Genomic DNA, 134,851 nt, shown 5'->3' with positions numbered 1-134,851 from the left:
TAATGAGAAGACATTATCATGTGGACAGTGAGTTGGAAGAGCGCAAGAACAGAGACTGTCGCAGTGATCAAACAGCAAAACAGAGGTCTCCTGGACCAAAGAGTGAGAGTGGAACTGGGAAGTAGTGTATAGATTAGAGATGCATCATCAAAGTAGACATGGAAAGACTTACTGTCGGATCAGATGTGGAGGAACGAAGGAAAGCGAAATCGATCATGAGTTTCCGGCAGGGAGTAGGTAGCGGTGTCGGTACTGAGGCAGGAAGATGTGATCAGGCAGGTTTGGTCGGGGGAGAGATCATTTTGGACGTGTTCACTGTGATACTTCCAAGGGTAGGTGTAGTACAGGAAGTTGGACATGTGAACGCGAAGCTTGGAGGAGAGGTGGACTGGAATTAGAGATCTGAAAAACCATCAGCATTACAGAGTTTATTAGTCCCATGAGAAAGAGTGAGGTCACCTAAGGACAAAGTTGAAGCAGAGGGTCCAGAATCCAGGTCTGGAGATCACCCAACAGAAAGAGGCCCAGTCGAGGGGATGCAGCCAATGAGAGAAGAGAAACACCAGAGTGAGGTGTCAAGGGAGTGAAGAGCGAGAATTTCAAAAAGGCTCTAGAGGCCACCTAGGTCTAATTCTGTCTCAGGCTCAAGTAAAAAGGACAGGGAAGTGTTTATTAGATGCAAAAAGTCACTGAGGAGACCAAGAACAACCTCAGTGTGGTGTTGGAAACAGAAGCCTAATTGGAGTGGGTTGACGTTTGTAATATTTGTATACTAATGAAATAAAAAGAAAAACAATACTTCCTCTTCAGTGGACTGGTATGAATGGCAATTCTTTCAACATCTATCTTCCTTTTTTTTCTCCCTCCAATTAAGGGAATGTGCTCTCCTGTTTAGTCAGCTGTCAGTTGAGGTCAGAGCCCACCCACAAGGAAGCTGACAGTCTGTCACTTTTATTTGGGGAAGACTGGCCTGATGGTCGTCATCTTTTCCCCTTCCCTCTGCCAGTGAATTCCATGCTCTCAGCTTCCTCTATTCCTTGCTCAGACCCCACCTCCAGACCCCCCAGTATCCCTCAGAATGGAACATCTGTCTCTCCTGTTCTCCTAAGCCTTTCAGTCTTGGTTTATGGCATTAGGCAAATTATTTTCCCACCCAAGCCCCGTTCTTAATGTGTGCCTTTCCTAGACTCCCATCTGCTTCTCCCTAGAAATGTCACCACCAAAGTGGTAACTAGTAGATGTGTCTCCAGTGGAGCCAAATTCTAAGATTATTAACACATCGGTAAAAAGGTAACGCTGTAGTTCTTTTGTGGCCGTGTCCAGGCCTCCGTTACCATAGAGGCTTCCTACAGGGACGTGAAGAATTTGAACTAAAGCTGGCCTTACTAAGTAAAACTGTTGCAAGTATGCTGTTTCTAAAAGAAGTATCTTATCGGTAAGACTGATCATTGAAATGTGACACATTTACCCTAAGGAACAAAAACCTATAGCTGCTATCATAAGCCCCAAAGAAGTCTGGTACTTTCTTTCAGGGGTTAAAGCCAAATTCCATCACTTCCCTTTGCTCCACAAGCACCATTTTAATGATACCCATATGAGAGTGTCAGCTGTTAGATAAGCCATTGAGTTGGGAACAGAGACCCCTTCTAAAAATCTGAGCGAGATCTGGCAGTTAGCCATCAGATCACTCTAATGGCTCAAGTAACAGATTTCTAACAGCTAATGCATATAAAATCCTTTTGCTAAGCTGAGATCCAAGAACAGCGGGAGGGGACTAACTCATTCTAGGCATCTCACATTTTATTTAATGTTCAAAATAAACTTACAAGGTAGGCATCGTTTCATAAATGAAAAACTGAGGCCCAGATTATTACTGGGGCTCTGTAAACCACTCAAGTTCACATAGCTAATAGGTATTTGTGACAGGAATTGAGACCCAGGTCCCTTAGGTGCCCAAGCACCACAGTACCGCCTCTAAGAAGAAATACTTTAAGATGGTTGGAATCTGGGTTGGGGGCAAAAAAAAAAAAAAAAAAAAAAAAAAGCTCAAGCATGAATGTGTGGAATTGTGTAGAGCGTACACTCAGATAACAGGATCATTTCCCCAATCTCATTCACTGTTAACTCTGAGCAAGTCAAATTCCTCTGTTCTAGAATCTCTTCATCTGCATAATAAAGCTAACCTAACATGTATTTTACTTGCTGTAAGTCTGTTGTAAAGATCTAATGAGATAGTTTGTACATGTGTTGTATAAGGTGAATAAATGTTTCTTCTTACTATAAAGCTTTGTGAATACTCAGCCTAGTATCTTTTATCAAAATTCAGTTCTCTGGAAAGACACAAGAATTCATTTAGGTTCTAAATGGTTCCCTTTTGCAGTGAAAATGAAAACTGGTTCTATTTAATGAACTTTTCAATAGTTATTTACCAGCTTGTCTTCAGGCACATGTACATCTGCATACATAGAAAGCAGCTCGTATGTAGTTTTAAAAAAATGTAATAGTCTGTTATAATTATCCCTTCTCATATACATGCATCAACGGTTTTCTCAGGATTATTTGTTTTCATCATTAGAAGTAAAATCTGTGCACAGAGACTATGCGTGTTACTTGGTCTGGTGGATGAACTAATTCATTAACCAAGTGATTCCTGAACTCCTACCAAGTTCTAGGCTCTATGGTAGGTTCTGGGTATACAGAACAGAGTAAGATACAGCCTCTGCCCTCAGGGATCTCACAGTTGTGGGAGAAGAGGCATAAAAACAGTACAGGTAAATCAAATGCTGTTGGAAGTGGGCAACAAAAAGCAGTGACCGTAAAGGAAAAGACTGATAAATGGGACTTAATTAAAATCAAGAACTTCTCTTCATCAAAAGGTATCATCATTAGCAGAAAAGCAAAGCACAGACGAGAGGAAACATTCATAATACATACATCTGACAAAGGTGTCATGTCTGGAGTTATAAAGAACTCCCACAGATCAGTAAGAAAGAACCAATAAAAACTGAGCAAATGACTTGAGCAGGCACTTCTCAAAAAAGGAATTCCAAATGGCCGGGTAAGTGTATAAAAAGTGCTTACTCATCAAGAAAATTCAAATTAAAACCACAATGAGAAACTACTAAACCACTGGAATGCCTAAAATTAAAAATGTTGGTGAGAATGGGAAGTAACTGGAACTCACACACTGTTGCTGGGAGGTGTAAACTGGCAGGACCACTTTGGGCTACTAACAATATCATTTACTAGAATTAAATATCCACCTACCCTATGACCCAGCAATCCCACTCCTAGGTATATTCCCTAGAAAAATTAGTGCATAGGTTTTCCAAAAGACATGTATAAGAATATTTGTAGTGGCATTATCTATAATAGGTAAAAGTTGGAAATAATTTAAATGTCCATCAACAAGTAGAATAAATTGTAATATAATTCCATATAATGGAATAATAAAAAAGAATGAATTATATGAAAGATGAATCTTATATATACAATATTGTGTGAAGAAAACCAGACACAAAAAAGTGCACACTATATGATTCCATTTATATGAAATTCAAAGATAGCCAAAAGCTAATTGGTGATAAAAGCCAAAATAAATACACTGGGGATAGGGATAATGAAGAGAGGGGACATACTAGAATCTTCTGGAGATTTTGGCGATGTCCCATATCTTGATTTGTAATGACCCAGTTACCCTGGGTACACATATACAAATTCATTAAGTTTTATAATTGAGATTTGTGGGAGTGCCTGGCCGGCTCAGTTGGTGGAACATGTGACTCTTGATCTTGGGGGTGTAAGTCTGAGCCCCCAGATTGGGTGTAGAGATTATTTTAAAAAGACCTTTTAAAAAATAAAAGTGTGGCATATTTTATTGTGTGTATAGAATACCTCAGTTTAAAAAATAATAAAGTACAGTGAGAACATAGAGAAAGAAGTGCCTAACTCTGAGCGAAGAAATCGGGGAAGAATTCCGGGGGATGATTGAACTGAATCTTGAATAGGAGATTGTCAGAAGGGGGTGAGAGATCTCCCATGCAGAGAGCACCACAAAATGCTCAGCACTCTCTTGTGACTGCTACAAGATGATGGTGGCCTGGGGCTTGAACAAGAAAGTTAGGAGGCGGGCGCCTGGGTGGCGCAGTCGGTTAAGCGTCCGACTTCAGCCAGGTCACGATCTCGCGGTCCGTGAGTTCGAGCCCTGCGTCAGGCTCTGGGCTGATGGCTCGGAGCCTGGAGCCTGTTTCCGATTCTGTGTCTCCCTCTCTCTCTGCCCCTCCCCCGTTCATGCTCTGTCTCTCTCTGTCCCAAAAATAAATAAAAAAACGTTGAAAAAAAAATTAAAAAAAAAAAAAATATATACTCTTTAAAAAAAAAAAAAAAAAAGTTAGGAGGCTAGTAAAGGAACCATGCAACGTATCCAGTCAGCAAAGTAAGGAGGGTGATAAGGAAAACATGGTGGCTGCTCTGTCCAGTGCTGGTTTTCCAAAGAGCCCCAATTCTGCAATGAGTGAAAGATACGGGCTGCTAGTATGTGAAAAAGTATTGCTGCTTGAGCAAGACGGGAGGATAAGGTATTTCTCACGGGTTCTTGTCTGACTCATTGAGACACTTTAGCTCACGAGGCCATGGCTCCTGGTTCCTTCCTTAAGGTCACATGAGAATGAGCAGAGGGTGGGTCATCAGGAGAGGGCTCACCAAGAAGAGAAAACTCCTTCAATGGAGGCCTGTGGGCAGTGGTGTGGGGGCGCATGCACACTCACAGGCTCGCTTGCCTGGGTGACCTCTCCATATATACAGAGCCACCCTGCCCTCTTGGAGGGTTCTGAAACGGGAGCTTCTGGCCTGCCCTGCAGGAGTCGCAGTCCCAGCCAGGGCTGTGGGAGCACAGGCCTACGTTGAAGACAGAGCCCTTCTCCAGCTTCTTTGTCTCCCATCCTGATTCTTGCCACTGGATGCAGGTAAGCAGAGATGAAAGGGCTCAGTGAGGAGATAGCCAGGGAACAGTATGGCCTAACAGTTAAGGGCACAAACTTCCAACTCGAATGAGACCTGGCTGTGCCACAGAGCAGCTGTGTGGCTTCAGGCAATTCACATCACTTCTCTTTGCCTCGGTTTGTCAACTTTGGGCTTCTCCACATGCTTAGAATACTTTTCCTTGCCAACTTTGCCTGCCTAATGCCTCGTTGTCTGTGAAGTCTTAGCTTGGTCAGCACTTCCTCCAGTAGGTGTTACCTCACTTCTGCAGGACAAGATTAGGCGGTCCCTGGTGTGCTTCCATTACACCTTTGGTTGGACGCCTCTGCTCAGCACCTGTTTATTGCCCTGTCATTGTCCCCATTCGGCTTTAAGCTCCTCAAGAGAAGAGACCGTCTCTGATTCGCCATGGTATCTCCAGCTCCTAGCATCGTGACTGCCAGAAAGCAGTCACTTACACTTAATAAATATTGACTGCTGAAGGAATGAAAGAAAAGGCTGTCGGGGTGATGAGTGAGGTAGATAGACACACAGAGAATATGCAGTCTTTTCCTTCATATGACTTAGCGGATCACTTCTGTTGTTGCCTAGACATCTGGCCAGTGATTTGTTTACCCAGTCAGGATCACAGGTTAAAACAGGGCCTGCCTGGGGTGCCTGGGTGGCTCAGTCGGTTAAGCGTCCGACTTCAGCTCAGGTCATGATCTCGTGGTCCGTGAGTTCGAGCCCCGCGTCGGGCTCTGGGCTGATCTCGTGGTCCGTGAGTTCGAGCCCCGCGTCGGGCTCTGGGCTGACGGCTCAGAGCCCGGAGCCTGTTTCAGATTCTGTGTCTCCCTCTCTCTGACCCTCCCCCGTTCATGCTCTGTCTCTCTCTGTCTCAAAAATAAATAAACGTTAAAAAATAAATAAATAAATAAATAAATAAATAAATAAATAAATAAAAATAAAACAGGGCCTGCCTGAAAGCCTGGTTTTAAGGTTTCACCTTATGAACCTGCTTCTCTCTTCAGAGATCAAATTGGCCAAACTCTTTGCTAATTTCTGGCTCAGAGTTGTGGAAATGTTTCTCAGAATGTTGTGATTTCTTGGGGAACAGAGTCAGGGAGAAGGAGTGAAATTCAAACTAATCTGAATTAGTTGAGGCAGCCCAGCAAATGCTTTTTTAGATTAGTGGACGGCCAGGATTCTCTGAATTCCACTCATCCCAAAGGCTGTGCTCAACTTCTTAATTTTCCCTCTGCGTGTTTATATTTTTTTAGTTTCCTTTATAAACCTCTTTCCTGATAGAAATATTTCCACAGAAGTGATCGTCCGGGCGGGAGGGGGGTGGTTATCTAAGTCTAGACAGTCCTTAGTCACAGGTGGATTCAAAGGTGGCCCAACGAATTCCTGAACAAAAGCTCCTCCCAGCCCGTGGTCTACAGCGCATGCTTGAAAGTCCAACCACACACTGGTCCTTACTTGGGCCCTTGACAAGATGTCAGTCCTCTGGGAGGGCGTGAGGGTTAAAGTTACTTGTTAACACCCCTGAGGAGTTGATTCGAGACGACACGGAGATGCACTGAGAGCCCTGCACTCAATGACCAAACAGTCTGGGAGGGAGGCTGCCCAGACACGCACTTACATCCTGAAGGTTGGTGGGCAGACTGTGGGGAGAACTGTTTTCCTACAGGTGCCCTGTCTCCTGACAGCAGGGCCAGCTCATCACCCTAAAGGCCTCCTGCAGTGGGCCCGCTGGGAGAGGGCAGTGGGAAGAAACCACAGCATCCCTCCTGATCCCTGGTCCCCACCCTTCCCTCCAGCTTCCTCCCATCCCTGGGCTAAGGGTCACTGTTCCCCCATATCCTACCTCCAACTCCCTCTCCCTGGAGGCCTGAACTTACTTTCATCCAGGGGCAAGTTCTTTTATCCACTGTGAGAAAAACGGCTTCAGGAGCAAATACCCTGGGGCAAGGGCACACAAGGAGACAACTCTCCACCCTAAACACTAGCCCCTGCAGCTGGAAGTTCTCCCTTGGGAAGAGTTGCAGGAGGCAAGCTTGGGCTCCGAGATTAGGGGAAGCAAAGGTCCCTAGGGGCTGCAGGGGTTGGGGAATGATGGGAAGGGCACAGGAACATAACCCCCAACGCAAAGTCCTGCTCAGCGTTGTGTCTGGCACCAAACTCTTTACCATGAGCTGCAGCCGGACAAATACAAAATGCTGGGCCAATCAAGTTTTTGTTTTTAAGAACTGACTTTGTAAGTTGTAAAACTGCTTTTTTCTTTTAATGTTTATTTTTGAGAGAGAGACAGAGTACAAGTGGGAGAGGGGCAGAGAGAGAGGGAGACACAGAATCCAAAGCAGGCTCCAGGCTGTCAGTGCAGAGCTGGGCTTGAACCCATGAACCGTGAGATCATGACCTGAGCCAAAGTCCAAATGCTTAACCGACTGAGTGACCCAGGCACTTCACAAAGCTGTTTTTGAAAAGGTACGATAGGGGTGCCTGGGTCGCTCAGTCGGTTAAGTGCCTGACTCTTGGTTTTGGCTCAGGTCACGATCTCATGGTTTGTGAGTTCAAGCCCTACACTGGGCTCTGTGCTGACAGTGCAGAGCCTGCTTGGGATTCTCTCTCCCCTCTCTCTCTGCCCCTACCCTGCGTGAGTGCTCTCTCTCTTTCAAAATAAACTTAAAAAAAAATTTTTTTTTAAAAAAGGTATGATAAAAAATGTAGGATAGTCTTTCCTAGGAAGGAATCTAGAAAAAGTGTAGGATCGATAGGCACACATAGGGTTTCAATAATATTAGTGGTAGCGACCTGTTTTGTAAGCTGGTTGTATTTATATGGATGTTGCTTAGTTTTTCCATAGAACTTATAAGTATATACATTGTGTTTAATGTTTTTAACTCTGAGATATTTTATTATGTATGTATGTGTATGTATGTGTGTAAAAGAGAGAAGCGGGTCTCTGATTCACACATATTTTCTGATTGTGTGCAGAGTAATGTGTTAGGAGGGGAGTGTCAAGAGCCTCACGGTGAGATGGACTCAGCTAAATTGCAAAGCAGCAACAGGCAACTTCTTCGGAATGTCAAAGCACTGATATTTTTCAGATCCGTATTGACAGGAGTCTACCAAATCTCACCAGCCTTATTCTAATTCACATTTAGAAAAACAACAAGAAGCGCATGTATCAGTGAAAATGTAAAAAGGAGAAATGGCTATAAGTAAAGGTGCCGAGGTGGCATTTTTCACCTGATCTAGTTGAGACATGTAATATTCAAGTTCATTGTTACATAATTAAAAAACAATAACCTTGTATTTTATTGCCTGGTAGAGGTACTCAGTTGCATGGATATACCACAATTTATTTATTCACCTATTGATGAACATTTGAGTTATTTCTCATTTTCAGTTAATTTTTTTTTATTATGGTAACATGTATATATCATAACATTTATTACTTTAAACATTTTTAAAGTGCACAATGCAGTGGCATCTATTACATTCAAAATATTGTGTAACCATTACCTCTATCTATTTCTAAAATTCTTTCATCACCCCAAACAGAAACTCTGTAACCATTAAACAATAACTCCGCATTCCTCCACCCTCAGTCTCTGGTAGCCGCTAATCTACTTCTGTCTCTCTGAATTTGCCTACTCTGGATATTTCATGTAAGTGAAATAATACAATATTTATCCTTCAGTGTCTGGCTTATTTCATTTAGCATAATGTTTTCAAGTTTCATCCATGTTGTAGCATGCTTCAGAACTTCTTTCCTTTTCATGGCTGTATAATATTCCATTGTATGCACATGCCACATTTTGTTTATCCATTCATCTGTTGGTGGACACTTAAGTTGTTCCCATTTTTCTAACTTGTAGTTGTTATGAATAAAGCTGCTATGGACATTCAAGTCCTAATCTTTGTGTGAATGTGTACTTTCATTTCTCTTGGATAAACATGTAGAAGTGGAATTACTTGATCATTTGGTAAGTTAAATGTTTAACTTTATAAAAAACTGCCAAGCTAATTTACAAAGTGGTCTGGTGGGGGGGTGGTGCGGGGTGGGGGGAAGGCGCTGGGTGGCTGAGTCAGTTAAGTGACTGACTCTTGATTTTGGCTCAGGTCATGATCTCTTGGTTCTGAGTTTGAGCCCTGCATCGGGCTCTATGCTGACAGTGTGGAACCTGTGTGGTACTCTGTCTCCCTCTATCTCTGCCCCTCCCCCACTTGTGTGTTTTCTCTCTCTCTCTCTCTTTCTCTCTCTCTCTCTCTCATATAAATAAGTAGGCTTAAAAACAAACAAAATAAAATACAAAGTGGTTTGTACCATTTGCATTCTCACCAGCTACATATGAATGTTCTGGTTGCTCCACATCCCCCCCAATACTTGGTGTAGTCCAACCTTTTAACTGAAACAATTCTGCTGGGTCTGCAATAGGATCTTATTTTAGTTTTAATTTGTGTTTCCTTATGTTAATGATGTTCAGCATCTTTTCTTGTTCTTAGCTATCATCCATATATCTTCTTCTGTGAGATGGAATGAAATATCTGTTTAAATCCTTTCACCATTTTCTAAATCAACCTGTCTTATTATTATAGAGATGTAAGAGTTCTTCATATAATCTAGTTACAGTGTGTTATCAAATGTGTATGCACTCGTATTCACATACACATTTACAAAATTTATGTTGTGAATATTTTCTGCCAGTCCGTGGTTTGCTTCTTTATTTTCTTCATGGTGTCTTTTGTAGAACAAATTAATTTTGCAGTAGTTTAACTTCTCATTTTTATGGGTTGTACTTTTTGTGTTTTATCTAATAAATCTTTTTCTAACTTAAGTCCCAATGTTTTCTCCTTTGTTTTCTTCTAAAATTTTTGTAAGTTTAAGCCTATGGTTCATTTCTAACTAATTATTAAATATGGTTTGCAGTAATAGTCATGGTATATATATATGTATATCATATATATATGATATAATATAATATGTATATTGTTTTGCACATAGATTGTCACAGCACTGTTTGAGACTATCGTTTTCCCACTGAAATAATATCGTTTTCAAAAATCATTTGCTCATATCTGTGTATGTCTATTTCTGAATTCTCTAGTCTGTTCTCGTGGTCTGTATGTCTTTATGCACCAGCACTTTACTTTCTGTACCTTTACTGTAACTTTATAATGTCTTGAAATCACATAGTGTAAGTCCTCCAACTTTGTTCTTTTTCAAAATTATTTTGGCTAATCTAGGACCTTGGCATTTCTATCTACATTTAGATTCAGTTCGTTAATTTCTACAACAAAATGTTGCTAGAATTTTAGCTGAGATTGCATTGAATATACACATCAATTTTTTTTTAATTTTTTAATGTTTATTTAAAAAATCCATTATTTTTGAAAGACAGAGAGAGAGAGAGAGAGAGAGAGAGAGAGAGGGAGCAGGGGAGGAGCAGAGAGAGACGGAGACACAGAATCCAAGGCAGGCTCCGGGCTCTGAGCTGTCAGCACAGAGCCCCAAGAACTGCGAGATTATGAGCTGAAGTCAAATGCTTAACAGATTGAGCCACCCAAATGCCTCTACTAAACATCAATTTAGAGATAATTGACATGTTAATGAGAGTAAGTCTTTTGACCCATGGATGTTGTATATCTCTCCATTTATTTAGGTCTTTAATTTTTCTCAGGAATCTTTTGTTCTTTTTAGTGCACAGGTCTTGCACATCTTTTGTTGAATTTATCCATAAGTATTTTCTATGTTATGCCATTATTTATTTTTAATCTTTTAAAGTTATTTATTTATTTTTGAGAGAGAGACAGGAGACAGAGAGAGTGAGGGAGGGAGGGGCAGAGAGAGAGAGGGAGAGAGAGAATCCCAAGCAGGCTCTGCACTATCAGCATGGAGCCTGATGTGGAGCTTGAACTCACAAACCGTGAGATCATGACTTGAGCCAAAATCACGAGTTGGATGCTTAACTGACTGAGCCCCCAGGTGCCCCTATTTTATGCTATTTATTTATTTTTTTTTTAATTTTTTTTTAACGTTTATTTATTTTTGAGACAGAGAGAGACAGAGCATGAACGGGGGAGGGGCAGAGAGAGAGGGAGACACAGAATGGGAAGCAGGCTCCAGGCTCTGAGCCATCAGCCCAGAGCCCGACGCGGGGCTCGAACTCACGGACCGTGAGATCATGACCTGAGCTGAAGTTGGATGCTTAACCGACTGAGCCACCCAGGCGCCCCTATTTTATGCTATTTAAATGATACTGTTTAATTTTTTCAATTTGTCAATGCTTGTGTATAGAAATACAACAAAATCTTTGTATATTCATTTTTTCAATTAAAAAAATTTTTTTAATGTTTGTTTATTTTTGAGACAGCCCGTGCAAGTGGGAGAGGGGCAGAAGAGAGTGGGACAGAGGTTCCATAGCAGGCTCTTTGGTGACAGCAGAGAGCCTGATGGGGGCTCGAACTCACAAACCATGAGATCATGACCTGAGCCAAAGTCAGATGGTTAACAGACTGAGCCACCCAGGCACCCCTGTGTATTAAGTTCTTATCCTGTGACTTGCTAAACTCACTTACTAGTTCTAGTAACTTTTTGATAGATTCTTTTGGATTTTCTTTTTTTTTTTTTAATTTTTTTAAATATTTATTTATTTTTGAGAGAGACAGAGACAGAGCTTGAACGGGGGAGGGGCAGAGAGAGAGAGAGGAGACACAGAATCCGAAGCAGGCTCCAGGCTCCGAGCTGTCAGCACAGAGTCTGATGCGGAGATGCAGGGCTCGAACCCACAGACGATGAGATCATGACCCGAGCCGAAGTCGGATGCCCAACTGACTGAGCCACCCAGGCTCCCCGATTCTTTTGGATTTTCTACATAGATAATCATGTTACCTTACTTTTTTCTTTCCTATCCGTATGGCTTTTGCTTCTTTTTATTTTCTTATTGCACTGGATAGCACTTCCTGCACAATAATGGATGGAAGTGGTAAGAGTAGACATCTTTAAAATGGCATTTTTTAAAGAGAGAGGGTGACATCTTTAAACATTTTTTTCTGTACCAAATAGAAATAATCACTAGCTGTAACAGAGGTACAGGAAAACATGAGGGGACGAGGAGTGTGTGCATGTGAGTGGGGGTTGGCAGAAAATGGAGCAATTAAATCCTACCCATTGGGGCATATTTATAAAAGGCAGCGTTTCAAAGCAGGTTCCTTGGCTCTTCTTGATCTGTGCCCCGGGAGGTCATAGTATCTGTAGTCTGTCTCCCCCACCCCACCCTTGCTATGAGTGTTCTCCTTCCTGATGCTCCCAGCAGCAGAGCCACCATGACCCTCCGTCCATTGGTTCCAGGATGCTGTCCTCTCCTGGTGTGATGGCATGCTCACGGACCTGCTCCCGCATCCTGGGGCTGAGCCTCGGGACCACTGCCCTGTTTGCTGCTGGAGCCAATACAGTGCTCCTCTTTCCCAACTGGGATGTGAGCTACCTGCTGAGAGGCCTCATTGGCAGGCAAGCCATGCTGGGCTCTGGGCTCTGGGGAGGAGGCCTCATGGTAAGTGTTCTGAGTTCCCCAGGTGTGACTTTGCCAGACACCCCTCGGGGTGGAACAGGGAGGTGGTAGGGGAGTCATGTTTTGGTTCCTTGCAAGAATGCTTGATCTTGGGGGCGCCTGGCTGTCTCAACGGGTACAGCATGTGCCATCTTGATCTCAGGGTGAGTTCGAGACCCATGTTGGGTGATTTACTCAAAAATAAAATCTTAAAGAAAAAAAAAAAGAATGCTTGACCTAGCAAGCTGGTCTCAGTTGTATATCAGTTCCGAGGAATAGGAGACTCTAGGAAGACTTGTCAAGTCTTGTGGCTGAACTTTGGCTCGGGACTAGCAGGCCAGGGGTAAACGTTGCCGGCCAGAGAGGCAGATCAGGCTAGTCACCCAACTGGGTCCTGATAGTCAAAGCCAAACCCTCTGGGAAAGATAGGATAATCAAGTCCATGTGAGGTGCCCAGCCAATCTATTTCAACAGCCACAGGTGGCAGCTAGAAATGTCAATTACCCAATCTCTTTTTACCTTTCTTCTCTCCTCTCCCAGGTACTCATTGCAGCTACCCTCATCTCCTTGACGGGCTGGAGATATGGCTGCTTCAGTGAAAGTGGGCCCTGTCAAAGTGTAAGCACCAGATTCTACTCTTCTAACACCTAGAATATCCCTACATTCTGTCACTCTACAGACAGAATGGTAAAGAGACAATGTCAGTCTTGGGGCTTGAAGTCAGGTGCTTACTGTATCCCTTAATAATCCTAAGATATCGGGCAACTTCCTTAACCTTTCTGAGCCTCAGGTCCTCCTCTGTAAAATGGGAGTGAACAGGATCAAGTCAACAGAGTAGGTGTTTAATGAGCCAGAAATGTCTATAAACATGTAGGAACTGTTACTATTATTTTTAGCCTATTGAACAATATGGACACGATTTAAGTGCACTGCAATCATGTGTCTTTGATAGAAAATTTCCTGGCTATTTTGTGTAACTTTTCTTAGAGTTGGAAAAATTTCCAGAAATCATCTAATGACTAGATTCTAGTCTAACCCCTCCATTTTACAGATAATGAAACTGAGGCCCAGAATAAATCTGCACTTATTAATTACAGTGGCATTTCTGAAAAATCTCAGTACATACATAGTATAAGATATATTGCTTATTCAGTCTCAGACACATGAACTTGTGGCCTCCTTGCAGTAACTCTACAGCCTGCTTTGCTATCTGCAGCCCATGTACTGGGAATTCCTCTGATTCAGAATTATATGCTAAAGAATTAAATATCAACACCCACGCATTTCATTCACAATCTGTTCTCAGTCTCTCCTGGTTTTCCCCTAGGTGAGTGGGTAGTTCTCAGACTTAAGCCTGCATCAGAATCCCTGAAGGGTTTGTTAAAACCAAAACCAGGGGGGCACCTGGGTGCCTCGGTTAAGCATCCGACTTCAGCTCAGGTCATAATCTCACGGTTTGTGAGTTCGAGCCCCATGTTGGGCTCCGTGCTCATAGCTCAGAGCCTGGAGCCTGTTTCAGATTCTGTGTCTCCCTCTCTTGCTCTCCCCCGTTCATGCTCTGTCTCTCTCTGTCTCAAAAATAAGTAAACATTAAAAAAATTAAAAAAAAAAGATTGTTGGGCCTCACCCCCATATTTTCTGATTCAGAGGTGGGGTGAAGCGGGAAATTGTGCATTTCTAACAAGTTTTCAGGTGATGTGATGCTGCCAGGACAGGGATCACATTTTGAGAACCACTGTCCTAGGCTTCCATCAGACTAGTTCACCTCGAATCTTTAACTTAGAGTCAAAACTGACCATGCGCCTTTCCCTGGCCCCTCCCAAGCTCCAAACTGGCTTGACATAAAATGACTCCGTGATTCTGTATAAAAGCTATATATATGTATATACATGTGTATATATATACACATATTTTTTTTTATTTAAAATTTTAAAATATGTATTCTTTGCAAGGGAGAAAATGACCTAGTATCCTGAGAAAGAAGCCAATTTAAAAGTAAGCTAGAGGGGCGCCTGGGTGGCTCAGTTGGTTAAGCGTCTGACTTCAGCTCAGGTCACGATCTCGTGGTCTGTGAGTTCGAGCCCCGCGTCGGGCTCTGGGCTGACGGCCTGGAGCCTGTTTCCGATTCTGTGTCTCCCTCTCTCTGCCCTTCCCCCGTTCATGCTCTGTCTCTCTCTGTCTCAAAAATAAACATTAAAAAAAAAAATTAAAAAAAAATAAAAGTAAGCTAGAATCCTGCCAACTCGTTGTTATCTTTTGGGAGGGAAGTGAGTGGTACAAAGACTAGAAAAGTGCAGTGACAGCACTGGAGTCACTTCAGAGTTGACTGTCATTTTTCTCTGTCTCTGTCTCCCTCCCTCCTTTCTTTCCTCCCCTCCTTCCCTCTTTCCTCCCCTGCTTCCTTTCTTGCTTGATTTGAGAAAGTGAGGAATCAGGGATGGGAGTATGGAACCTTTGAGAACACAGCTTTCCCTTAGAAGAGTCAGAAGTGGGCATATGAAAAATGACAATCAAACCCTTCAACCCAGAGGCTGAATGGTTGCAGTCTGAGTACAAAAGCTTTTAATGCCAACCTGCTGAGAAGCTCTGGAGAGCCTGCTGGGTCAGGGAGACCCAGGTCCATGTGCTACTGCTTCCCCCTTCTCAGTGCTTTCTCTCCCTCCCTACCCTCCACACTTCCTGGCTCTACCACTGACCCCACATCAGTCACCTTTGCCTTGGTTATCCTTTAAAGGAGGTGCCAGGGGCAGAATTATCCCCATGTGATATGATGGGGGGAAGCCTGAGCACCAGAGAAGTTAGACTTGTCCCCATCACCCCACCACTTGGTCACGACCCCATCTCACCTTATGGCTTCTTCTCTCCCTCTACAGATGCTCACTGCTCTGCTGTCCAGTAGCCTGGCTTTTCTAGGAGCCTTGATTTGCTTTATCACTTCTGGTGTAGCCTTGAAAGATGGCCCTTTATGCATGTTCGATGCCTCATCCTTCAATCAGATGCAAGCTTGGAAATATGGTTACCCATTCAAAGATTTGCATAACAGGTAAATGGATGGAGTCTTTTCACAGAGGCAGAGAAAGATGACAGAAAGACACACAAACTCCTTTTGGTCACACATTCTAGCATTTCCTTTCTCTGGGAAGATGCTCAGAATTTTGCAGATGCAGCAACAATAGTTACCCTCAAAAGTCTAGTCCTATGACCTTGGCTGGGGGAGGCACCAGGTTTCTATCGAGGTTGCTTATTTGGCTTTTATTTCTTTTTCCTCAAACCCTGGTCTCCTTATTTTTGGGGATAGGAATTATTTGTATGACCGTTCACTCTGGAACTCTGTCTGCCTGGAGCCTTCTAAAGCCGTCATCTGGCACGTGTCCTTCTTCTCCACCCTTCTGTGCATCAGCCTCCTCCAGATTCTCCTGGTGGTCATTCATTTCATCAACAGCTTCTTGGGACTTTTCTGCAGCCTCTGTGAGAAGTGATAGGTAAATGCCCTTTCATGCGAGAGAGTTTTCCTCAGAAACTGTCTTGAATCCCTTCTGTAAGAAGTGGGTATGGATTGTAAACAAACTTCCTTTTTAGGTGTGCCTGTAACAATGATTCCTTGAGCATAGGCTGAATGATATTGGTGAATTTTGAATCACATTGTAAACTGCAAGTCATTATTATTGTGTAGGAACTTATGGTTCATAAAATGCCTTCCAGCCATGGCCTCATTTCAGCCTCTCAACAACCCTGTAAAATTGGTCACAGGTCACAGATATAGCAGTTGAAGTTCCTAGAACATAACGGACTTGGTGCCTAAAAGCTCTCACCTGGGTTCAGGTAAAGTTAGTACTTGAGCTCTTATCTTCTAAATTCAAGTTCACCAGTTGTTATGCACTGCACTATGTGTCCCCAAAATTCATAGGTTGAAGCCCTCACCCCCACATGTGACTATATTTGTAGATAGAACCTTTAAGAAGCTAATTAAGGTTAAATGAGGCCATAAAGGTAGGACCCTAATCCAGTAGGACTAGCATCTTTTTTTTTCTAAATGCTTATTTATTTTTGAAAGAGGGAGAGAGACAGAGCGCAAGTGGGGGAGGGACAGAGAGAGGAAGACACAGAATCCGAAACAGGGTCCAGGCTCTGAGCGGTCAGCACAGAGCCTGATGTGGGGCTCAAACCGACGAACCGTGAGATCATGACCTGAGTCGAAGTCATATGCTCAACCGACTGAGCCACCGAGGCGCCCAGGACTGGCATCTTTTTATAAGAGGAGGATGAGATTCCAAATCTCTCTCTCCACACAAGCACAGAAGAAAAGGCCATGTGAGGATACAGCCAGAAGGTGGCCGTCTGCAAGCCAATGAGAGAGGCCTCAATAGAAACCAACCTTGTTGGTACCTTAATATTGGACTTCCAGCCTCCAGAAAATAAATGCCTGTTGTTTGAACCACTCAATCTTTAGTGTTTTGTTATGGCAGCCTGAGCTGATTAATCCACCAGTGTTCTTTTCATTCGTGTTCAGTGCAGTTCAATAAGTGGTATACACTGAGTGTCCACTGTGTGGCTGGCTTTGCTGTGCACGCAGTGGATCCAAAGATGACCGAGACACGGCCCTTGACCTTGGACCCTGCCTTGTCCTTGAATAGCTCATGGTCAGGTTAAGGGAACAAACACATCTCCCAGCAATTTAAATGTCATATGGTAAGGGCCATGTTAGAGGTCAACAGGACACGAAAAGAGCTCAGAGGAACAGCAAACCGCCAAGCAGAGGGTCTGTGAGAGATCAAGGAAGGCTTCCATTGTGTCTGAGCTGATTCTTGAAATAGCCCGGCAAGACAGGAGAAAGGGATTCCCTAGCAGAGGAAACAGCACACTCCAAGGCATGGGGGGGAGACACAGGATAGAGCGTGTGGAGAACTGCAGAGCCATGGCTGTTTCTCATGCGGAACGAGGAAAGCAGAGGACTCCCCTCCCTCCCACCTCAGGATCTTGGTCAGGAGGTGGTGTCAGATGGTGAGCAGAGTCAGGAGTGGGATAAAGGAGATCTGGATGGGAAAGCCTGATGGGTAGGGAACAAGATGAAGCAGGCAGAAGCATTCTGGGAAGAAGATGGGTACTGGCAAGAGAAGAGGTAAGTGGACAGGTCCAGGGAATGAGTTTGAGAACCCCAGGCTCTGGAGCCACAGAGTGGACAAAGCCAGGAAGGGAGTATGTGGGTCCAGGGGCTGCTGTATCCCCTCCACAGTCCCCTGGGCCCCAGCTCTGTCCCGTCAGGGAGGAGCCACTGAAGCACCAGATGCCTCCAGGATACAGGAATTCTTCTGTCACCAGGGAGGAGAGGGAAGGGGAAAGGAGAGGAAAACAGGGGAGGGGAGGGGAAAGGGAGAAGAGGGAGTTCTGCATTCATTCTACCATGGGCTCCATAGCCCTCCACACCTGGTTGTTGGCTGCCCTCTGTGGGATTCCACAGGACACCTGCATCCCCTTCCTTCTCCCTCCATCCCAGGACTACCTCACCCTCAGAATGGGCTTTCACCCTGGGTTTTTCTCCTCAAATGAAAGCTGCATCTGGCTCTTGGCTTGGCTTCCAACCAGGTTTTAGGCAGGAGGGCCTATGTTAATCTGTTCATCAGGACAGTGCTAACATTTTGTTAAGAAAAGTTGTCGGTCCCTTGCTTTGTGAATGCCTTCTTGAATATCATCCTGGAAAGAAGAGGATGTTGCCTTGTTTACGATCCTGCTCAGAGAAAAGTGGGCCCATCTTGGGAATAAGTTGGCTGGCCTTCAGCTTTCTGTTGTAGCAACTGGCACTCTAGGTAGTAACAAGTAACAAGTTTAGCCCATTGCTTTCCTGTTCACCCTTTAGGGCAAGGCCTGGGTTTTATTCACCTTTGTATCTCCAGCCCCTAGCACAGATGGAATAATAAAATGTTTATTGAATTAAATTACACACCTAATCTTCTGTGTTTTTAGTTGGACTGGAGTAGGTAGGGTGAGAGAAATATAGCTGAAGAAATCATAAAAAGGGAGGAAAAGTCGGTGTACTAGGAGTATGATTTCTTTCTTTTTAAAAAAAAATAATGTTGGGGCACCTGGCTGGCTCAGTCAGTTAAGCGTCCGACTCCAGCTCAGGACATGATTTCACGGTCCGTGAGTTCGAGCCCCGCGTCAGGCTCTGTGCTGACAGCTCAGAGCCTGGAGCCTGCTTTGGATTCTGTGTCTCCCTCTCTCTCTGCCCCTCCCCGGCTCATGCTCTGTCTCTGTCTGTCTCAAAAATAAATAACACATTAAAAAATGTCTTTAAAAATTAATGTTTATTTATTATTTTGGGAGAGAGAGATTGAGACGGAGCCCAAGCCGGGGAGGGGCAGAGAGAGGGAGACACAGAATCTGAAGCAGGCTTCAGGCTCTGAGTGTCAGCACAGAGCCCGATGCAGGGCTCAAACCCACTAACCGTGAGATCATGACCCAAGCCAAAGTCAGACGCTTAACTTACTAAGCCACTCAGGTGCTCCTAGGGGTATGATTTCTTAAGGCTGGTGAAATAGTAAGGAGAAAAACACTCTCTGCCCCTTAGGAGACATTGAATTTCTGTGCAAGGCTAGTCTGTGGATGCATGACCCCAGCCAAAGATGGGGCTAGCGCTGCTGAATCAAGGGGCAGTTAAAGAGGGCATGGTTGAGGCAGCACTGAGCTGCCTTGTGGCCCTTGCACAGACCCCAGTCTGCTGGTCAGTGCCAGGAGGAAGGTTCAGCAACCCTGCCAAATCATGAAAGGTCTTATTTGCAGCAAATGCTGGGGAGATGGTCCTAAGGAACCACTGAAAGATTTCAAGCAGAGCAGTGACAAAGGAAAGCCATTCTGGGGCACTGTGAAGGGTGGACTGGGAAGGTGAAGTTCAGGGGAGTTTACCGGACTCGGGGAGACCAATCTAGGCTATACTATCAAGAAAACACATTGTAAACCAAAACTGGGAATAGTAAAATTAGTCTCTACTGGAGCTTGCAAAGGTATACTTTTATAGAAATACTCCCTTTGCATCTTATAGAAGGAAGTTCTGGAATTTGTTAATCCAACCAATAGGAAGCCTGAATGGATACTGGGGGAAATTCTTTTCTTAGTTTTTGAAGCTGGTAGAGGCCAAGATACTACAGTCTTCTACAATAGGACCAGAAACTGGTGCTCGTAAGTGGGGAATACACCTTAATGTCTACTCCTTTCTGAATTTTGCACGGAGAGTATGGTGTGGGTGAGGCTAGGGGAACTGTGAGTTGGCAGTTATGGAGTAGAGCAGGGCACTGCAAACTTTTTCTGTAAAGGGCCATATGGTTTCTGTTGCAACTGCTCAATTCGATCAATACAGTGCAAAAGCGGCCACACATGTGCAAGCGAGCATAGCTACGTTACAACAGAACTTTACAGATACTGAAATGTTAAATTCACGTGTAGTTTTCACGCGTCACGAAACATTTTTTTGATTTTTTTTTCGATCATTTAAAAATATAAAACCCGTTCACAATACTTGCATAATGAAATGAAGGCTGGCCTTGCCCACAGGCCACAGTGAGAATGCCCTTTTTTTAGAGCCCTGCCGCCCAATAGCCTTATATCCTTGGATCTCTATGAACCTTAGGTTCCGCGTCAATTCCCTAAAATTGTAGCGCGGTGAATAAACGCTGACAAACTTCGAAGAGCTTTGCGATCCCCACAGGCTCCAACAGCTCTGCGCCAAAGCTAGGGTCGCCTTAGCTCAGCCAGTTTCCGCCCAGCAGTTGGTGCGCAGGCGCTGGGGAGGGCCGCCGGACCCGCAGAGAAGGGAGGGCCTCTCCGCTGGGAGCACGCAGCAGCGTTACGTCAGGGCCAAGGGCGGTGCTGTCGCCCTGGCGACGGTTTCGCAGCCCCGCGCCGCCACCAGCCAGGCCTTCATCTCGACACACTGGGCCAAGAAGCCCTAGCCATGACCTCGAAGACCGCGGCGTCCTTGTCTATAGGCATGGCCGATGGGTTGTTTGAGACCGAGAAGAACGCAGGGGAGTCCGAGAATACCTATATTTTGCGGCCCGTTTTCCAGCAAAGGCGGGTAACGGACGGGTTGTGGTGGGGGCGACCTGCGAGACTGCTAGGTCAGGCAGGCAGAGCCCGCCTGGAAGCCTCAGCGTCGGTAAAGGGCGCGGGGAGCGGCAAAGTGGGCGGGGCTGGGGGGGCAGGCTGGGGCAGAGAGGCGGGGCTGGAGAGGGAGGGGCGGGGCTGGAGAAGGAGAGGCGGGGCTGGAGAGGGCGAGGCGGAGCTGGGACTTAGAAGGTGTTAGGTTGGAGTACAGAGATGAGTCGACAGAGGAGGGAGGGGCTGGGTCTGGAGCCGCACGGGCAAGCCGGGGAGTGGGCGGGGAGGAAGGGCGGGAAGCTATTTTTCTTGAGCTTTCAGCTGCTACTGGCAGCTGAAGACCCGGTCTCCGGTTGCAGTGTTAGGGCGTCGGAAGCGCCTGAGGCTAGCGCAGTGGGAATGGTTGGCTCTAGGAGACCTGGGACGTGAGCAGAGGAAAGGAGATGGATGGAATAGAGAGAAGAGCAGTAAAGAAGAGCCTTGCATAGAATACCATTCAGCCACACGCTTCCTGTGTGCAAACGTGTGCCAGAATACGCTTACTCCTTTGCAGGGTACGGGACCTGTATGTATATAAAGCCTTACCCAGATAGTATCCGGATGTTCTAGGCCCACCACCGCGATACTTTCCCAGAGGTGAAGTACACAGTCTAGTGCAGGGGAGAGTCTGCTAGGGCTGTAGACTCTATCACTCGCTTCATTTTCACAAGATGAGAAAATATATATACGTTAAAAAAAAAAGCCCAGGTTGCTGATCAAATGCTTGGCAAATACTGAAAGCCAGGAACTTTGGTTATAATGTGATAAAAAATTTCATGCAGCATTTTTATGGTGGGTCGAATGGACATATAAAACTGTATGTTAAGTTATCTTGGTAGAAGTATCTAAATGCATCGATTGCCATTTGCCTGCATTTCTGTTGTAAAACGGAACAAAAGCAGAACAAGATTAACAAATATATATTGTGTGGGAATAATCCTATGAGATTATTTGTGACTTGTTTCAACAAAACTTTTAACATTTCACTGAGAATGAAAAAGGCTTCAGGAAAAGAACCAGATATGGTATGTTTATTAATAACAGGGAGACCCCTTTTTGAACGGATCAAGTCCTGGAAAGTTTGTCAGTGATTCTAAAGTTCATCTGTGAGAATAAGCAGCAAGAGAGCAAAGAAAATAATGTTAAGAAGTAATAAGGGGCCACCAATACTACCAAATATTATTCCACATTATAAGCTCAAAACCTAAAACATTCTGGTCACTTGGACGTAATAGATAAATCAACTGATAGAATATATAGCCCAGAAAATGAACCTACTGCTGTAATCTATGATAAATACAATAAAAATGTTAATGGTATTGTTACGGTGGTGAAATTAGGGGAGATTTTTTTTTCTGTCTTCATTTATTCAGTAATCCATTACTCCAAAAAGTATTTATTTTCTATGTGCTGGGTGCCGTTCTGAAAAATGGGGATATAACAGTGAACAAAGCAGATAGAAATTTCTGCTCGCATGGAGTTTACGTTCTAGCTGGGTAGAAGGACAACAAACAAAATAAACACAGAAGTGAACTGTACAGTGTATGAGATAGTAATCAGTACTGGGAAGTGAGCTATGAAGTGATGTGATAGGAGGGCAATTTGAAGTTTTAGAGAAGGTGACTTTTGAAAAAAAGACTTGAAAGAAGTGAGGAGGTAGCTATGCATATAGAATGAGACTTGCACTTCAGGCAGAGGTTCACAGCAAGTGCAGAAGCACTGAGGTTGGCATGCCTGGTGTGATCAAAGAACATAGGGAAGGCCAGTGTGGCCAGAGTGGAGAGAACTAGTGGGAAAGGTAGTAAAAAACAAGGTCAGAGTTTGGTAGGGTAGACATATGGGACTGTACAAGTCATAGTTAGGATGCTGCTTTTACTCTGAGTGAGGTGGGAAATATCTGGGGTATCTTTGAATAGAGAAGTGCCATGATCTGACATATATTTTAACAGGACCGATCTAGTTGCTATGTTGAGAACAGGATCTGGGAGCAAACGCAGAGACAGAGAGACTTGTTAGGAGCCATTGTAATCCAGGCAGGAGGTAAAGGTACCAAGCTGGTGGCAGTGGATGGTGAGAGTGATTGAATTTCAGATTATTCTGAATGTAGAACTGCTTCAGATTTGCTTATGATTTAAGCAAGATTTGCTTATGAACCAGGATGTGTTTTGTGAGAGAGAAAGACGGCAAGACTGACATCAAGGTTTTTGGCCTGAACAAATGGAAGAATGGAGTTACCATTGACTGATACAATTCTGGGGAGGGGAGATGGTCAGAAGCTTGATGTCGGGGGCATCTGGGTGGCTCAGTCAGTTGAGTGTCCTCCTTCCGCTCAGGTCATGATTTCACAGTTTATGAGTTCAAGCCCCACATTGGGCTCTGTGCTGACAGCTCAGAGCCTGGAACCTGCTTCCGATTCTGTCTCCCCTTCTCTCTCTCTCTCTGCTCCTTCCCCGCTCATGCTCTCTCTCTCTCTCTCAGAAATAAACATTAAACAAATAAAAAAAAAAAAAACGCTTAATGTTGGATATATTAAATTTGAGTTGTCTGTTAGACATCCAGATGGAATATGTGTTGGAATGTGTGGTCTGAAGTTCAGGGGAAAGGTCCGGGCTGGAAGTATAAATCAGGAATATGACTTGTTTTCTTAATTTGCTTGTATCACTTTTTTAATAAAAAATATGAAAATGGAAGATTACATTGTTTTAGTGGCAAAGAGCTGGGGGCAGTTGGACTGTGAAGGTAAATTGGAGTTTTGGAGTTACCAATTAGTTGTTCAAACTGTTTCATTTAGGTTCAGACCCTCTGTGGTTAAAGACTGTATCCATGCTGTGCTTAAGGAGGAACTGGCAAATGCTGAATACTCTCCGGAAGAAATGCCTCAACTCACAAAACGTTTATCAGAAACCGTTAAAGATAAATTAAAAGGTAATTGTGATGGTAATTGGAAATGATATGTTCCCTTCAAACATTCAATTTTACCTATTTGTTTCCTTCCCCATCTTTAAACAAGGGTCATACGCTGTGCATTCTTTTAAACACAAATTTCTCTTCAGTGTCTAGTCTTCTCAGTTATTTGGTAACTTTTATGCATGTGGGTTTTTGCAGATAATGGGAGAGCGTAAAGATGTAAAATAAAACATTGTAGGCAAGCACTGTCTGAGAAATTCCAGTATGGGAAAGACCAGAAGTTACAAGGGCTCCTTTCTTCCATCATTCTTGATTGTTTTTCTCACCAACATATCAGTTCCTTAGGCAAGCCTCTTAGGCAGGCGTTCATACCCTCACTGTCTGACCTCAGCCCATCTCTCCAGCTCAATCATTAACTAGTTGCCCTACTCAACTCTCCATTCCTGCTTAAGCTGTACGTATACAGAGCACACCTTGTGCTTTTTCTCCCTGTTCCCTTGGTCTCTGTCTCTGTCTTTTTTTGTTAATAATGTTATACCATCTGAAAAGTCCTTTCTGTCTACCTTTTTAAAAATATAACATTTTGTGGAGGGAAGGAAATGTCTATGTAACAGTTATATTTCATTGTACTAACCTAGACAGTCTAGAAAAATACACATATGAATTTTTTTTTAAATTATATAAAATTCCATTACCCAAAGGTAGCTACTATTTAGTATTTTGGTGTATTTTCTTCTTTTTCTTAATTTTTTTCAGTTTTTAGAAATTAAAAAATATATAAAAGTACAAAGAAGAAAATAGAAATTCTGTGGATTTCTATCACTACTGTTTGTATATTAGCATTTTTATTTCACTTTTTAAAAAAAGTTTTATTTATTTATTTTTGAGAGAGAGAGGGAGAGTGAGCATGTGTGCATGGGTGGGAGAGGGGCAGAGAGAGAGAGGGAAACAGAGAATCCCAAGCAGGCTCTGCACTAATAGCACAGAGCTCGATTCAGGGCTTAAACACACGACCATAAGATCATGACCTGAGCCAAAATCAAGAGTCAGATTCTTAACTGACTGAACCACCCAGGCACCCCTTCACTTTTTAAAAAAGTTATTTATTTATTCATTTAAGTAATCTCTGTTCCCAACATGGAGCTTGAACTCATGACCTCAAAATCAAGAGTTGCATGCTGTACCAACTAAGCCAGCCAGGTGCCCCTTTATTTTCACTTTTTAATAAAAATTGACTGTTAAAATTATTATAAAAAAAGATACATGTCCATTATAAATAAAGTTAAATGTATAGAAAAATACATAAAATTAGAAAATCATCCCAAATGCCACCACCACATTAAATATCAATATTTAATGATAATCATTAATATCAGGTGAACATATCACACTCTTTTCTATGTATATATACAGATAAATAAATACTTTAACAACAGTAGGATACCTTAGACTTATTTCACATAGTGGTATAGTATTCATTTTCGCTCTCTCTCTCTCTTTTTGCATTTGTTCTATATTTAAATGAAATGATTGCTCACTATTTAGTCCTTTTATCATGCCATTTCCATTGCTGAGTTCTTTATTTTGGTTCAATTCTTACCTGATGAGATTTTGTTGTAAATTTTTTCGGGAAGGGCTCAGAAATGCTACATTCTCTGGGTTTTTTCATGTCTGACGATGTCTGCCTTTTGCCTTTAAACCAGAATAGTTTTGGATGAATATAATATTTTGAGGTAATAACTTATTTTTTGAGAATCTTGTAGACTTGTTTTTCATTATCTTCTGGCATTGTATATTACCGAAGAGAAATCTAAGGCCACCTGATGTCCTCTGCTTAAAGAATCCCATCCTTAACCTTGATGCTCAATAGCTTTTTTAGAATATGGCTTGGTAGTGAAAATTTTATAGCTTTAAATCTGCAGATTTTATTTTTTCCATGTCAGGAAAATTTTCTTCTATCTCTGAAAACATTTCCTGTTGCATTTATTAGATTCTCTTCTTTAGGAAAATAAATACTGATATGTTGAATCTTCTTTATCTTCCATATCTATTAGCTTTTCTGTGCCATACTTTCTTGCCTTTCCTTTGATATTTACTTGTGATTATCTTAAGCCAGTTATTCAATTTTCATTTGTGTCTGTTCTGTCCTTTGCCACTTTTAATTTATTAGGCCTGCACTGATACTGTGTGAGGATTCAGTTTGTTTCTTCAGGCTGTGATCTTCCTTTCCATTTTTCTGCTGTTTATAATCTGATTAAGTTCTTATTTTGTTGAATTTATGAGCTAATTTTGTTCTATACTGTGAATCATTTGTGAAGAACACGAGCAGGGGAGGGGCAGAGAGAGACACAGAATTGGGAGCAGGCTCCAGGCTCTGTGCTGTCAGCAGAGAGCCCGACGCAGGGCTTGAACCCACGGACTGCGAGGTCATGACCTGAGCTGAAGTTGGACATCTAACCGACTGAATGAGCCACCCAGGTGCCCCCTTTTTTGTCTTTTAAACAGTGTGTTTCTTTCTTGTTATTCTTTTGTTTGTTTTTGCTGCTGCATCATTGCATATTGCCAGTTGGCTTCTTTCCATTTTACTCTGATGTGGTGTGGTTTTCAGATCTTTTCATTTGCTCTTTTCATAATTGCTTCGACATAATATAGGTGATTTTTTTTTGTACTCTCCCACTATATCTGAGATTATTTTATTTTTCCCTCAGAACTATGATTTAAGGGCTGTATATATAATATTCTAGCTGTGTGGGTATCAGAAAAGGAGGAAGAGAAATGAGTAGAGAAAAGAGGAAGTTCCATGGAACTGTCTGCAGTGTTTTGGGCTCTGTCTCCTAGATTTTGTTAAGTATCCTGAATTAGGGTTCATGTTTCACATGGGAGGAGACCTGTGGTCTTCAGATTGTTTGCCTAATTTACTATATAATCCTGGAGACTTTCATCAGAGTTGGCTCTGTTTCAACTTTGCCCATTTCTTTTCCTTTTTTTTCCCCCAACTGTTTCCACTAGTCTTTGGTTAGAAAAGAGCAGGGAGATAAAGATGCCCATTCAGTTTTCTTCTTTCCATTGGTGTTAGGGAGAATTTTCAGGATTTTGCTGCTTTAGCAGTATAGTTTTTGGGGAAGCAGCAGAGTTGTGCTAGGCCACACCATTATACTTCAGAATCTTATACTGTTATTTTCTTTTCTCCCTTACTGAACAGCTTACAGTTTTCTAAATATCCCATACTCTAGGGGTGCCTGCGTGGCTCAGTCAGTTAAGCGTCCAACTTTGGCTCAGGTCATGATCTCTCAGTTTGTGAGTTCAAGCACTGAGTCGGGCTCTGTGCTGACAGCTCAGAGCCTGGAGTCTGCTTTGGATTCTGTGTCTCCCTCTCTCTCTGCCTCTCCACTTGTCTCTCTCTCTCTCAAAAAGAAATAAACATTAAAATAAAATAAATATCCCATAGCTTATGCCTTTGCACATGATATTCCCTCTCCATAAAATGGAGAGACATTGTCTGCCTGGTAAATTCCCACTCGTCTTTCAACACTCAGCTTGTGTATCTCATCCTCCAAGAAGCCTTTTCTGGTCATCCCTTCCCCACTGTCCAAACAAAGGAAGGAGCTGCCAGCCCTGTGTTCCTAAAAGACATGCCATTCCTGGAATTATTAATACATTGCATTTTTATTTTATTCTTCATGTTTGCCTTCCCAGCTACTGTGAGTTCTTTAAGGCAAGAAGAGTGTCTTATTTATTTCAGTGTTTTGAGGACCTACCAGCACCTGTCTTAGAGTAGGAGAGAAACAAAGGGAGCTGCGATCTATTGAGAAACTAGTATGTATCAATACTGTTGTAGATGCTTTACATATTGTGAAAATTACTAAAGCAAAACCTCACTAAAATGTTGGAGTTGGGAGGCCAGAAGGGGGAGCTCTAATACCATACGGTTCCTTATCAGCCTATACTTTACTACCCTAGCAGGAGAAAGAAAGATTTTCTGCTTGCCTAGCAACAGACCAGCCAATGAGAGACCATTAAAATTCAGGCAATGAAAAGCCACTACACTTTCAACTCCCATTTACTCCAATGAACTTTTTGTTTATAACAGCTCTCCCAATGACCTCCTTTCCTCTACAAAAGAACTGACTTTTTTGTTCTCTGGACTTGCAAATGGTTTTGCTGTAGCTTTCATGTCCTGAATTGTAATTCTGTGCCCTTCACGAATAGACTCATTTTTTTGCTGGTAAAATAACTGACAGTTTTGTTTTTAAGGTCAGTGTACTATATCTTATCTCATCTCACCTCACAGTGTACCCCCAGGGTAGGTAATAATATTTTTCATTTAACAGATGAGGAAGACTTAAGCCAAGAAGGTAAATAACTTGTCTAAGGTTACACACTTGGTAAGCTGACTTACTCACCAAGTAAAATTTGCCCTCTAGTCTCTCTGACTCCCAACTTATCAACCCACTCAGTCAGTGCTTATAGACTGAATGCCTATATCCATTTCTAGGCAAATATACCATCATATTTATCACTTTTATCACTTTTATTTATGCCTTTATCACTTTTACTTATAGATAACCTTCTTATTTTTCTTTCTAGAAATGGGATTTGACCGATATAAAATGGTGGTGCAAGTAGTGATTGGAGAACAAAGAGGTGAAGGAGTATTGTGAGTAGTTGGTTTTTCCTTCTTGTTTTTATTCTTAAATGTTTATTAGGTATTCCTCCTCCTAACAATTCAGAAAGATTGTGTCTTTGTGAGAGTGAGAGGAAAAGGCAGCATTACAAAATGCAGCTGTGAACCAAAAAGATCCGGGTATTGAACAGTGGGGTTGACAAGTCTGGGTGAGCTCCGTGAGGTAACACTTTGTGTCGTATCTATAGGGTTTATGTTTATATGCTCCTAAAGAGAGTATGGGAACATGTATATATGTTTCTTCCTAAATTGCTTTTTGCCTGTTTTTTTTCTTATCATTCTCCTAAATTAATTTCTTTAACATTGTCTGAGATCTCTTTATTAGCATATCTGGTAACCCTTTCTTACCTCTTATTCTTGGCCTGGGCTTCTATTTCTTTCTTTCTTTTTTTTTTTAATGTTTATTTATTTTTGAAAGAGAGAGAGAGAGAGAGAGCATGAGCAGGGGAGGGGCAGAGAGAGAGGGAGACACAGAATCCAAAGCAGGCTCCAGGCTCTGAGCTGTCAGCACAGAGCCCGATGCGGGGCTCAAACTCACAGACCGTGAGATCATGACCTGAGCCGAAGTTGGATGCTCAACCTACTGAGCCACCCAGGTGCCCCTGAGCTTTTATTTCTTAAAATTCACTCTTTTTCTTTTTTTTTTTTTTTCTTTTTTTTGGCCCTGATGTCACTTAGCTAACTTGTTTCTCTTCTATTTTTCTAACTGATTATTGTCTTTCCTTCCCTGGTTCCTTTCTCCCCTACATCGCCAGCTGTGAGCTTTCTTCAAGGCTCACTTCTTGTTCTTGGGCTCTTCTCAATGCTTTTTCAATGAACTCATTCATTGTCATGACCTCAAACTGTCGTTCATGTATTAGTGAGTTCAAAATCTGTATTTCCTCTCTTTTCCTGTGCCCAAGTGTTAATCTCACATTTCCCTTGGCAAACAGTGCTTAGTATAGTATTTTATAAAAAAAAATTAAAATATTTGTTAAAGGAATTAAAAAAAAACCCTTGTATATATTATGAGTGAGAATTTTTACTATGGAATGTTGGATTTGGAAGGGACTATGGATATTTTCTACTGTCCACTCTCCTGAATTTATAGATGACACTTATGAGGATCACTATATTTTGCCCAAAATTATTTATCTGGCTGGTGTCAGATTAACTAACAGAGCCTAGCTTTCTGGCTCGTGGTGCAGTACTCTTCACTGTGGTGCCCTCTACCATTTGGTCAAAAGGCTTCAGGAGAATTTCTCACCTCCAAGACATAAAGAAATACTTTACTAGTTTATCTCGCCAGTTTCAACTTGTTGTACAGGTGTAAATTTCTTCTCCCTTCTTCTCCTTTAGTCAACCTGACATTTTAATTTCTCTTTCACAGTATTACCAAGGTTCTGTTGACTCGGGCTTAAAACCTCGGAGTCCTCTTTTGTCTTGTTTAGCCGTTAGTCTCTCCTACTGTATGCACTGTAATCTGGATGCCAGGGTTACTTGGCAACCCCTTATCAGCATTTCCAGACTCTGATCTCTCTCCTCTGCATTTCATTTTGCAGCTAGAGCAGTCTTTCAGGAGTACACCTCATTTTCTTTCCATGAACTCTTTAGAGTTTATTTTAAACCCTGTCAGGTATAAACTCCTTGAACTGGTTGTGATTGACTTTGTTAAACGTGATAAGGCCAAATTCTAAAGCGTAGCATTCAAGGCCTCCCTCCCTCCTTTTTTAAAACCTTTATCATCTAAAATTTCAAACATATGCAGAAGTACAGGGACTAAGGAACTCCCATTTTTCTGTCATTTAGCTTCAACGTTTATAAGCCCATACAGATACTGTTTTATTTATCCCTCTGCCTACTCTCCCTGTCCCATCAGATTATTTTGAAGCAAATTCCAGTCATCATACCTTTCATTTGTAAATACAACAATATATGATATCTCTAAAATTTAAAGACCCTTTTTATTTTATTTATTTTTTAAAAATGTTTATTTATTTTGAGAGAGAGAGAGAGAGAGCGTGAGGGGCAGAGAGAGGGGGAGAGAGAGAATCTCAAGCAGTCTCTGCACTGTCAGCACAGAGCCCAATGCGGGGCTCGAACCCACGAAGCATGAGATTATGACTTGAGCCAAAATCAAGAGTAGGATGCTTAACCCACTGAGCCACCCAGATGCCCTAAAGACCATTTTTAACATAATAAAATATCACATCTAAAATATTGCCAGTCCTGAATATTACAAAATATTCAGTTAGTGTTCAAATATCCCCAGTTGTCTCATATATAGTTGACTCTTGTGCACCATGTGGAGGTTAGTAGTGCCAACCCCTGCACAATCAAAAATAACTTTTTGTATATGCATATAACTTTGACTCCCCCAATACTTAACTACTAATAGCCTATTATTGATTGGAAGCCTTAATGATAACGTAAACAGTCGATTAACACATGTTTTATATAGGTATTATATACTGTATTCTTATAATAAAGTAAGCTAGAGAAAATAAAATGTTACTAACAAAATTATAAGAGAGAAAATACATTTACAGTACTGTACTGTACTGTATTTATTGAAAAAACATCTGCACATAAGTGGACCTGTGCATTTCAGCCCAGGTTTTTTAAGGGTCACTGTATACATATATGAATATGTATTTAAGTGTATGTATTTATGTATGTGTATTTTTTTTTTTACAATTTGTTCAGATCAGGATTCAGATAAAGTTCACACATTGCATTTAGTTGATACATCTCTCTTTTTTTTTTAATGTTTATTTTTGAGAGAGAGAGAGAGAGAGAGTGAGCATGAGCAGGGGAGGGCAGGGGCGGGGGGGCGGGGGGAGACACAGAATCCAAAGCAGGCTCCGGGCTCTGAGCTGTCAGCACAAAGCCTGACTCAGGTTTCGAACTCATGGACTGCAAGATCGTGACCTAAGCCAAAGTCAGAAGCTTAACCAACTGAGCCACTCAGGTGCCCCAAAACCCACCAAATTTGAATAAAGACATCATCCAATGAATTTGGACACAAAGTTTGCTTTGAATATTTCTTTGGGGGAGAGGACACCACACTTCTACTCAATTAAGAGTAACATTTTTAGTCTTGAGGTCTTTTTTTTTTTTTTTTTAATATATTTATCATGCCATGAATTCATAGTGAATGGGCTCCAGGAGCTCAGGCTCCGATCCATTGGTTCTCACAAAATGTGCATCTCTGGGTGGGGCAGGCTGGCACTTCAGTTGAACCCAAGTGCTTTTCTCCTTGGCTTCTTTCTTTTCCTGATCATTTTCCTTCACACGGTTCAGGAAGCTGTCTTGACTCTTTGAGTGCTTAATGCGCTCAATATGTACATGAATTCTCTTAGCAAGAATCTTGCCCTTGTTTGTTTACAACAATGCCAACAGCATGGTGGGTAACATTGTAGACTCTTCCAGTTTTGCCACAGTAACATTTGTGCCACATTCCTTTTTGAAAAGTTCCCATTCCCTTGATGTCCACAATATCACCTTTCTTGTAGATTGGCATGTATGTTGCCAAAGGAACAACTCCATGTTTTCTAAAAGGCCTAGAGAACATATAGCGAGTACCCCTCCTCCTTCCTTTTGTGTTGGTCATTTTGGCGAATTACTAGGAGGTTACTCCCTCTTTTATCTCATTTTCTCATTTTTTTTTATATTGCCATTTAATTGTTAAAGAAATTGGTTTGTTTTTTCCTGGAGAGTTACTTACTTTCTGGCATTTACTAATTGTACCTTATTTATTACTCAGTGTTCTAGCTTCGGTCATTGGCAGCTCTTTCAGTTGACTCCTGTGTCCCTTTGATACACCCTACTATTATTATGGGGTTTCTTGAGCACTTCTTTACTTACTGGCACTGTAAGCTGCTTCATCTTATTCATTCCCTGCACCAGCCCTAGAATTAGCCATTTCTCCAAGGAGCTCTGGTTCATTTTATGGAGAATAGCATTAGAAACTAACATCTGGGTGCTAAGTGTGGCCATTAACTTTTTAAGTATTGCTTCTGCTCTGTTTGCTTTCTGTTGTCCCTTTTGGACTCCAATTACCTGTGTATAGAGGGAGATCCTCTTTTTACTGTATTTCACATGTCTTTTATGCTCTTCTCTGAGTTTTTGTGTTTTCTCTCTGTACTTACTTTTGGATATTTTTTTCTTTTTTCTTTTTTGGGAGGGAGAGAGAGAGAGAGAGGGAGAGAGAGAAAACGTGTGTGCGTAGGTGCATGCATGAGTGTGTGGGGGAAGGGCAGAGAGAGAGAATCCCAAGCAGGCTCTCCACTGTCGGATGAGGGGCTAGATCTCACAACTGTAAGATCATGACCTGAACCGAAATCAAGAGTCAGATGTTTAACTGACTGAGGCACCCAGGTGCCCTGCTTTTGGATATTTTTCTGTTGACCTTTCAGTTAATGTGTTCTCTTTTCTGTTGTATCTAATCTGATATTCAACTCACTGACTGAATTCCTTTTTTTTTTTTTTTTCTCAGTGTTTAATTATTTTTGAGAGAGAGACAGAGTGCAAGCAGGGGAGGGGCAGAGAGAGAGAGGGAGACACAGAATCTGAAGTAGGCTCCAGGCTCTGAGCTGTCAGCACAGAGCCTGATGTGGGGCTTGAACCCACGAACCGTGATGTCATGACTTGAGCTGACCTTGAACAGTTAACTGACTGAGCCACCCAAGTGCCCCTGACTGAATTCTTTTTTTTTTTTTTTTTTAATGTTTATTTTTGAGACAGAGAGAGACAGGGCATGATTGGGGGAGGGGCAGAGAGAGAGGGAGACACAGAATCCAAAGCAAGCTCCAGGCTCTGAGCTATCAGCACAGAGCCCAAAGCGGGGCTCGAACTCACAAACAGCAAGATCATGACCTGAGCCGAGGTTGGACGCTTAACCGACTGAGCCATCCAGGTGCCTTGCCCCTGACTGAATTCTTAACGTCAGTTATTATATTTTTTAGGTCTAGAATATCCATTTTAATTCTTTTTTATAGATTCCAATTCTCTAGTGAAATTATTATTACTTTTTAATACTACACGAGCATTATTTGCACATTCTGTGAAAGAGATTTCTGAATCTGTCACAAGGGCAGAAGGGGCCTTGCTCTCACTCCTATTACTAAAATGTAAATTAATATAATTGCTGATCAAACTTACACACTATTGGCAAATAATTTCTAGCCCCTATTTTAGTTATTGTGATCATCAGCGGGGAAGAAACCTTTTCCTAAGACACTCAGCTGCGAAGGGCAGGCAGTGTTGGAACCCCCCTCCGTGATACTGCACCACTCTGGAAAATATGCCTTCAGGCTCCTTCCCGTCACTCAAGGCAGCAGCAAATCCTTCCTGTCACCACACTGTCAGCGCAGAGCCTGACACAGGGCTTGACATGGGGCTTGACCCCATGAACTGTGAGATCCTGACCTGAGTCAAAATCAAGAGTCAGATACTTAACCAACTGAGCGCCTCAACTGTCCAACTCTTGCTTTTGGCTCAGGTCATGATCTCCCCGTCATGAGATCAAGCTCTGCATTGGGCTCCGTGCTGGGTGTGGAGCCTGCTTAAGAGTCAGTGTCTCCCTTTCTCTCTGCCTCCCCCCACCTTCAAAACTAAATAAATAAACATTAAAAAAAAGTCTTTTGTTCATAGGTAACTAGATCTGCAAGTGCTTTCCTGGTGAACTACACCTGGCACTGAATTAAATTGACAATGAATGCTGGTACTTTAAGCTGCATTCCTGGGAGGCAGCTGCAATTTGATTCATCTCGAGTGTACTCATGTTCCTCTTTGCAGTTCAGTGCATTTCACAAATGCCCTGGTCACAGCTCTGACTGCCAGCCAGTAGCACCATGCATTCCAGCACCTCTCTGGTAGTGGTCAGTGAGGCCAATGAAATTATTTTTTTTTTTATCCAGTTCTTCATCCTTCCTCTCTCCTCCCTTTTTACATTTTGGTCATAGTAGTTATTTTAAAGTCACTGTCTGCTTACTCCAGTATCTGGATCATGTGTGATTCTGTTTCTGTTGATTTTTTTTTTTCTTGGTAATCCTTCATGTGGCTGTGTTAGCATGCCTAGTTTAAATCCTGGACATTGTGTCAAAAAATTATAGAACCTCCAGATAATATTATTTTCTTCCAGAGAGAGTTTACTCTTTTCCTTTTTCATTCAGATAGACTATGGACTGCTTACCTTAATCCAGCCAGGTACTAACCAGAGTTGAGGTTGGGTTGCATTTTTGATGAGGCTCCCTCTGCCTTTAGTTCACCCTTCTTTCTTGAAGAAGCTGTCCAGATGGGACCCCACCCCCATCAGGTACTGACTTCTTTACTTGTCTCCTCAGCATAAAACTATTCTTTACTTCAAAAGTTTTTGCCTTAGTGTACTAGCTTCCTATTGCTGCTGTAAAATATTATCACAGATGCCTGGTTGACTGAGTTGGAAGAGTGTGCGACTCTTGATCTCGGGGTTGTGAGTTCGAGCCCCATGTTGGGTGTAGAAATTACTTAAATAAATAAATAAATAAATAAATAAACAAACTGAAAAAAATTACCACAAACCCAGTGGCTTAAAAATATTATTTTATAGTTCTGGGGATCATAAATCCAAAACGGGTTTCATTCAGTGAAAATTCAGTCTTTGGAAAGACTGCATTCCTTCTGGAAGCTCTAGGGGAGAATCCCTTCTTTTGCCTGTTCCCACTTCTAGAGATTGCCTGCATTCTTTAGCTTGTAAACCCTTCCTCCATCTTCAAAGCCAGCAGCATAGCATCTTCAAATATTTCTCTGACTCTGACCCTCCCACCTCCTCCTTTCTAAGGACTCGTGTGATTACGTTGAACCCACCTGTATAATCCAGGATAATCTCCCCATCTCAGGATCCTTAATAATATATCTATAAGAGTTTTTTCCTCGTATAGTGTAGCTATTCACAGGTTTGGGGCATTAGGACATAGATACATTTGGTGAGAGGGCGTTATTTTGCCTACCACACATGGCTTTCAGTTTCAAAATTCAGCACCTGTCTTGAGGGGAAAACCTATCATGTGACAGGCTCAGTTCTACTCTCTCCTTTTTCACAGTGATCTTGGTTCCTCAAGTCTCCAGTTTTATCTTCTTAGCTGCCAGCAGTCCTGCTGGTTTCTTTTTCCCTCAGTAATTGGTTCTCTAGCTGGGAAAAGCCTGGTTTCTTAGCTTTTAGTCCTGTGCCTGGACTTGGCAAATGCCCCAGGGAGAATTCTGATGCAGGATATCCGCTTACCTCCTAGCAGTTCACCTCTCTCTGGAATTTTGGCTCCCCTGGTCTTAACTTGCTTCAGCTGCATTCTGGTTCACTTAATCCAGCCTCACTAACTGATCTTGGGGGGAACATAGGCCTCTACAAACTGTTCCATCATACTTCTCAGTCCTATTGACACAAATACTTACACTTAAATATAGCTATGTATGTATGTATGTATGTATGTATGTATGTATGTATGTATGTATAGCCCAGGGTTTGGGTGTGACCCTGAAGTCCCAGGTTTGTCTTATACATTTCTAGCCCAGGCCCTAGAATTGGCCATTTCTCTGAGAAGTCCCTAGTTCCTTTTATTGGCAAATGATATATAGACCAAATTTTGAAAGCAAGGATTGTGTTTTTTGCATCTTTTTATCATTTGTACCTAGCACTTTGCTTCATATGTAATAGACCCTCAATAAACGTTTGTTAAGTAAATGTTTATATTCCTGCCTTCTTTGGGGCTACTTAGCTTAAGTACCACATCCTTCATTAACTCTTTTTTGGCTTTTTCTCCTATCTAAATTCTCTAAATGTCTGTGGCACTTCTACAAATTTAGTACAAATGTGACAATTAGGCTTGGAATAAACAGACTTTACAATACTTTCGAATCCTAATAACTGATAAATTAGCATCAACCATACATTATCTTATTCTTTTTATGTGTGTTAATTTTTTTCACCTAATTAAATTGGGAGTTATTTGAGGATTGACACAGATTTTTCTCCTTTTGGACATATGGTAGCTGCTAAATAGATACTTGTTGGTGATGAATTAAGTAGGTTAATTATATTTCACATTGTTACTGTTGCAGTTTGGAAAGAGATGGAACTTTTTTTCACTTAAGAATGCGTGAGGGGCACTTGGGTGGCTCATTCAGTTAGGTGTCTGACTCTTGATTTCGGCTCAGGCCATGATCTCAAGGTTGGTGGAACTGAGCCCTGCATTGGGCTCCACACTGACAGCGTGGAGCCTGCTTGGGATTCTCTGTCTTCTCTCTCTGCCCCACCCGCTGCTTGTGCGGGTGCTCTTTCTCTCTCAAAATAAATAAATAAACATTTAAAAAAAAAGAATGTGTGGAACACTAGGATGGGAGACTCTTCTATGCAAAACTTTAAAAAAGCACTTTCAAAAATGAACCAATATTAATATGGTACATGTGTTATCTTTCTCTATAACTTGAAGCTGAACTGCCTAGGTTCAAAGCCAGACTTTGTCATTTACTATTTGTTTGACCTTGGGCAAGTTTACTTAATTTCTCTAATATTCAGTTTCCATATATACTAAATTAGTGTAATAACAGTACCTACTTCACAGGATTAAATGAGTTAATACATGTGAAGCACTTGGACTAGTGGCAGGCACAAAGTAAGTGCTCAATAAATGGTAATGATGACTCATATACATACAGTTAATAAAAATGTAAAACATTTATAATTAGTTTTTTCACTTTATATTGTGAATGTATTTTAATTTTTGTAAAGTTTGTAAACATCTTTGTAAAAGATCTTTGTAAAATGTCTCTTTAATGGCAGCTGGTAGCATAGAATTTCATTACCATGAAATACCATAATTTCATCGACCACTTACTACTGTGCATTTAAGTTGTTTGCATTATTTATTTATTTTTCAAAATTTTATTTATTTTTTAACTAATCTCTACATGTAACATGGGGCTCGAACCCCCAACCCCAACAGCAATAGTCATATGCTCTACTGACTGAGTCAGCCAGGCAGCCCATAGTTGTTTCCATTTTTTAAAAAATGTTTATTTTGAGAGAGAGAGAGAGAGTGCATGAGCACGGGAGAGGAGCAAAAGGAGAGAGAATCCCAATCAGACTCCATGCTCAGCACAGAGCCTGACGTGGGGCTTGATTTCATGAACTGTGAGATCATGACCTGAGCTGAAATCAAGAGTTGGATGCTTAACTACTGAGCTACCCAGGCACCCCTGTTTCCATTTTTTTAATTGGCTTTTATTTTGCCTAACATTCTTTCTTAAGATTTGGGTAGAGGAGAATGGCCAATTTGAGAATTCAGAGGTAGCATAGCAATTCTGTAGAGACAATACAGACAATACTGGGTGTAGAAGTAGTTAGAAGATTGAGTTCTAGTTCAGAGTTTGTCCTTTTCTGGAACTCTACAAAATGATCAGGTTGGATTAAATAATCTATTGGTCCTTCCTAGACCTACTTTTTAATATTATTTTGCAGGATTGAGCTCATTTCAGTCATAATTCTTAGGTATTAATTTCCTCTTTAAGTTCCACAAAAATATCTTGGCTGAAGTAATCTATAACAGAGCTTCCCACCCAGAACACCAAGGACTTAAAAGTATTGACCCCTTAAGCTTCAGGCAGCCAGAGTCTGAGGCTGTGAGAGCCCATGGGCTGTCACCTCCAGTGACATCTATGATTCCTGTCCCTCTTGGTTTATCCAGTATATTCTGCTGTATACAAATAGGATTTTCTGCGTGCCAACCTGTGAAAGGGTTTGGAAACACTGATCTACAAGAATGTATCAAGGAAAACTTTTGCTCATGGCAAATATATGCAAGCCAGATCCTTGTTATATTGTTTATAATTCTTCATTCTCTGACTTTTCAGCATGGCTGCTCGCTGTTTCTGGGATGCTGACACTGACAACTATATTCATGATGTTTTCATGAATGTAAGTCCATTTGGAAGCCTTTCTGTCCTTTCCAAGGACATGTGGATATTCCAAATCCAATTAATATTATTAAGATATGAGGACACGTCAGTTTTAGATGTTTGTCTTAAACTCCTGGATGAGATGATTTTACTGTTCCTTTACTATGTTACTGAAGCAGGAGAAACCTAATGTGCTGCTAATAGGCCAGGAGATTTGTAGCTGTGCTGATGACATAACTCTTCATAAGTGTGATTTTGAGAATATCAGATTGTTTATTCAGTGCTAACAGACATATAGCACTTGGCTAACTACAAAGAAGAGGTGCTAGGGATAAAATGATGAATAAGACAGGCATGGTTTCTGCTTGTAGAGAGCTTATAAACCAGTGGGAGGTCAGACAATACTCACATTAACAAATAATTAATTTAAAACTTTAGTTTTCAGTTATTACTTAATAAAGATGACCAGGATCTGCTTTTAGAGTGCAAGATTGGTGGGATAGATGTCTACGAATCATTTTTAAAAATAAATAAAAATAATTTTTCGGAGCCTGGTTTACGGTGCTGACTTAGTCTGCTATATCTTTAGTCCAGTTTGTTGAGTCAAGTGTATATTTAGGTCTCATTTTCAGAGCTTATTTTGTTTATTTGGGGGGAGATCCCAGGAAGCACTGATAGAGGATGAGGACATGAGACAGGAGAGAGAAAAGTACATGTTATTGCGCCTATAATTGCTGTGGATAACTGGACTGGGTCTCAGGAGAACTCTGGGCGGCACTGTAGAACAGTGGCCAAAGTGGGATCCGCAGACCAGTGCTAGTCCTTGTCCTGTTTCCAGGTCCTTCATGAAACAAGTACATAAATAGAGTGTAAGAGTTTAGAAAGTCTTACAGAAATTTGACAAAGCAATTTGTATTGATTAAATCTAATAATAAAATGTTTAGGCTGTATTTTGTATGTTTCTTTTTTCATTTCATTTTTGTGCTTATTAATTTTTATTGTATTTTACAGAAGCATCAGTCCATAAGGGCCTGAAAAATTAAAGCAAAAACAAATTTCTCACCACAGATAGCACTGTTGTAGAACACAGTTCATAGTTATTCTACCCAAGGAGGCAGAGAACTGAGCTAACCAAAGAATTTTGCTTTGGTTAATAATCAGATACTTGAGTTTAGATTGTTTTTCTGCCAGTAGTACTAGGCTGGAGGAGAGATTTGTTGGTCAGGAGTTGCTGAGGCAGGTGGATCTCCTGTAATCATTACCTAAAAGCTGTTTTAACAAGTTTAACTGGGATTTGGAAAACATTTTGTGATTCCAAGTTAAAGATGGATAAATGAATTTTATCAGTTAAGAATAGACACCCAGAAACCATTTGCCCTTATCCAGAATTTATGACAAGGTGCTGTTATTTTTATCTGTGATGTTATAATATAGTTATGCATTTACTCCAAGAAACTCAAGGTATTTCATACATTGTTTATTTCTGTGATAAATCAGGGAAAATGGGAATACTTATAAATACGAATTACATAAAGTTTATTAGTTTGCATTTTACTTCTACCTTCAAAAAATCTAATTCTTTACCCATCCTACCCTTTGAGCAAGCAATTTTGTAGTTACCCTGAGGCAAGCAAGTTTATGGCTCTAATCTGGAAACCCTTTGTCTATTGAAGAAGAAAAAACCTTCATGATTGAAAATTGGCAAAGATCTGAGATGATGTTAATTTCAGTTGCCTATGCTACCTTAGCCCTTCATTAGTACTAATGTTCTGGATTTGTGTGTTTTCTGTTTTGCTTGCTTTTTAGGACAGTTTATTCTGTGTTGTAGCGGCATTCGGCTGTTTCTACTATTGAATCTTTGAAAAGTTGGATAAAGATAATGACCATGAAGAAATATGAACTTTTTTATACTGTTAAATATCTCAACAAAATAAAGATAATTTGGCAGTTTGGCAACTGAATCTGAGTTTTAGGCTTTATATTTTCATGTTTTGATTTTTGTTGTAATATGTTCTCACTGTATTTGCAAAGTGGGGAGAATCCATATTTCAGTTGTTCAAACATTGTACCAAATTGTAAATATTTGGGTATATTTTCTACCAGTGTTTTTTATATTTGCAGGATTAAAAAAATCATATATTCAATTTTGCACCCTGATTTTTCACTTCTAGTGTCATGTGCAGGGTTCATGTCATTTTATTTGCATTGTTGTGATTTTGATAAGCATAATTTAATAGCTGCACTTAGTCTGTTAGGTTATACATTGGTTATTTTTGCCATTTCCTTTGTAAGGGACTGATTATAATTTTTTACTATTATAAATAACATTGAAATGAATTTATTTGTGCATCAAGTTTTTTTCATACATTTTGAATTATTGTCTTTATCTCTCATCCAGTATTTTTGCTTAGCTATTGCGACTCTACACCTTACACAGCTTATTAGGTTAAACACACATTGATTTTTTTCCAGGGTTTGCCCACAGTGTCAGCGACATTGTCCAAGTTCTGTATGAAATTAGCCCTTCTTTAAGACTCTGAGATTATTGTTACTACCCACACTCCCACTGTCTTTGTGGTGATGTTCTGCTTGTAATTACTTAAAAAATTTTTTTTAAAGTTTATTTATTTTTGAGAGACAGAGTGTGAGTGGGGGAGGGGTAGAGGGAGAGAGAGGGAGACACAGAATCTGAAGCAGGCTCCAGGCTCTGAGCTGTCAGCGCAGAGCCTCACATGGGGCTCAAACCCACGAACTGTGAGATCATGACCTGAGCTGAAGTTGGACGCTTAACCGACTGAGCCACCCAGGCGCCCCTACTTTTTTTTTCTTTTTAATGTTATTTTTGAGAGAGAGTGTGAGTGCAGTGAGACAGAGAATCCAAAGCGGCTCCGTGCTGACAGTTTACAGCCCCATCCCAGACTCAACTCAGGAGCTGGGGGATCAAGACCTGATGGTTGGACGCTCAACGGACTAAACCACCCAGGCGCCCCCTTCCTTGTAGTTCCTGATGTCTTTTCCAGCTAGCAGTCAGTCCTTATTTGGAGCACCTTAGTCTGTAGGCCATGTTCAAATAACTAATTGAAATTCAAAAGGGAAAGGGTTACAGTTAATCCTCTTTCTCCCTGGAGGCTCCTCAGCAGAGGCATAAGTATCTACCCACTTCTCAGCCACTTTCAAGTCAAGCATGTAGACAAAAAATAATAAATACATCAAAAAGTTCTTTACATTCTTCTCTCATGACATTGGGTATATGCTTGCCTTACATCTGTGGAATCAAAAGGGACCCCTCCAAAGGTTCATTCTAGCAAAGGAAAACGTTTTTCTTCACCAGATACCCTCCTACATGTGATTTCCTACCAGCTGGCCTCCCTTGAATCCGCTCCTGCTCAACTAGCCCTCGGTTGATTCCTACTGATCATTTTTCCGTGAGCCAACCTGGGTCAGAAATAACAGGAGGAAAACCAGCTTTGGGACCAGCTACAGGTTACTACAGGACTTGATTGCCGGACACGAATTCTCCCTACAAGACCGAGTAGGGCAAAGGTGGTGCCGTGTTGTAGCAGTCGCCCAGGGGTCTCCGGTGGAAGGCGTCACGGCCATCTGCCCTGCACCAGACGCTGGAGACAGAGCAGACAGGTCCTCCCCGGAGGAACCTGGCCCGGAGCGGGACGAAAGGGAAGCCGCCGGCTTAACGCATCTTGACTGACTGCCAGGGAGCAGGCGCGACAGTTCACAGTCGTATCTCCTCGCGAGGAGGCGTCTTTACCGCAAACTGCAGTTCCGCATGGAACCTGACCCTTAGTCACTTCGTCTCTAGCGTCTGGAGTTTCCGGCTCAGCCACTCCACCCCAAGGGCCTCCGTGGAGGCGGAACTACTGTGTCAGGGGTCGTGGTTTTCAGGGAAGTGTCGCGGTCGGATTGACAAGAGGGCGGGCAGTAGGCGGGACTTCCGGCCCGCTGTTCGTCAGCTGCCTTTCCCGGGCGTCTTCCCGCAACCTCCTCAACTTCCCTTGTCCGTGACGCGGCGCCTGGGAGAAATCCGACGGGACGGGGGCCGGGGGGAGCGTGACCTCACCACTGCAGGTGAGGACCCGGTGTGTGCATATCCTTGCGGCTGTCTTTGAGAGAACAGACTGTGCGGCTAGGACCGCGAGGAGACTGACTGAAAGAGGAGTGGGTCAGTGACAGCGAAGGGAGTGTAAGGAGGGGCTGTGGAGGCTACTGTGACCCAGAGGGGCAGTGACAGCGAGGGGACTGTGACCGAGATGTAGCTGCTTGCGAGGAGCGTGCGACCCAGAGGCAGTGAATGCGAAGGGACTCTGACCTCGGAGAGCGCGAGGCAGAGGCTGCGAAGGGACTACGATTGAGAAAGTATGAGGCAATGACTTGGAGGAGACTCTGGTCGATGGATAGTGACTGTGAGGGGACTCTGATCTAAGGCAACTGAAGGAACGGCTGCAGGGGGATCGACCAGCAGTAACTGAGGGGCTGGCTTGGACAGCAGTGTGGGCTCAGTGACTGGACATGGTACTGTAGGGTTATGTCTGGGCACTGGGTGTGGTTGGGTGGTCATGACTGGGCAGAGAAGGTGTTTAGTGTAAAGAACACTGGTCTGGGACTTATCAGGCCCGAGTTTAATTTTATGGACAACCATCTTGTGGCTGGGAAACGTAGCTTCAGGACTGAGCTACAGTTTCTTCATCAGTGAATGGGAAGTTTGGACTAGATTAATATTTCCCGGACTGTGGATTCCATCCTATTATTGGGTTGTGAAGTCCATTTAGTGGTTAGCACCTGAATTTAAAACAAAATGGAATACAATAGAAATTTTCAGTGTGTTCACATAGTGAGGGTAAGTATTGTTTCATGAAACTTGTTTCAGTTATCCGTGTATGAGATTATGATGTCAAATGGATTTCATATATCTTAAAATGTATGAAATGTAGTAAAAATGTTGGACCAGGTTATTTCTGACTTTTCTTTCAGGCCTAAAATGCCATGATTCTATGTTTAGGAGACTGTTTGGATGTGCAAAGACTGGCTCTGGCTGGGGCATAGGCTCCATCAGATTGACTTAACCGGCAAAGGCTTCCCAAATATAAGTGAGATGACCGGTTATGATGGAGGACTGAAACTCACAATCTCAGTTGGGAGAACTAGAACTCACATTTTGCAATAGAGACAGTGGTATTTACAGAGACAGTGAGGATACAGGGGTTTGTGATAGGAAAAACTGCTAGAAATAGACATTGAGAAAGAGGAAGCTTTGAGGAGGGTAGGAACAAGGCTTAGGAAGGGAATTGAAGACAGAGACAGAAAACATTCTGCCAAGAATAAAATGGGAGTAGGGAGATATGGCCTTCAGGGCCCTTTTCAATCTTGACATTTAGTGATTCTGTAAGTACCGAGAATTGCTGGTAAAAAGATATTAGTTGAAAATGGTATTGGTCCAGTAATCAGTGGTAAACAGATGGTGACCATGATGGGGAAGAAAGGATGATGCTTAGAAAGTCAACAGTGGTGACTGGAATACCATACCAGAGAGGCTTTGATATATTTAGCTGTCCAGCTCAGTGATTTGTGCACTGGAGGCCAAGACTGGCATACTGGAAATGATACCATGCTGTGGGTAACGTTTTAGCTGCTGTTTTTATTCCTGCTGATCCCATTTGTGAGGGTGGCTGGTGATGCAGATGAAATGAACTAAAGTGAATTTCACTACCCCCTCTCTACAAACCTTTGTAGAAGGTGCTACTGAATTGTACCACCTGGTGGTTTTTTAAGAAATCTAATAGAAGAAACTTGAGGTAATTTTACTTTATCTGACACTGCATTTATCTGATAACCTAATAGTCACCCCCACTTCCTATACATGTACACTTTGTGATACAGGAAGGGAGTTCAGAAAGATTCTTGAGTGGTAGTGAGTTGTGAATAATGCCTTTGTTTAGCTAAAAAATGACTAGTTACACCTTTTTCTAAAACATTAGATGTTTATTTGGCTTACATTCTACATAACTAAAAGGAACTACTCAAGAATTTCTTTCTGTAACCAAATATGGTTGGCTGAGCAGCACAGGTTTGAGCTGCGTGGGTCCATGTACACGTGGATATTTTTTCGATTAATGCAATGCTGTCAATGTATTTTTCCTTCCTTATGATTTTCTTAATAAAATTTTGTTTTCTCTAGTTTATTGTAAGAATACAGTATATAATACATATAACATACAAAATGTGTTAATCAACTGTTTATGTTATTGGTAAGGCTTCCAGTCAACAGTAGGCTATTAGTAGTCAAGTTTTGGAGAAGTCAGAAGTTATATATAGATTCTCAACATGTGTGTGTTGGGGGGCGGTGCCCCTCATCTCTGTGTTGTTCAAGGGTCAGTTTTATATGCTTCAAGGTAACTGACTTAGAAGAGAAGACATTTAGGCCTGGGGACTGCACTACTGCCTCTGGGGTCCTTTGTGTTTGTTGAATGAAAGGATTCTTTTTGACCGGCCTGTTTTGCAAATTCCCTTCAAAAACCAGTATTATGTCCTGATTGATAAGGAATGAACTTTATTCTTTTCTTAGCCTATGGTTTCTCTTCCAATAAACAGTTGAGGTTTTATTTTTCTCGGGGACCTTCTCGTTGGATATGTGATCCCTTAGGGAAAATAATCTAGTCAGAGCCTTGGATTCAGAAATCCCAGGTTACTTTATCTGATGTTAACACTGACTCACTCTGTGAGTATGGGAAGAATTGTTTGCTTTTTCTTGTTTCAGCTTTTCTAACTATGGCAGAGGTTGCTATTCGTCTGCTTAAACAATCCTTTAATAATCTGAAACATACGCACACTTACAAATCTTGTATACAATCTCATGGCATTTGTAAACCACCTGACCCCATTCATGATTCCCCTATAGAACTGTCTGATCTCCAGGTTAGACATCATTACCCTAGGGAGCTGAATAATTTTTCTGTGTTATAAATGCTGATAAGAATTAATTTATAAAATATAGAGAAAGCAAGAATAATAATTTGCTATTGTTAATGACGAGTAATGACAAAAATATCTAGTAATAATTGTAATTTTATGCTTTTCACGTATTTGCATAACTCTGATCTGAAGTCAGATTTTTTGGCGCTTCTACTAATAGAGAACTCCCTCTTCTACAATTGAGTCAGTAAATTCAGGGACTATACATTTTTACAACTCTATTTTGCAGTATGTGCCAAAGCTCCACTCCAGCAGGGGGGAAAAAAAAAGAACTGTGAGTCTCTAACAAATATTTGGCATTGGGTTAGGTTTGTTTACATGCATTATCTCATTAACATAAATAATTGCATTGCTTGTATTTTACTATTTGCAAACAAGATTAGTAGATAGCTATATAGCTGGCTTTTTTTGGTTTTTGTTTTGTCTTTTTATCCCTTTTTTGGATAACTCTCTTGTTAAAAGTTAGATTGGTTTGAAGCTTTCTATATTTGTACTAGAGTGACTGCCAATGAGCTAGGGGAACCCCTGGCTGTTAGATCACATTCACAACTATTTGCAAACCAGCTGTGAAGTGAAGGCTGGTAAAAAAAAAAAAAATAGTGACATATGGTCTTTGCTGTATGCTAGAGAACAAATGGTATGTGTAGCACTTAACAGAAAGCAGGTAGTTTTTGGGGTTTTTTTTAGGTGGTTTTTCTTATCTAAAGGGAATTACCTTAGATGTGATTATCCTTGTTTATTTTCTGGCCCTAAAGTAGAAGTCTTTTTTTTTTTTTTTTAGAGTAGAAATCTTAAATCATTTTGTGCCATGGACGCCTTTGGCAGTATGGTGAAGCTTTGTGTATTCCCTTTTGGAATAATATTTTTATGTGCAAAAAACAAAATATAATTATAAAGGAAACTGTTGAAATATAGTTATCAAAATGTTTTTAATATGTGTGATACAATGCTATATATGCTTTTTATTAACATAGTAAATGTTTACTATCAATGGATCTTATAACCATAATAACTTTATTTTTTTTAAGTTTATATATTTTGAGAGAGAGAAAACATGAGTGGGGGAAGGACAGAGAGAAGGAGAGACAGAGAATCCCAAGTAGACTCTGCGTGGTCAGCACCGAGCCAGATGCGGGACTCAAACTCACAAACCCATAAGATCATGATCTGAGCCTAAGACGCTTAACGAATTGAACCACCCAGGTGGCCCTAACCATAATTACTTTAAAATGATCATATGTTTAAACAGTATTTGAAGATATTTGTAATAAGTATAATGTCTAAATATATCTAAGATTTCAATTGGTAACAAAGTCTACTGTTATGTTGTGGCTTATGTTCATAACTGAAGGAAGTGGTGAATTTGCCAGAGGTTAGTAAAAGTGAAGATATGATTTTTTTTTTTTTTTTTTTGGTCCAACCCAGACTCCCTGAATCTATTGTAGACCCTGCCTTAGAGATATAAATTCTGTAACTCACTCTAGGAAGAGCAGAATCTAAATACAGTGTTTACTTACTGAATCTTGTAGTGGAAAAGTGGTGAAGCAAAATCGTTCAACCGTAAGAATTATTACAAGTGTTCCTTGTGGTTTTTAGTATAATCTCTTTCCAAAAAAGTTCTATTATACGGCCACGTGCAAATATAAGCTTTATTTTGTTCCATGGAGAACCCAGGGTCTGGCACAGAGTAAGTACCCACTCAATGTCTGTTGAAAAAAAGGTTTCTCTGAAGAAATTAAAGAGAAGAGATCAAGTTCAAAGATAAGATATTAGATGTGGCAATTTACAAGCTTCAGATATTGAGGCATAGCATTGAGCTCTGGTTTAAAACTAATCTGTCAGTGTAGGTTATGTTGTGACATTTACTTTTTCATTTGGCATTTCCTACATCAGGCATACTTAAGACTTATTCTATATAGTGTAGTAGTACATACAGGTCAGTGATATAAACTGCAGTAATCCTGTATCAGAAAGTTATAGTACAATTTCTTGAAATAATCATATTCCTAGCACTAACTTCTACTTTACAGCTGTTTGGATAATCTAGGTAGGATTTTCTTCCAAATTACTGATAAAACTGGCTCCGTCTTCATTTAGGATAAGAGTTGGATTTTTTTTTTTTTTTTTTTTTTTTTTTTTGGGTAAAGGACCAGATAGTAAATATTAGGCTTTATAGGTCATACAGTGTCTGTTGCAACTACTCATCTCTGCAGTTGTAGCACAAAAGCAGCATAGACAGTACATCAGTGAATGGGTGTGGTTGTGTTCCAATAAAACTTTAGTTACAAAAGCAGGCAGTGGGCCATTTCTGGCCTGTGGGCTGTTTTTTGTTAATTCCTGATCTAGGAGGTCTGCTGGTTCTTGAATCCAATTCCTCCTCCCCACTATGGGTTAGACATACCCTCTCTCTAACTTCAAAGGCCTTTATATAAGCGATGACATGACTGCATTCTTCGGAAAGGCCTGAATGTACAGCAGATGAAGTGAGTAATGCCAAGAGTATTAGATGCACTTTGACCTAGGAGTTCAGAGTTTGCCTCTTAAGAGCACCACTTTATCAGGGCTCCTTGGTGGCTCAGTCGGTTAAGCGTCCAACTTCAGCTCAGGTCATGATCTCATGGTTCATGGGTTTGAGCCCCATGTTGGGCTCTGTGCTAATAGCTCAGAGCCTGGAGCCGGGTTCGGTTTCTGTGTCTCCCTCTCTCTCTGCCCCTCCCCCGCTTGTGCTCTGTCTCTCTCTCTCAAAAATAAATAAACATTAAAAAAAATAAAAGAGCACCACTTTATTAAGCTCCACAATGGTAGAAGCAGGTAAAGATCCCAAATATGAAGTATGCTTGCTTACTCAGCTTTGTAACTGAACATAATGTAAAAAGTAAACCATTACTGGGCATATGGTTTTACTGAGGAAATCTCTGGGAAATCTCCCAGAGATGGGAGAAGCAGGAATAGAATACAAAGGAAAAATTCATGTTTCCTCTTTTTGCAGATAGTTCTCTGCAGTACTCTGGCAAATTTGAATTCAGTTTTTGAAACTTGAAGAATGTATGTGATCGCAACTTGCTATTACTTAGGTTGTTGCATAGGTTAGGAAACAGAATCTACCTCCTCTTTCACGTTGGAGTGCTTACTAGATCTGTTAACAATAAGGAAGTAGAATAGAAGGGATTGAGTGGGAGTCCTTAAAGCTGCACTTTAGGAGCCTTTCATCTTTAAAACACAAGCATATGCATGCCAGTACCCAGATTTTGTCTGCCTTAGGGTACATATTGGAAAAAATGCTTTACTAGAGTTATCTTCAGAATCTTCTCCTTGCTACCCTTCCCACCTCACACACATTTCCACTTCTCTGTACTTTCTTAGTAGCAAATTTGATGCATCCAAGCAGGCATTTATTGGAACATTGAAGAACAAGACAAGCAGTGTGTACTGGGAGGTGAGTCAGCAGAAATGGAGCCAGATTTTGTGAATCTGAGTAAAAATTGCAGGCAAAATACTACGTTCTGTATCTTGAAAGCAATTTGAGACACTAATTCATTTAATAGGCTTGGTGGTGGTCTGGTGGTGGTGGCAGTTGTCTATATTTAGAATTTGTGCATGAATGGAGAATTTGACTAAGATAAGGTGACTAATCTCGGGACTGAAAAGGTAGCAATATTGGAAAAATGAGGCCTTACAAATGCTGCACTCTCACTGTCAGCTTCCTTTGACAAAGAAATTTTTTGTAGGATAAACCGCTAAAGAAACAGGAAGTGTTGGCACACACCAATGAATTCATAAGGGAGGCTATGTATTCTATCTTCAGCTACTTTCATTCTCACTCATCCCAGCTTAATGTGGATGCTATGGTTGGAAGCCAGAATCCACCTGCAAAATATTAGGTAATTTCCCACTCCCCATCCCCATTTTGATCTTATACCATATTGGTTCTTTTCTCTGCCTTATTGCCTTCTGGACAACCTGTTATGTTAAGGCAGCCTGTGTATGTATTTTTTTCTCCTTCTGGAATGTAGATGTTTTAAAGCCACCTTTTCCAGAAAGAATGTGCACCTTTACTTAATGGTGTTGGTTGATTACAGAGGTGCAGTTATCATAAATGAAGAGTTTGGGAAGTATTGTTCCTCACTGTTGTAGGTATTCAATTACTGGGCGATTGTGAATGTGGTATAGGTGATGTGGCTTTAGATGCAGCAAAGTTTCAGTTTAATAACTAAAAGCCAACATGTATTTACTATCCTCAGTATGTCCTCATCCTCCCACATGCCTTTTCTCAATAGCAAACTTGATGTGTCCTGGCAGGCATCTGTTGTAACTTTTGGGGAACTGGTAATTTTTTCCAGTAAGGCATTGATAACTAAAAGAACTCTTTTTTTTCCCTAATAAGGCACTAATTATAAAATTATTCTATATGCTTCTGTGGTGTATAGGTTAGTGGATGTGAGGGAGGATGGGGATGGTCTGAGAGAGCCAGTGAAAAATGGTTTCTTCAGAAATCTACAAAGTCAGAATTTAAAAAGTAGTAGTAGTTCTAGAGGAAAAGCATGAGGGTTAATCTCTATGATTTCTAAATTCGTTTAGAGTTACTGTTATGGAATGTCTGTGACCTTCGTGTTCTCCATCTCCTAAGGAGATAAGATACAGAAGTGTTTTATGTGAAACACCAAAAGTATTAGGTGTGTTTGTTCCAAATCCATAGGATCTTAAGACCTGAGTTTAAGTCTAATGTGTAATGTTCAGTTTAAAGTATAATGTAAAATACAATGTAAGACACAAAAATCATCTTTAGAAAACAGAAGAACTGTATGCAAAAAGGAATAATGTGGGCAGGTAAGGAAAAATATTTTTAACAGGATGGGACTTGCGTTGTGTCATCTTTGATACACTTATAAACTGACAAGAACTTGACCCCTTTCCATCAAAACAGAACAGTAATGTATAAAGAAAGTGCTTTTCAAAATTTCAGAGTGGTTTTCTATACTTAGTATATTTATTTAAATAGTTATTGAGTGCCTACTCTGTGCCAGAGCTCATTGATAGGTATTGGATGCATCAATTGTGATTTTTGTGGTTTCAAGTGATAAGAAACCCAGTTTAACTAACTTAAGCAAAAAGGAGAGTGTATTGGTTGGCACAATTAGACAGTTGAGGATCTGAATTCTCTCCATCACTAGCTTGCTTTCTCTGTGTCTGTGTTGACAATTTCAAAAGAGGCTCTCCTCCTGGTGATAGGATGGGGCACTGGATTGTCACAGGATGGTTCCCAAAGCCGTGTCTTTAGGTTCACATCCACAGAGAAAGAAGTGATCATCTTTGTCCAAGCATTCCCATCTGGTGAGTTCTAAATTTACTCTGATTGGACTGGCTTAGGTCACCTATTACTGCCTATCCCTTCTCCCTTCCTCCCCCAATCTCTGGCCAGGGGAGAGTGATGTGCTGATTGGTTTAGGGCACATGTTATCTGATGCTAGGGTTTGAGATTGAAGCTTACACAGACCAAATGAAAGCGAATTTCCAAATGAAAATGGGCTCTTTTTGGAGCAGGAGGGTTGAACAGTGGGAAGACAAACAACAGATCTCCACTACATCAGGGAGTTTATAGTCTAATTTCTCATTTAACCCTTAGCATGACTTAGAAATTAAGTACATTTTAATAGAGCCTTCCTTAATCACATGAAGAAACTCTTAGAATCAAGGGACTTACCTTAACCTCGAGTTAAGGTACTAGAAGGAGCTAGAATTAAATCTCAGTTTATATGATATGATTCCTAGTCTAGCGCCCTCGCTACTCTTCTGTTTTGGCCCAAACCAAAACAAGTCCCTAGAGTTCTTGAGTAGTCTGCCATCAATATGCCCAGTGAGAAGGGAGCCCACTGTTTATGAAAGATGAAAGTAAATTCCTGTCTGACAGAATATAATAAGTGGTTTTGATTAAATTCATATATGACCATTTTATATACTAGGTAGCATAGTGTTGTTAAGTGCACAGACCCTAGAGCCAGAATGCTTAGGTTCAAATCCTGTTTTTGCCCTGTCCTAGGTGTGTGATGTCCGTCATTTAACGTAGCTGTGCCTTAATTTCCTCATCTGCAAAATAGAGATAATAGTATTACCTACCTTATAGGATTGTTGTGAGGGTTAAATTACTTAATATATGCAGAAGTTGAAAGTTCTTGGCCATAGAAAGTATTCTGTAAGTGTTAGCTATAATTATTATCATCACTATTTTCATCATAATCTTTGGTATTATGATAGAGAAATATGGATTGTGTGATAATGCAGTGAAACAGATTTACATCTGATTGAATACCCTAATCATTAAGAATTTTAAATATATTCTATATTCTGTTTTCTAAAGATAAACTCTGCCATGTTTTATATTGTATTAAACTAGAGTATTAGGAGTGGATCTTATTTTGGCTCAGGTCATGATCACGCAGTTCATGGAATTAGGTCTCACATTGGGCTGTGTGTCAGGCTCTGTGCTACTGGCTGGGAGCCTGCTTGGGATTCTCTCCCCACCTCTGTCTCTCTGCCCCTCCTCCCTTTGCACATTTGTGTTCCCTCTCAAAATAAATAAGTAAACATTAAAAAAGAGTGGGTCATCACAAGGGGGAAAGGATCTAGTGGTATGTCACGTTGGCATATGATGACATATATCAATCCTGATCAATATTTTCATCAGTGACTTCGATGGAGACATAAAAACATTTTCAAGTTTACAGACTACATAAAATTATGATAAATAGCTAATATTATAGATGGCAGTCAAAATTTGAAATTATTTTAACAGACTGGAATAAGCAAAAAGATCAACCAAAATGGACTTTAACAGGATAATGACCAACAAAAGGAATAAATGTGTTTCTACACAACCTCAGCTCGAATGTCCTGATGTGCCAAAAGGAAATGCCTCCTGAGGTAACCCAGTCCCATTTCAGATAACTCTTTTGTTCCTAAAAAGGTTATTATTATGTTTAGTTAAAATTTATAACTCTGCATCTTCCAACCAATGATGCATTTTTTGGTCGACTCTCACAGAACAACTGTTTACTCTATCCAACATGACAAGCATTCAGATATTTAGAGATAGTTATCAGGTACCTTCTTATATAGTATAGAATTGTATCATATTGTATACTATAGTAGTTAGGGGTGTGTAGTCTGCAGCCAGGCTGACTGAATCTGATTCCTAGCTTCTCAGCTTACTAGCTATGTGACCTTAACTGTGCCTCAGTTTTCTCATCTGTAAAAATAGTGTTAAAAAACAATATAACTATGTCGAAGGATTGTGAAATTAAGGGAGTTTTAAATATTTTTAAGTATTTAGGTATACAGGTGTTATATAAGTGCTCACTGTTAGCGTAGTGGTGGTAATATTTCTTTCTTCATCACAGCTTAAGATCAGACTCTCTAGAAGGAGCGCCTGGGTGGCTTAGTCAGTTAAATGTCTGACTCTTGTTTGTGGCTCAGGTCATGATCTCGCAGTTTGTGGGATAGAGCCCCAAGTTGGGCTCTGTGCTGGCAGCACGGAGCCTGCTTGGGAGTCTCTCTGTCCCCCCCTCTCTCTGCCCCTTGCTCACATGCACACACACACTCTCTCTCTCTCTCTCAAATAAATAACCTTAGAGAAAAAAAAAGATCAGACTCTAGAAGAGTTCTTGCTACAACAGTAGTTCTTAAATGGGGTAGGAGTGGGAGATATGTAGCAGGAGATATAGCATATTTAATATTTTACCATATTTTTACATTAAAATGTAAAATATGTACAAGCACTACTGTGTGCCAAGCACCGATTAAGGCTTTACATGGATTACTCCATTTGAACCTCGTTTTTTAGGTGATGCAACTCTGACGATTAAGGAATTTGTTCCAAGTTCTCATGGCTAATAAGTGGTAGAGATAGGATTCATATTTAGGTAATCTGACTTTAGGTCCTGAACTCTTTTAATCACTACACTATGCTGACGAAGCGAGGTTAAGATTTCTGTATTTCTTAAAATGGAGCACGGATAAATAATATTGAGAAACACTGCCTTACACATTTGATTAAAGGTGTTTATATAAGGCAGATGGAGAGATTTTGTTGTATGTATTCAAATGAAATACAGGTAAAATATATTAGTATTACTATTATTTACCAAAGGGCTTTGTAACATATTAATAACAATGGTTGCCTTGATTCTTTTTATGTTTGTGAAGTTTACTTTGGCTTTTTAATTAGCTAATCATACAAATCCTTTCTCTTGCCTTGAGTCCTCATTATGATATTTTATATTTTTTGTATGATTTTTTAAAAAAAGTTTATTTATTTATTTTGAGAGAGAGAGAGAGGAGAGGAGGGACAGAGAGAGAGAGAGAGAGAGAGAGAGAGAGAGAGAGAGAGAGAATCCCAAGCAGGCTCCATGCTGTCAGTGCAGAGCCCCATATGGGGCTTGAATCCACGAACCATGAGGTTATAACCTGAGCCAAAATCAAGAGTCAATGCTTAACTGACTGAGCCACCTAGGCACCCCTGTGGTTTTTTAATCTAGTGAAATAGATCCAGTGTCACAAGGTCCAGCCACCCCAGATACTAATTTGGCTTTAGAATGTCTTTAAAGCCACACTGACAATATTTTAACTCTTGGAAGGAGAGCCTTTGCTTCTTTCTAGTATAATAATATCCACCATGATTTGTCTAGTTAAGTTGAATCATATGACAGGATGATTCAGTATTTTAAGAAGTAAGCAGTTCAAAAGCAAAGCAAATTTTATGTTATGTGTATTTTGCCACAATGTAAAACAAACAAAAAAGCAAAGCAAAGTTGAAGTCGGGGAGGGAGGGATAGATTATAAAGTGAGTGGCATGAAGAAACCTGAGAGTGATAGTTATGTTGCTTATCTTAATTTTGATGATTCACAGATGTATAGATATGTTAAAACTCATTAAATTATATACTTTAAATACAGTTTGTTGTGTGTCAATTATACTTCAATAAAGCTGTAAAAATATTGTAGCACACATTACCCACCCCCCCCCCTTCCTCTTACTCCCCACCCCACCCCCACACACAGAGCAGACTTCTGAGAAATTCCTATAAACATGTTTTTGGACCTGTTAAGTATTTTTCTGTTAAACACTAAAGAATTTTAACTGTAAGTTATGGAAAATAATTGTTGAAAATATGACATGACATTTATTCCCTTGATTTATTATGGCGCCCTTAAAATTCTTTTATATCACGAATGGAAAGTGCCACCTATTTGTAATGTCAGAAGAGGGAAGAACAGAGATTAAAGAATTTTTTTTTTTTTATTTTTGAGAGACTGAACTCAAGTGAGTGTGGGGGAGAGAGAGAGAGGGAATGAGAATCTTAAGCAGGCTCTATGCTCAGCTTGGTGTTGGACGTGGAGCTCGATCTCATGACTCTGGAACATTGACCCCAGCCGAAATCAAAAGTGGGGAGGGAGCTTAACCAACTGAGCCACTCAGGTGCCCCAAGAATTCTTTATTGCTTAAGTTGAAAGCTTAGAAAAATCATAGCAAAACTATCTAATAGGGAAGATCTATATATCTGTACAGCTGACAAATTGGACTGCCTCTGAATCAGGCCAATAGCCATGTCAGTTATGTTTGATTGGTCCTGGGGCCTTGTTTACCTTTTAAGTAACTGTGACCTTTTATTCTGTGCAGTTAAGACTGATTTACATCAGTAAGAACTTAAGGGACCCATGCCGTAAGGAGAATGTTCCTGATAGAAGGAAGCAACAGTATTGATGATGAGACAGCTTCTTTTTAAAAGTCTTGGATTTCTGAGGCACCTGGGTGGCTCAGTTGGTTAAGCATTGGACTTCAGCTCAGATCATGATCTGACATGAGTTTGAGTCCGGCATCCGATGTCTGCTCTCAGTGCGGAGCCTGCTTTGGATTCTCTGTCTTCCTCTCTCTCTGCCCCTCCCCTGCTCACTCTCTCTCTCCCAAAAACAAACATAATAAATAAATGAGTAAGTAAGGAAGTAAGGAAGTAAGTAAAAACCTTGGATTCTAGGAGATAGCCCAATATAGTGGTGAAGACTTGGGAATTAGGCAAGCCTGGATTTAAATCCTGGCTCTCCCATTGGCCAGCTGTGTGATCTGTTGGTTATGTTGCTTAACTTCCCTGATCTTTAGTTTTCTCATTTGTAAGTTGGGGCTAATAATACCTGCATCTCAGGTTGTATGGGTTAAATGAGAATAATGTGTATTAAGTGCCTAGCACAGTGCTTGGCACATAGTAAATATTCAAAAAAAGATAGTCATTATTATGATTGTTGCTGTTATGATCTTACTTCCTTGCAAGATGTTTAGATTACGAGAACATATACTTCTTGGAATATTTGTATCATGTATACTAAATCAAAGAATTAGGAAGGAGAAGGAATATGTTTCTAGAGAATCTGAAAGACAATCTTATATGAGAGCCTATCTATGTGGAAAATTGCTACAGAACATTTTAAAAATTAAACTTTTTATTTGAAAAGTGTAAAGCCTATAGAAAAGTTGCAAGAATATTAAAATTAACTCCTTTATACCCCATCTAGTTGCATACATTGATAACATTTTGCCATATTTGCTTTACCTTTTTTTATATATAACATAGTGTACACAATTTTCTTCTTTCTCCTCCCCCACTCCTTCCCTTTCTTCTCCTCCATCCCCTTCCTTTGTTCCCTCCTCCCTCCCTCCCTTCTTTCACCTCCTTTCTATACCGCTATTGCTGCTGCTGAGGGTAAGTTGCAGAGATCATGACCCTTTTACCTCAAGGTACTTCAGCATTTATCTCCTTAAAACAAGGATAGTCTTTTACATAACATAGTGTAGTTATCAGGAAGTTTATTTTTTTCAATGTTTATTTATTTTTGAGACAGAGAGAGAGAGAGTGTGTGAGCCGGAGAGGGACAGAGAGAGAGACAGGAGATGAAGTGAGTTCTGTGCTGACAGCAGAGAGCCCAATGTGGGGCCTAAACTCACGAACTCTGAGATCATGACCTGAGCTGAAGTTGGACACTTAGCCGACTGAGCTACCCAGGCGCCCCAGGAAGTTTATTTTAACGTTGATGTGTATTATGATTTGGTACACAGTCCATATTCAGATTTTACTGATTGTCCTAATGACTATCCTTTATAACAATTTCTCCTGCAGCCTAGAAATGAAATTTCGTTGTCATTTCTTTGGAACAATCCCTCAGCCTTTCAGTGTGTGTGTGTGTGTGTGTGTGTGTGTGTGTGTGTGTGTGTGTGAATTTATTATTTATTTTGAAAGAGAGAGAGTGTGCTTGAACTGGGGAGGGGCAGAGAGAGAAAGAATCACAAGCAGGCTCCACATCATCAGTGTGGACCAACGTAGCACTTGAAGTCATGAACCATGAGATCATGACCTGAGCGAAAATCAAGAGTTGTATGCTTAACTGACTGAGCCACCCAGGCGCCCTTCATTGTTTTTCATGGTTTACATTTTTTGAAGAGTAACAGGCTTTATTTATTTATTTATTTATTTATTTATTTATCTATCTATCTATCTATCTATCTATATCCATGCTCAGCGTGGAGCCCAATGGGGGGCTCATGGCCTGAGCCAAAATCAAGAGTCTATGTTCAACCAACTAAGCCACCCAGGCACCCTGTAGAATCTTTTTTTTTTTTTTTTTTTTTTTTTGAGAGAGAGAGAGAATGTGTGTGAAAGCACGTGCTGGGGAGGGGCAGAGAGAAAGGGGACAGAGGATCTGAAGCAGGCTGTGTGCTGACTGCCGGGAGCCTGATGCGGGCTCAAACTGTGAGATCTGGTCTGAGCCAAAGTCTGGCACTTAACCCAATTGGGCCACCCAGGCACCCCTACAATGTCTTTTAATTGAGGTTTGTTTGCTCGTTCCTTATAAATCCATACAGGCTACGCATTTGGGGCAGGTGATGGAGACATTATTGGTGATGTTAGTTAACTTGGATCACTTGGCTAAGAAATTTTTTCGTTATAAAGTTAACTCTTTTCCCTTTGTAATTAATAAGTGATTTATGAGAATTGCTTCAAAATACATGGAGATACTTTGAAACTGTCTAAATATCCTGTTCTTTAGCAAATTTCCCCCAGTGGTTTTAGAATCCTAAAGAGCACTTTTATATCATGAACATGTGGTTTCTTCAGCTGAATTAAAGTCTTCTTGAGAAAATAGTTTACTTCAAAAAGTATGTATCTTGTACACAGTAAGTTCCCACTATTAGTGACTGCCTGACCTTCAGCTGCCTGACACCAGATTGCTCATTACATTTTTCATGATGGATTTTGTCTACTTACCCTGAGAAGAAGTTAACAGATACTTAAGCAAAAGTCCTGTTGTGTGTAAATTAGAAATGGTCACTAATTGCACTGATTAGGTGTTTTTAGTAGGCCTCAGACCAGTGAGATAGGAGTAGTAATACAATCTCTGGATAGTTTCAAACATATGATAACAATAATGAAGAAAAGCTCTGATCATCACCGGAAAACTTGTTAAATGTATAGCACCTTTATTCCATTTTAATTTGCATTCGTGATGAAAGGAAGTTTCTGGGTGGTGTTCATCTTTCACTTTGGACTCTGACATTTTTCATGTCAGCCTAATACTTAGCCATGACTCATGGGTGTCACCTTCACTCTTTAAGAATTAGGTCAGATTTCTCTTAGATCTTGTCATATTGCCACTTGGAATTTAGCTGGAGGAAAGAAAATAAGGCTCAACTGCAGTTGTTTAGATGAACATCTTATTCAGGAGGGCTAATTAGAGACAGAAAGGTGGAGTAGAATGTCCTCATTCTGTCTGGCATTTTTTTAAAATAGTATTTTATTTTGGGGAGAGTGCAAGTGGGAGAGGGGTAGAGAGAGGAGGACAGAGGATCCAAAGCGGGCTCTGCACTGACAGGCTGACAGCAGCGAGCCTAATACGGGGCTCGAACTCATGAACTGTGAGATCATGACCTGAGCCCAAGTTGGATGCTCAACTAACTGAGCCACCCAGTGCCCCTGGCATTTTTTTTGTTTTGTTTTTTATCTCTGCTCTGAGGATATTTTTTCCACCTTTCACTGTACATATCTTGGGCAGAAATGACAGTTAACCATTAAAGTTCCTCTATCCCCAATTTCTGGCTGATGCCAGAAATTATCATTATCAATTATCATTATCATTATCAATTAATTTGTGCAAATTATGTTACCCAAGAAAAATGCAGATATCCTTGCAGGGTGTTGGAGAGGTAGCACAAGCCAACATCTAAACATAAACATCAAATATTCAGAGCTGTTCTGTGGTAGCTAGTTGCTAGAAGCTTTCTGCTAAGTGAGAGAGTAATTTATAAGTTTTCACTGGGGGAGGGAGAAGCCAGGGTGAGGTTTTAATAGTTGGCGCTTTGAATAGCTTAAGGTGCTAACTCTGAAAGAGGAAGGGGAAATGGGTATTAGACCAGGAAAAGGAAGGACATTTAAAAGATACAATATACTTACTTTACAATTTTCATAGATAACCCTGATGGAGTGGTCTCTGAAATCTACAGAGCATTAGGAGTTAAGAAATACATGTTTTGTTAAACCAGGAATTGGTGATGGCTGTCTCTTTTTAAAAAAGGCTCTTTTTTTTTCCATCTGCACCAAAGACATACCTTTCACTTTTCCTTGTGTCTGTCATATCTCCAGGTGTATCAGGGATGTTATTAGGGGAAGGTGGTAAATTCTATGTAACTGACTTTCTCAAAAAAGTTATTTCAATCTTTTACATTTAGACAGGATATGAAATTAGCAGTTGGTATACAGGCTGCATTGGTCAGGGTAATAATTTCCAAGGTCAGGTGATTAATTGTGGCCATTGTTTCAGAGAGGCATTTCAGTGTTTCTACTAGAGCATGTGTTTTGTGAAGCTTTGTTGTTTTTTGCCAGATGCAATTGGCTCATCTTGTGAGATCTGTGCTATGGAATTGATCTTTTGCTCAGTGTATCTGTGTTAACATCTCTGAAATACTTGTGACAGACTTTTTCTCCACTTCAATGAGAAAAAAATTCTTTTTCACTTTCTATGACCAGTTAAAAGAAGATGGATGCTCAGAGTTCAGCCAAAGTCAACACACGGAAGAGGAGGAAAGAGGTACCTGGACCCAATGGGGCAACAGAAGAAGATGGAATTTCTTCAAAAATGCCACGCTGTGCAATTGTAAGGAAGAGATATCTTTTTTGAACACTTAACCTGGCAGGGGGATGGTAAACACTGATATAAAATTAGTGATATCAGTATGACAAATCTTCTTAAATGATGGAAAGAATGAATAGTAAGTGTGAATAGTATTTTCACAGTTGTTGGAAATGTTCTACTTTCTTATCAAATTGAAGTTCACAGCTAACTTGCAAAAGCTTTACATTGGAACTGGAAAAAGAATGTTAGGAAAATTTGGAAGTTGTTAAGTTAGTTTATTAAGCTAAAGATTAAATTAAAGTGAATGAAATAGAGAAATTTGAGCTCTAGGCAGTCATCTGATCTTAGTATCATCTCTTAGTGTTTAGTTTTCTGTGTCTTACTTTTTTTCTGCCATATCATGCCTTCACTCTATTACTGGCTATATCTTAGATGAGAGCCTTTTTCTGTTACTGCCTACCTTATATTCCTTTATCCCTGGGACATTATCTTGTATTTCCTAACCACTGCCAAGCTGTCAATGAAACACCCCATTCCAAACTGCTCATCCTGTCTCAGTTTGGTACCCTTCTTAAAGCTTCCCCTAAAAAACATGTCAATGAACACATGTACAATTGAAGTTATTATTGGTATGTAATATTATTATGAAATCCATGTTTTAAAATTCCAGTGAAAGGATTATATATTTCTGTGTTTTCTTTACCTATATTGACTGTTAGCCATTGATCAAACTGCAATTTCCACTGGTTAGTTCTGGAACTTCATGTAGTGCAAAGGGAAAAGCATTTTTACTCTGACACAAATAACATTTGTTCTAAACCAGTACTCTATCTTGATCAGTAAAACCAGCTGGACTCCACCAATAGGAGGCTTATGCTTTAGGCCTGATATTGATGATATTGGTAGGGGCAAGTATATTCCTTTCCTATTGCTGCTTAACGAATTGCCACATATTTAGCGGCCTAAAACAATACAGATATATTGTCTTACAGTTCCGGAGGTTAGAAGTCTTAAATGGATTTTGGAGGACTAATATCAAAGTGTTGATAGGACTGGAGGTTGTAGGGGAGAATCTGTTTTCTTGTCTTTTCCAGCTTTGAGGGGCTGCCCCCATTGCTTTGCTCATGGTGCCAGCCAGCAGTCACATCACTCTGCTGCTTCTGTCATCACATTTCTTCTTCTTCTTCTTTTTTTTTAAGTTTTATTTATTTATTTTGAGAGAGAGAGAGAGACCTAGCGAGCCCAAGCACAAGCCAGGGAGGGGCAGAGAGAGAGAGGGAAAAAGAGAATGCCAAACAGGCTCTGTGCTATCAGTGCTGAGCCCAACAAGGCCTTGATGGGGCTTGATCTCACGAACCATGAGATCATGACCTGATCTGAAATCAAGAGTCAGACACTTAACTGAGCCAACCGGTGCCCCTCATCACATGTCTTTTGATTCTGACTCTCCTACCTGCTTTTTCACTTATAAAGACACTTATGATAGGGTACCTGGGTGGCTCAGTCGGTTGAGTGTCTGACTGTGGCTCAGGTCATGATCTCGTGGTTTGTGAGTTTGAGCCCCACATTGGGTTCTCGTCTGTCAGTGTAGAGAATGTCTCAGATTTTCTGTTTTCCTCTCTCTTTGCCCCTCCTTCTGTCTCTCTCTCCAAATTAAATAAACATAAAAAAATTTTTTAAAAGGCCCTTGTAATTACATTGAACATATTTGGATAATCCAGGATAATCACCCTTTCTCAAAATCCTTTAATTTAATCATATCTGCAAAGCCCTTTTTGCCATGTAAGGTAACATAGTCACAGGTTCCAGAGAATAACATGTAGACACGGCTTTAGGAAGCCATTATTCTGCACTTGATCTTAGCCAAAAGGCCGAGAAGCGATGGGAAGCCATTATTCTGTACACCATACCAGGTATACTCAGAAAATGACTCAGCAGTCAACAAAACAGGAGAACATTGTTAATTTCTGAATGTTTCTTAGAGAATTCAGGTTAAGAGGATGATGGTAAGCACCAATTCAGCAATCAGTCTTGGAGGAGGGACAAGGTATAACCATGTAGTTGATACTCTTCGCCAGTCACAAGAGCTAAGAATAGAGCAAAGAAGGCAAGTGGAATGGTGGAATGGGCTCTGAGAAGACTTAAATTTCTCGGTCCTTAGAATTGAGGAATTTCAGTGCTTTAAATTGCTTTGCTTCGTATATTCATGTCACAGATCAATTGAGTGACTTGCTACTTACTCCACATTCCTCTCTAGTTAACACACTGGCTCTTTAGCATGGGCTAATGGTCAAAGATTCATTCACTCAACAGGCTGTACCAGCCCTAGTGAGGAGTGTCCGCTAAATAAACTTGTCTGTCATTGTACACTTGTACTTTCTCTGATCCCTTTTCAACTTTGTAGTGAAAGCAAACAATATTTTTTTCCTGTTTTTATAACAGGAATCTCTATTGAGATCATATAACCCACCCGTTTAAACTGCACAATTCAATGATTTTGGGTATATTTAGAATTGTGCAACCATCACCACAACTAATTTTAGAATATTTTATGTATCTAAAATGTGGATACCACATTTTATGTGTCCACACATTAGTTGACATTTGGGTTGAGCAAACAAGATTTTATCACACACAATGTCCAGCATAGCCACTAGGTGCTAAGAGTATAAAAGTAAATAGGACCTTCCCTTTGAGAGATGTGAGCCTAATGGGGAACTCTATAGCTCAGAGCTCAGAAGAATTTTTTTCCTTGCAAGGGTGGAGAGAAATTGGAAGGATCATTTAGTATTAGGTAGCTACATTGGTGGGTCAGGATGAATTAGAAAGAAGAGAGAAAAGAATTGGGGAAAAATGAAGCGATAACTTTATGGCTAGTTTGTTTGTAAGTATAAAGAATTTACTGACTCTTAAATACAGAGAACAAACTGAGGGTTGCTGGAAGGGAGGTGGGTTGGGGGGGCAGTTAAATGAGTGATGGGCATTAAGGAGGGCACTTGTTAGGATGCACACTGGATGTTATATGTAAGTGATGAATCACTGGGTTCTACTCCTGATACCAATACTACACTGTATGTTAACTAACTTGAATTTAAATAAAAAAAAAAAAAAAGAATTTACTGATACAGATGTTTCTAAAGATACAATCAAAAAGAATCACAAAAATATTTATGAAGAATAAGACATTTAGCCTATATCTGTATTTAGCACATGTATGGTTAAGTCACAAATTGGCAACAGTTCTGCTAATGGAGATAGATATCACAACCTCATATATTGAGAACACCTGTGTGCCAGTTACTATACACTGGAGATGCAAAGATGAAAAGATGACCTTGCTCTTAAGAAGCTCACAGACAAATAGGGGAAATAGATACGTTATTAAGATATAGAATGAAAAGGGCCAAATAGAAGGAACTTAGAAATACAATGGCTGCCTAGATGAACAACAGATTAACTTTGACCTAGTGGTGGGGACAGTGGTTTTGGAAAAGCTTCACTGAGGAGATTATTTCTGAGCTGAACTTTGAAGAATAAATAGGAATTCAAGAAATGGACAAGAGATAGAATACAAGTTCAAGTGTGATATAATAGTATGTTTAGCAAACCATGAGTAATATTAGAGTTTAAAGTTCAGAAAATAATCTGCAATAGATAAGGCAAGCGACAACCTGATTAATGAAGGATCTTGTGTGCTGTGCTAAAGAGTTGAACTTTACCCTGTGGGCAATGTGATCAGATTTGTAATTTAGATCATCCTGATTGCTTTGGAAAAGATGAGCTGAAACAGTGATAGAAACCAGAGAACTAGTTTCGAGATTGTTGTAATGATCCAGGTTGAAGATAATGAGGACTTAAACTAAAATTTTAAGTTTTTAAGAGGTAAAATAGATAATTCTTGGAAATCAGGATGTAAAGGATGAGGGTGTTAAAGATGACTTCTAGATTTGAGTCTTAGGTAGATTGTGTATATGGGATGCTTCTTAAATAAATACAGAAAGAAGATCTGGTTTAGCAGATAAGTTTAATTTAATACAAGTTCAATTTAAAAGGTCTAGGAAACATCCAAATAGTAGTTAGATAGATGAGCTCATTGTTTCCATTCATTGAAATGGCAATAAGAGTCTGAGAAAATTGTTACTTTTCTTTTTCACTTCCTCCTTTCCTTCTTCTCTCCCTCCCTCTCTCCCTCTCCCTCTCCCCTTATCTCCTTCTCCCTTCCTTTCTTCTTTTCCTCCTTTTCCTTTCCTTCTTTCCTTCCTCCTTCCTTCCTTCCTTTCCTATCCCCAGGGAGTGGAATCTCTCAGCTCTGTTCTTTATCCCTTCTTTATCACACCATATGGTATTCCTCTTGACTCCATAGCCTTTCGTCTAGTATTATGGAAATAATTTGGATCTCAGGAACACTTGTTATCATTTGTGCCGCATGTTTGAGTAAAAGGGAAATGTTTCTCTGTGTCATTCTGAAAGCTTTTGCTGAAAAATATTTAAGAGTCCTTAGAAGTAGAATCCTGGGAAGCCAGTATCAAATTATGGTCTTAATCTGAGTTATCTCCATTTCCCTATTTTTTTTTTAATTTTTAAGTTTATTTGTTTGTTTTGAGAGAGAGAGAAAGAGAGAGAGGGCAAGCATGAGTGTGGGAGGGACAGAGAGAGAGGGAGAGAGAGAATCCCAAGCAGGCTCCACATTGTCAGTGCAGAGCCCGATGCAGGGCTCGAACCCACGAATTGTGAGATCGTGACCTGAGCCAAAATCAGGAGTTGGACGCCCAACCAGCAGAGCCACCCAGGTTCCCCTCCATTTCCCTATTTTAAGGACACCAGAATGTCATCTCTTTGACTGGAATTTTGAGGAATAGTGCGTTAATATATGTGAACATAATCAGGAAAAGTTTTCATGAAAGCAATATTGCATTTAGAAGACCATTCATAATTTGGGAGATGATCATTAATAGTCAGAATTTTTAGTTATAATAGTATTAGTTATAATTTGTATAGAATTAGAAACTTCATATAGCATCTAGAAGCTAACCTCTTAGATTAATACAATTTAGTTAATTTTGTTGATGTAATGAAATCCTGTGTTCCATAAAATGGAATTGAAAATGAACTCATGGGGGCGCCTGGGTGGCTCAGTCGATTAAGCGGCTGACTTCGGCTCAGGTCATGATCTCGCGGTCCGTGAGTTCGAGCCCCGCGTCGGGCTCTGTGCCGACAGCTCAGAGCCTGGAGCCTGTTTCAGATTCTGTGTCTCCCTCTCTCTGACCCTCCCCTGTTCATGCTCTGTCTCTCTCTGTCTCAAAAATAAATAAACGTTAAAAAAAAAATTAAAAAAAAGAAAATGAACTCATGTTGTTGATGATGACCTAATTTGTTGAGTGCCACTATATGTAAAAAGTTGTGCTAGTGACTTTGTGTATGCTTTTTTATTTAACTCTCAAGTAACCTTGTGGGGCCAGTATTATCTTCTATTTTATGGAAGATGAAAGCTGTGATATCACAGCTATTAAGTGATAGAGCTGGGATTTAGATCTAAGTTTTTTTAAGTTCTAAATCCATGCTTTTTCATTTATGCTTCACAACCAGATAGTCAAACGACTTGAAAATAATACTATTCTGTAGCATTCCCTTGAGGTTAAAATGAAGGAGGTATGTTTTAGGAGAATATAGGTAGAAATACTTAGTCCTACTTTTATAAAGCATCTTCTAGATGCTTTTTTTTTAGAAAGATGTTTTTAAAAATACTATTCATTCTAGCTGGAGACATCTAGAGAGATAAAGATTTTGCTGATCTCTTGTAGTCAAAGAACCTTTGGTTTCACTTTCTATACTTAGGAGGAATTGAAACCCTAGCCAGGAGGGATAGCTGTATTTGCCTTTTGCCTTGGAATGTACACAGTAATCAGAAAAGATTGAAGAAATAGTTGTAAAAGATAGGATACTTTAATGTATCTTTTTAAATTAAGATAAAATTCATATAACATAAAATTTATCATTTAAAGCATTTAAATTTTTTTTAATGTTTATTTATTTTTGAGACAGAGACAGAGCACGAGCAGGGTAGGGACAGAGAGAGAGAGGGAGACACAGAATCCGGGCTCCAGGCTCTGAGCTGTCAGCACAGGGCCCCACGCGGGGCTCAAACTCATGAACCGCGAGATCATGACCTGAGCCAAAGTTGGATGCTTAACCAACTGAACCACCCAGGCACCCCAGCATTTAAACCATTTTAAAGTGTACAATTCGGGGGTTTTTAGTATATTCACAGTGTTATGCAACCATCACCACTATCTAATTCCAGAACGTTTTCATCACCACAAAAAGAAACCCCATATCTATTACAATCACTCCCCATCCCCCCAACCTACCCCTAGCAACCCTACTTTCTATCTCCAGGTGTTTGTATATTTTGGACGTTTCATATAAATGGAATCCTCCCAATAGCCTTTTGTAGCTGGCTTCTTATATTTAACATACTATTTTCAAGGTCCAGCCAGGTGGTAACATGTATTAATACTGCATTCCTTTTTATAGGTGAATAATATTGCATGTGGACATACTGTTTTGTTTATCCATTCATGAATTGATGGACATTTGGATTGTTTACACTTTTTGGCTATTGTGAATAATGCTGTTATTAATATTATTTGTGTACAGGTTTAAAAAAAAAAAAAATGTGTCTCCAGGGGCACCTGGCTGGCTTAGTCAGTAGCGCATGAGATGCTCGATCTTGAGGTTGTGAGTTCAAGTCCCACGTTGGGTGTAAAGCCTACTTAAAAAATAATAATAAATTTTAAAAATCTGTGTTTTCATTCTCTTGGTTACATACCCATGGGTATAATTTCTGGATCATATGGTATTATATGTTTAACATTTTAAAGAACGGTTTTCCAAAGTTGAGCACCAATTTACATTCACAGCAGCAGTGTATGTAGGTTCGTTTCTCCACATTCTTGCCATCACTGTTACCGCCTGTCTTTTTTGCTCATAGCCATCCTGGTGGGTGTGAAGTAGTATCATTGTGGTTTTGATTTGCATTTCCATGATGACTAATGTTGTTGAGCATCTTTCCATGTGGTTTTTTTTTTTTTTGGCAATTACTATACCTTCTTTGGAGAAATGTCTAGATCCCTTTGCCTCCTTAACTCTTCACTGCCCCCTTCTGCCTCCCTGCAATTCATCATGGCCTAACCCTAGATCTTTCAGTTTCTGATAATTCTTTGTTTCTCTTCCTGGACTGTTAACTTGGCCTTCTATAGATTAATGTTGCTAGCTTGATCTGGACTTAATGTAGTGCCCAGTATTTGCTGATGCTCTGGTATATTTCCCACAGCAGCTAGTCCACATATTTTCTGCTTTCCTCAAGCTTTCAGTCTCATTCCAACCTCTCTGTTTTTTTGGTTTTTTTTAACGTTTATTTATTTTTGAGACAGAGAGAGACAGAGCATGAACGGGGGAGGGTCAGAGCGAGGGAGACACAGAATCTGAAACAGGCTCCAGGCTCTGAGCTGTCAGCACAGAGCCCGACGCGGGGCTCGAACTCACGGACCGCGAGATCATGACCTGAGCCGAAGTCGGCCGCTTAACCGACTGAGCCACCCAGGCGCCCCCATACCTCTCTGTTTTTAATGGTAATTTCATGTCCTTCTTACTATACTGAGAAAATTGAGGGCATCGGTTATAAATTTGTACATCTTTCCTCCTTTACATCTAACATTAGCCTTTTATCACCTTCCCTTTCTTCTGCTTTTAGAAAAGTGTGATCATTCTTATTTCTAGGGCTAATACCTTCCCCCGTCCTGTCCTTTGAAACCATTCCCTGCCATTTCTCTAGACTCTTTCTTCCTATTATCTATTTTATTCCTTCTCCAGTATTTTCCATCTCTTTGAATCCTTTTCCTCTGTCTTGGACATGCCCAGATCTCCTTAACTTAAAAACAAACAAATAAAAACAACAACAACAACCCCCCCCCCCCCCAAACCTGCCACCTATCTTTCTGTCTCCTTTAGATACCTTGCAGTTTTTCTCATTTCCGTTTATGGGTACACATATCTAGTGAAATTATTACTAATCTATTTCCTTTTCTTCTAATTTTCTTTTTTTTCATTTTTTAATGTTAATTTTATTAAAAATTTTAAAAATATTTGTTATTTGTTTTTGAGAGAGAGAGACAGAGTACGAGCAGGGGAGGGGCAGAGAGAGAGGGAGACACAGAACTTGGAACAGGCTCCAGGCTCTGAGCTGTCAACACAGAGCCCGATGTGGGGCTCCAACTCACAAGCTGTGAGATCATGACCTGAGCGGAAGTCTGACGACCAACTGAGCCACCCACGTGCCCCTTCTTCTAATTTTCTTAAAGGCACTGGTGTCCTCACTTTCATTAATATTCTAAAAGGTCTCTAATGATCATTTGAATCACCATGCTCAAAGACTTCTCTCACTTCTCATTTTCTTTGATCTCAACTCCTTTTTTAAAAACTTCTCCATTCCTGCCACTAGTAGTACAATCTAATTTTCTTCAGTTCTACAACTCTAAAATGCCTGTTTTTCTCAAGTGACAGTATTTTTTCTTTTTACCATGTCCTACCTATTCTTCCTTCACAAAATCTGCCACCCTTTCTACTCCCACTGCAACATTTATGGGAAAATCTGTAAGTCCATTTTCTTCTCCCTGTAATAACCTCAGAACTGATCTCTTTCTAAGTATGCAAATAACCAGTGGTGTTCTAGTAAACTGGCTTACTGGGGGAAAAACCCTCTGATATGTAGCACTTGCTGATTTCTGTGGCTAATAAGTTCAGACTACCAATGATTTAATAAATGGCCCACATAATTCCTGAATTTTTAACAACCAGCTTCTGTACACCATTGATAATAACTTTCAGAGACACAATAAAGCTCATCTTTTATCTACATGTACTATTGTTAATAAACATAATTTTTTCTATTTGTTTGATGTATTTTTGCCTGTTTTTATGTATAAATATATACATAAACTTTATTGAGATGTAATTCACATACCATTATAATTCACATGCCCATTTAAAATGTGCAATCCAGTGGTTTTTAGACTATTCAGAGTTGTGCATCCATTATCATATCTATTTTAGAACATTTTCATCACCCCAGAGAGAAACCTGGTACCCATTATCAGTCACTCTCCATTTCTCCTTAACCCTCCAAGCCCAGTATAACCACTAATTTACTTTCTGTGTATAAGTTTTCCTATTCTAGATATTACATATAAATGGAATCATACAATAAGTGGTCTTTTGTGACTGCCTTCTTTCATATAGCATTATGTTTTCAAGATTTCAAGATCCATATTGTAGCATGTATCAGTACTGCATTCCTTTTTATGGCCAAATATCATTTGTTTCTAGAGATATAACTTACATACAATAGAGTGCACAAATCTTAAGTGTACAGCTCAATAAATTTTTACATATGTATACCTGTCTTCCCAGAAGACTCTCATGTCCCTGCTCATCAGTATCCACTTTCCCCAATTTCCTCTGTTTCCTCTGGCTTCTATTCATCATAGATTTAGCTTTGCCTGTTTTTTTTTTTTTTACCTTTATATAGATGGAATCATAGAGTATATTATTTTGTGAATAGCATATGCTTTTAGAAACACACTACTGTTAAGCAACTCATTTGAATACTGACTTTTAGAAGATAAATTGTCTTATCTAATCTGTAGAGAAATCTCTCTTAACTACAGAAAACTGTATATTTGTGTCTTTGGTCTATTCTTATCTCTTTTATAAAATGTTCTTAAAGGGGCATCTGCGTGGCTCAGCATGAGCCTGTTTGGGATTCTCAATCTCTCCTTCTCTCTCTCTGACCCTTCCCTGCTCTCTCTGTCTCTCTCAAAATAAAACACTAAACTAAAAAAAAAAAAAAAGTTCTTAAAAAGGATAACACTCATATGCACACGTCTCCTAAAAATGGGTGTTTTCACTTATCTTTATTATAGCTTTAGCATATCTTAACTAAGCTTATATAAGTGATTTTATTTTTTTATATTAAAAATTTTAATGTTTATTTTTGAAAGAGAGAGAGAGACAGAGACAGAGTATGAGCAGGGGAGGGACAGAGAGAGAGGGAGACATAGAATCTGAAGCAGGCTCCAGGCTCTGAGCTGTCAGCATAGAGCCCGGCATGGGTCTTGAACTCACAAACTGTGAGATTATGACCTGAGCCTAAGTTGGACACTTAACTGACTGAACCACCCTGGTGCCCCATATAAGGGATTTTTAAAAAGAAGTATGTTTTAATTTTAAAATCTAATCTTAAAAATCTGTCCTTATCTGAAAACAAATCAAAGTGATGTTTTCCCAGTCCCTGGATTCAGACCAATCATGATGCGATTTGTTTAGAATTTAAAATTCTAAGTGAACATCACTATAACCCACAGAAATTAAAAGAATTATAAGGGAATGTAATGAAAAATTAAATGCCAAAAAAAGTTGACAATTTAAATGAAACAGACGTTGCTAGAAAGAGACAAATTGCCAAAACTGACCCAAAATTAAATAGAGAATCTGAATGACGAATCCCAAGTTAAAAAATAAAAATAAAAAAAGTAGTCTTTAAAAATCTTCCCACAATGATAAGTCCAGACCCAGATGCTTCATTGGTGAATTCTTTCAAACATTTAAGGAAGTAATAGCTTTCTATTCTGAATAAATGGTTTCAGAAAATAGAGGAAAAGAAAATACTTTCTATCCCCTTTTGCGAAGCCAAACATCAAAGCCAGGCAAAAAAAGCACAAGAAAAGATAACTATCGTTCAAAATTTCTCACAAGCTTAGATGCAAAAATCTGTAACAATATATTAACAAATTAAATCCAGGAATATTTAAAAAGATTTATATAACATGACCAAGAGGGATTTCACTCAGGAATGCAAGATTGGTTTAGCATCCTAAAATCAATTAATCTAATACACTATAAGTAACAAAAGACAAAAACAGAATATGCATGTTTCAGTAATACAGAAAAAGCATATGACAAAACCCAACACCTATTATAAAAGCTCTAAACAAATTGCAAAAATAAGGGCGGTTCCTCAGCTGATAAAGGCATCTACAAAACATCTAGGGTTAACATAATATTTAATGGTGAAAGATTGGATACTTCACCCCTAAGATTGGAAAAAAGGCAAAGATCTTTGTCCTTGTTACTTCTATTCAGCATTGTGCTAGAGATTCTAACTAAGGCAACAAGGGATAATAAAAGGAAATTAAAGGCATCCAAATTGGAAAGGAGTAAGTAAAACTGTCTTGAGTCATAGATTACATGATCTCAAATGTAGAAAATCCTAAGGAATCTACCAAAGTGCTAGAACTAATAATTGAGTTTAGCAAATTCACAAGACATTAGATCAATATACAAAAATCATCTGAAATTACACACACAGACACACATTTGCACATATAAATCAACTTGCATTTTTTTTTTTTTAATTTTTTTTTTCAACGTTTTTTTATTTATTTTTGGGACAGAGAGAGACAGAGCATGAACGGGGGAGGGGCAGAGAGAGAGGGAGACACAGAATCGGAAACAGGCTCCAGGCTCCGAGCCATCAGCCCAGAGCCTGACGCGGGGCTCGAACTCACGGACCGCGAGATCGTGACCTGGCTGAAGTCGGACGCTTAACCAACTACGCCACCCAGGCGCCCCTCAACTTGCATTTTTATATACCAGTAAGGAACAATCCAAAAATACAGTGAAGAAAAACAATTCCCTTCATAATAGCATCAAATAGAATAAAATACTTATGAAACAATTTAACAAAAACTTTTAAGTAGTAGAGTTAAGTTAACTCTGTAGAGGAAAGAGAATTCCTGCATTCTTATTTTAGCTTTGCCTCTGAGTAATTGCATATAACTGATATAACTTATTTGAACCTTGTTTTCCTCATCTGTAAATTGAGGATACTGACTGTTGTACTACTTGCCTCACAGGGCTGTTATGAGCATTAGAACATATTTAAAGTTGGGGAGCCTGGGTGGCTCAGTCGATTAAGCATCCAACTTCAGTTCAGGTCATGATCTTGCGGTCTGTGGGTTTGAGCCCCGCATCGGGCTCTGTGTTGACAACTCAGAGCTTGGAGCCTGCTTCAGATTCTGTGTCTCCCTCTCTCTCTGCCCCTCCCCTGCTCACGCACTCTCTCTCTCTCTTTCAAAAATTAACATTAAAAAAATTTAAAAAAATATTTACAATGTAAAGCATTATACAGAGATAATCATAATAAAGCATTCAGGAGCTGTTTGCCTTCGCAGTCCCTTAGTTGAAGTGATAGAAAAATGCACAATAGAAGCTTGGCAATTTCATCACATAGAATAGAGTTGGGTGTTCTGCCATGTGATGGGAGGAGCCATCATTCTGGACCCAGTTAGTTGGGACTATGCTTAGGTTCCCAACCACCTCGCTCAATATTATCCTGAAATCACCAGCAAGATATTTATCTTTCTTTTTTTTTAAATTTTTTTTTTATGTTTTATTTTTTATATTTAAGAGAGAGAGAGAGAGCAGGGGAGGGGCAGAGAGATGGAGACAGAATCTGAAGCAGGCTCTAGGCTCCAAGCTAATGCCCCATGAGGGGCTTGAACTCTCGAGCAGTGAGATCGTGACCTGAGCCAAAGTTGGACACTAACCAACTGAGCCACCCAAGCGCCCCAAGATATTTATCTTTCATATCATGATTTAGCAATTTACCTCTTTGGTAAAAGGTTGCAACTTTCACCTGTCATTTTGGAATGCCTTTTTTTCTTTTGTATGTTATGAGGTTTTAGGAGGAATTTAATCACCAGCATATTGAATAACTGATTGTTCTTTAAAGCTGCCATTTTTTGAGTATTTCAGTCTATACCATTGAATTTAACTTTCTTTTCCTTCACTTTCCTTATCTTAAGGGCTTACAGCAGCCAGCTCCTTTTTCTGATGAAATTGAAGTAGACTTTAGTAAGCCCTATGTCAGGGTAACTATGGAAGAAGCCAGCAGAGGAACTCCTTGTAAGTAAATGCTTAATTATTTTGTTGTTTTACTCTGTTTTTAGCATTCAGTTGTATTTATCAAATATGCACCTACTTTCTATATTCTTTCCTCAATTTACCTATAAACTGGGTATAAAAAGGGTAGTTGGGAGGGGGTTTCCTCCTATCTCCCAGCTGTTTTATTTGGGAGTATAACTGCATTCCATAAGATTTCATTTTTTCTTATCATTTTAAGCTTGTTTCCTAGGATGTTGTTACAGCTGTGAGATATAGTGGTACATACTTGCTTCCTGGGCTGTTGTCACAACTATGAGGTATAGTAGAACAGAGACAATAGGATATTAGCCTGAGCTGGATTATAACCTTGTCTGTTTTTACAGAGGTCTGAATACTATGTCAGGCTGTCACATTTTTAATAGCCTTCAGAATTGTCCCCCAGATCTCCCTTTCTATAAGTTAATACCCTTGCTAGACACCGCTGAATGTTAGAGGATAAAATATCCTAAGTGGGGAGATGCTTATCACTTAACTTTATCTTTACTGATACAATCTTTTAGGTTTTTTAAAAACTCACTGTATTATTTTTAAACCCTATACTCTTTATTTGTATGCTTAGTTTACATCATTAAGTAGCAATTTTTGACTACATAAGCTATTAATATGTGTTCTAGATACTCTTCCTGTTCTGGACAAGTGGTTTTAGAGATTTTTGTTTTTAATTTGAGTTATTTCATTTATTTGTTTGTTTATTTTTGAGAGAGAGAGGGTGCAAGTGAGCAAGGGGCAATAGAGGGAGAGAGAGAGAATCCCACAAGGGGCAGAGAGAGCGAGAGAGAGAGTGAGAAGCGGGGCTCACTTGAAACGGGGCTCATGCTTACCCCAAGTGGGGCTCGTGCTCACCTGAGGTGGGGCTTGATCTCACCCAATGTGGGACTCAAACTCAGGAACTGTGAGATCATGACCTGAGCTGAAGTCAGATGCTTAACCAGCTGAGCCACTCAGGTGGCCCAGTTTTAGGGATTATTTTATTTTATTTTATTTATTATTATTTTTTTTTTATTTATTTTTGAGACAGAGAGAGACAGAGCATGAACGGGGGAGGGGCAGAGAGAGAGGGAGACACAGAATCGGAAGCAGGCTCCAGGCTCCAAGCCATCAGCCCAGAGCCCGACGCGGGGCTCGAACTCACGGACCGCGAGATCATGACCTGAGCTGAAGTCGGCCACTCAACCGACTGAGCCACCCAGGCGCCCCTTAGGGATTATTTTAAAGAGAAGCTTCCTTGGGTATTTGTTAGAAATACAAATATAGGCAGCTGTCCTTACTTATCTGTAAATTCTCCAATTCTTTTTTTCAATCCTTTTTTGGTTCTTTCCATTACTATGGTAAGTGTTCTGTCTACTCTGTAAATGTGGGCCTAGACTCAAACCCAGGTAAACACTAAGGAATAAGAGGCAGTTACAGCCACAAATGTATACATTTCCAATATGTAGAAGATATTTGTGGTTACTTCTTAATAGTGTTAGTATATTTGTTCTCTGTTGTAATGGAGGAGTAGCAAAATATGAATAGATATAGATGCTGGACAGTTTCAGGCCAGGGAGCCCAGTACTCCTTAGCTAAATCATGGCTATATGAAACATAGTTTTTGAGTCCTCAGAATTCCAGATAATGCTTTTTTTTTTTTTCAAAAGTGTTTGTATATGTCTCATGTTGATCACAGCCCTTCTGACTCATGATGTAGCATTTTAGGCTTGGTTCCCCTTGAGTAACAAGCAGGTTGATGGGGCAGGGTAGAATGACAACAAGGAAAAACAGGGTATGTGTAACAAGGCATAGTGGTGTCAGATCAGAGTTCGAAATGCCATCAGACAGTTCAAGGATCATGTTCAGATGTGATAGTAGAGCATGTTGAAGGCAAGAACTTTTCATGTGCTCTCTAATAACACACATTCAGAATGTAGTACCTCACATTACCCAGCTTGTTGTTAGTCTACCCACAAATCATTTGTGGTCAATAAAATGTATGTGTATTTGAAGCTTATAATTCACATGCACTAATTTTTAACAATTTTAGAATTAATTCATAGAATTTTATAAGTCATTTTTGAGATCATCTACTTTATCATCTCATTATATACATGAAGAAATTAAAGTCCATAGAAACTAAGAAGTGAAAGGTCCCCTGTAGTAAAACCAATAATTAGTGATAGAATTGAAACTAAAACCTAAGTTTTTCCATCTTCATGTTCTTTTTACCCTGGAGTGGTGCTGCTCTTTGTAGACATTAGTTATAAATAATAGAAGGCCATCGGCAAACTGACTGCATTTTAGGTGGAACAGATAGTCACACATTTGCTTATAAAGTTTGCTGGTCTAGTTTGATCTCCAGTATTTCTCCTATATCTGATTCTGCCTGTTCAGTTTTATGTTAAATAACCAAGGGACTATTCATGCCAGTATTGGACAAGGAGTAAGCCAGGGGGGCATCCTTCCCTCCACCATGTTTTCATTAGGGAGGTTAAGGACTCCCTTAAGAAAGGAGTTGGTAATAATCTAGGAGAAAACTCACTACCCAGAGAAAAAAACAAATATAGCTTGAGAGAAGATTATTCCTTTAGGAAGATGAAAGAAAAAAATCAGCAATGTGTTTTCTAGGAGAAAGGAAAAGAAGTCAAAGTTGGAAGGGCAACAGAATCTGTTAGAAACAAAATGTTTTGGGGATAGGTATTTGAGAGAATATATTAAAAGACACAATAAATTGAAAGCCATGTTTGTTCTACGTAAGGAGAACATATATTTATTTAGTGCAAAGACTATAATTTATATTAAAAACCAGGACCATTTTGAAAGTGAAAGGGAGTCGCTCTTATTAATATGCTGAAACAACAGATGTAAATCAGATGGTTTGGTTATCCTGGCCAGTAGCCACTTGGGAAAAGAATGGGTAACTTGTACTTAGTCCTCAGATTTTCTCATTAACAGTGATCTTTCTGGCCATTTGCTTACTATACCCACCCAGGTTTGCCAAAGACTTGGGGGTAAGTCATAGGGAATTGAGAGGCTGGGTGGCTGAGAAAACACTGTAGAGAGCAAGGAGCACATCTGGAGTTGGTCCGAGAAGGGGTTTGGTGGTGACTTGGCCTTATATGGGATGATTAACCCTGACAAACAGCCCGTTGATCAACAGTATTTGGTACTACTTCCACCATCCTGGAAATGTGTTTATGGCGCTAAATCCCCCTCATCTCACTTTGCCCTTGTTGTATGCTAATGTCAAAGAAACAATAACAAAGTATTCTTAATCTTTGTGTTCTATCCTTTGTCTTTTAGGATCAAAAAAAATGAGATCATAGCCACTCTGGACTTGTTTAGGAAAGATGGATTTCTAAGATGTAGAAGAAAGATTATGCTCCTCAGGTTTTGTTGTGTTTTGCTTTGTTTTATAGATGAGGAAACTGAGTGTTAAAGAGGTTAAGATTATAGAGGAAGGAGGCTGGTCGTTAAGTTTGAGCTATAAGCTTTTTGACTCTTAAATCCATTATGTTGTTTTTCATTGTATTGGTGTATCTATTTTATTTAAAAATTTTATTTCCTGTATTACAAAACCAATACATTTCCATAGCCTAACATTTACAAAATACATTAAGGGTATAGAGTGAAAAGTCTTCCTATTAGTATCTCACAGCCACCCAGTATCTCTCCCTTCCACCCTTAGTAGGTGTATCATAGTATGTTCAGTCTTCCGTTGAAATTTAAGTTGTTTCCAAACTTTTACTATTACAAACTATGCTGCAATGAATACCATGCATATTTACAAATATATGTATGAAATAAATTACTAGAATTGGAATAGCTGGGGTAAAGGGTATAAGCATTTCTGTGTCTTTTGACAGATATTATCTAATTACCCTTCTTAAAAGCTGTACCAGTTTATATTTCTAACACCAGTATATGATTTCTCAGTTTAAATGTTTATTTATTTTTGAGGAGGGAGGAAGGGCAGGGAGAGAGAGGGAAACACAGAATCCAAAGCAGGCTCCAGGCTCCAAGCTGTCCACGCAGAGCCCAAAGTAGGACTCAAATACACAAACTGTGAGATCATGACCTGAGCTGAAGTCTGATGCTTAACTGACTGAGCCACCCAGGCACTCTCTATTATTTCTTAGTTTAAAAGCTACTTGTTTAAAGTTTAAAGCCACCTGGGTGGCTTAGTCAGTTAAGCAGCCAGCTCTTGATTTTGGCTCAGGTCATGATCTCATGGTCATGAGGTTGAACCCTGTGTCAGACTCTGCACTGAGTGTTGAGCCTATGTGGGATTCTCTCTTCCCTTCTCCTTCTGACCCTCCCCTGATTGTGTGCATTCTCTCTCTCTCAAAATAAATAAATGATCTTTTTAAAAAGGCTACTTATTTATGGATAAACCTATCTGGAAAGAAAAGTCCATAAACCTCCTGGGAACCAATTTTCTCCCCCTTGATTTGTTGTTCTCAAGACAAGGGTGTTGTATCTTACGCCTACCTTCAGTATGGTATATCTGATGAGACTTTGGCCCTTCTTTCCCAGACGATGTAGCTGCTCCTACTGTTATTTGCTGCTGCTGCTGCAGTGAAATAACTCTTCTTTTATTTACATATAGGAATATATTACTAGGACTTACTAGATTTATTATTTGAAGTATGATGAACCATTATGTCAATTCCATTCTCAGTGTGTTTGTTAGGCTTTGGAATTAGTCTTGTACTCAAAGAGATCATTTCCTGGCTTTTCTTTCATAGTCCACCACCACTGAAAATAAATTGGCAATCTGTTCTCTATCATTTTCACCAATGGAAAGAAGAGGAAAAGCTCTAATATAAAGTCCTATAATATTTATATTTGACTTTCAAATACTTAGTATATCACCCTCTACTGAGAAAGTATAACATGCTCACTGCCAAGGAGAAATACTTGAAGGAATCCTATCTGTTATCACAGAGCAGGTGCTGAAGGTGAATTTGGGATTGAGAAGCAGTAAGTCGATAACTGGTACTTAACCTTCCCTTTTTCTCAGTCTCACCTCTTTGGATCACTCCTTACTCACTGGGCAATCAGAGGGAAGTTTATTTTCATAGCAAAGCTTAGTTATTAGTAATCAAGGCAGCCTGAAAATGAGAGAGCAAGCAGCCAGAGTATACCTTAGCTATACTCTAAACATGACTGAAATTTAAACATAAGCTGAAGGTGAGGATTTTAAAATTTAGGACACATATGTTATGTAACTCTTCCCATTTACTTCTAAAATAACTTTAAGAAAAAGCAATCATGATATCCAGTTACATGAGCAGTTTGGTGAAATCAGGGTAACAGAGTCAATGGATGTGATGTCAAAAGCGTCTTTGTAGCCAAGGAAGTCTGATGTTATTCCTCACAACCCCAGTCTACCCCTAAATTAGGGTGAATATTCAGAAAACAAGAGAGGGGCATGCAAGGGTGGAAACACAGTGCCATTTCCACTTGTCAAATATGAGATATTGAATCGATGTGTTTTTTTGATAAATTCTTTCCTTTGGATTTAGGTGACCGGCCTGTGAGAGTTTATGCAGATGGAATATTTGACTTATTTCACTGTGGTCATGCCCGGGCTCTTATGCAAGCAAAGAACCTTTTCCCTAATACATACCTTATTGTAGGAGGTAAGAAAATATCTGATAACTTTAGGTGATTTCCAGAAAAAAATTATAGTAGCATTTTTCTCCTTTCATAACCTGAGCCCTGGCTCTTATTTTGGTTTTAAAATGAGGGATGTAGAGCAGCCTCTCTAAAACATGAAGTATATGAAGTACATGAAGTATACAGACCTGGTGAAAGAAACTACAAGCTCTTTGACCTGAGATGTCCAGTTTTGTTTTGTTTTGTTTTTTAAAGTTTTATTAAGTAATCTCTGTACCCAACATGGGGCTCAAATTCACGACCCCGAGATGAAGAGTCACATGCTCTTCCAATTGGGCCAGCCAGGTATCCCAGAGATGTCTAGTTTTTATCTCACTGTTTTCATTTGAGTTTCTACAGTTTGGGGAGCAACAGTGACCCCTATTGCCTACTTAAGAACAGTATTTACTAGATTCCAGTTTGTCATTTTGAATCAACTGAAGTATGAAAGTCTGTTAAGCAAATGTTATGTGATCCAGTACAGTCTTACAGAAATTTAATAAGGAAACATTTTTAAAATTTGTTTTAATGTGTATTCACTTTTGAGAGAGAGAGTCAGAGTGCAAGCAGGGAAGGGACAAAGAGAGAGGGAGACACAGAATCCGAAGCAGGCTCCAGGCTCTAAGCTGTCAGCACAGAGCCCGACATAGGGCTTGAACCCACAGACCCGATCATGACGTGAGCTGAAGTCAGACACTTAACTGACTGAGTTACCCAGGTGTCCTAAGAAAATATTTTTAAAAACTTAATTGCTGTAGAAATTCACAGCAGGTTAATTTCGAAGTCTTCTCCAAAGTGTGAACATACTGTTTAGTGTGTATTGCTCCTGAAGGTATATCTTGGATTAGGAAAAGCATTGCTACCCAGAATGAGCTATATCCAGAAAATACTTCTCCATGTGGGGAGATCGGTTACAGTCCTAGTAACCTAGATCGGTTACTTCTAGTCCATGGGAGAGGTGGGTGGCTGAGGAATGGTTAAGCAAAGGGGACTTTGACTTACAACTTTATGATGTGGTGAACTCAGTTTGCAGTGATGAGCTCACACACAACTTCAAAGGCTTCACAGTGATGAATGAAAATGAGCGCTATGATGCCGTGCAGCACTGCCGCTATGTGGATGAGGTGGTGAGGAATGCCCCCTGGACCCTCACGCCAGAGTTCCTCGCGGAACACCGGGTAAGAGACTGAGTACATGTCCCCATTCCCCTCCTGGAATTCCCTCGACTCTCAAGACTTCCAAGACTCAGGCTAGTTTTCCACTAGCCTTATTTTACTTATACGTTCTGTGTAAATTTCACATGGAAGAGATGACAGTGATTTTACTACTAGTCATCCCTAACATTTATATGGGGTTTGGTGGCTTAAAAGCACTTTTACATCCATTATATTTCATTTGTTCCCCACAGTCTTACTGGGTAGTTATGGTTTCTACTTTAAATTTTTTTAATGTTTATTCATTTTTTGAGTGAGAGAGAGACAGAGAGAGAGAAAACGTGAGTGGGGGAGGGGCAGAAAGAGAGGGAGACACAGAATCAGAAGCAGGCTCCAGGCTCTGAGCTGTCAGCACAGAGCATGATGTGGGGCTCGAACTCATGAACCATGAGATCATGACCTGGCCAAAGTTGGATACTTAACCAACTGAGCCACCCAGGTGCCCCTATGGTTTCTACTTTATATCTGAGAACAGAGCCAGAAAGACCAAATAACCTGGTCTAGGATACACAGTAGCAGGGCTAGAAACTGAACTCTTCAGTTAAGTGATATTTATCCCCCCTCACTATGGATGTGTCCGTCCTCCTAATATACCAGTCCTTTAGAATATACAGAGCTTCAGCCATGTTCTCAGGAGTTCCAGGAAATAAGACAGATAAACATAGACTTCTTTTGTATTGACTTAATCTAGTTTCAGGGCTTTGATTTTGGGCTAGATGTTGTGTGAGATCAGAAACCAGGGGGGTTTCTCACTTTTACTCATTGAGTTAGTATTATAAAACCCCTTACCTTCTTTTAATTCTCACACATTAGAGAAACAGGTTTCCTATAAAAGGTGAGTATAAAAGATGAGAAGGGTCTATCAGATCAGGTCGGAGGCCCTCAAGCTTGAGGAATATTGTCAGTTCTCAGCAAGAGTGATGTTTGTTAAAACTAGGATTGTGACAGACCTTTTATAATTCTCTAGCTTTTCTATATCTATACTTGGCAGCTGATGTACCAAAGGTGATGAACAAGATTATTCTCAGCAACACAGCCAGGCAGGCCCAGGCAGAAGAGGGTAGAGGAACTTCTAACTTCTCTTTTCTCCTTGTTAGCAGTGTATCCTCAACCAGCCGTCTTACTTGCCCACTATTCTTTTTTTTTTTTTTTTTAATTTTTTTTTTTCAACGTTTTTTATTTATTTTTGGGACAGAGAGAGACAGAGCATGAACGGGGGAGGGGCAGAGAGAGAGGGAGACACAGAATCGGAAACAGGCTCCAGGCTCCGAGCCATCAGCCCAGAGCCTGACGCGGGGCTCGAACTCACGGACCGCGAGATCGTGACCTGGCTGAAGTCGGACGCTTAACCGACTGCGCCACCCAGGTGCCCCTGCCCACTATTCTTATTTTCACTTTGCTGCCTATTGACCCCTGATAAATTGTCCGTAAGTAACCAAGATGTTAGCCGAGAGTCTCTGACACAGTCCTGGGCATGGTTCATACTACAGTGGCTTCTGGAACTGGGTATGGTTGTATTAGCAGTTATATTAGTAAATGCCATTTGGCCTGCTCAGGAATGACTAAGTAAGGTTAGCATGTCTGTCTGAAAGATTATTGATCCCAGTGGCATTGTTCTCTTCTCATTGTTGCAAGAGGTATTGACAGTAGTAAAGTGATAGAGCCTAAGACCAAAAGGTCTTTTATGGCTTTGAGTTTTACATTTCTCAGGAGTATAGATGTATCTGTTCTAGTAAAAGGGCTCTTGCCTGCTATTTTTATATTCCCACTTATCTCATGGACTGAGAGAGAAACCAGCTAACAACGAAGTAACCTCTTTTGCATATTTTTAGAAACCCTTATTTGACCAACCCTTATAGACCTGGGAGGATGGGGAGATTTCCTTTCTTCTTTCCTTGGCTCCACTCACTAGCTAACACACCAGCAAATTCTCCAGTCCTATTTACTATAGTATGATGACTGGTATGCAGTGTGAGGGTAGCACTTCCAGTATATCAGGAGAAATAGTTAAAAATAGAAACTGGCCAACTTCATGTTTATGATTGATAAATAGTTTGGGTGGCTTATGAATGAATCACGGAATGTATGAAGCAAAGCAAAGAGAGATAAAGAAAAAAAAAGTCCATTCGAGGCCTGGCCTCTCCTTGTCCTTTATCTGGGTCTGGGAGAGTATTTATTGAAAGAGTATTTACTGGTTCTTTCTGATGGCAGTTATCCTGGGTTTTAAATGAAGTTTCCTTATTTCAGATTGATTTCGTAGCCCATGATGACATTCCTTATTCTTCTGCTGGGAGTGATGATGTTTATAAGCACATTAAGGAAGCAGGTGAGTAAGCTGATGTATATCCTCACTTTATGGAGTTTCAGGGGCAGTGACAGAGATTCAACAACATCTACTTTACAGAGGAAAATGTATATACTTAGAAATTCAACATCTACTTTCCGGTCACACTTCATTTCAGATAAAAGGTTAAGGTGAGCATAGTTCTGACATCCATCAATTCTCAGTCTTCTCATCTACTTTTGATATCTCTTTTAATTTCAGCTATATGTGTGTGTGTGTATACACACACACACACACACACACACACACACACATATATACATTTGTTGTTGTTGTTGAGAGAGAGAGAAAGAGAGAGGACACAAGTGAACAAGGGGCAAAGAGAGAGAAGTGGGGCTCACCTGAAGCAGGACTTGTACTCACCCAAAGTGGGACTCGAGCTCACTTGAAGTGGGGCTCATGCAAACTCATGAACTGTGTGAGATCATGACCTGAGCTGAAGTCAGATGCTTAACTGACTGAGCCACCCAGGTGCCCACCCCATATTTTTCTTAATATTAGGACCATATAGCTCCTGCTTTCCTTGCCCCTAGCCTTTAATTCAGTCCTCCTATCTGTCAGTATCTCCAGATTTCACTTAATAATAGCAGATTCTGCTTTTTGAGGAAAACGGTGTTGCTCCCAGTTTTCATCTAGTTCTACTGTCTAAGTTAACCAGAATGTCACAGTGTTTGTATGTGTTCTTGGATTAGGCATGTTTGCTCCAACACAGAGGACAGAAGGTATCTCAACATCAGACATCATCACCCGAATTGTCCGGGACTATGATGTGTATGCCAGACGGAACCTACAGAGGGGCTACACGGCAAAGGAGCTCAATGTCAGCTTTATCAATGTGAGTTCCAACCTCATCCCAGAATTCCATGGCCTGATAGGACACACATTTGCCTCCCACTTCATCTAAGCTGAAGTTGCTTCTTTTCAGTCTGTTATAATTATCACCTCCAAAATTCAGTGATTGCCTCTTTGCTGATACCACTATGCTAAGCTATTTACAAAGAGAATAAAACAGAGGCATTTTCTGCCTTTATAGCTTACTATCAACACATTGATATAAAGATGTACAGCTAAATAAATAAATAAAAATATGTAACTTACCTAGTACAGTATTTATATCAATTATGTTTATTTACATTTTATTTTTTTAAAGTTTTATTTTGAGAGAGAGAGAGAGAGAGAGAGCGTGCAAATGGGGGAGGGGCAGAGAGAGAGGGAGAATCCCAAACAGGCTCGGCACCATTGGTGAAGAGCCCGATGGAGGGCTTGACCCCATGGAACTGTGAGATCATGTCCTGAGCTGAAACCAAAAGTTGGATGCTTAACCAACTGAGCCACCCTGATACCCTCTATATCAATTATATTTAAAACAGTAGTTCTTAACCTTTTATTTATTATTATTATTATTATTATTATTATTACTATTTTGGTTGGTCTTTGGAAAATCTAATGAAAGCTATTCCCTCTGTGGATAGTGACAGACAACATTTTGCATGCAGTTTCTCAGGACATGTGGACCTAGGTTTTAAAATTTGATTTATGAAAGCAAAGTTTATCTTAGCTTAATATTGCCTTTAAGAAACAAATGGCTATACATTTTATTTGGAAATTATATCTTAATAAAGTTGGTTTTAAAAGAAGGAAGCTGCTAACTCTATCTTCGACACAAGTAGCTTACTGTGCTCTCTTACCTGTTTCTAATTCTGTGAATTATCAATAGGTGAAATGGTTTCATCTAAATATGATTTATCTATGCGGATAAGCCCTAGCTGTTGCTAACCACCTACTTCAGAATCTCTATGTTCAGTTGTTTAAAAATCCTAAATATATTCCCTTTCCCCTTCGTGATCTGGAAATTACGAAAATACTTTTCATTTGGCAAAACATACCCCCCCATCCCTAGAGGGTTCATACCATTTTCCCTTCTCTTTAGGGAAGCTTGTAGGACCAAAGAGTATCCTCTTCCTTTTGCAACTGAGTAAACAGACCTCCAGATACCAAAAACTAAAATAAATAGCTCTTCTAAAATCATAGAATAAGCCAATGATAGAGGGGAAAACATCTAGCACAGTAAACTAAGTAAAAGATGCACTACTGCAACCAATAATTCTTGGTGGTATTGTGCAGAATCTTGTGGTTCCCTTTACATCTTCATCTAGAATGGGGTTTGGGTTATGTTGGGCATGTTTATGTTCCAAGTTTATGTTTTGTCCTAAAAAATCGGATGCATTTGGCTATGTGTCTGTCTGTTACTGAGCCCACTCTATATATTTAGTTTAGTCTAGGCTTCCACAATGTTTGAGTTATCACATTTTTGTATAAGATGACCATCCAGAGTATATTTTATGTTACTATGATAGAGAACTATGGGATACATTAGAGCGAAGTGAAGTTCTCATGGCTGGAAATAGTGCCAGTAGAGTGCCAGACCATTTTCTTCTTTCCCTTTGGAATGGAGGTCAGAGTGAGTATTATTTCTCAAAACAATTATTTCTTTACTTAGGAGAAGAAATACCACTTACAGGAGCGGGTTGACAAAGTAAAGAAGAAAGTGAAAGATGTGGAGGAGAAGTCAAAAGAATTTGTTCAGAAGGTTGAAGAAAAAAGCATTGACCTCATTCAGAAATGGGAGGAGAAATCCCGAGAATTCATTGGAAGTTTCCTGGAAATGTTTGGTCCAGAAGGAGCACTGGTATGTTCTTTCCTGATGGACGGTTTAGGGAATTTTAGGAAAATATAGGGAATTCTCATGCTGTGGAAAGAATTACAGAATTATAGAAAGAGATATCAACATTAAGTAGTTACCTAATTTGTCCCTTGTATTGGGCAGAACTATCTTTTGACTATCCCCAAAAAGTTCTTTAAAATGTTCATAGAAAGAAGTTATATATTCTCCTAAATAATTTTGCCAACTCTTTGTCCAAATCTGGTGATAAGTAAGTAACCTTGCCCAACTTACTTCTACACTATAGTTTTCAATAAAAGGAAAGGAAAGAACAAAGAATAGTAAAAAGAAAGCTGCCTCCCCTACAAACAGCCGCTGCAGAATTGCTGGGTGAGGTGAGAATTCTGCCCTTGAGGAGTAGCAAGGTCTTTTCAAGCCAAATAGAAGGTGAAGTGTAGCAATTTAGCAAGTAAGCCCTCGGATATCAGGAAGGATCTAACTGTGAGACTGTTTGATACCAGAATAGATTATTCAGGGAGAATATAGAATTTCCTTTTCAGAGAGCTCTACAACTAGAATAGGTACACTTTTGTCTGAGTTAGTTCCTTTGTTTTTGCCTGGAGCCTGGAATGCAGACCAAGTAGCCATTTAAGAATTCCTTTGACATAGAAGTCAAGGATTGAGTGATAGCATGTGGGAACCCTTAGATAAGTTGCATAGCATGGACTACTTTAGGGAGGTAATTACTTAAACTTATAGCTGTGTCCCTCCCCTAGCTTATTCAATTACTTATGATATTGCACAGGGCACTTGTGATAATTTGAAGTCGCAGATCCTCCAGTGGTGATTTAGTAGGATCCATAGGTTTCTTCTAATTTTACCTTTTGGTCTCCCCAGAAACATATGCTGAAAGAGGGGAAAGGCCGGATGCTGCAGGCCATCAGTCCAAAGCAGAGTCCCAGCAGCAGCCCCACTCGGGAACGCTCCCCCTCCCCGTCTTTCCGATGGCCCTTCTCTGGCAAGACTTCCCCGCCGTCCTCCCCAGCAAACCTCTCCAGGCACAAGGCTGCAACTTATGACATCAGTGAGGACGAAGAAGACTAAGTTTTCATCCCTCCTTTCCTCTCCCTTCCCTCTGTCCCATAACCTTCGGAAGCTCTCGGTTGAATTCCAAATTGTGATCCCAACACTAAACCTAAGGACAGCTACAAAAGAAAGAAAGTTGGGGCAGGAGGACCTAGGATGGGATCAGCCCATCCTCCAAGAGGCGTCACCCATTCACACCAAGAAGGAGGCTGAGTACACCTTAGAAGCCTGTTCTGCATCCATATTCCCTCTTTACAGACTTTGCTTTACTGTTTATGTTCATGTGATCTTGACAGGAAATTGTCATTTTTAGTAATTTTTTAAAAATCAGTCTTTCAAATGTTATAAGTAAAACTGATTTTTTGCCCTGAGGAGTGGGCACAAGGAAGTGGTGTATTACCCAGAGGCCTTTTCTTCCTGATACACTATAGTGTTGCCTTCTGCTCTGAGGCAAAGTGGCTTGCCAAGTCCTTCAAGCAATGACTTGCTTATGAGTGATTTCATGGGGAGGGGCAAATAGCATAATTTTGGCGTCCTTAAAAAAAAAGCTAAAAGCTGAGTAAGCTCGGCCACAAATCACCTAAATGTACTGCTGACACATGTGTCAATGTGGCTTGAGAAGAAGGAGATCTGAGCCTAACTTTTCTTACTCCCTGAGGAGTTTCGTATTGGACCCAATGGGGTCCATGGAAGACACTGATGGGGATGGAACCAGACCACATGGCATCGTCTGCGGTTTTCCTGCTGTGTTCATCTTCCCAGAAGATTCTGTTGCCCAGTTATTTGGGAGCTCTTATCAATCTCATTCCTGCAGTCTACCTTTGAAGGAAGGAACGCTTTCAGGTTTATTGTGATTGAGGAGGGGAGTGGGGCACTACTCAATCCTATACGGGGTCGATTCAGGTTAATTTTCCCAGACAGGAGTAAGTCCCTGGCCCTGATACTCCTATTTCAATGCTTATTACCTAGCTTTTTGCAAAGGGTACTTTGTAAATGTCTGCAGTTTGAACATGATCTGTTAATCCATGTTGCTCAAAGCCATACTGAATATTTGGAGAAACTTTGCACAGAATTTAAACACAGAAACGTAAGGAAACACCCCCCTTTCTGAAGCCTTATCTTGAACCCTGCCCCTCTTAAGAAAGTTGTGGGGTTTTTTGTTTGTTTGTTTGTTTGTTTGTTTGTTTTTTTCTTAAAGTTCTTGACTGGAACTAGTGCTCCAGGTAGTGTTCCTTTTCCTCTGAGAGTTGCAGCTGGTGGGGACTTCCCTCCCCTGCCCCTCCAGCAGGCCACAAAGCATGGGTTCACATTACAAGAGTATGGTAGGTTCTCTCTCTTCTCCACGTGTGCCTGCTGGTTATGGTGCCATTTCCCCTGTTAGGTTGCCCACGGGGATTCACCACTTATATTTCCCATCAGAGATGCTGAAGCTTAACACTTGCAGTTGAGTGTGAGCTCATTTGAAACCTCTAGCATTCTACAGCTACATGACCTAGCAGACTGTCATCTTCAATAGTCCTGTAGCTGGGTTCAGGGGAAAACTGCTTATGTCCAGGCCCCACCCTGTCACTCATAAATACCCCTTGTGGGGGTGGAATTTTGATGTTTTCAGTGTTAGAAAACCACATTTTATCTTTCCTTGCCCCTGTGCTAGGGCTGTGAGCATCTCATAGTCTCCTCTCTAAATACTTTGTGATAAAACCTGCTCTTCTGCCTGAGGATCAGAGGCTAGAATCACTGCCTGCCTGCACAGCAGGACTACCTTGGTTCCTAAAATTCTGATCATGCAGAGAGGCAGAGTAGAGACACAAAGAGAGGGAAATCTCTTGTTGTCGTGACGGCCTATGAAAACTGCATTTCTGACTCTTCTCATGAAGTGCTATTTGTGCTATCAAATCTGGTTTACTTGAGCTTTGGCTTAGAATCCTTCTTTTGAAACAGTTCAAGTTACTGTTTTCCTGCATTAGCCAGCTTCATAGGATCACATATTTTAACTTTTCTGCTTCAGTCTTCCTTCTTTGGGAATTTTGCCTACTATTCTCCCTGGTATAGAAACGTGACGAAGTCATTACTGAGGCTCACCTATGTGTTCCCTCAAAGTACACGTTAGCCAAATGTATTTGGCAAGGAAGATGCTCAGAATGTGGTTTTCCTCCCTGCAGTCAGTCCTCTCAAGCATACTGCCTGGGACCTCTTCCTCTGCTCTATCAGTGCGCTCTTTTTCACATTCCCTGCTCTTGGAATATAACAGCTGTGCTGGGAAGCTCTGTGAGACTACCAGGGCCAGCATATGCACGTGTTCTTGGAAAGCCCTCTCGCCCCTTTTGACAAGACTACAGTCTCAGTCTCCTAACACCAGTGCATCTGCAAATAATTGTGACTTTAAGCAAAATCTTTTATGGTGTGGCATATTTGCTTCTTTGGGATAAATGTGATCCTAAGTGCTGGACAAGGATGGGTGGAGGGAGGAAGCTGTTGGGATGATGCATTATTTGATTGTGCCTAATTCAATGAAGTTAGTTGTTTGCCTACCATGACCATGCCTGTGATCTGTAAATCTTTGAATATTAATTTTAATATTAACTGGTAATATTAGTTTCTAATTAGCTGTTTCCCTGAATCCCACACACAAAGCAATAGGCCAAATGTAGCAGAGATGGGAGAGCCTTAAAAGTTGGTTGGCTTCAGAGCACAGTGCGTAAGACCGAAGAATGGAGACAGATGCTCAGGAGTTGGTGCCGAGGAGGTGCTTCCAGCAGTTATCTTGAGATGGCTGGGCAGAAAGTTTGCTCTTTTCCTACACTAGACTCAGGAGCACTGAGGAACAGAGATTGAAACTTTCGAGGAACAGAAATGGATCGTTCGTACTACTGTGGCTGTTTCTGATAGCTAGAGCCAAAGACCATTATTTTGCTGAGGCTCAGTTAGGTAAGAAGGGTAGGGATATGAGGAGGCTGAAGATCCTAAATGAGAAAAAACATGAAGGAGGTCAAGAGAACTTTTGACTTTTTGTGATTGCCGATAACCCAGCACCTGAGTTAGATTCTTCTTTTACTTGTGACCACACAGCTGGTCAAGCAGCTTCTGGATGGTCCCTCTACAGTGGTTCTTCACAGTGCTTTTGCTTTGCCAGAGTATCTTGGTTTGTGGGTAGCTTCTGTTTTTCTGGAGCCGATTGCCTTTTTGACTCTGTTCTAGATCTCATGTCAAAAATCTTTCCAAATCAATTATATTTTGCTGCTTCTCTTTAATTCCCTAAAAGCCATAGCTTCTACCTTTTCTGTCATCACACACTTTCACCAGAAGTTGAACTAATACAGGTAGGAAAAAATACTCCCTTAATAATGTTTTTAACTAATGGTATTTTTTTTAAGCTTACCAATATAAGTATTTTTAAAGGTTGTATTTTGCAAAGTCATACAATGATTGTTCTTGTTTTCTCTCATAGAATAGATTGTCATGAGATAAAGAGTGGTCCCTAGCTTCTATTTTTCCAAATAAGTAGAACATGTCCTTGGGATTATATTATTAAATGTTAATTTTTCTTTAAAAGAATGAAAGATTTTCTGTCTGCCAAAGTTTTATGTTAATACTCAGATTGGGGTAGAGAACAAAAGTGCTAGGTTTAACACTGGGATGACTCAGGTTGTGTCCCTTTAGGTTTAAAGAGGGTTTTTCCACCCTTCTTAAGGGGCACCGACTGTTTTAAACACAGAGACTCGATCAGTTGGGTTGTCCTGTATTGAGGATGCTGAAAAGAAAAAGGCATGTTGGGAAGAAATGCTGGCCTTGGCATGAATGTTAGCCTCATCCCCAGTGCCAGCAACCCACAGGACGTTTCCTCAATCGGTGTTCAGTATATTGTTTTCCTATGTGAGTGTTACTAATTTGTTCAGAGTTATTTTGGCCTTTGTCATTTAGCCAAATAAAGGCAAAGTGGTTTTACCTAATATTCCATTTCCTGTGTTTTTGACCTGGTATACATGTGTGTAACATGTGTTATATATTTGGGGCTTTTGCCTATGCTCTCAATTTCTTTGCCTTTGCATCCTGATTTGTCTCCTCAAAGTTGTCCCATGACCATATTATTAGGAAAATCCTTTTTCAGCTTTGCACAGAAGCTATTGTCCCACAAAGGGAGGCTGGTCCAGATCTATGAGGTCTAATGTCCTCAGTGCCCTAATGACACATCTGTCATTCAGAATCCATCAGGCTTCCATCTCTTCTTCAGAAGCCTGGTTTATTGGACACTGGGTTTGTACTATTTTGCCTGGTTGAGTTCTTTTTTTTCTTTTTAGTTGACACACAATGTTACATTAACTTTAGGCGTACAACTTAGTGATTTGACAAGTTTATACATTGTACTGTGTTCACAATATCATTAACTATATATTCCTTATGCTCTGCTTTTTATTCCTGTGACTTACTCATTCCACAACTGGAGGCCTGTATCTCCCAGTCCCCTTTACCCATTTTGTCCAACCTCCCACCCCCTCCGCTCTGACAACCATCAATTTGTTGTTTGTATTTATAGTTCCAATTCTGCTTTTCGTTTATTTATTTATTTTATTCCATTTATGAGTGGAATTGTATGGTATTTATCTTTTTCAGTCTGATTTATTTCACTTAGCATAATACCCTGTAGACCCATCCATGTTGTCTCAAATGGCATGATCTCATCCTTTTTTATGGCCATGTAATATTCCACATATATATATGTGTGTGTGTATATATATGTGTGTGTATATGTGTGTGTGTGTGTATATATAAGTATATACACACACACACACACACACACATGCACACACCATACTTTCCTTATCTGTTCATCTACTGATAGACATTTACGTTGCTTCCAAGTCTTGGCTATTGTAAATAATGCTGCAATAAACATAGGGGTGCCTGGTTCAGTTCTACTCCTGTTCTTATACTAGGCAAACTACCATATACTTTCCTCCTTTTCACTGGCTTTAGGAAAACTCGGAGTGACCTTTCAATATACAAGCTTCAAGAGCTAATAGTGTCACCCACAGAGGCAATGTACCCAGTTACAGAGTTTTAAACTCTATCCTGTTTATTATAAAACCTAAAATACCTTCTCCAGGCAAGATCCAAAATAATTGCATCCTAGTCCATAATTCTCCTTCATTCCTATAGTCAAATGTAATCTGCTAGCTTGTGCTGATGATGGAATCCATCCCCATTTGGTCAAGGTTGAGGGATAGTGAGGAAATCTTGTGCCCGTTTAATATGTACAGGCTCATTGTCCAAACCGTCCACCTCAGGCTTTGAAGTCAAATCCAGGTCTGGGGAAGGGAAAGGCTCATATCCAACCTTGTTATCTTTCCTTCGGTAGTACATGCGTGTCAGCACAGTCATTACAAAAGTCTCCAGTATGAGAAGGTGGCAATTCATCACTGCAGTGTAGAGTGAAATATAATGTAGGTTATGCTAAATGGTACAGGTGGTATCCCACTAGCAGCCCTGGCATATGAGTTCAGCAACACTTTCTCCAGTTTATCCTCAAACCCAGCCTAGAGATATTAAGTTGTCGTAAATAACGTACCAGATGAATGGTAGAGCCAGAACCAGAACTTGGCTCTCTACCTTCTGCAGTCTGAGGCTAACATTAAACCCTTTTTTGTGTGTGTTTTATCAGTATGACCTTCTGCTTCCAAACCACAGCCATTCCTCTCCCAGGAGCTAACAATTGAGCGCATGGCTTCCTGGGTCGGCCACCAGGGCTGGCCTCAAGCTTTGGGATTATAGCTCTCCTCTGTGTGGTCAGAGAAGTCACTCTCTCCTGAAAGCCTCACTAGGATTTCTGGGAGATCCATTTCTGAGTATTCTGCATAGAAACCAGGATGGCCCAACCTCTGTTCTAAGGTCCGCTCTTCCCTGGCCCTCCCTTCTCGCCCATCCCGGAATGGGAGAGGAATCCCTGTGTGCTCACCTTGAGACCTGACTTTAGAGGAAAAGGGAGGTGAACAAGCAATCTGCCCGCTGTTGGCCAAGACTGAGAAGATGGATGGCTGCAGGGCGGTCAGGATGAGGAGCACCTGTGGACCAGAGGAGAGACAAGGGCAGGCTGGGCCCGGCGGCGGTGGCACTGCGGCCAGCTGGCCCACCGCTGTGCTTGCTCTTCCACTGCACGCTCGGCTGACCTTTAGATCTGTGCAGTTGCAGAGGGTTGAAACTCACCCGAGTAAAATTTTGTGGCGTTTTGATCTTTAGGCAAATTACAATCTTGTCTTCTATCCAATATTTTATGAACGTTTGAGACAAGAAACAAGAACTGATTGGGGGTTCGTGTTTATTTCCCCATTTCAGCCACGGATACTAACAAGCACTGGATGGATGAAAAGGATGGATGGTTAGAGGAGACTATTTCCATCTGGCTCAAGTATCTGAGATCCCTGCTCCTAGAATGATGGACAATTAGCCATGAAGGTGCCCTTTGAAAAATCTCTGCCATGCCTGGGGCTGGGCAGCATGGGAAATGGGGAATTAACGTTCAGCGGGTACAGAGTTTCTGTGTGGAAGATGAAAAAGTTCTGGAAATGGATGGTGCTAATAATGATTGCACCACAATGTGAACATAATTAATGCCACTGAACTGTACACTTAAAAATGGTTAAAATGCCAAATTGTATGTTATGTATATTTTAATACAATAAGAGAAAAAAGAAAAAGAAAAAGAAAAAGAAAATCTCTGTCCAGAGGCTCCAGCAACACCATTTGCCTTAGTACTTGCCCTCCCTGACTGCACTTTTATGAAACGTCATCCTTTTAAAGACAGACTCAGCATGTCCCACAATAATCACAGGCAGGCTCGGCAATCATAGGGCCTTGACCCTGTGGCATGACCCTAAGTGCTTCTGGGGCCCAGATCCTTTCTGCCCTTTCAGTCCCTGACTCCATTTCAGGCTCTGCTGGCCTCTCCTTCAATTCTACCTCTCATGTGCCTGGAAATTCACATTTTGGAGGCATCCGCTTAGATCAAATGAGAATTTATGTGAAATCACTCTGTTGACTACAAAGCAGTCACTATGCCTTGGGAGTAGAAGAAGGGCCTAGCAAGGAGACAGAAAGAATGGGGAGAGAAGGAAAACAAGATTGGATTAAAAGTCATTGTATTTATGGGCGCCTGGGTGGCTCAGTCAGTTAAATGTCCGACTTTGGCTCAGGTCATGATCTCACAGTTTGTGAGTTTGAGCCCCTCGTCTGGCTCTGTGCTGACAGCTCAGAGCCTGAGCCTGCTACAGATTCTGTGTCTCCCTCTCTCTCTGTCCCCTCCCCTGCTTGTACTCTGTCTCTCTCACAAAAAAAAAAAAAAATTAAAAAAATTAAAAAAATTTAAAGTCATTGTATTTGGTGGAAGTTATCTGGGCTTAAGAGAATGGAAAGTGTAAAAAGTGAACAAATGTGCTTTGCAGAGAATTTTCAGAAGAGGTGTGAAGGTGAAGAGACAATGTAATGAGAAGGAGGGTAGATTTGGGAGTCAGATCTAAGTTTAAATTTTAGCCCCATACATATGTGCCTTGGAGGAAGCCCAATAATATCTCTGGGTCGCAGTTTCCTCCTTTGTAAAATAGAAATAATAATGACTCCAAAGATTGTTGTGCAAATTCAAATGTAATGTATGAAAAGTGCCTAGCATGTGGTGTAGGTAGTTCATAACTATGATAATGCTGAAGCTAGTGGTGGTGGTGGGATACAGAGTTTTAGGAAGTATTGGGTAGAAAAGAAAAGAAAAAAGAAAAAGTAGAAGAATTCAAGGTTGGTAATACATCTGTTACAAGTTGAAATGGGTCCCCTAAAATGATATGTTGAAGTCCTAACCCCCAGGGCCTCAGAATATGATCTTATTTGGAAAGAGCATCATTGTTCTGGTGTAGTTAGATGCCATCAGTTAAGATGAGGACGTGCTGGAGTAGGGTGGGTCCTTATTCCAATATACTGTTGTCTTTCGAAGAAGAGGAAAAGAGACACAAGACCCTGACACATGCCATGTCATAACGGAGGCAAAATCAGTGATGCAGCTGCAAGCCGGGGATTGCTGGCAAAGCACCAGAAGTTAGGAGGCGTCAAGGAAGAATTCTCCCTTGTAGATTTCAGAGGGAACGTGGCCTGGCTGACACCTTGATTTTGGACTTCTAGCATCCAGAACTATGAGACAATACACTTCTGTTGTTTTAAGCCACTCTGTGATATTTTGTTCGGGCAGCGCTAGGAAACTATTACAGCACAGGAAAAGCAAAAACTGCGAAGGAGCAGGGATCCTTTTCCAGGTCTCACCGGAAACCTAGGCTTAACAAGATTCCCGGACCCGCTCTTTGCCTTTATTAGTCTCACCTCCTAACCCCAATTCTAGTTACCTGGAACAGAACAAATTTGCCTCCTATATTCTGCTCGCCCAAGTGCAGCTTGGCTTGACGGAAAAGGATGGCCAGGGACCAGAGGGCCAGCAGGGTGGACACACCGAGGAGAGTGTTGATCCACAGAGCTATGCTCTCCTCAGAAATCTGGTGGCAGATCAGAAAGTAGTCAGTGAGGAAGGCAAGTCCTTTTCTCCTTCTATTTCTCCTCTTCCATGGTGGGAAAGGTAATAAAAAATAAATAAAAAGCCCCAAAGCCTTGGCCTATTCCACTCTCCTCTCCCCACCAGAGTCCAAGCCTCTACCTTTTCTGTGGCCACACTGTTGCCGGGACTACCCTGTCTGTGGAGCCCTGGATCAGGGGATGTTGGCTCCAACTATTCCTTTTAGAGCTCAGAGGAACTGAGTCTTAGAGTTTGCTGCCCCTTACTCCTGGCTTACATCTGCTGGGTCATAGATGCCATCAGGGATGAGAAACAGGCCCGCCACGCTCAGTGTTATCTTGAAGAAGGCATACTGGAATGGGCCCAACATCAACAGCTGAAGCTTCTTCCTAAAGGAAGAAGAGGGTTGGGAACATGAACCCATAAAGTGTCCACCTCAAGAAGACCTTCCAGCTCCCTCACTGGGATCCTGGGCTGAAGCTTGTCTGTCATAATAGACACCAAAATGGCTAAATGGATGGGGACGTAGGAAGAAGCCAGAATGTCGAGAGCATTGGGAACCTTCTTCTTGCCTCCCACTCATCTGACCAGAATGCTGCCCTTTGAGCAAGGACTATCAGAAAGTTGACCCCAACCTCTTTAACCAAAATGGGCATAAGAGACAAGTAAGTAGCCCAAAGTCCAGTGTGATAAAGTGTGTGGGCAGCAGTGAGCCTAAGTGATGGAAATTGGAGTTCTCCTTCCTCTGCTTCCCTCACCCCTGGGTGGGTGCCTAATGTGTGGGTGCTGGCTGCGGGATGCCCGCCCTTTCGCCACTGGCTCTGTCCCATACAAACCTGATTCCAAGAGGCTTGAAGCAGGGCTGAGGGAGCCACAGAGACTCTTGTGAGAGTGAAGAGAGAGGCTAACCTGTTCCTCAGTTCTGCCTCTCCCTCCCACCTTACCTGGTGAGCATGAGTGGGGGGCAGCAGGGGCAGCAGCAGCAGCAGGGGCCAGTGTGGACCATCATCGGAGTGTCCTTCAGTGTCCTTATTACTGCCTCCTTCCCACCAAAGCCTTCCACCATGACCAGCATCAGCAGGTAAAAGCATACTGAGTAAAACCTGGAGTGGGAGTAGAGGTGAGCTTCACAGAGGGGGAGGTGGCCAGGTAAGGGGATACCTCTTTGTTGCCAAAGACATATACACTACAAAGGGTGAAGGAGAGGTGGGGCTCACTGAGGGGGTCCAGTAGGGACCAGGCATTTGGAATGTGTGAGCCAGCAAGAGGAAGAGGACAGGGTCCAGGGGCTGAGGAAGAGGGGAATTTGAACCTATGTGAACAAAATGGTGACTGAAGATGAAGAAAACCAGAAGTTCAAGAGACCCGGATTAGCACAAGTTGAAAGGGGCTAGACTCATGATCAGTTGATTTGCAGGGATTTATGGAAGGGATAGGGGATAAAAGAAGATGCAGACTCTGGAGTCCTGGGTGAGTGGGGAGCAAAAGGGTACCCACCTCAGAGCTGGGGGTGGGGCAGGACACTCACGAAGTTATGGCCATTTCTACAAGCATGAGGGAACGAGGGATCCAGAGACCAAAACAGCAGAACACAGACACGACCTGCTTGAAGACAAGCAAGAAGCTGGTTGGGGCAAGAAGGGAGTCTTTGTGCTCACCCTCTCAAATTTTTGTGGCAAAAGCTCAAGGAAGCAAAACCCGAACACATGAGGCAGCATTACTTAAAAGTGGCCATCTGGAAGAACAATCAAATCAACTAATTTTTCTTTTTAATTTAGTAGTCAGTTCCTTCTGTATCTAGGGTTAGAGACAGCTGGTCACTGTAAGTCAAAATGTCATTTTGAAGACTGTCTCATCCCATATCCCCGGAGTAGGAGTAGGTGAGTTCATCCTTGGGAGGAACTGGATCAAGATCCAGCCCTTCCTTTTCAATGCCACATGTTACTAGAGCATCTCTGATGACTTGAGATGGCCCAGGCAGGTGTCATCTGCTAGAAAAGGACCTCAAGGGCTCCATTCTCCGCTCCAGACACACACACAGACCTTACCACAAGGAAACGGAAGTCTAATCTTATGGCCTAGGAACAAGTCAGAGACCTACACAATGGCTATCAGAGTGGGTTATAAAGGTCTATAATGCAAGGATAGAGTTGAGTTGTCCCCATGGGAAAGAAAATTCTTTGCCTCCCTCCCGTCTGAGGAACCACTGCTTGCCTGTGTAGGAAGGAAGCTTGCTTTTAACAATGATACTGTGGTGGGGAGGTAGTGAGTGGGGCTGCTGGTGGGGTGAGCAGTTTCTCTAGCTGTCTCTGAGAATTCAAAGAACTCAAGAATTCAAGCTGTGTCCCACTGCCTGTTGACCCAGGTGGGGTGTCCTGACCACAAATGGAGATTGCATTACAAACCCCCATTCTAAGTGGGTAGAGGCAGGCAACCCTTTGCTGGCTTGAAATGCTGAGTTTAGAGGAATTCCCAGAACGGTTCCTGTCTCTTGTTTAGTCCCTCCCAAAGGGCAGCTACAAGGCCCTCACCGTGGGTGCAGAGCTGCTCCAGAGCAAAGTCCTCCTCTTGATGGGGCAACGGGTGTTCTTGTACAGGTAGACAGCATCCTCCACGAAGATGGTGACCGAGCCCAGGGCAAGCAGAGTCATAATGACTGTGAGGGCAATTTCTGCAGGGCCCAAGGCTAAAGTAGAAAGAGAAGGCAGACTCTTGTTAACTAAAGACCAGGGATGAGGGGCAGAAGGTGTGGGCTTTCTCACTTGGATCTAAATTGCTTTACCATATCTGGAATTATCTGGTCTAGGCTTCGGCCCATGCAGAAGAATGGCATTTTCTTAGACCTGAGCATGTAGCTAAAAAGTAGTCATTCTTCTGAATGGATGGGAGACCAGACCAGATGATTCTAGGTATGGTAAGGCTTACCTCAACCAGGATATAGACACCAAACAAGTTTTTACATAACGAGCAAAAATTTTGAATTAGGAGGTTGGCAGGGCCTATTCAACTTTACTACTTCCAGTAAACGGTGTCATGTTAGCAAACATGGACCAATTAACATTATAATTAAAGCAGAATGTAATGAATGGTATATACTTTAGAGCCGTTTAAATTTGACTTCAAAATTATGTCACGAAACTGGGACGTTAGGATGGGAATTTAACAAAAGAGAAACGGATACAAGTAAAGACTCCAAGGACATTTGGCTCGTGTTGGCCTCATAATTAGTCTTCAATGTGGTCCAGTAGCTCTCTTTAATGTTTCTTGCAGTCATTTGAGGCGTTGTTAAAAATTAGATGTCTGGGTCCCACCCTCAGAGATGCTGCTTTAATAGATCTGGGATGGACCCAGAAATCTGCATTTTCAACAAGCTCACCTGGTAATGGTCAGAGGATAACAAACATTTTGAAAAATACTGGTGAAACTCCTCCGGCTTCACTTTTGCTAACAGGAAAAACCATTATCAGCACGATACATGCTTCTGACTACGTGATTCATCTGTGCAACAATTAGTTTTAAAAAAAGGGTTCTGTGTTTTGGTGACTAAGCTTTGACCCTCATTTATCTTAAGTCTCTTCCCTAGTTGGTTGACCCTCTTTCCCACCACCTGTCTTGATGAGAGGAAGAAGGGGGAAAAGAAGACTGCCAGAGCCCAGTCTGTTGTCCCAGTGCATTGGGAGTAAAGTAGGAGGAAGACATTGGCTGGTCCACCCTACGTTTTGATGACTGAGGTCAGCTCAGAGAGATGAAACCAAAGCAGGGAGGAAGGAGGCCACACCACAGTAAAAGCTTGAGTCGTCATCTGGATCAGCCATGCCTGGTGCCACCACAAGGAGCAACCAGGACAAGGATGAATCTGTCAAAAAATACCACGCTGATCCTGGTTGCTCTTATTTTAGGGCACACATTTTTCTCTCTGTTGCTTTATCCAGAAGAGGCCCTTCACCTCTGACCACAGTTAGGTCGAATGACCAATCCAGAGGACCTGCATGGGGGAGGTGGCCCTTAGACTCTAGCTCCCAAGCTGGACTTGTAAAGTCAGTAGTAAACTTTTTCTATCACAGGCCATAAAAGACAGGGTTTTGCTATTTTTCTGTCCTCCTACCCAGCCCTTCCTCCACCCACCTCCGCTTAGTCAGGATACTAAGTGACTCAACTACTGGCTTGACTTTGCTGTTACTGTTTAGCTCTGCTGCCTCTTCCTCAGTTATCTCTCTGGATACTGTTCCAGAAGGCCCTGCAAGGTTTGGACATTAAAAAACTCGTTGCAGTCCTTTACTAAAAAGACTTTACCTTCTCCTCTTCAAAACTTTTAAAATATAAACATCAGAGGATTTTTAAATATGATTTTACCCTTTACAACAAAAACGAGTACTTCAAACACTCATGGAGATACCCATTAAGTCTGTCATATATCATGATAATTCTAGATAGATTAAAGGGATGTCTTTAAAAATCAAACAGGATTAGGAATGCAAGCTGGTGCAACCACTCTGGAAAACAGTGTGGAGGTTCCTCAAAAAACTAAAAATGGAAATACCCTGTGACCCAGCAATTGCACTACTAGGCATTTATCCATGGGATACAGGTGTGCTGTTTCGAAGGGACACATGCCCCCCCCCCATGTTTAGAGCAGCACTAGCAACAATAGCCAAAGTATGGAAAGAGCCCAAATGTCCATCGATGGATGAATGGATAAAGAAGTTGTGCTATATATATATATATACAGTGGAGTATTACTCGGCAATGAAAAAGAATGAAATCTTGCCATTTGCAACGACGTGGGTGGAACTGAAGGGTATTATGCTAAGTGAAATTAGTCAGTCAGAGAAAGACAAAAATCATATAACTTCACTCATATAAGGACTTTAAGAGACAAAACAGATGAACATAAGGGAAGGGAAACAAAAATAGTATAAAAACAGGGAGGGGGACAAAACATAAGAGACTCTTAAATATGGAGAATAAACTGAGGGTTACTGGAGGGGTAGTGGGAGGGGAGATGGGCTAAATGGGTAAGGGGCACTAAGGAATCTACTCCTGAAATCATTGTTGCACTATATGCTAACTAATTTGAATGTAAGTTAAAAAAAAAAAGAAAGAAAGAAAAAAAATCAAACTGGAAAAATTGAGAGAAAAAAAAGAGAGAGAATTGTATTTTCATGAAGACTTTGGAGAGGAAAAACCTTCTTAAGCTTAGGAGTAATCTGAGAAATCACAAAGAGAATGATGGTCAAATTTAATATAAAGTGTGTAAACTTCTTTCTAAGTGTTTAAAAGAAATAGACAGCAAACGGACTGAGGGAAAAAGCTTTTTAATAAATGTGTACTCAAGTTTAAGATCTTTATTAGATAAAGAGAACTGATAACAAAAACAGGACACTTGCAAATAAATGGAAAAAGATATTAACACAGTTCAGGGCATGTGGGAAAAGAGTCAATCTGCTTAGTCGTCAGATAAGAGCAAAATAACTGTGATATATTATTTTTGTTCCATTAAAAGATAATGTTTATAATATATTGACTAATAGCCCCAAGTTATAAACAACTCAAGTGCCCAACAATACTGGAATTATTAAATAAAGTACCTAAATGAATATTAATTATCGAGATCTGAAAAATTTGTGCCATAAAAAAAATCTTTGTAAAGAATATGTAATAATTCTTGAGAAGAGTAATAACTTACTAACACTCAAAAAAACAAAAAAAAATGCATTAACAGACCCCACATATATGGTTATCTGATTTACGACAAAATTTCCACTACAATTCATGGGGAAAAGAGTGGTTTTTTTTTTGAGAAAGAGTTCTGGGTTATCTGGATATCCTTTGGGGATAGAAAGAACATTGGCTGCTCCCTCATATCATACAAAAACACCTAAATGTGATAGTTAAAACAATAAATTTTTTAGAGGAAAACAGAGACGTATATCTTCATGACTTTGAGCTAGGCAAAGATCTTTTAAAATAGGACCCAAAAGCACTACCCATAAGTTTAAAAATCGATAAATTGGACTTTCTTAAAATTAAAAATTTTCATTTGTCGAAAGAAACCATTAAGAGAATGAAAAGACAATCTCAGACTGAGAGAAGGTACTTGCAATACAGATATCCAACAAAAGACTTGTATCTGTAATATATAAAGAATTCCTATCAGTAAGAACAAGACAACACAATGTTTTTAAATGAAGAAAAAAAAAAAGACCTAAACAGTTACTTCACGAAAAAAAAGTACCTCAACGTTTGAGAAGCATAAAAGGCGCTAAATGTCAACAGTTATCAGGGTAATACAAATGCGAGATGCCATTATATACCCACCAACAAGGCTAAAATTAAAAGGACTCATGATTCCAAGTGCTGATGAGGATAAGGAAAAAATGGAACTCATATATTTCAGCTGGGAGTGGCACAATGACTTTGGAAAGCAGTTGGTAGTATGCCTTTAAGCTAAACCTACCCTATGACACAGAAATTCCACTTCTGGACACCTATTCAATAGAAATGAGTGCTTAAAATCACCAGAAGAATGCTCAGAGCAGCATTATTCATAATGGCCCAAACTGGAAATAGCTCATATTGATTCAACAAGAATACAAATAAATACAGTTGATCCTTGAACAATGCACAGTTGAAAATCTGCGTATAATTTTTGTCTTCCCCAAAACTTAACTACTAATAGCCTACAGTTGACCAGAAGCCTTACTGATAACATAGTTAATTAACACTTATTTTGTATGTTATGTGTATTATATTCTGTATTCTTACAATAAAGTAACCTAGAGAAAAGAAAATGTTATGAAGAAAATCATAAGGAAGAAAAAATATATATGCACTACTATACATATATTTATTGAAAAAAATCCTCATAAGGGCGCCCGGGTGGCTCAGTTGGTTAAGCATCCTACTCTTGGTTTCGGCTCAGGTCATGATCTCATGGTTCTTAAGTTTGAGCCCCACATCGGGCTCTGTCCTGACAGTGCAGGGCCTCCTTGGGATTCTCTCTCTCTCTTTCTCTCTCTCCCTCCCTCCCTCTTTACCCCTCCCTGGCTCTCTATCTCTCTCTCTCTCTCAAAATAAATAAAGTGAAAAAAAAATCCTTGTGTTAAGTGCACCCATGCAGTTCAAACTCATGTTGTTCAAAGGTCAATTGCAAATTGTGATACATTCCCATAATAGAATATCACACAGCAATTAAAAAGAATAAACTACTGATACAGGCAACAGAATGGATCAATCTTATTTTTTTTTTTTAACGTTTATTTATTTTTGAGATAGAGAGAGACAGAGCATGAATGGGGGAGGGTCAGAGAGAGGGAGACACAGAATCCGAAACAGGCTCTAGGCTCCAGGCTCCGAGCTGTCAGCACAGAGCCCGACGCGGGGCTCAAACTCACGGACCGTGAGATCATGACCTGAGCCGAAGTCTGCCGCCCAAACGACTGAGCCACCCAGGCGCCCCCAGAATGGATCAATCTTAAAAACATAATGGTGAGGGAAGGAAGCCAGACACAAGAGTACATACTGTTTGGTAAACTGTTTATATAAATTGAGGAATAGGGAAAAATGATCCATAGAGGAGGTAGAGTTTAGAATAGTGGTCTCAGGCGGGCGCCTGGGTGGCTCAGTCGGTTGTGTCCAACTTCAGCTCAGGTCATGATCTCGCCGTTCCTGAGTTCTAACCCTGCATTGGGCTCTGTGCTGACAGCTCAGACCCTGAGCCTGCTTTGGATTCTGTGTCTCCCTCTCTCTCTGCCCCTCCCCAACTAGTGCTCTCTCTCTCTCAAAGATAAAAACATTTTTAAAAAATTAAAAAAAAAAAAAAAAAAGAATAGTGGTATTAGAAGGCATATGAACTAAGGAGGGAGCACGAAAGACCCTACTGGATGCTGGAAGGTTCCATTTTCTTGACCGAGATGCTGGTTTCACAGATTTACACATAAGTAAAAATGCATCATATTACATACTTGAGATCATTGTCCTTTACTATATGTAACTTATACCTAAAAAAATCTTATGTCAGCAAAGAAGATTGCAAAATTAGCCCAGTAAAATTATAACCATGTTTGGGGAGAGAAAGGTAGAAAAGAGTTGGAAGAAAGAGTGGGGCACTAATATCTTTATCTCACAAAATGGAAAATCAAGAAATACTGCCCTGGTTGGCAGAATAAGAAATAAACTAAATGGATAGTAAATCTAGAAAGATAACCAACCAAAAATATTAAGATAATTGTATGGAGAGAATGGGAGAAGGTCCGTGCTGTGTGTGCTAAAGCCTTATGTATCATAGAGGCAGCCACAGTTGATGCCCAAAATTGATCCTCCGGGAAACAATGGTGTGCACGTATGGGTGATCGGAAGGTAACTATCAGAAGAACCATTAGCTGAAAAAGGAGGAAGACTAGAAATGAGAATGGATAGAGCAGAGGACTGATTGATTTGCATTAGTAGCGCTTGTGTATTATTAGAAATTTTAACCATGTTCACATACTACATTGATAAAATAAAAACATTAAAAAATCATTTCACAGAAAAATGCCTAGAAATATTAAAAGAAAATATTAAATATGCTGTCTTTGGGTGACAAGAATAGGTGAATTTTCCCTTCTTTTCTATCGTTTTCAATTATTCAATAACAAATCTGTATTTTATAACAAAACTATGTTTTTTTAAAAGGGCACATTTTGTCAAATATATAATAATGTGAAAAAACTCATATGATGTCATGCTTCTAAAAACAGGACATAAGATTGGAGGTATGGCATGATTTCAACTAATGCTAAATAAAAGCATGGAAAAAGGAACTAACACTGGGGGGGCCTGGGTGGTGCAGCTGGTTAAGCGGCCAACCTTGGCTCAGGTCATGACCTCACTGTTCCTCCAGCCCCATGTGGGGCTCCGTGCTGACAGCTCCAACAGAGCCTGGAGCCTGCTTTGGATTCTGTGTCTCCCTCTCTCTCTTTCCTTCCCCCGCTTGTGATCTCTCTCTCTATCTCTTTCACAAAAATAAATAAAACATTAAAAAAAAAAAGGGGGGGGGGACTAACACCAAGGTATTTGCAGTGCCTGTCTCTTGAGTGGCGGGAGTATAGATGGCTCTTCCTCCTTCTACTTTTCTGGATTTTCAGATTTACTGAATCTGAATTATTTTTTACAACGGAAATATTTATGTTAAAAAAAAAAATACTCACAAAAGATAAAGTCCAGATAGGCAGATACCAAAATTAATTCAGTAGATTTCTAAAAACTCAGGTCCGTTGTTGGAAAGCTAAGTCACTTCTGGAGGTCGCTCAGGGCCTGACTTCCCCACCCCTCCTTGACCTTGTCCTCACCAGCTCAGGGAGAGCCCTTTCAAAAGCCATTCAAGGCCAAAGCCCTTCCCAGTCTTCACTGTCTTCTTCTTCTTCTTCTTCTTTTTTTTTTTTTTTTTGTTCATTTATTTTTGAGAGACAGACAGAGACAGAGACAGATAATAAACTAGGGAGGTGCAGAGAGAAGGGGAGACACAAATTCCAAAGCAGGCTCCAGGCTCTGAACTGTCAGCACAGACCCTGAAGCAGAGCTCAAACTCAGGAATCTGGTCACGAACCATGGTCATAAATGAGACCATGACCTGAGCCGAAATCAGCCCTTAACCACTTGAGCCACCCTGATGCACCACCCGCCCCCCCACCACTTTTTTTTTTTTTAATTTTCCCAGTCTTAACTGTCTTGACTGCTCCCTCCTCCTTGAAAATCTGCCCCACCTTGACGCCCAGAACCACGGTCCCCTTCCTGACCTCTGTCCCTAGGTCTCGGGCACTGATCCCTCATCCTCTCCCACACCCTGTGTTTTCCAATCTCAAACATCAGCTCAACTCTTCTCTGTTTATTGAGGTTTGGGATTTCCCTACCCCTCCTTCAGCCTCCCAATAGCCATAGAAGCTGTGCCCACCTCCAGAACTTGGTAGCACTTGGTTTCTGCCCATTCAGCTTTTCTCCCTGTATTGCCAGTGGCTGGCTTCTCCTCCATGAGCTCTCCGCTCAAATGCCCCTTCTCAGCCAGCCTTCTCTGAGTGTGCTATTGTCCCCATTTGCCTCTCACGGTGAAGTTATTTACATATTTATTTACTTGCCTATTTTCTGCTGCCTTCTCCTGCGCCCCTCCCCCAACTGTGTAAACTCCAAGAAGGCAGGGACTTTGTCAAGCTTGTTTGTTCTCTGTTCCATCTCTAAGTGCCTGGAACAGCAACTGTGGCTATTTGTTGAATGAAAGAAATAACCCCATGAGAATTCCTATGGATCATCCCCTTTTTATAGCCTTTTCCAGGAAACCAGGCTTAGAGAGTCAAGCACCTTGGCCATGGTCACACAACCTGGAAGTTATGGGGCTGGGATTTCAATCCAGGGGTTTCTGGCTAGGCCCACATTGACTCTTGGTGTGTGTTCACATGACTATGGAAAGGAATGTGGAGTGCTATAAATGATCCAATGCAACCCTAAAAAGTTGTTTCAGTTTATGAAGGTGGGTTGGGGGCATATTCTGACTGTTCAGTACCCAAATGCTTTTGCAATCTCTTCTAACTGCTGGCTTCGGCACTTTATATTCTTTCTCATACTTGTGCCATCTGCAGGCTCTTGTATCCACTGCTGCAGCACAAAAGCTAAGAAAGAGAGCTCCTGCTCTCCATGAAACTCATATATCTTCTTTGAAGATCGTCCCCGATCTTATTTTTTCGCATCTTAACAGATATTATGGGACAAAAGTGTTCTATGGCCAAAGGATTTGTGGAAATGCCTTAAACAATATTAAACCTGTTTCTTCCCATACTCAACTTTTTAATCTGATTTACACTGTTAATTTCCTACTGGAGGTTATAGAATATAGATTTTACAAAACTTATTTTTGTAGATTCTGTGTTCATGAAGCACTACTTGAGATTAGTACTCCAAGGGACACACTGTGGGAAATGCTTGTCTAACTGGCCATTTTGAATACAATTATACCTTTAGCAACTAGCAAATGTCCCACTGTCTCTGAAATAGTGAAGATTACTTTTTTTTTTTTTTTAATAATGAAAACAATATAAGGACATTAAAATTTTGGAAGAGTATGATCCATAATTCCAGCTAGTTCCTAACCAAAAGTTATTTTCATTTTTTCATTTTGTTTTCATGGAAGTTAAGAACACAGTCTCTGGAATCAGAGTCCAGAGAAAAATTCCACTTACTACTTGCTCTTGACCTTGGACAGGTTATTCATTCTCTCATTAACCTCTTAGCACAGCACCTGGCATGTAGTATTTGTTCAATAAAAAGTAGCTTTAAAAAACACCCTGGTTAAAGTGCATACATATTATATTACTACAATAGTATAATTTTATAGTATAATAAAATTTTATACTTTTAAAACGAACATCTCATCACAGCCTGTCAAAAATGATTTTTTATAAATTAAAATAATTTATTAAATTACAAAAATTTCAAAAATAAAGAGAATAGAGCAAACATGAATATACCCATAACCCATTTTAAAGAGTGTTACAATATTGCCAATTTTGCCTCAGAAGTTATTTTTAGAAAAAAAAAAAAACATTACAGATGTATCTGAAGGCCCCTGTACACACCCCCTGGATCATTTTCCCTTCTGCACCTCACCTCTCAGAGCTAACTACTGTTCTGAAATTAGTGTATATCTTTTTCATTTACGTTTTAGTTTTTCACAACGTATGTGCATATTCAACATACTATATTGCTTTGTATTTAAAAAAATCTGTATGGTGGTGCCTGCGTGGTTCAGTTGGTTAAGCTTCCCACTCTTGATCTCAGCTCAGGTCTTGATCTCAGAGTTGTGAGTTCAAGCTCTGTGTTGGGCTCCACACTGGGTGTGAAACCCACTTAATAAATAAATAAATTAATTAATTAATTAATAAAAAATCTATATAAATGGCATCATCCTGCAAAATGCTTTTTTCCACACAACATTATTTTCATGATATTATTCTCATATGATAAACAAATGCTTCAATATGTACTCTTGGACATGTCTCCTTAGCACATATAGGAGAGTTCCCTTATTTTATTTATTTATTTATTTATTTATTCATTCATTTTGAGAGAGAGAGAGAGAGAGTGAGCCAGGGAGAGGGGCAAAGGGAGATAGAATTCCAAACAGGCTCCATACTCAAGGCAGAGCCCAATGCAGGGCTTGATCCCAAGACCCTGGGATCATGACCTGAGCTGAAATCAAGAGTGGGATGCTCAACAGACTGAGCTATGCAGGTGCCCCTAGGACAGTTCCTTTATGCATACACCTAAAATCAGAATTTCTGGGCTGGAGGAGATGAGCATCTTCAGTGCTGTAGAGAGCTAATCAGTCTCCACAGTGGTTGTCCCCATTATACTCCCACCAGCAGCCCACAAGTGCTCACTGTTACCTCAAATTCATTGTAGTCAAATGACGTGCTATTGTTTAATTCAGGGCTCCTTAAATCCTAACAAAATAGAATATCTTTTTGTATATTTATTGGTCATTAGTGTTTCTTCTGCTATGAGCTATCCGTTCACATATTTTACACAACTTTTATTGGGTAATTTTTCTTATACTGACTACTTATCCCTTGTTGGTTAGGGCTTGAAAATATCTTCTCCCAGTCTATGGTTTGGCTTTTAGCATTGTTTATAGTGTTTATAGTTATATAGAAGTTTGTTTGTTTGTTTATGTAGCCAATCTCCATGATCATTTGTGCTTTTTTGTGTTTTATTTAAGAAATTCTCTACTTCCAATCATAAAGATACCTTTCAGTGTTTTCTTTTGTAAAAAAGTTTGCATTTTACATTTAGGTATTTAAGCTGTGTGGATTGAAGATACTTTGGAGCTATATTGCAATAGGGACAGATACATAGTCCAGGTGACTTCTTGAAGAGTCCATTCTGTCTGCTGAGGTGTGTAATGTCCTGTCATAGAGCACATTCCCCAGTGGGCTCTCTTTCTGGGCATTCTGTTCTGTTCCATTTTCCACTTGTTTGGACCCTTGCACTTACTGCCTCATGGCTTAGTCTTCTTGTAAGCCTTAATCCCTGGGAGGGCAGGTACGCTCCTTGCATTTTTTCAAAATTGTCTTGCTTTTCTTGGCCCTTCACTCTTTCACATAAATGTTTAGATCAGCCCATTAAAAAAAAAAATCCTGTAGGGATTACAATTGCAGTCATATCACAGGCATTTCAAAAACAGATTATTGGGGGCACCTGGGTGGCTCATTGGGTTAAGCGTCCAACTTCGTCTCAGGTCATGATCTTACAGCTCATGAGTTTGTGCCCCCCATCAGGCTCTGTGCTGACAGCTCGGAGCCTGGAGCCTGCTTCAGATTCCGTGTCCCCCGCCTCCTCACCTGCTTGTGTTCTCTCTCTCTCTCTCTCTCAAAAATAAATGAATAAACATTAAAAAAACCCAGATTACTGAAAGTTTCCACAGTTCTTCCAAAATAGCTTTTTCTTAAATGGCATCGAATTTAAGGAGCAACGGTTTACTAACAGAGGAGGAAGGGTTCTTGCCACATCCTCAGTGGGTGCCTCTTCCTGGCTTCCTGACTCTTAGTGTCATGTCATCACCCTGCCCAGCTCCCCAGGTCTTTTTTTCCTTCGCTTCCGTCACGGTCTCTTTTTCCTTCGCTCACCTTGTATGGGTATTGACCAGATTGCCTGCTCTTTCTTTAGATAACCTTTGTCTTCCAAACTTCCCTTCCTTTCCCTGACACCGTTCTGGCTCAGACTCTCATTCCTCATGCTGGGCTGGGGCAATAACCTCCAATTTACGCCCCTGCTTCTCAAGGCTCTTCTTCCCTGAAGTCCATCCTGATTACTGATTAATTACCTTGAAGCACTCTCTAGCCCCTCCCAGTCTAGAGCCCTCACTGGCTCCTTCTCTCCACAGGATAAAGTACAACTTCTCTGCCTGCCGCTCATCAGGCCCCACCTCACCTGTCCAGCCCTCTCAGTTGTCCTCTGCCTCCTCACCAGCGACCTGGAATCCTGCCAGATCAAGCTCCTCAGTGTGTGGAGAATCTGCCTGCTCATTCTGCCTCCACCACCACCTCAGCAGTGCCCACTGCCTGCTCTCCACTCTCCAGTTTGCTTACCCGTTCCGACATTCCACGCCCTCCCCCCCGCAAACAGGCAGCTCGCAAGACTACCGGACCCAGTATGGTCTCCCTACTTTGAACATCTTTGGTGCTCCCATTCGCACATTCCGCGGCAAAGCCATGTGAGATCGATTTTTACTGTGTGAGGCAGGGTTTCTCAACCTCAGCGCTATTGACACTTTGGCCAAGACAACTCCTTGCTGTGGGGGGCTTTCCTTTGTATTCAGGGCAGCATCCTTGGCCTCTCCCCACCAGGTGCCAATAGCACCCTCTAGCTGTGGCAAATGAACTGTCTCTAGACATTGCCAGAAGTTCCCTGGGGGACAAAATTGCCTCTGGTTGACAACTGCTCATCTAAGGGAAGAGCCGCACTCTGAACAAGAGGTTCCTGGAGCCGGACGCGGCAGCTACGTACTGGCACAAACCCCACAGCAGCTGCAAAGCCTCTCTGGACACCCCAGCAGTTGTCATTTGCTCTGAAACAAGGCTGAGCTTTGTCCAAGCACATGCCCGTGTCTGCCTTCTAATCCACACTGACCACATCCTGTTGTTCGGAAAGTCTGTGCACTGAGGTGACGACATCAAGAAGGAGGCTGGGGAAAAAACAGTAAGGATTCCATAGAGACACAGACTCCTATTCATGAAAGTCTGAGAGGTGGTTAATCATGCCGTAGGAAGACAAAATAAAATATGGACGGGAGCCACATTTGCTATAACGGTGCTGGGGTCATCTGGTTGTCATATTTTAGGTGGCCAGGAAATAAATGGCTTTTCACGTTCAAAAGCGATTCAGTATAAGATCTAGTTGTCCAACACTGTCAGAGTATTTGTACAGGTTCCCCTAAGTGTTAAGAACATTATTCATAATAACCACCCCTCTAGAATGATGCAGACCCTTTCCCAAAGCAGCTCTTATACAGTCCCCTAGGGGATTTGTTGGGTCTTGCATCATTTCGGCACCATCTCGATTCCCTGGATGGCTCTGGGATTTGAAAAATGCTCCAAGCCAGCGTCCCCAACTTGAATGAGCTTTGAGGTTGGGGTTTGTGGGAGGCCCAACATGCAGCTGTGTCTCCCTGGCTAGGTGGTCATGCCCTTCTTTTGGCCTATTGGCTCCTTAAGGGGTTGTTCTTCCCCAAGGCCTTAACCATGATATGTAGATACTCTCCAGGCTGGCCAGCTCAGGACCACCTGTCTTCAGCTTCCCTCAGCTGTCCCAGCTTCCTGCCGGGGTGCTCATGTCCTCCTTTTGGTTCTCTCTGGGGAGGGGCCTTGACTTACCTCTCAGAAGATGGGCAGCAGTGGGAGCGAGAGAGAAGCAGGCAGAGGGGATGCTGAAATTAGTTTTCAGCACCTCCAGAAGATCTGCCGTGTACCTGTAGAGACACCAACCTACATTCAGAATATGAGGATTGGGGAGGCGGGGAGGGACCAGAAGGAACATCAGTTATTTGACACTCCCGCAAACACTCCTGAGTTTGGGCTGCTTGTACATTTCCCCTTGGCGCCTGATTCTTAGAGGAAATTGGCCCAGGCTAGTGTGTAAGGCAGGTGCCGCCTAGGCCAGGGGCAGGATAGGCCTAGGTGCCCAAAGGGCCCACAGTTCACTCTCTCCACTTCCACTGGGGCAGCAGTCCAGTGGCTGACAATAGAGAAAGAACAGAGCCTCACAGAAAGAGTGGACCCTTAGCACCAGGGGTGAGTCCACAGCTGGATGGGGCTCTGTGCATGCCCTTCACAGCCCCTACCTCTGAGACTTTTCTCTTCCCAGTTGAGGGACAAAACCAAGGCTCTGAAAGATCACACACTGGCCCAAACCCACAGGACCTTGGGGACAGCCAAACCATTATTAGTCTGCCTCATTCTGTGTCCTGGGAGACAAAGGACCTAAGAGGGAGGGAGGGACAGTCCAATGAGATAGGGGCCTCCACGGCTTAGCAACTGACTCCTGGCTCTGGGCCTGCTACCCTCACTCACCTGGGGTCAAGTTTTATCTGAGTCCTGTCTGGCTCCATCGTCTTCTCCCCCTGTCTGGCTTTCCAGCAGGCACTGAGGGGCAAGAAGGGGCAGAAAGGTGGGGGCCCTGAAGGAGGCGGCTCCCGCTGGTTCTGCTGCCTGCTGGACTCTCTCCCAGAGGACCTGGGCCACGTGTAGGTGGAGTGACAGAGTCTTCGTCTCTGACTCCCTTTTCTCGGGCTTTCTGTGCCGCAAATCCCTAGAACCTATCTCAGAGTTCACCCTGGAGGAATTTGATCCTTTTGACTGGCTAATTCCCCCCCGCCCCTTGCTGACTCCTCCCTCTCTCTAGGTGTGGTCCTTCCTTCCTCCCTCCCACAGATCCCTTTAGCCACCCTTTGCTGCTACCAACCCTCATCCTACACCTCCTCTAAGGAGTCTTCTAGGGTGATGATAGGAGTAAAGTTCTGTATCCTCCTTGCAATACTACTGGTCAGCAGCCCCCTTTCTCCCAGGACCTGTCTGGAACTCAGTCTCTGGTCCCCTAGAGATGGGAGAGTCAGGGCCAATTCCAGGACTGTGCTGTGCTGGCACTGTTGGCCTGGCAGGCAGAAGGAAGGACGAGCTGGAAAAGCCAGGCGAGGCCCATGTGGGTTTCCCAAAGCTCAGCCCAGCTCATGTTGATGATGGGTGTATTCGGCCAAACAGCAGCCCAAGATGCAGCAAAGGTACAGAGGCAGAGTTGCTGAGTTAGATTTCTGAGAAATTTTATAGATTCTGAAAAGTTGTGCCAAATGATATGTTTTCTGAACTATTGTGTTGATTAGAGAACTATGTTCTCTTCCCTCTCCAAGTAGATTTAAAAGTATTTGAATCCAAGCATAGTACCCTTAGGTTCCCGGAATAGGGTCTAATACATCCTAAGTGCTCTTTAGAGCTGCTTACACGACTGGGGAGCCTGGGTGGCTCAGTGGTTAAGCGTCTGACTTCAGCTCAGGTCATGATCTCATGGTTTGTGAGTTCGAGCCCCGCGTCGGGCTCTGTGCTGACAGCTCTGGGCCTGGAGCCTGTGTGTGTGTCTCTCTCTCTGCCCCTCCCCTGCTTGCTGTCCCTCAAAAATAAATAAACATTAAAAAAAAAAAAAAGAACCGCTTACATGACTGACGAAATAATAAAAGCACAACAACAGCAGCAGCAAACGTTTACTGAGAATTTGGGGTGCACCAGGAGCTGTAGAAAATGCAGTATGTTCCTTATCTCACTGCAACTTTGCAACCAGTCTTGTAAAGTAAGTACTGTCTTTATTCACATTTTACAGGTGAAGAAACGGAGGCTCAGAGAAGTTATGACATCAGGTTGGATGGAGAGCCATGGGAGTGTAGAGAGAGGCAGAAGGGACCTAGACTAGGAGCTCCGTTGAGGTTCAGGTAAGAAAAGGGCCCATGAGAGGGTCAAGAGAGTTGATTCCGGGATGGGGAGGAGATACAATCAGAGGAAGCAGTCAGTGATGTGGTGTGAAGAGGACACCCACTCCTGTCCCCACACACCTAAAAATATCCCCCAAGGGTCAAGCGCAGTTCTCTCCCTCTTTCGCTCTCCTCCTAAAGTACAACTCTTGGGACAGGACAGTGTAGTCTCAGGGACTCGGTTGCCTTCTGAGGTGGAGGCAAGGGCACAGCAAGGAAAACAAAGGCATTGACCTGGAGAGGGTCACTTGCCTTGGTTCCACCCTGACAAAGCCAAGAGACAGGGCTGACTCAGCTTCCTCAGCAGTTGCCACAGGAATGCTCCCTGGGTCATTCCTCTCTAGCCTGGTGAGAGGCCTTGAGCTTAATTGCCCAAAGCCCTGAACTTTAGACTTCCTTAGAGCAGATAGCAGGGTGTTGAAGATGTTCTCTGAAATTCCTTCAGGACAGAATGGTGGGAGGGGGAGGCAGGGGGAGGGGGACGAAGAACCAGAGGGGGTCAGGAAGGGATGGCAGCCAAGACTGACACCGCGTTTATGCAGCTAAGCAGCAGGGACTGGGAGGCTCAGGGGAGACTGGTTAATTCTTAGGTCCGATGACGAGGGAGGGAGGAATGGCAGGGTGTTGGTGAGAGGGAGGGCTTTCACTCTGAGTGGGTACTTCTGCCCCACCCAGAATCCCTAGGTGGCTGTCTATGCAGTGTGACCCACGGATAGTCCAGGGCAATGACGTCCTGACTCGGCCAGCCCACCCCTAGCTAAGATATGGCAAGAGGAGAGCTGGACCTGCCAGTCACATTCTTCCCTTGCTAATTTCGGACCGCTGGCTGTCACACCCTGAATTTTAGACCCAAGAAGAATGACTCACTCTTCTTCTTCTTCTTTTTTTTTTTTTTTTTGCTTAAATAGTCTCACAAAATTGCATGATTATATGATGGGACACACCTATCACTTCAATGTTGGTTCTCTTGGTGTAAGGATCATTTTTGAAAAATCATAGTATAAAAACCCCATAAATTTCATCAGTTTTCCTCAGGGGTCCTCAATCATTTGATATTTAAAGGCCATTGTCTCTTTTTAAAAAAAAATTTCTTGAGGTAAAATTCACATGACATAAAATTCACCAGTTTAGTCATTATAAAGTATAAAATTCAGTGTTTTTTAAAAGAATTTTTAACATTTATATATTTTTGAGAGAAAGAGAGAGACAGAGTGTGAGCAGGGGAGGGGCAGAGAGACGGAAACACAGAATCTGAAGCAGGCTCCAGGCTCTGAGCAAGTGTTCAGCACAGAGCCTGACTTGAGGCTTGAACTCATGAACACGAGATCATGACCTGAGCTGAAGTCAGATGCTTAACCAACTGACCCACCCAGGTGCCCCTAATTCAGTGGTTTTTTAGTGTATTTATAATGTTGTGCAACTATCACCATTACTCTAATTGCAGAAAATTTCCATCAGCCCAAAAAGAAACCTCCTACTTCCCAATTCTTCCTTCTTCCCATCCCCTGGCAACCACTAATCTACTTCCTCTCTCTATGGATTTGCCTATTCTGGCAAATAGGCAATTCTGGCAAATGATTCTACTAAATAGAATCATATGGGGGCTCCTGGGTGGCTCAGTTGGTTGAGCGTCTGACTCTTGATTTTGGCTTGAGTCATAATTCCAGGGTTGTGGGATCGAACCCCATGTTGGACACTGAGCATGGAGCCTGCTTGAGACTCTCTCTCTCTCTCTTTCTCTCTCTCTCTCTCTCTCTCTTCTCTCTGCCCCTTTCTCCCACTCATGCTCTGTCTCTCTAAAAATAAAAGATATAATCATACAATTTGGCGTTTTATGCCTGACTTTTTTCATGGGACATGTTTTCAAGGTTCATCCATGTTGCAGCAGGTACCAGTTCTCTGCTCCTTCTTATGGTTGAATAATATTCCATTGGGTGGACATACCTTATTTAGTTTACCCATTCATCAGTGAATGGGCATTTGGGTTATTTCCATTTTTTGGCTATGAATAATGCTGCTACTTTCCTGAACTCATTTATTAGCTCTGATATTGTGTATGTGTGTGCGTGCATGTGTGTGTGTGTGTGTGTTCTTTAAGGTTTCCTATATACAAAATTGTGTTTGCAAATAGAGATTTTGGAGATTTGCAGTGTAGATGCCCTTTCTTTCTTTCTTTCTTTCCCTCCCTCTCTCCCTCTCTTCCTTCCTTCCTTCCTTCCTTCCTTCCTTCCTTCCTTCCCTCCCTAGTTGCTCTAACTACAAATTCCAGTACAATGTTAAATAAAAGTGGCAAAAACAAGCATCCCTGTCTTGTTCCTGATCTTATAAGGAAAGCTTTCAGTCTTTCATCATTAAGTGTAATGTTAGCTGTGGGTTTTTCATAAATGCCCTTTATTTGAGAAACATCCTTTCTATTCCTAGGCTGTGGAGTGTTTTAATCATGGAATGGTATTGGATTTTGCCAAATGCCTTTTCTTCAAGATGACCATATATATTTTTTCCTTCATTCTGTTAATGTGGTGTAGTACGCTGATTTATGTGTGTTGGACCGCTCTTGGGTTCCTGGAATAAATCCCACTTGGTCATGGTGTATAATCTTTTAATATGCTTCTGGATTCAGTTTGCTAGTATTTCACCAAAGATTTTTGCATCCATATTGATAAAGGATATTAGTCTGTAGGGGATTTTTTGTGATGTCTTCAGCTGGCTTTGGTGTCATGGTAATATTGACATCACAGAATGAGGTAGGAAGGTGTTCCTTTCTCTTCTGTTTCTTGGAAGAGTTTGAGGAGGATTGGTGTTCATTTTTTAATGTCATATAGAATTTACTAGTGAAGCTATCAGCCATTCTTTTTTTTGAAGAGCCTACTAGGCTGTCAACCTTGTTGATTTTCCCTTTCTGAACTTTTAGCTATTTTAGACTAGCTCCTTATTGATTGATGACCTTTTGGGTGATTTAAATGATGTTCCAATATCACTTATATCAGTATAAAACTCTGCTTTTTTTTTTTGCAAGATTTTAAGTGTTACTTGGTAGTAAATTGTCATTGTACTTGCATTGTTTTGCATTACAGTTGGAAAAGGAAGATGCTAGTTTTTTAAGTTTATTTATTTTGAGAGAGAGACAAAGCAAAGGAAGGGGCAGAGAGAAAGGGAGAGAGAGAATCCCAAGCAGGCTCTGCACTGCCAGTATAGAGCCCGACATGGGGTTAGAATCCATGAACTGTGAGATCACAACCTGAGCTGAAGTCAAGAGCTGGACGCTTAACCAACTGAGCCACGCAGGCACCCCAGAAGATGCTAGTTTTAATGAAAGGTGATGTTTGAGGGAGGCCTCATTTCTTATTCATCATTTAATACTTTTGCATTTATTTGTTGTTTACTACATAGCATCATAAATTTAGGGATTCAGATAATGACAACTAAGTATGCAAGAAGCAGGGGCACCTGGGTGACTCAGTTGGTTAAGCGACTGACTCTTGGTTTCAGCTCAGGTCATGATCTCAGGGTTCCTGAGCTTGAGCCCTGCGTCAGGCTCCATGCTGGGCACCTGCTTGGGATTCTCTCTCTCCCTCCTTCTCTGTCCCTCCCTGTTCAAACTCTCTCTCTCAAAATAAATAAATTTTTAAAAAATGCAAAAAAACCCCCCCAAACCCTGGATTCTAAAACTACAAACATCAAAATATATGGTGCTAAATTCAATAAATAGATAAAACAAAAAATTTGCAAATGGACTTTAGAGATTAGCATGCACGATGTTCATTAGGGAATAATTTTAGGATCAATGCCTGTAAAAACAAAGGAAAGGAAACAGGACTGAGCAGAGGAGAAGTCAGCCTGTGCTAAGAGCCCAACAATATCCTTAGCCAAGGTATAGGTCACACAGGGGCTGGATGGCCCTTCAGAATGGTTGTGCACGGAGAGTAGTTGTGCACTGAGAAAAGTGTGTGGGCCTTTATACTGTATATTGCTCACTCCTTGGATGCAAACTGCTATGGAAGGAGGCGGAACCTTGGGTGAGGTCACTTTCTCTAGGGGAGGCACTCCCCAAAGCTGAGTCTGTCTTCTAGCAGCTGGGGGATAAGTTCTTCATTCCCGAGGGTGTCTGGAAGGCACCTCCCAGTGCTGCCCACAGATCATAGTATATATGAAAAATTTAGAATCTGATGTAAGAGAGAAAAGAAAGCTTACTCAAAACTACTGCTGGAATAATCGATTATAATGATATGAGAAAAATACACTTCAAGCCTTTACCTTCTATTTTATCCTTACATTAGTTTCAGATTAAAGAATTAAATGGAAGAGAACACAAGAAATACAGCTAAATATTCATCAGACAGGAGAGGGGAAAAGTAAGGTAAAATAATGCTAAGGAAATGATAAATAGATTTGATTACATAAAAACAACACAAGGGGGTACGTGGGTGGCTCAGTCAGACTCTTGATCTCAGCTCAGGTCTTGATCTCAGGGTCGTGAGTTCAAGCCCTGCATTGGGCTCCACGCTAGGCATGAAGCCTACCTAAAAAAAAAGAGAGAGAGAGAAACCACAAAAACTTTATGTGAAAAATTACACACACAATTAAAAGGCAAACAACAAACTGGGAATATATTTGCAATAAATACAGTCAAATTTTTTTTTATGTGAAAGAGCTCCTGTAAATCAGGAAGAAAAAGCCAATGCTTCCACCAAAGACAAAATGAACACCTGTTAGGATGGATATTATTTAAAAAAAACAAAAAACAAAAAAATGTTAGCAAGGACGTGGAGAAATTGGAACCTTGTGCATTGTTGGTGAGAATGTAAAATGGTACAGCTGCTGTGGAAAATCCTCTGGCAGCCCCTCAAAATATGAAACATACGACTACATATGATCCAGAAATTCTGCTTCTGGATATGTACTCAAAAGGATGGGAAACAGGGACTTGAGTAGATATTTGCACCCCCACGTTCATAGCAGCATTATTCACAACAGCTCAGAGGTGGAAACAACCTAAATGCCATCAACAGGTGAACAAGACAAACCAAATGTGGCAAATACATACAATGAAATATTATTCAGCCTGGAAAAGGAAGGGAATTCTGACACCTGCTGCAACATACCAACTTTCAGGACGGCTAAAGGCCAATGATGAACCTTGAGGACACGATGCTGAGTGGAAAAAGCCAGACATAAGAGGACAGGTATTGTGTGATTCCACTTATATGAGGGACCAACAGTAGTCAAATACAGAGACAGAAAGCAGAGCAGTGGTTACCGGATGGGGCAGGGGCGATTGAGGAGTCACTGCGTAGTGGGTACGGAGTTTCTGTTCGGGATGATGGAAGAGGACTGAAATGGGTGATGGTGAAGGCTGTACAACATTGTGAATATACTTAACTGGATACTAGAAAGTGGTTAAAATGATCAATTTTATGTTATGTACATTTATCACCCATGAAAAAAGAGAAAAATAGCCCAACATTTCTACACTGAGATAAAGCAAAAGATGGAAAAGGGCAATTCACAAGACGACTACAATAAGATGACCTCTGGGTGTATAAGAATACTTAACTTCATAAGCAGCTTAAGGAGATATAAATGAAATGATCAAGGTAACATTTGTCATCTATAAAATTTGAGAAATTATTTTATGTTGATATTTGATTATAGTGTTAGTATTATCATATGCTTATGCTCATAACAGCAGTGTGAACATGCACAAACCTTCTGGCAAGTATCTTGCAAATTATGCCAAAGGTGTTTTAAATATTCATATTTGTTGACCCAAAGTGCACCTGTGAGGGGTGTACACTGAGGAAACAGCCGGAGAGGCAGGCAGAGTCACCACTTGAGCAAAAGAACAGAGGAAGCGAGATCTTCACTTATCACGTTTGTGGCAAAGAATTCCAGGGAAACGGGAGAGCAAGTGCAAAGGACCCAGGACTGGAGAATGCCGGGTGTGTTTGAGGAACAGCAAGGAGGCTAGTGTGCCTGGCTGATGTGGAGTGAGCAAGGGGCTGAGTGTTAGGAAATGAGGACAGAAAGTTAGAGGAGCCAGGTCAGGGAGGGCCTTGAAGGCCACGGTAAGGACTTTGGATTTTCCTCTGAGTGACCTATGAAGCAGTTGGAAGGTTCCAACCAGAGGCCATGAGCTAAGTTCTAAAAGGAGCACTGGCTGCTATTTGGAACAGAGTCCATTAAAGGCCAAGGACAGAAGAGGCACGGGGCAGTTACAAGGTTATCAGAATATCCAGGCAAGAGAGGGTGATGGCTTGGACTTGAGAGATTCTATTTTGATGGCAGAGCTGGTGGATTGGATGAGATAAGGACAGGAGTCAGGCGACTCCACGGGTTTGATCTGAACAACAGGGTGAATGATGGTCCTGATGACTGGGATGAACAGCACTGGGGGAGAAGGAGGTTTTTGGAGGATGGAATCCAGGGATTGACCGACAGTGAGGTGTCTGCTCCGTGGTCACATCAGCTTATTCTACGGAAGTCTGTAATCGTGTGTCTATTCCCTGTATCCCTTTGTGTCCTTCGATGTTTCTTCCAGAAGACCCCATCTCTGGTCTGCAGCTTCACACAAAACGGAAAGGAGCAGAGAAACCATATGTTGATGACAAGGCACATTAACTTGTTCCAGGAGCTAACGTTATCAAAATGGAGGAGAATGGAATCTCTACTGGGGTGAGGTATATAAGTGATGGGTCCCCATAATTATTCCATGAAGACTTGACTGGTAATTAACCTGAGGAGGAAAAATGAATTAATGGACAGTGAAAAACACTGACGAATCTGTTACCTAAAGTGTGTGCCAAAATTGCTGCCAATTGACATACGTGTTTTAAACTAAGGAATTAAATATTCTTAGAAGCCAATTTGTTGACAGTATGTATTGGGCTTTGCCCTGGAATTCAAATGTATTTTTACCCACTCTGCAAGAGTATCCAAAGTACTGAAAAATTTATTCATATTGATAACCTTGTACCTATACGGGTATTAGATTTAATCCTCTTTTTTATTTATCAGCTTACCCCACAATGTGGGCCCAATAAATAGGGCAGCTCTTACAATATTGTTGAGCACATAAGAAAATACGGAGCATGTTAATTATATCTGTGCGTTAACGTCCTTCTACGCGTGGTAGTGCCATGTCACAGGTCATGAGGGGGCAGAGCAGGTCTTTGGTGTCACCTACCAGTCAAAAAGACACAAAGTCAATTTTATTCTTCTGAATTTGGGCCCCAGCTTCAGCAAATAGCAACATCAAGAGGCACCTGAGTGGCTCAGCCGGTTAAATGGTTAAGCGTCCATGCTGAGCATGCAGCCTGCTTGGGATTCTCTCGCTCTCTGCCCCTCCCCCACTCTCTCTGTCTAGCACACCAGTGCGCTCGCTCTTTCTCTCTCTCAAAATAAACATTAAGAAAAAAAACAAAACAAAACAAAGTAGGACTCTTAGAATTACATATTTTATCCATGTTGAAGAACAGCACAATCACTGTTGAAATTAAGGTGACATTCAAAATGGCTATCACACTTCTACATGCGGGAGCTCTGAAAATATGTGCAGCTCCTGTATCTCAGAAGACTCCCACACTCGGTTGGTGGTAGCAGTTCTGAAGCTAATTGGTGGTGGCTGGGTCACAGGGCTATGCGCTAGCTGCAGGAGAGGCTTTGAATGCGATTATCTGGCAGTTTTAGCTCCAACTGGTATGGGGACCAGTCTTTGCCCTTCGTGATAAGGTACAGTGCAGGGAATCCTCCAAAAACAGAGGGGTTCAGATGCTTAATGGCCAAAACAAATGACCAATGTCAGCCACATGTAACAGAAAATCCAGCTATCTTCTCATATAATAAGCAGCTTAGAGGGAGGCAGTTTAAGTCTGGGGCAGTGACTCAACAATGTCATTCTTTGTAGCCTGTTGACATACTGCCTAATGGGTCCAAGGTGGTACCTTCAGCCAGCACTTCTAGGTTCAAGACCAGAAGAAGAGGACAAGGCAAATCTTTTCTGAGAATCCTCAGCAGACATCCCCTTTGTCTCATTGACCAGACTTGTGTCATGAAGCCAGCCCTGGAAATGAGGGAAGTTAGAAAATTATCTAGCTGCCCCTCCACTCCCCAAAGTGGAATTTTGTAATAATAAAAGAGGGGAAAAAAATAGAGTGAACAACAAGCACTGTTTGCTTCGATTAGCACTGAGCCTGAAAAGATGACTAGAATTGCCCACCTTCTCCCCATGTGTCTCTCTAATCTCATGTAGTCTCAAAACCAACCTCATAGGGCAGGACCGCTCAGTCCCTGGCACAAGTGTGTGTGTGGGGGGGGGGGGATGGGGAGGGGGTTGCTGTTGGAAGTTCTGGTCACTGGCTGCAGACAGTTCTGCTGAAGAGCCCCTAGCCTCCATTCTCCTCAACCTCTATGATGTCACATTGGAGCTTCTTTCCTTCCACCCTGGGCTGTGGCTTCCGAGGCTGCTGTGGCCATGGGGCTCCTGGAGCCAGCTGGGGCGAGGGAGCCTGGTGACTCTGATCTCCCCTGGGGGTGCAGGAGGTCCAGCCATGCCAGTCTTGAAGGACGCCATGCCCCTCATGAAGGAGCCCCATCCCCTGCCTCAGACCCCGCTTCCCTGGATCCTCCCAAGCCTGTTTGCTGCCTTCAATGTGGTGCTGCTGGTAGTTTTCAGTGGCCTTTTCTTTGCGTTCCCGTGAGTCTCCCTCCCACACAAGCTACAGGTTTCCTACAGAGACAGAAAGGAAGACAGACAATGACAGTGCAGAGGAAGGGGAAGTGTGGAAGAGGGGCAAGAGAAGGGAGGGTACTCTAGGCAGAGGGAATCGAATGTGCAAAGGCATGGGTATATAGTGCTTGGTGCCTCTGGGAGCTGCAGGTGGCCCGTAACACTGGGTGACATTTGGTGGAGTCTCTATGGATCTGTCACCAGCCTGGATATTTAGAGCAGACTTCAAGGTATGTGGGTTCTGACCAAGTGGACCAGGTTCAGGGAGAACTTCACCTCCCCACCCCTACCCCAGATCAGGGCTGAGCCCTGCTCTGGTCTCAGTTGCAGGTGGCTGGCCCAGAATGGGGAGTGGGCTTTTCCTCTTGTCACAGGCCTCCTCTGTGTCCTCACCTTCTTCAGTCTCGTTTCACTCAATTTTTCAGACCCGGGCATCTTGCATCAAGGTGAGGCATTGGTCCCTGGGAGAAGGATGTAACCTCTCCTGAAGGGCTCCTTCCATCTCCCCTCCTCGGGCCTCAGGACCCTTTCAATGCACATCCTCATTTTCCTAGGCCCTGCCTCTGGCACTTCATCATCTAAGCCATGGAGATGTGGAAAACCAGATTTCTGGAGTTTTCCAGTTGCTTTGGGTGGGGGGAGAAGCCAGCCCTTTGAAACCACTCAGTTCTCCCTTCATCCTTCCCACTGCACAAACTCCTTAAAGCATCAGTCACAGTTTCAAAGGGCTGAGTCCTCACAGAACACTTCTGGCTGGAAACTTACCTTCCCTTTGAATGCCAGTCTCTCTGTGCTTGGGCAGATTGCTCAGTGGGGACTAGGGATGCCCCTGCCCAACTCTTCCCCACACTTCCTGGAGCCCAGTAATGATAGGGAGCTGGCCTCCCTACCCCCAGAGCAGCAGACTGATGGAAGGCCCTCTTACTGCTGCCCAATCCTCTTCCTGTGACAGGCTCCAATGAACAGGGCCCCATGATGGTGCATGTGGTGTGGGTGAACCAGAGGGCCTTCCGTCTGCAATGGTGCCAAAAGTGCTGCTTCCACCGCCCACCCCGGACCTACCACTGTCCCTGGTGCAACATCTGTGTGGAAGTGAGTGCCCTTCTTGACTGCCCACCTGCCCCCACCCTGCCCCTGCCCAGGAGGCCCACCCACACCAGCTCCTGTAGCAGGTGTGAAACCACTTCCGGGATCGCTAAAGGCCAAGGGTGGCAGTAACTCCCAGCCACTCTTGGTCACTCATGCAGGTCACTACCTGTCACCTGTCCTGGGAGGTTGGCCCTTGCCTGTGCAGGTGCTGACACGCAGAGGCATCCACACCTATGCTGGACCTGGTCAGGCCAGGGGGAGAAAGACACTCGTGTCTTCCCCCAGGCTTGCTGACACTAGGTGCCCAAGGCCCTCAGGCTGGCTGTAGGCCTGGCCAGGGAAGCTTCGCCTGTCTTCTTCGCATGTCCAGGTCAGAGGGTCTCCTGGGGTCTAAGTGCTGAGCTGTCTCATGTGCACAGGCTACACAGGTTTACAAATGTGCTGTCTTATCTGGTCCTTACAATCCGGGGAGGCCGCCTGAGTAAGGGTATTATTATCCTTATTCAATGGATGAGAAAACAGAGTCCCAGAAATATTCTGTGTCCTGCCCAAAGTTAAACCAGGATGTGTCCCACAGAAGACCAGGAAGGCCTTGTCTCTAAAGGCCTCTTGATATATGACCTTGTGAGCCATGGAGACTTAACAGTGCTCTAGCCATAGAAATGCCAGCATTAAGGACTTTGTGGCTGGGTTTCTCCCTAGGGATGGGAGCCAGTTTGAGGGGCCAAGGGTAGGTGGCCTTTGGGAAAGGGGGTAAAACCTCTGATTAGGGGTGCTCCAAGCCTGCCCCCTCCCTCTTGCCCAGGACTTTGACCACCACTGCAAATGGGTTAATAACTGCATCGGTCACCGCAACTTCCGCTTCTTCATGCTGCTCGTCCTGTCCTTGTGCCTCTACTCGGGTGCCCTGCTGGTGACCTGCCTGATCTTCCTGGTGCGCACAACCCACCTGCCCTTCTCCATGGACAAGGCCATGGCGTATCCGCCGTGGGACCCACGTAGGGAGCACTGGGGAGAGCGCGGGGTGGGGATGAGGGGCAGGATTAGCGGGGGTGGGGTGGGGGGGGAGGCGGGGTCGTCCTCCTTCCGCCCCCCAATGGTGTACGGGGAGAACCCCCAGGGACTAGGTGGGGGTGGGCAGGACCAGGGAGATGGGCGGGGCTAGAAGGGACGGGGAAGAGTTGAGAATCTACCAGGGTCATGATGGGGAATGCTAAAGGTGGCACGGGGCCTGGGGACGGTAGTGGGGTGAGGTGTACCGGGCGGAGCGCGGGGAGCGGATGGAAGGTCCCGGTTGGGGGCGGGGCTGTTGGGGCGGAGTCGGACGAGGGGCGGGGCCAGGGAGGAGGGTCCCGAGGCTCTGCTCCTTAGCTGGTGCGCAGCATCCTGGTGAGCGTACCCGCCGCCGGCTTCCTGGTGCCACTCTTCCTGCTGCTGCTGATCCAGGCCATGTCTGTGAGCGCGGCCCAGCGCTCCTGCGAGGGTAAGGTACGCGAGGCCGAGCGGGACGCGGGGATACCGGGCTGTGGGTGGTCACCTTGCGCCTCCGGGACCTCTGCCCTTTCCGCTTTGTGCACCGCCCTGGTGCCTGACGGCCTGACCCGCCTCGAAGGCGCCTCATTAGCCCTTCTGGACCTAGACGCACCTCAAATCCACCTGCTCCTAGAGTTCGGTGGTCACTCTCCTTCCTGGGTGCACTGCATCGAGGGCCTACTGTGTGCTAGGCCATGTGTGCTTAATTTTGAGCGTTGGGCGGAGAGATGAGTAAGGCTTCATCCTGCGCTTGTGTTGATAGGGTAACTGAAATCAGAATAACACCTGCCGGACGCCGGTGAACGCTACGAGAAAGGGCCTCTCCCACTTTGAGTAGCGCAGACTCAGAGAGGAACTTGAGTTCTGGGAGGACCGCTGTGTGGCGTGGGGCGTGCCGCTTAGTGGTTTGGGACCATCAGAAAACGGAGAGAGCAAATGTGAGGGGCGCAGCCTGCAGAAAGGCAGGGAAGCCTGCCAGTCTGTGGAATGTGGGTAGGATGGTGAGGAAACGGTGGTAATTGGAGCAGAAGATGGCATGGGAAATCAAGTGGACTGCTCGGGATTGGCCGGAATGAAAGGGCTCAGAAAGTCAGGTAGAGAATTTGGTCTTGGTCCAGTGGAAACCTGGCAGCCACGATAGGATTTTTTTTTTTTTTTTAACGTTAGACTTCACCTTGTTTCGGTGCACAGTTATATGAGTTTTGACGTGCAGTCCTGTCCTGTAACCACCACCATAATCAAGAGTTACAACAGCTCCATCACCCCACAGAAAACTCCCTCACGGCCTTCTGTAGCCAGTTTCCCTGTCCACAGCCTCTCGCAGCCACTGTTCTGCTTTCTATCCCTATAGTTTTCCCTCTTCCAGTGGCTCATATAAATGGAATCATAGCCTTTTGAGTCTGGCTTCTTCCACTTAGCATACTGCATTTGAAATGCATCTGTGTTGCTGCCCATATCAGTAGTTTCTTCCTTTTTATTGCCACGCAGTATTGCAACTTGTGGATATACCACCACTTGTTTATCCATTTGCTGATGGAAGCGTATCCGGGTTGTTTCCGGTTTTCGGCGATTATAAACATTGGTGTACAGGCACGTGAACATACATTTTCATTTCTTTTTGGGTAAATGCTTAGGCGTGGTATTGCTGGGTCATATGGTAACTGTACATTTAACTTTATGAGGCCGTCAAATTGTTTCCCCAAATGGCTGCATTCCCACTGTGCATTTCCACAGTCAATGTGTGAGAATTTCAGTTGCTCTACATCTTCACTAACATTTGGTATTGTCAGTTTTTTCGTTTTTAATATTTAATGTTTATTTATTTTTGAGACAGAGAGAGAGAGAGACACAGAGTGCAAGTGGGGGAGGGGCAGAGAGCAAAGGAGACACAGGATCTGAAACAGGCTGCAGGCTCTGAGCTGTCAGCACAGAGCCCGATGCAGGGCTTGAACCCACGAACAGTGAGATCATGACCTGAGTTGAAGTCCGATGCTTAACCAACTGAGCCACCCAGGCGCCGCCCCCCCCCCCATTTTTTTCTTTGTGAAATTATTGAGTCCTAAGACTTCTTTATGTACTCTGGATTCAGATATGTGTTTTGTAAATATTTTCTCCCAGTCTGTATGTCATCTCAATTTTTTTTAACAGTGCCTTCCAAAGATCAGAAGTTTTAAATTCTGCTGAGGTACACTATTGGTTTTTCCCTTTTATAGACCGTGTTTTTGGTGTTGTAATTAAGAAAATTTTGCCTAACTCAAGGTCACAAAGATTTTCTTATATTTTCTTCTGGAAGTTTTATAAGTTTTGGATTTTATATTTAGGACTATGACTCATTTTGCATTAAATTTTGTATATGATGCAAGGTAGGGTCAAGATGTATTATTTTTGCAAATGGGCTGTTCCAGCACCATTTGTTGAAAAGACTGTCCTCTTGCATTGAGTTACCTTTGCACATGTGTCAAGAATCAGTTAACTATGTAGTTGTGGGTGTATTTCTGGACTCTGTTCTTTTGCCAATACCACACTGTCTGGATTAGTAGGTTTACATTACGTCTTGAAATTGCACAATGTAAGTTCTCCAACTTTGTTCTTTTGGGGAGTTTTTTTTGGTTATCCTAGTTCCTTTGATTTTCCACATAACTTTTAGAATCAGCTTAATTTCCACAAAAACGTTTGCTGAGATTTTTATGTGGATTACATTGAACCTATAGGTCAATTTGGAAAATTGACGTTTTACCAATATTGAGCTTTTGAAGCCACAAACCTCTTTCCATGTACTTCTTCAATTTCTTTCATTAGTGTTTTGTAGTTTTCAGTATATAGATCTTGCCTACATTGTGTTAAATCTTTTCTAAGTATTTTTTTTTAATGTCTATTTATTTTTGAGAGAGAGACAGAGGGCAAGCAGGGAGGGACAGAGAGAGAGGGAGACATAGAATCCGAAGCAGTCTCCAGGCTCTGAGCTGTCAGCACAGAGCCCGACGCGGGGCTTGAACTCATGACTGTGAGATCATGACCTGAGCTGAAGTCAGCCACTTAACTGACTGAGCCACCCAGGCTCCCTGATCTTTTCTAAGTATTTTGCTTTTCGTGTTATTATAAATGTGCTACTTTTATTTATTTTATTTTTTAATTTTTAAATATTTTTTAAATTAATTAAATAGTTTATTTTTGAATTTACGTCCAAGTTAGTTGGCATATAGTGCAACAATAATTTCAGGAGCAGATTCCTTAATGCCCCTTACCCATTTAGCCCATCCCCCTCCCACAACCCCTCCAGTAGCCCTCTGTTTGTTCTCTATATTTAAGAGTCTCTTGTGTTTTGTCCCCCTCCCTGTTTTTATTTTATTTTTGCTTCCTTTATTTTTTTTTATTTTTAAAGAGGGAGAGAGTGGCAGAGGGGGAGAGAAAGAGAGAGAGAGAGACAGACAGACAGACAGAGTCTTAAGGAGGCTCCCTGCTCAGCATGGATCCTGATGCAGGGCTCAATCCCACAACCTTGGGATCATAACCTGAGCTGAAATCAAGAGTCAGATGTTCAAGTGACTCAGCCACCCAGACTCCCCATAAATGTGTTTTTAAATTTCATTTCTGTTCGATTATTATTATAAGGAAATACAATGGATTTTTTGCTTATCGGTCTTGAATCTTGCAATTTTGCTAGACTCACTTATTCTAATAGTTTTTTTTGTTGATTCTACATAGAAAATCATGTCATCTGGGAATAAGGACAGTTTCATTTCTTCCTTCCTAACATGTATGGCTTTATTTCTTTTTCTTTTCTTACTGTACTGACCGTCTTGGATCTCCAGTGCAATGTTGAGTAGAAGTGATTAAAGTGAACATCCTTGCCGTGGGATTCCTTTAGCAGGACGATGACTTGGCTAAAGATTGTTGTTATTATTATTTTTAAGTCAGCTCTATGACCAATGTGGGGCTTGCACTCAATACCCTGAGATTAGGAGCTGCTGAAATCAAAAGCCACATGCTCTACCCAGACTGAGCCAGCCAGGCACCCTAACTGAAGGTTGTTTTAGGAAGATTGTAGTTGCCTACATTGATGAGGGAGAGCTGGAGATACTGAGACAACTGACAGGACAGAGGAACCCTATTTGCCCACCACTTGCTGTCCTTACAGTCACTACTCAACCACTCGAGCCCACCGGTAGCTCCTCTTGCTCAGTACCCATTATCCCTTACTCATTACCTTCTGTGGTCTGCGTGTCTTCTGTCTCCAGCCTCAGTCCATCATTTCAGTCTCCCTTGGGTAGCATTCCCCTTCCCACATCCCATGGTTCTTCTAGCCCCACGTCAGGCCCTTGGCCTGCCCTTGCTCCACTGCTCAGAATGGGGCTCTCCCAGTCTGTGATCTCCAGTCTTCAGAAATCTAAATGGGGTTTTGCACTCTGTGATTTGCTGCACTCTGTGATGAGTGTGACTCATTCTTTCAGGGCTCTGTCCCCTCACCAGCAGAACCTGTTTCAGGCATTCTTTTTTTTTCTTTTTTAATGTTTATTTGTTAGAGATGGAGACAGAGCGTGAGTGGGGGAGGGTCAGAGATAGAGGGAGACACAGAATCCAGGGCAGGCTCCAGGCTCCGAGCTGTCAGCACAGAGCCCGATGTGGGTCTGGAACCCACAAACCATGAGATCATTACCTGAGCCGAAGTTGGACACTTAACCAACTGAGCCACCCAGACGCCCCCCATTTCAGTCATTCTTTACACACTTCAACTTCATTCCCTTCCTACCTCCATCCCCGAACCACGTCTTTTGGGGCCACTTACCCCAGTGGTTGATACCAAGGGCACTGGAGCCAGTCTACATAAATTCCAACCGCAGCTTCATATCAGCAGGGAAATACTGGATTTGTTACTTAGCTACCTGGTGCTTTGGTTTCCCCATCTGTGAAACGGGGCCGCACGGCTTAATATGTGGAAGACATGGAGAGCAGCAGCCAGTATGAGCAGAAGCCCTATATATTGTTGTTGCTCTTATTACCGTTCCTTCCCATCATCATTTACACGTGTTCGCGTCTCTCCCATCTTAGGAACAAAGAGAACACTCCTAACAACACAAGCCTCTTCTCCACCTGTTGCCTTCTCCCCTCCAGCAGGGCCATATTTCTTGAACGAGCTGGCTATGCTCGCCGGTATCATTCTTTGCCTTCCTCAGCCAGCTTCCAGCCCGGCCTCTCCTCACTGTCACATTGGCGCTGTGCTCTCCAAGGGGCCAGTCGGCAGCCCTAAGACTTAATCTTTCCAGGCTGCACACAGTATCAGGGAAGCTGAATGCCCCTGCCGTGGCCACTCAGGGCCCCACTGTCTGCTTTCCAGGGCTGCTGCACCTTGGAGTCTTGGCCCTGGCTGCCTGCTCTTCTGTGCACTGCCCTGCCCACTCCCCAGCTGCCTGAAAGTTAAGGCAGGCTTTGGTGGTGGTGGTTGTGTCCTCAGCCCCCAGTGCTGTGCCTAGGACATTGTTGAGGCCCCCAGATATTTCCGAGCGAATGAGTGAGTCTTTACACAAAGGAATTGATAATGCCTGGGGAGAGAAGGAGGGAGAGAAAGAGAGAGAAAAATGCCTGATGCCCTGATCCCTGGGGAAAAAGGGCAGAGAGCAGAGGCAGCAGAGAGCCTGGGAAGGAGGAGTTGGGAAGAGAAGATGCCCGCTTTGATTTTTGTCCTGTGGAGTGTGGGAGCATTTGAGACACGGAATTGGAGCTGTTGGATTCCATTCACATCCGAGAAGCTCTCATGTGGGGAGAGGAAGGTGCTGTCGTTTACTAGTGAGTTCTAATGAGTTCATCAGACAATTATCATGCCTTTAAGTGTTGGACAGTTGTTTTTGTATACTTCATATACATCTAATCAATCAAAATTTATTTCTCTAAATTTAAAATTCTAATTGTAAATATAATCAAACTCTTCTAACCATTTAATTAAAATTTCAAATAGAATGGCAGTTTCCCTTAATGCTTTAAACGTTAGAACTCAAAGTGTCTTGATGGTCGATGTCACTTTTTGTCAACAATGGGACATTGTGGAGCCGTCTTGACTTTTTCTCCCCTAGGTGTCAGCTGCCCTGCATGGAGTCCTGAGACCTTGTGATGGAGAATAGTGTTGAAGGTCAAAATCTTTGTGACAGGGGCATGGGACACAGGGGAGCTCCCCGTGGTGGGCAGAGGTGCCCTTGGGCCACTTTTGATCATTACAGACATTTTGTAGCTAAGGCTCTTGAAGTCAGGGTGAGAATCTGCTCGTGCTGGGGAAGGGGAGGAGGGCGGGGCTGATGGGAGGGAGGGGAGGGGAAGAACTTGGTTAAGAGTATTCACGGGAGGACTTCACCTTTGGGCTTGACCTTCACTGCATGGGTGTTCAGGAACTTCAGTCCAGATTTCCAGGGCCAAGTTATTTTGCTAGGGAAATATGGTTGGGCCCCATGCAATTGGCCTTCTAGATAGTGAAATTCAGTGAAAGCACAAGTTTGGAAAAAATGAGAACTGGGAAGGTAGGGAAATTGGGGGAGGGGTATGGAACTGTATTTGGACCAGTTTAGCCACAAAAAGATCTGAAAGTGTATCTAGAAGGAGGTAGCAGGAGGATGTGGTGTGGCCAAAAGAAACAGAGAAGGAGAGGATGCTGCAAAAGAGAGTACGGGTGATGGGGGAGGATCCCTGAGAAGGCAGGAGAGGTGGGGGCAGGGCCAGGGGTTGCCTGGAGAGAGCTACTCAGAGGTGAGTCAGGGGAGGCCTTGGCTCACTGGCCCTGCTTCTCTGCCCTTGGAGTCTTGCCATGGGCCTGTGTTGAGCTGATGGTTCAGGGAGGACCATCAGAGGGTAGGCTGCCCGGTCATGCTGAACCTGAGTTCCTCTTTTGGCCCTCACCTCCCTCCAGTGCCGATACCTGCAGGGATACAACCCCTTCGACCACGGCTGTGCCAGCAACTGGTATTTAACAATTTGTGCACCGCTGGGACCCAAGTGAGTTTGCAGATCAGAGGACCCAGTGATGGGGTGTGGTGGGGGGGAGGGGGAGTTGGGATAAAGCCGGGGGGGGGGGGGGGGGGGGGGAGGGGGAGTTGGGATAAAGCCGGGTCGTCGCCCCTGACCTCTTAGCCCCAGCTCCCAGGCCTTTATACTCACTGTTCTTCTTTCGGGGTTTCCTTCAGGGCATTGTGAGAGCCTCTGGAACCCTCACTTCCTTGCCTTTGTGGATTCTTACCCTAAGAATGTGGTAGAGGGGCACTAGAGCCTGAATGAGACTGGCCGCAGCTCTCTGCAGGGCCAAGCCTTGGGCTGTGTGCTCCCCAAGCTGAGGGGGAGCAGGGCAGGAGGGCCATGACCCCTTCCATCTGGCTTATTGCTCCCCAGGTACATGGCTGAAGCTGTCTGGCTGCAGAGAGTGGCGGGGTCTGACTGGGTGCCCATCCAGAACCTGCACTTCCCAGTGTGCCCCTCGGTGCTCAGTCCCCCAGCCCTCTCAGACCCTGGCTCTGGCCCCCAGCCCCAACCTCTGAGTCTCCACAAACCAGGGAAGGGTCCCTCAGGGAGAGGCTCTAGTTTTCCAGGAGGTAAGAAGAGAGAGAGAGAGAGAGAGAGAGAGAGTACTTGTGTGTGTTGGGAGAGGGATTCTGTGGATATTACAAGTGTCGGGGGGAACCCCCTCACCCCATGTTTGGCTGACCCTGAGACTGGAGCACTCAGAGCTTGAGGGAGGGGGATCATAGACCTGAGGAGTGCTGGAAGTAAAGTCACAGTCCTCAGAATACAGCAGGGGTCCCTGGAGACATAAAGAGAAAAGACCACTTGCTGGTTGGCCTGAGGCCACTTACCCTTTCTGGGTGTCTGTTTCCTCAGCTATTAGTGACTGAGACTAGGCCAGTGGTTCATAATTCTGAGATTGGAGCCCTTTATTTAAAGGCAACTTTTACTCTGAAGCCCAACATATGAAATGCCTGGAAGTGGACCATTAGGAATGAAGTGGGGGTGTGTAATCCACAGCCTCCTCCTCCCCCAGGGCCCCTGCAGTGACATTCTGTGGGACCAGCCCACTCCCTTTGCTCTCTCTGTGGGGCTGGTGGCTTGGACAGTTTCTTGCTCCCCGACTGGAGGGTCATGAGCTGTGGGGCAGGGGCTTGGGGAGAGCCCCCATCCCTCCACTCTGTGTTTAGCTCCACGCAGGCCCAGTGTTTTTTCCCTTGCTGCAGGAGTGCCCCAGACGAGGCTCTGCCCACCTCTCGCCCCTTCACACCCGGCGATGCCAGGAGCCCCTGCATCTGAACCTCATCTCCTGAGCCCTGTGTGGAGGCCTGTCTGTGCCCCACCCTTGCCCACTTCCCTGGTGGGAGTGTCAAGATCCTCCACCAAAGCCTATTAAATACCCACTGCCTGCCTCCTACAAGGTCCTGTCTGTCCTATGGGCGAGGGAGCTTGGAGGTGAGGGGGGCTCTGGGGGGCTGGGACAAAGACTCCGGGAGGGAGGAGCCAGGGTCCCATATTGGCTGGCTCTGCGATTTTGGGCAAGACACTCAACACTTCTCTCATCCTTAAAATGGGGCAACCATAAGGACCACAGTGAGGCCCGGAGACGATGTCAGAGAAAACCTAGCCGCCAGAGAAAACCTAGCTGTCCCAGGGAGGTCAGCCCTGGGAACGTCCAGGCCTCTGCCTGCCACTCCCCTGTCTGGCTGCAGGGGGCGCCCGCCGCCTGGGAATTGGCCAAGCCAGCCAGGTCCAGCCTTGCCACTCTGGAGCCTCCCTGGTGACTTGGCGGCCCTCAGGCTGGGAGTGGGCCCTTTTGCGGCCTCATCCCTGGGAAGTGGAGGGGTGGGGGTATTCTCCATTACAGTACAATTCTACATCTTTCTTACTAACTGGTGTCACCTTGGTCACTCCTTCCTGTTGGGGAGTCACATGCTGGTTCTGGTCCTGTCCCTGGGGTGGGTCCCAGACCCTGTGAGTCTGCAGGCCCCTGGGGGACAGGAAGGGGGTGGGGAGAGAGGGAACTACCTCAAATTGCAGTTTCTCTAGTGGGCAGTGTGTGACCTTGGGAATAGAAATGATGGCACCTTTCCCGGAAGGGTGTCAAAGGACAGAATAAGGTGGTTCATGCCAAACGTCAGGTGCACAGTAGGCACACGATGAATGCAGCAGTTATATTTATGGTTGTTTTCTCCACCGAACACCTAGCAGACCACCCAGCATTTCTCCAAGGACCACCCTCTCAGAATTACCTGGGTCCTCAGACCACTGATTCAGAATCTTGAGGAGAAGGGAGGGCAGGAATCTGAATCTGAATTTTTGTCAAGTGCCCCATGTGCTCCTGCCACCCTGAAGGTTCAGAACTGCTACATTAGGAGGTGATGATGGGCACTAACCACGCTGCTTCCTGCCACCCTCGTTGCCAGGCGAGCTCAGGATGTGGTGAAGGTGAGAGGAAGGCATGTCAGCAGAGGACCAGGTGAACACCTCAGGGTCCCATGGAGGTTTGTGTGCCTGTATGTGTATTGTGGGGGTGGCAGGAGCTCATCCTTTGGGGGTGCCAGCCCAGCCTGGAGAGGTGGGTGACCCACAATGCAGGACGTAACTTCAGTTCTCTATATGCTGAGTGCCTCTCGTTGCTGCCCTTCCTTCTTCCTCCTCCCTGGAATGTCCATGGCGGCTTTGGGCCCTTCCCTGTCCAGCCCCAGCTTTACCCTTGGCTCTGGCTCTGGCTCTGGCTCTCTGGGCCCCTGAACAGTCTTGCTCAACCCCAAGGACTACAGCTCTTTCTTGCCCCCTTTGCCCTGGTCTCATGGACTCCCCATGCCAAGCGTTCTCGGTGTTCAAGCCTTTTCTCAGCTCTCACCCCTGCTTAACTCAGAGTTAACCTTGGGTTCTGGGAGGGGTGCAGGGTACTCACTGGCATACAGAAAGGCAGCCCAGTTTTGGCCTTGTTGCAAATGGCTTCGGTGGCCACATTTAAAAGTCTTAGGGCCAGCATTTACAAATAAAGGTGAAGCAGTCATATCTGTCTGGGAAGCCTGTAGTCCAGGGGTGCCTGGGGAGGGGAAGAGGGCATGAGGCCTTTTGAGCCCCCAACCCCAGGGGTGTATGTGGTGTATGTGTTCATCACCTGTCTGGGTGGTTTCAGAGGGCACAGCTCAGCCCTGGCTGCCCAGCAGTGAGGAGAGTTGCAGGCCTGCTCCCAGATTGGAGTCCTCTGAGCCTGAGCCAGAGAAGAAGAGAGCCCAGGAATCCTGAGCCAAGGCCTGGATATTCAGGGAACTGGCTGAGTACCCAGGTGGTGCCTGCCTGGAGCCCCAGCTCTGCCGGGGCCTGAGAAAGCCAGGCCCCAGGGTCTGGAAGGCCTAGTCCTGCTCTGCCACATGGCCTGTTTCTCTGCTGCCCTGCCTGGTTCAGAGCCTGGCAACTGGTCATTAGGACTGAACCTCCTGGGTCACTGCGCCCAGCTGTACAGGGGACTCACTCCCTCTCCAACAGGGCTTTCCAAGTCTTTATAAGAATTTTTTAAATGTTTATTTTAGAGAGAGACAGAGAGAGACAGAGCATGAGTTGGGGAGGGACAGAGAGAGAGAAGGACACAGAATCTGAAGCAGGCTTCAGGCTCTGAGCTGTCAGCCCAGAGCCAGATGCAGGGCCCGAATTCATAGGCTGTAAGATCATGACCTGAGCTGAAGTTGGATGCTTAACCAACTGAGCCACCCAGGCGCCCCAGAGCCTTCCAAGTCTTAAGCTAGGTGTGAGTCATCTCCCCAAAAGCCTGGGCCTCAGTTTCCCCATTAGGCAAGGGCATAACTTTTCTTAGGTTCTCAAAGGCAGCCATGACTCCTCTGCTCTGGGGCATAGATTTTGGGTCTTTCTCATCCATCCCAAACTGAGGTTTTTAGGATTTCTTTAGAAAGCCCTTTGGATCAGGTTCCTCTGCTCCTCAAAGGGTAAGTGGACCTAGCTTGCCCCTTCCTGTGACTCCGCCCACACCCATCCCCTAAGCCTTAGACCCACCCTCAGAGATTCTTTCCTTCCAGACTAAAAGCTTCAGCTGAGCTGCGCTCACCTTGCCTCTGTGCTCCCTCCCCACTTCTGCTGAACCTGCCCTTGATTCTCAGATATACCCCTTGGAGCCCTTGGCCCACTGATAAGAGCAGCGGTATTATCCGAGTCCAGTTATGGGGCCAGCTCTCCCCACACCCAGAAAGCCCTGCCATCGTTGCCTTCCCTGGACAGAAGCCAAGGAGTGACCTCTCACTCCGTAGGGCTGCCAGGTATCCACGGGCCTGGAGCTCTTCTGAGGTCCCCAGCCCATACCTGGAACCTCGTGGAGGGGTTTGGACCTGGGATGGGGAGCCCAGAAGTAGCTGTGCTTTTGTCATTTCTAGACTTTTCCTCCATGGGCCTGCTAGAAGGTCAGGGCATGTGGTGTGGGAAGAGCACTGGCTTGGGTGTCCTTCAGCTCTGCCACCGACTAGTATGCTATGGGAATGAGTCTCTTCCCTCTGCTCGGCCTCAGGTGCCTTGTCTGTAAATAGGACAATCAGCATGGCTACCTCACAGCTGGTCACAGGATCCCAACTCTTTCAAGCTGCGAGGGACTCAGGGGTCACCTTCTCCAGCTGCCCCTCCACCCCCAGTTTCACAGATGGAGATTAGAGAGGGAAGGGATTGCCTAAGATGACACGGTATCCAAGCCAGGTGGAGTTCTGTTTGCCAGGCTGCCTCTTCCATTCTTGCTCCGGGGACCATTCTAGAGGAGCAAGGACTTGGGCAGCCACTACAGGGCCCCGCCTTCCAGCCCCCAAGCTTCAGAGCCAGGCAGTGCCTTTCAGCATAGTGCTTGGGGAACCGATAAGAAGGCCTGGCTTAACTCTGTCTCCAGCCCTGAGCTGGGAGTGATAATCATGCCTAGCCCTGCCCTGCCCTGCCTGCCCCACCCAGGAGGGCACTGCCGGTGGCTGAGGGTGGGGTAGGGACTGATGGGGCAGAGGAGGTTTGCCGCAGTGAGGGATCAGGGCCCAGAATCCTACTGTGTCGCAGAGCCCAGGCCCCTGGTCGAATGACCCTCCTGGGCCCCTGGCCCAGTGCCTCGTACCCAGGTGATGCTCCCCCAGTGCCCACATCCTACTCTTTAGTTCCTGTGTGCAGAGTGTGCAGGGCTGAAGGTTTGGCAGGCCCTGTAATGGGTGATGAAACCTTCACTGAGCACCACTGGGGCCTGCCCAGGGACAGGGGTTCGTATGCACTTTTTTAATCCTCACAATCCTCTGAAGTTGTCACGTTTTAGAGATGAGGGAATCAGCACTAAGCAAACAGGCCTCTTCCCCAGGGTCACACTTCTAAGAGGCACAGCCACATCCCTTTTAGCCTTCACCATTGCACTGTACTTCTATAGGCAGTTATATATATATTTTTAATTTTTTTAATGTTTACTTATTTTTGAGAGAGAGAGAGACAGAGTGCAAGTTGGGGAGGGGCAGAGAGAGAGGGAGACACGGAATCCAAAGCAGGCTCCAGGCTCTGAGCTGTCAGCACAGAGCCCGATGCGGGGCTCGAACTCATGGACTTCGAGAACATGACCTGACCTGAAGTCGGACGCTCGACCGATTGAACCACCCAGGTGCTCCA

General features: G+C 42.3%; 5 protein-coding genes, 1 long non-coding RNA gene and 1 pseudogene across 13 annotated transcripts; 4 read left to right on the top strand and 3 right to left on the bottom strand.

Moving 5' to 3' along the window:
* Window positions 1-4,764: 4,764 nt before the first annotated feature.
* TM4SF19 (transmembrane 4 L six family member 19) lies at window positions 4,765-16,957 on the top strand. Its single transcript, XM_019448719.2, has 5 exons — window positions 4,765-4,964; window positions 12,320-12,521; window positions 13,059-13,136; window positions 15,392-15,561; window positions 15,817-16,957. The coding sequence occupies exons 2-5, from the start codon at window positions 12,321-12,323 to the stop codon at window positions 15,995-15,997; spliced, it is 630 nt and encodes a 209-aa protein (XP_019304264.1). The 5' UTR covers window positions 4,765-4,964; window position 12,320; the 3' UTR covers window positions 15,998-16,957.
* Window positions 16,958-20,296: 3,339 nt separating this feature from the next.
* On the top strand, window positions 20,297-40,112 carry DYNLT2B (dynein light chain Tctex-type 2B). The gene is made up of 5 exons (XM_019448718.2): window positions 20,297-20,582; window positions 23,440-23,573; window positions 28,143-28,212; window positions 38,107-38,170; window positions 39,958-40,112. Exons 1-5 carry the CDS (start codon window positions 20,464-20,466, stop codon window positions 40,003-40,005), a joined length of 435 nt encoding a protein of 144 aa, XP_019304263.1. The 5' UTR covers window positions 20,297-20,463; the 3' UTR covers window positions 40,006-40,112.
* Window positions 24,659-31,844, bottom strand: LOC128777263 (60S ribosomal protein L21-like; annotated as a pseudogene).
* On the top strand, window positions 38,152-89,258 carry PCYT1A (phosphate cytidylyltransferase 1A, choline). 4 transcript variants are annotated; one of them, XM_019448715.2, is made up of 10 exons: window positions 42,096-42,234; window positions 51,926-52,053; window positions 59,199-59,325; window positions 72,228-72,327; window positions 77,868-77,984; window positions 79,027-79,178; window positions 81,462-81,540; window positions 82,251-82,393; window positions 84,059-84,247; window positions 85,118-89,258. In XM_019448715.2, exons 3-10 carry the CDS (start codon window positions 59,209-59,211, stop codon window positions 85,322-85,324), a joined length of 1,104 nt encoding a protein of 367 aa, XP_019304260.1. In that variant the 5' UTR covers window positions 42,096-42,234; window positions 51,926-52,053; window positions 59,199-59,208; the 3' UTR covers window positions 85,325-89,258. The 4 variants fall into 4 exon arrangements, with proteins under 4 accessions (XP_019304261.1, XP_019304260.1, XP_019304259.1 ...); XM_019448716.2 differs by lacking the exons at window positions 42,096-42,234; window positions 51,926-52,053 and adding an exon at window positions 38,152-38,170; XM_019448714.2 differs by lacking the exon at window positions 51,926-52,053 and having other exon boundaries at window positions 42,097-42,234.
* Window positions 89,259-90,354: 1,096 nt separating this feature from the next.
* SLC51A (solute carrier family 51 subunit alpha) lies at window positions 90,355-110,208 on the bottom strand. Of its 2 annotated transcripts, none has more exons than XM_019448712.2 (9): window positions 109,943-110,208; window positions 109,247-109,341; window positions 96,380-96,534; window positions 95,377-95,453; window positions 94,793-94,951; window positions 94,126-94,237; window positions 93,685-93,831; window positions 91,260-91,365; window positions 90,355-90,723 (listed from the first exon to the last, which is right to left on the bottom strand). In XM_019448712.2, the coding sequence occupies exons 1-9, from the start codon at window positions 109,978-109,980 to the stop codon at window positions 90,515-90,517; spliced, it is 1,098 nt and encodes a 365-aa protein (XP_019304257.2). In that variant the 5' UTR covers window positions 109,981-110,208; the 3' UTR covers window positions 90,355-90,514. The 2 variants fall into 2 exon arrangements, with proteins under 2 accessions (XP_019304257.2, XP_019304258.2); XM_019448713.2 differs by having other exon boundaries at window positions 95,377-95,450.
* An 8,110-nt stretch (window positions 110,209-118,318) lies between these two features.
* LOC109266536 (uncharacterized) lies at window positions 118,319-119,976 on the bottom strand. Of its 2 annotated transcripts, XR_002079757.2 has the most exons (3): window positions 119,603-119,976; window positions 119,328-119,446; window positions 118,319-118,566 (listed from the first exon to the last, which is right to left on the bottom strand). It is a non-coding gene; the product is annotated as an uncharacterized LOC109266536 (long non-coding RNA). The 2 variants fall into 2 exon arrangements; XR_002079756.2 differs by lacking the exon at window positions 118,319-118,566 and having other exon boundaries at window positions 118,820-119,446.
* Window positions 119,845-130,656, top strand: ZDHHC19 (zinc finger DHHC-type palmitoyltransferase 19). Of its 3 annotated transcripts, none has more exons than XM_019448710.2 (8): window positions 119,845-120,079; window positions 120,443-120,558; window positions 121,065-121,204; window positions 122,007-122,179; window positions 122,584-122,689; window positions 129,126-129,211; window positions 129,602-129,801; window positions 130,438-130,656. In XM_019448710.2, the coding sequence occupies exons 1-8, from the start codon at window positions 119,934-119,936 to the stop codon at window positions 130,605-130,607; spliced, it is 1,137 nt and encodes a 378-aa protein (XP_019304255.1). In that variant the 5' UTR covers window positions 119,845-119,933; the 3' UTR covers window positions 130,608-130,656. The 3 variants fall into 3 exon arrangements, with proteins under 3 accessions (XP_019304255.1, XP_019304254.1, XP_019304256.1); XM_019448709.2 differs by having other exon boundaries at window positions 120,437-120,558; XM_019448711.2 differs by having other exon boundaries at window positions 120,437-120,558; window positions 130,412-130,635.
* The last annotated feature ends 4,195 nt before the right edge of the window (window positions 130,657-134,851 follow it).

The sequence above is a fragment of the Panthera pardus genome, unplaced genomic scaffold, assembly GCF_024362965.1.
Source record: "Panthera pardus isolate Hobbes unplaced genomic scaffold, ASM2436296v1 HiC_scaffold_16, whole genome shotgun sequence".
NCBI classification, from domain to species: Eukaryota; Metazoa; Chordata; class Mammalia; order Carnivora; family Felidae; genus Panthera; species Panthera pardus.
This window is presented reverse-complemented; position numbering and strand designations above follow the sequence as displayed.

What these genes read in the sequence shown, in the direction of transcription:
- ZDHHC19 (XM_019448709.2), top strand. Translation starts at nt 119,934, where the DNA reads ATGCCAGTCTTGAAGGACGCCATGCCCCTCATGAAGGAGCCCCATCCC. An exon ending in AGCGCTCCTGCGAGGGTAAG is followed by an intron (nt 122,690 to 129,125) that starts GTACGCGAGGCC and finishes ACCTCCCTCCAG; the next exon opens with TGCCGATACCTGCAGGGATA. An exon ending in AGGCTCTAGTTTTCCAGGAG is followed by an intron (nt 129,802 to 130,437) that starts GTAAGAAGAGAG and finishes CCCTTGCTGCAG; the next exon opens with GAGTGCCCCAGACGAGGCTC.
- PCYT1A (XM_019448716.2), top strand. Translation starts at nt 59,209, where the DNA reads ATGGATGCTCAGAGTTCAGCCAAAGTCAACACACGGAAGAGGAGGAAA. An exon ending in AGCCAGCAGAGGAACTCCTT is followed by an intron (nt 72,328 to 77,867) that starts GTAAGTAAATGC and finishes CTTTGGATTTAG; the next exon opens with GTGACCGGCCTGTGAGAGTT. An exon ending in TTGGTCCAGAAGGAGCACTG is followed by an intron (nt 84,248 to 85,117) that starts GTATGTTCTTTC and finishes TGGTCTCCCCAG; the next exon opens with AAACATATGCTGAAAGAGGG.
- TM4SF19 (XM_019448719.2), top strand. Translation starts at nt 12,321, where the DNA reads ATGCTGTCCTCTCCTGGTGTGATGGCATGCTCACGGACCTGCTCCCGC. An exon ending in TCTGGGGAGGAGGCCTCATG is followed by an intron (nt 12,522 to 13,058) that starts GTAAGTGTTCTG and finishes CTCCTCTCCCAG; the next exon opens with GTACTCATTGCAGCTACCCT. An exon ending in AAAGTGGGCCCTGTCAAAGT is followed by an intron (nt 13,137 to 15,391) that starts GTAAGCACCAGA and finishes CTCCCTCTACAG; the next exon opens with ATGCTCACTGCTCTGCTGTC.
- SLC51A (XM_019448712.2), bottom strand. Translation starts at nt 109,980, where the DNA reads ATGGAGCCAGACAGGACTCAGATAAAACTTGACCCCAG. An exon ending in GGAGCAGCTCTGCACCCACG is followed by an intron (nt 95,454 to 96,379) that starts GTGAGGGCCTTG and finishes CTTGTCTTCAAG; the next exon opens with CAGGTCGTGTCTGTGTTCTG. An exon ending in CTCTAAAGTCAGGTCTCAAG is followed by an intron (nt 90,724 to 91,259) that starts GTGAGCACACAG and finishes TCTACACTGCAG; the next exon opens with TGATGAATTGCCACCTTCTC.
- DYNLT2B (XM_019448718.2), top strand. Translation starts at nt 20,464, where the DNA reads ATGACCTCGAAGACCGCGGCGTCCTTGTCTATAGGCATGGCCGATGGG. An exon ending in CGGCCCGTTTTCCAGCAAAG is followed by an intron (nt 20,583 to 23,439) that starts GCGGGTAACGGA and finishes TGTTTCATTTAG; the next exon opens with GTTCAGACCCTCTGTGGTTA. An exon ending in TTCATGATGTTTTCATGAAT is followed by an intron (nt 38,171 to 39,957) that starts GTAAGTCCATTT and finishes CTTGCTTTTTAG; the next exon opens with GACAGTTTATTCTGTGTTGT.